General features: G+C 57.6%; 1 protein-coding gene across 2 annotated transcripts; it reads right to left on the reverse strand.

Moving 5' to 3' along the window:
* Positions 1–16,261: 16,261 nt before the first annotated feature.
* On the reverse strand, positions 16,262–107,343 carry BCL11B (BCL11 transcription factor B). 2 transcript variants are annotated; one of them, XM_028130054.2, is made up of 4 exons: positions 107,055–107,343; positions 93,183–93,551; positions 67,065–67,280; positions 16,262–18,300 (listed from the first exon to the last, which is right to left on the reverse strand). In XM_028130054.2, the coding sequence occupies exons 1-4, from the start codon at positions 107,110–107,112 to the stop codon at positions 16,262–16,264; spliced, it is 2,682 nt and encodes an 893-aa protein (XP_027985855.1). In that variant the 5' UTR covers positions 107,113–107,343. The 2 variants fall into 2 exon arrangements, with proteins under 2 accessions (XP_027985855.1, XP_008153005.1); XM_008154783.3 differs by lacking the exon at positions 67,065–67,280.
* Between the last annotated feature and the right edge of the window lie 14,553 nt (positions 107,344–121,896).

Raw genomic sequence — 121,896 nt, forward strand, 5'->3', positions numbered from 1 at the left:
ATCACCAGACAAGGTACTGTTCACAGTTGGGAGCAGTTATGTTCAGGATGGCATCCTAAATGCAGGGGCAGTGGTAGTCACCCTGGACCACACCATTTGGGCGCAGTCCCTGAATAGGGGATCCAAGGCACAAAAAGTCGAGCTTTTGGCCTTAATCCAGGCCCTCCGATGGGAACACAGTGCCATCCACCAGAAAAAAGGGTTACCAACTGCAGTGAAAAAGGACATTAAAAATAAAAAGAAATTTTAGCCACATTAAAGGTCATCTGGCTCCCAAGGGCAGTTGCAATAGTGCACTGCAAAGGACATCAGAAAGGGAAGACAATTGAAGCCAGAGGAAATAGAGCCGCAGACCAAACTGCCAAGGAAGCCGCCCAAAAACCAGTGGGACTTTACAAGTTTTAGTAACCCTGCCGTACCTGGACTTATGCAGACCTCCTCCTATACCAAACAAGAGGAGGAATTGGCAGAAGAGAAGCAAGCCATTAAAAGACCGGATGGTTGGTGTACCCTACCAGATGACAGACTGTTGGTCCCAGAGGCTATAGGTTGGACGTTAGTTACCCAGTTATACCAGGCTACCCACTTGGCGTCACCAAGACTTCTGAACTTCTGCAAGGCAGGTACTCTTAGATAAAATAATTAAAAGCATAGTCACTAGAAGTACAGTTTATGCACAGATAAATACTAAGCAAGGTAAGAAGGTCCCCCTAGAAATTCAGGCCCCAGGGAAATTCCCCAGGAGAGCATTAGGAGGTAGATTTCACAGAAATTAAGCCACCGGCATCAGAGTACAAGTACCTGCTAGCTCTCATAGATACCTTCTCGGGTTGGGTTAAAGCATACCCCACTAGGACAGAAACTACCTCTATAGTTGCTAGATTATACCTAGATTCGGGCTGCCAGTAGTCATAGGATCAGATAACAGCCCCGCCTTTGTAGCCAAGATATCTCAAAATATAGCTCAAGCCTTAGGACAGGCATGCGCGAGACTCAAAAAAAAGAATTTAACTAAATTTACCTTAGAAACCGGTGAAAACTGGACCAACCTCCTGCCCTTCACCCTCTTATGGGCCAGGTGTACCCCCTACCGGTAGGGGTTTCCCCCTTTTAGAGATCAAATATGATAGACCTCCCCCTGCCGCTTCCTTTCCAGGGTCAGGAAGAAACTGAAAGCTGGAATTCATAACCATTCCCTTACTCAAGTCCTTACAGGCTCTGCAGTATACCCAGAGAGCCACCCATAAGCTTGTTTGTGATGCTCTGCCAGTGCCCACTGCGGACCCTGTACATCCCTTCCAGCCCAAGGACTCGGTATGGGTAAAGAAGGTCACTGCCCAAGGACTCACCCCAACCTGGAAGGGATGCTACACTGTTATTCTGAGCACGCCCACGGCTGTTGAAGTAAATGGCGTCCAGACCTGGCTACACCACTCCCAGCTCCTGCACCAGGAAACGGCCTGGATCCTGGCAACCAGCGGCCTCACCCGTGAGATCCCTAGCCTGGGCTCCACGCAGGCCAGGAGGAATCTCGACACCTGCAGGAGAGGAACTGGAATTCGCTGTGGACAGTACTGTTGGGGATTGTAGTACTAAAGGCCTTGGCCAGAAGTAAGAGACAAAGTAGAAATGCAAACCGTCTCATGATTGAGCCGGGTGTCCCAAGACAAGGGGGGAATGAAAGGGCAGAGCAGGACAGCACAAAATGTACTGTACCCTCCATCCTGTGTAACTATGTATCAGACTCCTTTTTCTTAGAAAACCGCGAGAATGTAACAATTGCATGAACCTGCCAATAGGAATGTAGAGAAGTAGATTCAGTCCAAATTAGGCAATCTCTGTAACCCACGTCACTTCCCTAAGCCCACCCAAATGTCCAACCCTTTATAATTCATCACTCCCCCGGGGTTCGCTCTCTGGCCCCACTGCTGCGTCAGGAGGAGGCTGGGAGCCAAACCCGGGTTTGAATAAAGACTCTTTGCTTTTGCATCGGAGAAAAGGCTCCCTAGTGGTTGATTATTGGGGACCCTGAACTCTGGGCATAACACTTCCTCGATGCTATGGCTGTCTCCACCCTGGTGATGACACACCTGGTGTCCCTTTTCTCTTTGGCAGCCAGGAAGCTCAGAGCCACACTTGCAAAGCAAGCATTACCACCTTGTTTATGCCTTGAGTGCTTTCATTCTTCTCATCAAATCGACATTTGTCCTCATCTTATTATTTATATTGTTCTAATTTATTAAGTCTATTTCTTATCAGCCATCTTTTTCTTTCGTGTGTGTGTGTGTGTGTGTGTGTGTGTGTAACCAAGCCCTGGCAAGAATCAATAAACGCACGACTGCCTGACGGTCGCTTCTGATACTCCCCCAGGCATGCTTGCTACATCCCCCACCACAGCTCTGCACCCTGTGAGTCCACTCAGGCCCCTTCCAAGCAGCGGGAAACACCCTTGCGTCCTGACAAGCCTGGTGGGCATGAGGGGACGACGAATGAGAAGCCATCCTGACCGGCCACCGGTGTCACCGTAGAACCTGCTGCCAGGGGACGTCCTGGGCCTTCTCCTGGAGCCTTGGAGGGGCCGGAGTCCCCGAGAACATGACAATGTAATCTCGGCGATGTTTTATTTATGGGGAGGGGAGGCACCGGGAGGGGGTGTTAACAAACAGAGATGATTGCTTCTGAGCCACTCTCCCTTCCTGAGGTAATTAGCACAAGGAATGCTCCAGTGGGGTGGGGGCGGGGCGCGGAGGGCAGACCTCGTGCACAGGAAGCTGATCTGCAGCACACCCAGGCCTCACGGATCCGGAGCCACGCCGACCTGCTTTATCTATGGCTAAAAGTGCGTCATTAAAAGGCACTGGCAAACGTTATTCTAACTTTTTTTTTTTTTTAAATCCATCTAACGTTAAGAAAACGGCGGCGTATTAACACGTCAGGGGCAGAGATGTGTGGATTTGCAGCTGTTAGCAGAGTGGGCCGGGGGCTCCCTGGGCATCGCCAGCGGCATAAATTAAACATATTGACGGCAACCCAAATAGCATTCACAATCAGCTCCATGTTGCAACGCGTTATGCAGGCCGTTTGCTTTTTAAAAAATTAAAATATGAATCAAACCCGGATGACAAAGAAGTTCTACTTCTGGGGGGAAATCAAATACATCACGGAAAGGTCACACAATTCATAGGCAAATTGCTGTTGGAATTTATTACTTGTTTGCAACACAAACTGTTGATCATCGGTAACTGCTAAATGCTTGGGCACCTCTGACTAAATAAATAGATGGCTACAGAACGCGCTCTGCGTCCGTGCGGGGGGAGGAGGATATGAAAAAGCACCTGGAAAGCTAGCACCCGGCTGAGGGGGAGGGAAGATGAGGGCTGCTGGGCGGGCGGGGAAGGGCCAGCAGCGCAGGATCCAACGGGAAAGACGAGGAACAGGAAGTAGACATCAGTCATACAAAACAACAAAACAATTTCACAAGAAGCAGGTGCATCCCTGCTTCTTGGGAAAACCGGAGCCGGGGCAGGAGGGGACCTTGACTAGGTCCCCAGGGTCCGGATGGGAGGGGCAGCATGAGGAAAGCAAGATGTCAGGAAGGGCTCGCCGTGTCCCGGGGGCCGGGGCCGTCATCTGAGGGCCGCGTTGGGGAAGATGAGGCGGGCGGGGGCTCCCCATCGTTCACTTGGTTCTGTATGTGATGCATCCATCCCTTTCGGACGTATGTCCAGGCCTGCAGGCTCTCGGGAGTCTCTCCTCGTGCGTCGCCTCAGTGACCCCCAGGCGCGCTGTGGGGAGCCAGTCCACCCCGCTTGCAGAGAGAGGAACAGACTGAGAAGGGACAGGACTGTCCAGAGAGAGGGTGGACTCAGAGCCAGAGGCTGGAGCTGGCGTGGACACACTGGAGTCAGACGGATTTGACACCAGAATCATTGCACACACCTGAGGCATCCTGCACGTGGCCCAGGAAACCCCTGCATCATGGCCCAGGAAACCCCTGCATCATGGCCCAGGGAACCCCTGCATCATGGCCCAGGGAACCCCTGCATCATGGCCCAGGGAACCCCTTCATCATGGCCCAGGGAACCCCTGCATCATGGCCCAGGAAACCCCTGCATCATGGCCCAGGGAACCCCTGCATCATGGCCCGGGGAACCCCTGCATCATGGCCCGGGGAACCCCTGCATCATGGCCCAGGGAACCCCTGCATCATGGCCCAGGGAACCCCTGCATCATGGCCCAGGGAACCCCTGCATCGGCTCTCTCAGAATTTGTATATGAAAAGCATATTCCAGGCCCCGCCTCAGACCTGCTGACTCAGACTCTCTGAGCCTGTGACCAGGAACGTACTTAAGAAGCTGACAGACGCGTCCTCTCCGAGCGTGTGGCACCACCAGACTGAAAGGTCTTCGGGAGCCTGTGGGCCTGTCTCCCGAGGCAACACGCATCTGGACGGGGTCACCGCTCCCGCGAGTCCTCAGAATGACCCAGGGTGGGTGCTGGACAGGAAGAAGCAGTATCTTCGCCCAGAGAGGTGCTCACAGCGGCTCAGGGTGTACAGCACCGGGGGGAGAAGGGGGATTGGCGAGGAGGGGGAGGCACAGAGGCAGGAAGAAAGAGACAGAGAAAGTGACCAGAGAGAGAGAGGCCAGGGAGACTCCGACAGACAGACAGTGAAAGTGGAGGGACAGACAGGAGGGAGCAGGAGAGGGAGGTTAGAAAACAGAGGGAGACCATGGGGCGTGAGTCACTCCCATCTGCCAAGCCTCCCAACCCCTCCTGCGAGTGAGGGGCAGACCAGGCCGGATCAGCACCCCACCTCCGGCGCTGGCCCCCTCCCCACATGTCAGCCACCCCCTGCCCAGCTGCCAGGCGCTCAGGGCTGTGCCAAGTGGGTGTCTCTGTGACTGTGCCAGGCGAGACTCCCCCAGGCGCACACATGGTGGGGGGGCGGGATGGAGGGAGCCTTGGCTGAGTCCAACCCCAATGTGGCAAGGCAAGTGACAGGCTGCTGAGTCCTCTGTGTAGTGAGGGGCGTGGGGGTGGGAGGCAGGGAGCAAAGAGGCTTGTGGGAGTGGGGGAGGGGGGAATTAGCTAGGAACTTGGGAGCTCAGAGGAAAAGGAAAGAAAAGCAATGGAGTTTTGTTGGGCAACCTCCATGTTCCAGGTGCCGGGTCTACCTCTTCCTGTCTGATCCTCGAAACAGCTCTGCGAGTTACAGAGAGTCTCCAGAATTGCAGATGAGGAGACCGAGGCTGAGAAAGTACAGAAGTCAAGCACTTAGCTGGTAAGAGGCAGAGCTGAGATCCTGCTCAGCTGCAAGGGTGTCCAGTTCTAAATTCCGTATTCTTTTCACTGCACTGAAGTTTTCGAGTCCATCAGAAGACAGAGAACAATACACAGCCTTTTAAACAGTGCCGTGTGGCGCCACCAGAGCCATCACAGGGCCATGGCTGACCATCGACAGGGAGGTGCAGACACCGCGGGAGAATGGAGGGGAGCAGAGAAGCGTGGGCAGAGTCCTGGGATGACTTGATGGGATGGAGGGAGGTATCTCTTTATTTAATTCTCTGCCCTACCATCTTCTAAAAGGTATTGCAGGGGGCTTGCAGTAAGATCATATATACGATCCGACTGTCAAAATAGAAAATCAAAAATAGTACAGAAGGAGAGATGCTTTTATAAAATCTCAAACTAATAGGGATGCTGTGATGGAACATTAAATTTAACACTGAGCTTCCTGGCAGTTGTGGCAAAAAGGGAAATGCAACAAGTTACATGATTACATGGTTCAAATACAAGATGAGACTTAACAACTTATCAGGAGAGACATTTCTTTCCCAATGCTAAGTCCTAGAAGTCATGGATAAGACTGCCAGATGAAAAATACCAAACACTTGTTATCTTATCTTGCTATACTCACACGCATGTAACTATACATATAAAGCATATGTGTGTACATAACAATATAGTTTAGTTGTGTAGTATATAGAGAACTATATAACTATGCAACTATAGTTATATGTGTAACTAGTTGGTATAGTTATATATTTATATAGTATGTAGTTATATAGCATATACTCATATGGTATATAGTTATATATATTATCCATGTATGAGTGTGTCTAAACTCAAAAGAAAGGGAATCCCTGAAAGCAAGAGAAATGGAAGCCAGAGAGGTGAGACCTGATTCCACAGCTCATGGGTTTCAGACCCACAAATGAAACTAGGAACCAGAGTTCTGGCATCAGTCCATGTGAGGCTGGGCAGCTGGAATGGGCCCCTTGCATAAAACTGGGATTTTCAAGAGCTGCAACCATCAACAAAAACAGGACAAGGAACACTACACCTGCTAGGCAGCAATGAAGAAGCGTGGCCTGCCTGGGACCACACAGGGGTGGGATCCAGGTCTACACTCCCTTTCTAGGACAACTGAAGGCCCTAGACTCCCGCAGAAGCAGCCAGGAAATGCTCTGAAGGACATTTTTATCGCCATCACTAATCAGACCCATCCAGATGGGGAAACCCACAAGGATGAGCTCACTATCTGAAATCACAAACCACCAAAGAGCCAGATCCATGATAGTCCTTCAAACAGGAGAGAACTTGGAATGATGGAATGAGCTGAACAAGGCTATAGAACTGCGGGGCTCAGAGGGTACACACAACACCACGTGTGTCAGACAACACAGGGAAAACATCTTTCACACGTTTTCTGCTGGATTCATCAGCCATGGTTGAGAGAATGACTAGGTTGACAAAGATTCTTTTGGTCGCCAGCCCTAGAAATGACCATGGATGGCAAATGATAACATATTACAGTGAACCTTGTGCTAAGTGTCTCTCTAGTGCAGCCTTGTGATGTTCTACCTGGAATTAAGGTGAGACAACTGGATGGCCCCATGGGCAATCCTTGCTGATAAGCATGATCAAACTCCGGGGAGAGCCTGACTTTAAGCCCAGTTAGAGTTGCTCGGAGTCTTCTGAGGGGTTGGTTCACCGAATACAGAGACACATTCACAAGTAGCAATGAAGTGAGTCCTTGTCACGACGCGATGAGGTAGTGTCTTAGTCAGCTTGGTTGCCATAACAAAATGCTATAGATTGTGGGCCTTGAACAACAGAAATTTATTTTCCCACAATTATAGAGGCTGAAATCCAAGGTCAAGGTGCCAGTAAGGTGGGTGTTATTCTGAGTTCCCTTCACTTGGCTTGTAGGCAGCCACTATCTCACTGTGTACTCACATGACCTTGTCTTTGTGCATTCAAGGGGGTGGGTGGGAGAGAGCAAGCTCTCTGGAGCCTCTTCTTACAAGACACTAATCTCATCATGAGAGCTCCACCCTCATGACCTCACATAACCCTGATTACTGCTAAAGGCCTCAACTCCAAATACCATCACACCAGGTGGTGGGGGGTGAGGGGGAGCTTCCACATATAAATGTGGGGAGACACAAACATTCAATCTACATCAGGTCATCACTATTATTATCACCACTTTTACAGATGAGGAAACTGAGGCACAACCAGGTTAAGTGATCGGGCTGAGATCCCACAGCTCATAAGCAGCAGAGCTAAGCTGTAAACTCAGGCAGCTAGCACCCTGAGTGCAGGCTGTTAGTAGCTACACTGTGCCATTGCGTTGCAGGGATTTATCTCTGAATTCTCTTGACAACCTGGAGAGATAGGTATTATCAGCATTTAACTAGTAGGCATCTCTAGCTTCCCATGCCAGAGAGAACCCCGAACCCTTTCCCACCTACCCCACCACCCTCATTCATCTCTAGTCTTCCCCTAGGATAGTGGTGGGCAAACTTCGGCTCGCAAGCCACATGCGGCTCGAGAGCCTCGGTTTGCCACTCTGTTGACTAATGAGTTTGCCGACCACTGACCTAGATTCTCGATTCCAATAATTACAGGCTGTTGTTGTTCCTTGTAATTAAGCCCCTATCCCAGTGGTCTGCAAGCTCATTAGTCAACAGAGCGGCAAACCGCGGCTCTTGAGCCGCATGTGGCTAGCAAGCCACAGTTTGCCGACCACTGCCCTAGGAAGATACATGGATGGATGGATGGATGGATGGATGGATGGATGGATGGATGGATGGATGGATAAATGGATGGATAAATGGATGGATGGATGGATGGATGGATGGATGGATGGATGGATGGATGGATGGATAAATGGATGGATGGATGGATGGATGGATGGATGGATGGATGGATGGATGGATGGATGGATAAATGGATGGATGGATGGATGGATGGATGGATGGATGGATGGATGGATGGATGAATGGATGGATGGATGGATGGATGGATGGATGGATGGATGGATGGATGGATGGATGAATGGATGGATGGATGGATGGATGGATGGATGGATGGATGGATGGATAAATGGATGGATAAATGGATGGATAAATGGATGGATAAATGGATGGATGGATGGATGGATGGATGGATGGATGGATGGATGGATGGATGGATAAATGGATGGATGGATAGATGGATGGATGGATGGATGGATGGATGGATGGATGGATGGATGGATGAATGGATGGATGGATGGATGGATGGATGGATGGATGGATGGATGGATGGATGGATAAATGGATGGATGGATGGATGGATGGATGGATGGATATGCTATACGTTAGGGTTTGGGAGAGAATCCTATTTTAGGTGGGATGGTACTAGAGTCCCAGCCAACTCTAGGATTCTGCTTCTCCACTGCGTTTCTCCAACACCCAAGCATTTTCCCATGTCAGACCTTCTGCAAGACATGCCATTTCTTCCTTGCCTGCCCTCATCTTCCCAGTGACTCTTTACTCATCTTTCAGGGAGCAGCAAAATTTCCCTAACCAGCCCTCTGCCCAGCTGACTAGCTGCTCCATCTTCCAGAATCCTCTCACTGCCCACATTAGCCCATCCCACAGTCTTTTTCTCGGCATGCATTTCTCTGACTGAGCAAGGACCTGCTTGGAGCAAAGCCCAGGCCCAAGACTTCCCTGTGTGCCCGGCCCTGGCAGCCAGCTCAGCCTTCGCTCTGGGAATGACATAGGCTCTGAGCTCCCCCTGTTCTGACAGCTTTAGAGCACCCGGAATGGTCTGTAGCTAGAATCCTATGAAATTGTTTTTGAAGGCTGTACAGTGCGGGCAATTAACGAAGGCTTCGCCTGCACACCAGGAAGGCAGAATTTTCATCCTCCCTGGTTTGAAAGTTACATGAGTTTCATTATACATTTCATCACATTAACATTTAAAAAGTTCTGTTCATCTAGTTTCCTCTCCTGGGCAGAAGGGGAATGTTTTCCAGCTTTAATTGCTGAACTTAGCGCTCATGAGTGAGGGGCTCAGCCGCCTGCTCTGATGCCCCAGCCCAGGCTGGTGCTGTTGGGAGAAGGTGGACACCCTGTGACTTGCCAAGTGGCTGAAGACTTCCAAGTGACAGCCATCAAGAACAGGGAGGTTTCTGTTCGAGAACCCATGCTCACCCCCATTTTTGTAATCCGAATAGGGAACATTTCTGACACCAACATCCCCGTCAAATTCGGTTACTGTTTTCCCACGGGGCCCTCTCCCCAGGGTCCAACTATGTGAAGGCAGATTGAGTCCTTTCAGATCGCCTTCACTCTTCATTACACAGATGGGGAAACTGAGGCCCCGACGCGGGAAAGGACTGACCTGAGGTCACAGAGTCACTGACGGGATTGTGGTGAGAACTGTATCGAGCCTCTCCATTGACCACACGTGTAACCTCCGACCTTGGCCTTCTCAGAACAGCGGGAAGGGGCGGGCTGTGAGGGTGAATGGCGGGCATTCACTAGTGTTAGCACTCTCAGCCCAAGCAATTTTGGGTACTCCATCTAGATGTTTGCTCCCCAACCCAAAGGTGGAGAGTCTTCCCCAAAGGAGCACATCCCCGTGTTTGCCAATCAGAAAGCAACAGGGCATTTCAATTCTGCTATTTGCACAAAGGCTCAGAGACCTGCATGTGAAAGCCATCGAGGGAAAGACTTGGAGCCCAGGACCCGTGGAAATGAAGGGAATTCCTCCCTGGGAACTCTCATTCCCTCAGCCCCCGGGAAGCAGGGCAGGCCTTCCCCTGAGTGGCACCAAGTCCATTTCGGCACTGGAGTTCAAATCACCCTTCTGTCCCTCCAGTGGTTGGACATGGCCTTGGACAAATGGGGCCTTGTTTGGGGTGAAGACAGGACACAGAGGGACACGCTGCCCTGGTTTCTCAAACCGTCTTAGCACGCGTGGCTTGGTATTTGCATGTTTCTTGCAAAGTCTCCTTGCCAAGATTCTTGGGCCGCCTAGCTTGGCACCTGGTCCATGGCTGGTGCCCTGTGAATCTGCACAAAGTGACTTGCGTGGACTGTTCTCTGTGCCTTGAAGAGCAGGAAACCCAAGAAGAGTGGCCAAGAACGCAGTGGATCTTTGATCCCTTTGCACTCGGGGGGTCGGAGGGTGGGAGGGGGTGTTCTCCCATGCACAGGAGGAAGCCAAAGGTACCTTTGTGCCCAAGCGGCCGAAACCTAGCAGAGCAGTGCCTTCTCCCGTCTCCATCCTGTCAGCCCCCAGGACCGGACCAGGGAGAACCAAGTTAAAGGCTATTTCCTTCTGAAAGACCCTCTGGATCAGTGAGATTATCCCTAGAGAGTGTCCTCAAATCTGGTGACATCTGGACCATGGAATGGCAGGCAGTCCTCCTATGTGACTTGTTAAAACTCATGATGATAGAGATGCTAGGCCAACGTCCTTGCTTCACCGACGGGAAACCCAAGGGGACCTGAGTAAGGGCACAGGACCATTCAGGGCCTCTATGTCCTTCATTCCTGACACCTCGACCCCTCGCCCGATGGCTCTCACCGGCTGTTCCGGCAATGTTGGCTGAATTAAGCTGGACCCGAGACTTGTCCTTCTCAGTGGTTTCTTCTAAATCCCCTCTTCTCAAGCCTGGCTGTGTATGAGAATCACCTGGGTCACTTCCAAAAATACTGATGCCCTAACCCTAAGCCTAACCAGGATCCCACCTCCAGAGCCTCCAGTGGAAACTGGGCTGGGCTGAGGCCTGGCGCTAAGATGTCTAAAAGCTCCCGGGAGGTTCCAGCGAGCAGCCGGGACCCAGGACCACTGTCCACACGCCGGTTCCCGGTTAAAGGAAGAGGACCATCACCTCTGGAGCCATCATTCCCTGTCTTCCCGGACCCAGGGGGGAGGGCTTGGGTCGGGAGGAAAGTGGAGAAAGACCTTCAGTTCGCCCTTGGGAATCAGCTGTCCATCCCCCACCTTGAAAAGACACAGCCAAGGACAAGGTTTGGAGATCAAGTTAAATGTCCAATTTATTTTTTATAACTTGAAACCAGAACAAACTTGGTTTTTGAACAAGCGTACAAATGAAATGGCAGACACATGCTGAACTCAACATCGTGACATTAAGGGGGGAAAAGAGGCCCAAAATCTTGTACAGAGAATCAAAGGAACAATAAATAGTTTACTAAGCCATATTGAAATGACCTCCTGTCATCTCAACATTTTCTCCATAATTAAAAAAAAAAAAAAGTGCCCGTTTCTTAAACAGGGCACCCATACCAAGCAATAAATAGTTCAAACTTGTAGCAAAAGACAGAACCTCCAGTAAACAACAAAAGCTCATACAATAAGTAATAGAAAAAGGCAATAAAAATAGTTCGCCTCGCCAATACAAATGCAAACTGAAATCAATGGAACTTGGCTTTGAGGGGGCGGGGGGGGGGGGGGGGGGGTACAAAGAGCACCAAAATCACGAGGTCGCCTGGGTTCGACACCACGTCGCCCGGCCGCCCTGAGCCGGGAAGAAAGGCCGACTTCCTTTCCCTCTCGCCCTCTCCTCACGGTTCAGCCTCCCCCTCTCCCCACGACAGACCCTCTAATGGCAAGTGGCAGGTTCCTATTCGGGGCAGCGTGGAACCACGCCCTGGCAGTGTGGAAACCAGCCTGCGGTGGGCTGGGTCGCCCAGGCCGGGGCCTCTCCCACCCGGTCATCTCCTGCAGAGTTGGCTTTCGGAACATGGAAGAAGCAAAATGCTCTTTTTTTTTTTTTTCTGCCGTCGGTGGACGGAGGACACAATCTTTGTGCTTTGGGATGGCTTAGTCCTGGCTTCTGGTGACTGGGTGTGAGCTGGGGAGAGCCGGCTACGTTTCTCACTACGGGAGGGTCGCCTGGGAGGCTCCCAGGGCCGCCCACGGGGCTCGGGGTCAAGCAGGTAGGAAGCTGACCCCTCAGCTTTACCGCCCATTCCCTTCCCCTCTCCTCCCCGGGGCCAAGGTAAGTCGCAAGGAGGAGAGAGAATTTAAGCAGAGAAGCTCCCAGAAGAGAAAAAAATCTCTGCATTTGGTAAAGAATTGCCCCAAAGGATGCTTAGTTATACTTTCATAACCTGAAATAATGGTTTCTTACAGTTCCTGAAATAAAAAATGGCTTCCTGATATATGTATTTTTTTAAATGTATTATTCCCTCATCCAAAAATCTACCACTTTATCATCTTAAAGCTACTTGGCTTTACAGAGAGAGAGAGAGAGAGAGAGAGAGAGAGAGAGAGAGAGAGAGGAGGGAAGGGACAGAGAGGGAGAAAGAAAAATAAATTAAATGGAAATGAAAACAAATAAAGGACCAACCGCGGTGGAGGATGGAGAAGACAATGGGGAGGGAGAGGTGGGGAAGGCACCGGCCCATCCCAGGCCCTAGGCGTTCGGAAACGGAGGGCATGTAGCTTCCGGACAGAGAAGCAGCAGAGCAGACAAGGACAACAGGCCAAGCCCCTCCTGGAATGCGGGGTCCTGCCTGCCAGGGGCTCCCTCCTGAAATCCCACTGGCGCTGGTCTCTACAGCGGGTCAGGGCACCTGTGCGCAGCTGATGGGCCAGCTCCTTTGCAGACGCTTTCTGCGTAAGGTTCTGTCAGGGACTAGAGGAAGGTCAGTTTGCATTTCTTTCTGCTCTCCGGGGCGGGAGACGTGGTGGTGGTGATGGCCACGGCGGGGACCCTGGAGACGGAAGATGCTCACTCGCTCTCTCTACACTGACCCCTACAGGTGGCCTCTTAGAGAAAGGGAGGACGCTGGGAACCCTTTACAAAAGCTGGTTTCTCCACTCAACAGGAATAATGGATTGCCCGTGGGTCTGCTGGGGCCGCACCAAGGGGCCTGGGTGCAAGGGCCAGGCGTTCGGAGGGAGGCCTGGCTCCAGCACGTCTCTGTGTGGGCCGATCCCGTCAAAAACACACACAGCTCAAATGATTGTGAACCAAAGCATCTCACGACTTCCTGTTGCTTCTTTCCCTCCAAGGTTGTCAAACAACCCTTTTTCTCCTGTACAATAGGACTGAACATACAAATTTTTTTTTGCAATATTTTATCCTGCCAAATTAAAAAAATATATTATGGCAGCCTGTTTTTGTTTTTTTTCTTTTTATTTCCAAATTCACTAACAAAAAGGTACATTAAATCCCTTTAAAAGGACAAGCTTACAGTTAAAAAATTACAAGCTCCAGTAAAAATACAGCAAGTGCCTACATCATATTAACCGACCAATATATCCATTCCAGAGGGAGGTGGGAAGAGAAAAATAAGTACAGGTCAGAAATGATTTTTTTTTTCTGCAAAGCAATAACAATATTAAGCACTTTTTTTTCTACATACTTTTTCTACATGGTGTAGCAATCCCCTTTTAATCCCCAAATACAAGTTTCTATACATTTTTCTGAAATAAAAATTCAACACCCAAGGCAGAAAAAAATTTACTAAAACTCCGACTTTACAGTTACTGTGACAAGAACAAATTTATAGACCCACCATTTAAATTTTACTGCAACGTTTTCAAGGAAAAGAAAAAAGGTTTTTTTTTTTTTCTTGTTTTGTAAAATGCCCAGGCATTCTCGATTATTACAAATACTGGTCCACTTTTACAGTAATCAAGAAATTTTAATATATATAATATATACTAAAACCCCATCACCGAAAGAAAACAATATACACGCAGCCTCTGTGGCATCTTTTATAACCTATTAAGCAAAACTTTGGGGGGCGGGGGGGAGGGGGAAGAAATGACCTCTCCAACACACATACACACAATTTTTGTTACCCTTGTATGTATCCAATACTGTAAACGTATTTTTAAGACAGAGTGCACTAAATTTACCTTTAGAAAAAAAATCAGCCATTGTTCCTGAATTGTTTTTGTGTTGTTTTTCATTCAACGAAATCAACTTGTCACTTGAGTTTTAATTCAGCAGTAAATCACCTCCACTCCATTCTAAGCAGCGTTGTCCCACAAACAAAAAGGGGCTGAGGACCGGTCAGCTAGCAATTGTATGTCCAAGGTTGTGCTGGGTTTATGTCTTCATTTGATTGGGTCTGATGGCATTTTCATGTCCTCTATCTTCAACCGGGATATTTTTTTTTAAAAATTGTACTTAAAGTAAAACGTGGCTTTGTTTGTGTCTAAAGGATGTACTTTTCTTGTTTTACGTTTTTTAAAAAGTCTTTTCGTTTCAAAAAAAAAAAAAGTTTTGCATTTGTCTCAAGAGACTGAAATAGGAAGATCAGTTTTCAAGGCACTCACATCAAATCGAATGGCAGTAGAGAAACTGTCCAATAAGTTATCGTTTTATCCCGTTCTTTATAGTGCCAGTATTGTGAATGCCACGCTTAGCAACACTGACACTCAATCTCAGTCGTCCCTTATTTAACCCACCTCTGGGCCAAAGAGAAGAATATGCTGCAATTTCTTGTTTAGAAGCCATTTAATTTAAATGCAAACAAAAGCTTTAAAGTGCGGGTCAACAGAATTCAAACACCTAATCTCGTGGGTTTAGTACCTTCCAACCGAACGGGAATGAGAAAAAAGGGAAGCCGTGCTGGGCACCTTGGCACCGACCTCTTCCCCTGCTTTCCCAGGAAAGGGGACAGAAATTCGCAAGATCCCACCCACCCCCGCCCCGGTCCTTAGAATGTCACGTGTGCATGAAATGAGAACGCTAACGTCCCTCTCGTCACCATCAGGGCACTTGTCTGCTTGAGAAATGATCCATCATCACTGTCATGGGCAGCAACGTGGGACTTGGGATTTTCGTGGTGGGGTGATAACAAGAGAGAGAGAGAGAGAGAGAGAGAGAGAGAGAGAGAGAGAAGCTGGCAAGCCAGAAGAAGTCTGGAAGAACTCGGCTGGTTTCTTCCTTTCTGTGTCCCTGCAGGTCACCACCATCGACCCCAAAAAAGGTACCCTCAGCCCATGTCAGCCTGTTCTGTGGCAAATGGCTAAGACAGCATCCCAGGGTACACCTCCATCTCAAGGAGGGGGTAGTGTCTGCTGGTAATGCACAATTTTAGAATCCTCCGGGGCCGTTCCCCGGGGTAGCCCTCAAAAACTCCTGTTTCTCTGGCAGTGGGCAGAGTTTGGGGGGGCCTCTCCCCCACCACGCCAAGTTCACCCCTGTTATTAATGGAAAGGCTGAAACCAACACAGAAAAGGCCCCCGTTTCTCAGGACATCATCAGTGCGACATCTCCACTCCAACTCTGAAACAAAGTGCTACACCTTTAAGATTGTTATCCGCTGTACATCCACTCCCCACCCCACCCCACCCCACCACCCCCCCAAAAAAAATGCATGCCACTTTTTATTTCAGGACCAAAAAAAGGGGGGGGGGATGTAAAAAAGTAAACAACTTTAAAAGTCATTTAAGTGTTGGCTTCTTCACAAGAAATTACACATGCTTAGCTTAAATTTCAAAAAAGCAGCGCCCTCCCTCCCAAATTATAATTTAAAAGCTATGCTTCCCTCCACATTGCTTGCGAGTCATTGCTCAGGCTTCTACTCGGTGGTTGTTTTTTTAAAAAAAAAAAAAAATGAAGAAGGGATGGATACCCAACAAAATCTTTCAAAAGGAGTTTAAACAGAAAGAATAATAATAAAAAGTACCTGCACATGCCAAAAAAAAATTACAAAACCCAATAAATACAGAAATTATTGCACAGTTAAAAGGCTCCACAATTTTGACTGCCTTAACAACCCTCGGGTTTCCTAGGACTTCGCAGACACAGGTTAGGTTGGAGAGCCGCCTCCCCGGGGCCCCAGGGACACGCGGGGGTGCTCAGTGGCGGTGACACGGAGGCAAGTGTCAGGTCAGCATTCTGTCGCTTGGCAACGGTTCCACTGTACAGGGGCGGAGGGGCGGCGGCGGGGGGGCCCCCCGGCCCCGCGCGCGCACGCGCGTGCGCTTAGCTCCTCTCGGCTTGCTCGATTTTGACGTCGTTAGTCAGCAAGTGCTCGCCATGCCACTTTTTCATGTGTTTCTCCAGGGTGCTGTAGACGCTGAAGGGCATCTGGCAGATGTCGCAGCGGTACACCTCCTTGCCGATCTGCCCGTGCGTCTTCATGTGGCGCGTGAGCTTGCTGCTCTGCGCGCACGCGTAGTTGCACAGCTCGCACTTGTAAGGCCGCTCGCCGGTGTGGCTCCGCCGGTGCACCGTCAGGTTGCTGCAGTTCTTGAACACCTTGCCGCAGTACTCGCACGTGTCGCTGCGCCGGCCCTCCTTGGAGCTCGGCCGCCCGGGCCCGGGGCCGCCCAGGTGCGGCGTGCTGCCGCCGCTGGCCGTGCCGCTGCGCCCCGACAGGCCGCCGTCCAGCAGGTCCCCCGGCGGCGTGGAGAAGCGCAGGCTGCCGTTCTCGGACGAGTGCTCGGAGGACGTGGCGAAGGGCGACTGGCGCGCGTCCGTGAAGCCCAGGAAGGGGTCCTTCATGAAGTGCCGCGACGCCGCGTAGCCCACCAGCCACTGCGAGTACACGTTCTCCGACGGGATGAGCGCGGCGGGCGGCAGCTCCAGGTCCTTCTCCACCTTGATGCGCTTGGCCGCGCTGTTGAGCCCCGGGCTGGGCAGCGGCGCCGGCTTGCGCGGGAAGAGGCCCGGGAAGGGCTCGGCGCCCGGCACAAAGCCGCCGCCGCGCCCGTTGACGGCGCCCCCCGGGCCCGCGTCCCCGCAGCCACCCGCGTCGTCTTCGTCCCCCGGGTCGCCCGCCGCGCGCTTCAGGAAGGCGCCGCGCTTCTGCTTGTCGGCCAGCAGGTCGCCGTACTGCGGCAGCGCGCCCAGGCCCACGTTCTCCATGACCTTGCCCAGCACCAGGGCCTTCTCGTCGGCCAGCGCCTTGGCCGCGCCGCCCATGCCGCCCGCGCCCGGCACCCCGGCCACGCCGCCGCCGTTCTCCCGGTTGCGGCTCAGCTCCGAGTCCATGCTGAAGCTCGACTCGGGCCGGCTCTCGTTCTCCAGCAGCAGCTCCTCCTCCTCCTCCTCCTCCTCCTCTTCCTCCTCCTCGGGCTCGTGGCCCAGCGACGGGTCGCTCTCGTGGTGGCGGAAGTCGCCCCCGGCCTTGAGGCCCTCGCCCGTGAGCTCGCTGGTGCCGGGCTCCGGGGAGCTGGCGGCCGAGAGGCCGTCGTCGGAGCGGCCGGTGAGCGAGCCCGCCTTGTGCATGTGCGTCTTCATGTGGCGCTTGAGCTTGCTCGCCTGCGAGCACGCGTGGTCGCACAGCTGGCACTTGTAGGGCTTCTCGCCCGTGTGGCTGCGCCGGTGCACGATGAGATTGCTCTGGAACTTGAAGGTCTTGCCGCAGAACTCGCACGACTTGCTCTTGGCGGGCGGCTGCGGCGGCGGCGTGCCGCCGGGGGGCATGGGCGGCAGCGGCGGGGTGCTCAGGAACGGGGACTTGGGGCTGGGCTGGAAGGGGTTCAGGAGCCGGTGCATAGGGTTCCCGCGGCCCGGCGACACGGGCGGCGGCGTGGAGCTGTTGCCCGCCAGCTCGCGGAGCCGCCGCGAGAAGTCCATGGCGGGCGAGTCGATGGCCATGGGGTTCAGGCGCATGACTCGGTCAAAGGCACTGGGGTGCTGGGCGACGAGCCCCATCTCCTCGGCGCTGAGGCGGTGCGGGTCCAGGTGGTGGCGCGGCGGCGGGCTGAAGAGCGGCGGCGTGCCGGGCAGGCGGCCCTCGCCGAAGCCCGGGTGGTCCCGCAGGATGGGACCCGTCATGCGCAGCAGGTTGAAGGGGTTGCTGTCGCCCAGGAAATTCATGAGCGGGGACTGGGCCACGGCCTCGGGCCCCAGCGGCGGCGGGATGGTGAGCCGCGGCGTGAGGGAGCTGCTGGCCGGCCCGGGCTCCAGGTAGATGCGGAAGCCGTGCGTGTTCTGCGCGTGCTGCAGCAGGAACCACGCGCTGGTGAAGGGCTGCTTGCATGTTGTGCAAATGTAGCTGGAAGGCTCATCTTTACCTGCGGAGACACACGGACAGAAAGGCAGAGAAGACAGCGTGAGAAGCGGCGCGGGGGTGGGTGCCTGCCGCGGGGCCACTGACCCGGAGGCCCGCAGGGTGGCGATCCTCGGGCCAGGCCCTAGGCGTCCCCAGGCGGCTGGGGGCTGAAGAAGCCCGCTGTGGGGGCAGGCGGCCTGGCACAGCCCGGACCGGCCACAGGACCTCAGCTAATCCGATTCCATTGGCCTCAGTTTGCGCCCCTAAAGGAGAGGTACCCTTATTCGCGTCCGCTCACAAGCCGGGTGAGATGTTTGTGAGAATGCCCGACTCCAACAACGGGGACGATGTCAAGGCTGGACTGCAGAAAGGTGCCCTGCCCACACCGGCCACTCTCTGGAGGGGGTGGGGGTGTCAACCTAGGCATGGCTGACACTGAGACCCCAATAATTGTCCTGGGGGCTGCCCTCTGCACTGTGGGATGTTCAGCAGCATCCCCGGCCTCTACACCCCGCTGCCCACCCCCACCCCCCGTCACTAAGGTAAAAAATCTCTCCAGGCATTGCCAACTGTCCCCTGGGGGGCAAAACTGAACTCCCCCCCCCTCCCCTGCCTTTGAGAGCCACTGATTAGGCAATACTGGCTCCAAGGAAGTTCTAAGAAGGCAAGTCAGACGGAATCACCTTGCAAAGACTTTTTTAAGAGAAACGGCTGCATTGTTTGGGATTTTAACTCCAGGAAATTCTAGGGTTTCCTATATCAGCATCCGCGCAGAAAGCGCTATCCAACTTCACCGTGGACACGCCGGCGCAGAAGGCATTAGCGTGTTATGAAGATCACTGCTGTGTAACAGCTGCCCCTCCGTGGCCTCACATACACTCTAACCATAACCACAGTGTGGGGTCGGCCTCCAGGGGCCACTGGCCTACATGAAGTCCTTTGCCAGGATGTGAGCCGCATGGAAGAAGGTCAGGCCCACCTCAGCAGTCGGGAGCAATGGCGGCAGGCATGGGTTTGCTACAGACTGGCTCTGGGGGGAGACGGGGAGCACTGGGTACAAACTGTCACAGACACTGACGGCACTGAGCCAGAGGGGGGAGTCTTGTCCGTCACGGGGGCGGTCGTGGAGCCGAACGTTTCGTCCAGAGCCTGCCCCCCTCAACCTGCAGGTGAGGCTGCCGCCTGTCCTACTGCTTCCCACGCACCGGTCAGATCTGCTCGGGGAACAGGACATCACAGCCGCGACCCGGAAGGACCCCTCTTGTGTTCCCCGCCTCCCCTGAACCTGGGAGACCCGCATGCTGATGAAACACGGGAACCGTGCTGGTGACCAGAACCCATGTTAGTCGGTTGATGGGAGGTACAGCGGGGTGCCCAGGGAGGAAGCCAGCCCCCCCACCCCCCCCGCACCACCACTTGCCCTGGTCCATTGAAGGACTGAAATCCTGTACAGAGATTCAGCTTTTGTTTTCCACCCATGAATTATATTTCCGGGGGGCTGCACCCTCAGCGGTCAAAACCAAGGGACTCGGACCCAATGCCGCCAATTCCACGCCGGTAGGTTAAGCTTGACGACTCCCGGGGGGCCAGGGCCTCCCCAGCCACGCAGGGTGTGTGATGTCGCAGAAAAGCAGGCCGGCCAGGGCGCAGGGGTCGATTCTGCCAGGCCACAGAGCCGACGGGGCCAGAACCCCACCCCGGCCAGCGAGGCCAGCTTTGCGGGTTTGCTGTCCTACGGGATCATTTCCCTCTCGTCTCCTCTGTCGCGTCTGCGCGTGTGGCGGTGAGGAGACGGCTGGGGAGGGAGGACGGAAAGGAAAGAGAAACTCTGAAATTCAGCTTCCCCTCGCTCTGAACAGCGCAAGGAGGACTTGTGAGCGAGACGCTTTCCTTCCCCCAGGGCGTCTGGGTGCCTCCGTTCCTCACTCTGGGGCCCCAGGAGAGTCGTGCCCACCTGGAAAGCGGTGGGGGACCTTCCCGAGGCCCCAGGAAGCATGTGGGGGTGCGAGGCCTCACAGCACCCCCTTTCTGCATGCCACTCAGCTAGACAGAAAGTGCCGCTCCCTCGGAGGCACCCTCTCCCAGCCTCGCTTTATTAGTTACTCTCCGTGGGAGACGGAACTCGCTACCTCCTGCAGACTCACGGGAGAGCGGGCCAGAGGCCGTAGTTATAGAGTCTTCCTCAAACCCTCTTCTGGAGCAGGATAAATAAGTAATAAATAAGAAGCAGATCAATCAAGAGCTAATAGCACAGAGGAAGGGCCACACCCCACAAGGTCATAGGGCTTCAAATTAAAGGGCCCGTCACCTGGGCTTCGGCCATTCATCGAGTCACAGCACCAGCGGACCCCTCCCTTCCCCCACTCTCCCTTTTCTTCATCTTCATTTCCTTGGGTATCTCCAGGGCACTCCTGTTTCCTGCTCTGATGGCCACGCATTTTCTAGAAAGTTCTATAGCTAGCCAAAGAAAAGTCAGAACTCCGAGGCAGGCTCTGCAGCCGAAATGGCCGATTAAAACATTTTTTTAAAAAATAAACTCAAAATGGCAGCTGCTGGGGAACGTGTAGCCACACGTCCCCACCAGCTCAGACGGTTGGTTCCACTTCTCGTTGACAACCGGAGGGGAAGGCCCTTTAAATCTCTCCCTGGGCGCGGCCTGGGGAGGAAGGTACCTGCCGTCCTTCACCATCGGGTGTAGCCCTCAAGTCGGGTTTCTGGGCCCCTCGTCACGCCGGGGTGAGCTCTTTCTTTCCCTGCACCCGGAAACGGCTTAGCTTCCTGGACTTCCCTCCTCCCCTGGCAACCCTCACCCGGGCGCTGGCCTTCCCAGGACCCGACGGCTTCCGACTTTAAAGCCCTCCGGCCCTCACTGGCCCTCCCTGACAACTCCCCCCCCTTCTTTTTTCAGAAAATGTTCATTTCCGTATTCCCACCTCACGGAGAGCTCCTGCCTACCATCGCCTTGAGCACTGGGGCGCTCGCACTGAAGAACTGAACGAAAGTGTCAGAAAGTCTTCGAGAGCCACGCGGAGCGTTTTTCTATCCGGAACCTCGCGGCGCACAGTCATGGACGGCTCCTTCGCAAATGCAGCAGCAGACCCGGGGGGAGAGGGCCGCCCCTTCCCCCCCCCCCCGGGGGGACCAGAGGTTTCCTCGCCGGCACCCCGTCCTGGAGCTCAGGGCCACCTGCCCGGAGCCTCCACAGGTGATGACCCCGCCAGTGGCCCAGCCAGGACGCACTTCCCACTGGGCGCTGAGGTTCCAGCTGCAGGGCGATGCCTGGACTATTCTCAAGTGACTTGGGCAGCAGCGTGAGGCTCGGCCTGCAGACCCGGACGTGTCGGCGGGCCTGGGAGCGCCACCTCGGGCTTGGCGGCCAGCGCCCAGGGCCCGCCTTTTCCTCGCTTCCCTCCCTCCTCCTCCTTCCTCCCACGTTGTTAAGGTCCACGCTGGATCCTCTTCGCTCTGCGGGCTCTAAAGGGAGCCCCCGTGTTTTTCTCAAGTTCAAAACCCTCCGTGACCTCTCGGCGATGAGCAAGCAGTGTGGGTTCACACCTCTGCCTCGACCTTCCCAGCACAGTGAAGTCAACCAGGTCCTTAAGCGCGCTGAGCCTCGATTTCCTCATCAGTAGAATGGGAACAACACACCTGGGGGGGAGGGCGGCCAAGCAGGTCCCAGTACGTGGACACACCCTATAGAAGTCCCCGCTGCCATGCAGATGTTCGGGTTTGGGGCTTTGCATGATTCGTGTGGTGGTGTTTTTTCTTTGTCTTGTTAATCCTCACCTGAGGGTATCTTTTTCCATTGCTTTTCAGAGAGAATGTAAGGGTGGGAGGAAGGGGGGAGGGAGAGTGAGAGAGAGAGAGAGAGAGAGAGAGAGAGAGAGAGAGATTGATGTGAGAGACACACATCAACTGGCTGCCTCCCTTCGGTGCGCGGGCCAGTGCTCTAACCACTGGACACACTGGCCAGGGCTCGTTTGTTATTGTCCATCTCGGACCCGGCGCTGGGTGTTCCTGGGATGCCTCCCGGTGTAGCCCTGGCAGGAATAAAACGCGCGAGGGATTCTCATGCCGCCCACCTAATGCACAGAAGTTCCAGGGAAGCCGAAACTTACGTTGAGGAAACATCATTTTGTATGTGAACAGACGGACACCCAACTGGACTCCGGCAAAGAAACACTACTCGCCCTCTGTATTAAAGTTTTAGGTCTTTTGATTTCAAGGGAGGATGGGAGAGGGAAAGAGAAATAGAAACATTAATAATGAGAGAGAATCACTGATCGGCTGCCTCCTGCACGCCCCTCACTGGGGATGGAGCCTGTAACCCAGGTATGCATGTGCCCTTGACCAGAATCAAACCGGGGACCCTCCAGTCCACAGGCCAACGCTCTATCCACTGAGCCAAACCGGACAGGGCTCTTAAGGTGTGTGTGTGTTTTTAATGAGCATTTAAACAATTTCCTCGTCAGTATGCCAGTGACTGTACTAGTACCCATGAAGGTATCGGGGCCGTCAATAAAACACACACCTGGACTGGAGTCCTTCGGGGAAGAGGCCATCGCGGGGAGCTGAGTTTCCGTCTCCCCCCGAGGCCCAGCCACCCCGCTGGAAGGGCAGCCTGCCTGCAGGGCCTGGGACTCACGCGGCCCTGTCCTCCAGAAGCCGGAGGCCCACATGGGAACCTGCCACGGGGCCGGCGGCCGTGGGGCCGGGCCCTCCGCAGCGTGCACAGCGTTTTGCAGCGGGTCTGGCACGTGCACCGGCCGCTTCCTGCTGCTCACACGGTGTCGGGGGAGGCCAGGCCAGGCCAGGCCAGGGCTGCATTCCTGCTGGCGCGGGATGGAGCTCAGGACGGCAGAGGCCCGCCGCCAGCCGGGGGAGGCTTCCGGCCCCCGGCTCCTGCTGCTGCTCAGCACACAGCCCCACCCAGGCACCGGTCACTCCCTTCACACGTGCCGGGGCCTGTTTCCCGGCGGAAACAGTGGAGAGAGGCCCTGTGCGTCCTCCCAGGGAAGGGCATCGACGGTGCTTTGATGGGACCCAATCCGCTTCCCCCACAGGCCCGGCCCCTGGCGGGGAGGGAGACCTTTCTCAGAGCGGATGAGCCTGAGGGGCACACCATGCCACGCAGCACCTGGTGGAGGGGCCGTGAGATGCCAGGCAGCCGGGTCAGGAGCAGGAAGCTGGGGCCCGGGGCCCCTGGGGCAGGCCCCTTCCCCTCGCTGGACGCCACGGTGCCCAGTGCCCACAGAAAGGGCCGGGGTCTCTGACCCCCCCCCCCCCCATCCTCCTGGGAATCTAGGACAGCGAGCATCGCTATCTCCACAGTCCCAAGTGGTAGCCATTGGCATCACTACTCCCCCTTCGGTGGGGAGACCCCTTCCTAGGAAGTTTAAAAACAATCTCCCCTCTCAGGACCCCAGAAAGAAAACGTCCCCCGGCAACTTTTGGGCGGGGGGGGGGGATCTCGGTACGTTTCATATTTGTGTTATTTCTGAACACGAACGTCTAGGGAATCTCTGACCATCGCCGCTTGTTCTGAATGCGTTCCACCCAAGGCGGCCTGGCAGAGGGAGGCGGCACCGGGGACGCCTCAGCACAGCAGGGACAATAAGCCATTGTTACAGCCTCACCACACGCCGGCCCCGGCTGAGAGCCGTCAGCCTCACACGAGGCTCCCCACAACCCCGAGGTCAGACCTGTCAGCAGCGCCATTTCACAGACGAGCAACGTGAGGGTGCGAGGAGGAAACGGTGCGCTGCTGAGCGTGAGGCCGCAACGCCGGACAGCCTGGTCAAGAGGAGCAGGGGGCGGGCCGGGGCTCCCCTGAGCCCGGGGGGCCTGGTGGCGTACGACACAGCTGCGTGCGCCTTGGCGTTGACCTCTGCCTCCAGCCCAGGTGCTAACGAAAACGTGGAGACGGGATGCTTTGGGCTGGAATTTCAAGAACGCGGCGAGATCGCGCCGACGATGTCACGGACAAGCAATCGCTGCCCTGTGTTGGTGGGTGCTGGTGCCGGGGACACTGGGGGCAGCACCATGTCCCGGGTGATGGAGTGCGGGGCCAGCCTCAGCTGACAGAGCCCACACCCCTCCCCCCGTGCCTGAGGCAGACAGTACCAATCGCTGGGAGGAAGAATGCCAGGGCTTGGCAGGATTCGGAGGGTCCAGACCTGCCCTGGGCCTCCTCTGACCTGCATCACCCCGCTCTGTCCTCGGGGTCACTCGGCACGCTGTGACCATTTACGGCAGCAATAAAGGACACGCAGAGACCATAAGTAAGTTGCTCAAGGCCGCAAGATGGGTCTCGGGTTATTTATTGAAATGTACTCTGTCTGGGCCGGATTCCAGCTCCCTGCGGACAGGGATCGATCAGGTCTTGTCCACGGCTGCGACGCGGGCCACCAGCACGTCCTTCAGAACTGTCAGGGGCCTGTGTGAGGGAGGGGGGTGTCTGTCCGCTCCCCCGAGGTCTGTGTCGCTGAAGTCATCGCCATCGGGGTAAGGTCATCTGCCCAGGTCTGGGTGAACCGGCCCAGCTCCCGTCTGCCTTCCCGGCGAGGCCAGCTCCAGCTCAGCCCTCAACGAACGAACGGCCCCACTTCCCGGCCCCGCCAGGCACAGGCCCCACGTGGCACGCCCACGCTCTTCACCGGCTGCGTGCCCACCACCTGAGCATGCCGGGATCCCGGGTGACTCCAGGCAGACCGAACACCAGGCCACCGCCAGGGCCCACCTTGCAGCTGCCCTGGGCAGAGGGGGCGAGCAGGCCAGCGATCGGCCCAAATCACAGAGCAAATGGCACCTGCTCCCCTGGAGGAAGCCCGGGCACCCCGCCTTCGGGATCCCGCCAGACTCGCTGCCCATCTCTGCCCGGCCACTCCCCCTCGCGGCCCTCTCCTCGGGGCTGTGCTCCTTCACACGTCCGTGCACCTGCCATTCCAACGCCTGGACACCTGCCTTTCCTTCCCTCCCCTCAACATCTCCTCAGACCCAGGCCAGGCTTAGCCCAGCTCCTCCCACAGCATTCTGGGAATGCTGCCGGATACTCATCGCCATACACACGGTCAATTTTGCCCTTGACTTTGGTGTGTTCAACTCACATCCACCCTGCACGTGCCAGTGTGGGCATCTCAGGTGGACACGCACAGCGACTTTGGGGCATGGGTTTGAATCCAGATTTTGTGGGGAAGTTCTGGAAGTAAGGCTCGTCCCAGTTAAGGGAGGGGCCCAAGGTCACACCACCCAGTCTGAGCCCAGGGCGGGGTCTGAGCCCAGGCGCACACCTGGCTGCCCCCTCCACTGCCACGGCAAAGTCTGCCACAGGGGGCGCTGAGGAGGGGCCCGAGGCAGCCACTCCCGCTGCGCGTGAACAGCGTGGGGGCAGCGATGGCAGCTGCGGGCTTGCAGGAAACGCACGGGTCCCTTGGCCGAGAGGGAAGCGGCCTCACACAGTGAAGAAACCTCGCTTAGCCTCAGCATTGTGGGGAGTCCCTTCACGCCCCCCCCCTCCCCCCGCCCTGTGTCTGTGTGGCGGAGGAGAGCTTTGTGCTTCAGATGCCTGGAGTCAGCTCAGGTGGGGGATTGGGCCCTCAGCCCTCATCAAAGCCTCAACCGAAAGCCCTGCCGTCCTCCCCCACCCCCCGACGGCCAGCTGTGCACAGAAACACCCGTGAATCCCGCCTCCAGCCGAAAAGGCGTTCCTGGAAGTGAGTGGACCCGAGGAGAGCTGAGCGTGCCCACGTGCTCCAGGGACATAGGGACATGCCTTTCTCCTGCGTGCACTCACTCACTCACTCCTCGTCCATCCAGTCCCACGTTCTGGGTACTAGCTGCCAGAGGCCCAGCGTGACCCGCCCCTCCAGGCCACAGGCGGGCCTGGGAGCGGGGTGGGCTAAGCCGTGGACACACGGGGCTCTAAGGCAGAGCAGGACCTGCGGGGTGAGCTCAGAGCACCTGGGCGGGAGGCAGGCAGGAAACCCCGTGTGCAGTGAGGTCAGGCCGGACACAGGGACAACGGCACCTGCCCGACCAGGCCCGAGAGGCAGGGTGGGAGGCCCGGCGAGAGCACATGGAAGGCGCCTGGGCTCACCGGCAGCACGTCTGTTTGCTGCGAGATGAGGCGGGGAGGGGAACGGGAGGCACCCCAGAAACCGCTGCACCGTCGTAGCAAAGGTGAAGGGCCTTCTCCACCCCACTCACACATGTGCTCTTCCCGCCCTCCGACCTCTGCTCCACGAACGCACCAAGTGCCAGGCCCTGTGCTGGGCGCAGGGACCAGAAACGAGCGTCTGCCTGCCCCACGGAGCCGGCGGTCAAGGGCAAGAGGCTAACGCGGCCACAGGGGCCTCGTGGGAGCCAGGCCACCAGTCACCGGTAAGGGTGTGCCACGTGGTCCAGGACCCAGAGGAAGGAGAGACCAGCAGTCGGGGAGGGTCAGAGGATTCCTCCCAGGAGGAGGCCCCGAAACGGAGTTCAGGGGGAATGAGTCTGTGGCGCAGAGAAGGGCCTGCCTGGCAGGGAACCCGCGTGAACAGAGGCGTGGAGGTGGGATCCTGGAGTCGGGAGGAACTGGAGGTGGGATTGAAACGGGTTTGGGATGAGCCTGAGGAGGCTCTGGGATCAGCTGGAAGCAGATCACATTCCATCGCGTCAATTCTAGCACAGGGGGAGAAGGAAGGTTTTCGAGCCCACACTCAAGACGCCTTGAGTCATCAACTGTTGGGTGTCAGGAGATCTGGGTGCAGCAGAAGGATGGAGGTGCACGCCGTGGAGAGCGCTTCAGACCCGATCCACTCCTCCCAAATGGCGCGCCCAGTAGGCCCGGAGAAATGAAACGGGAGGGCGGGAAACACAGCGGGATCTTCAAACCCGACCCAGGAGGATCACTGCCCTCCAGGGAGGCTCCGACGTTACCCTCCCGGGAGCTCAACGATCCCACCCGGCCTCTCAGCCTAACCCCCGGGAAGCCACCTTCAGGAACGGGGCGGTCCAGCAGCTTCTTAGCGACACAGGCAAGAAGTACAACGGAACCGCAGCTGCAGGCGCTGTGCACCCCGACTTCCCCAGGCTCGCTGTCAACTGCTCGGTTCTGTGGTCAGACCAGGTGTGCAGTTCAGGCTGCAACAAAGCAACGTCGCTGACCGCGGGGTACTTCGGGGGGGCGGGGTGAGAACAGCAGTGTTTGCCACTAAGATGGGGGAGCCGGGGGCAGGACACACGGAGCGGCTTTAAATGCGGTAACTCGTGTACGGCATTCTCGAAAAACTAGGCCTGTTTCTCTAGATCAGCGGTCACCAACCGGTGGCCCGCGGGCCACGGATGGTGCGTGAGGCCCGCAAGGTGGGCGACCGCTGCTCTAGAGCATCTTCATAGAGTTTCCCCCTTCGCATAAGGCACTCGGATCTGCTGGAAATGATACGTCCTCCCTGGAATCACGGGATGCATCGTCGGAGTCCCTTCAGCCTGGCATCCCTGAGAAGGCCCTACCTTTTCCAGTGTGTTTGAGGGTTCTGTTCCCCTCACCCCAACCCCCCAAATACGGGGTTTTCTGAAAGGTAGATTCTAGGACTCTGGGGGCAGGAATTTAGCAGAGAACGGGGCAGAAAGCACAGAGCCAACCCTCCTTATCACTTCATGGGAAACTGAGTGAATTAAGAAATAAGCAGGCAAGAGGGGCGGAGAGGGCTGCAGGGTGTGTGCGCACACAGGAAGTCTGGCCCCTCCCACCCCCTTCACCCACCCGCCCCCCCCGCATCGTTCATAACTCCCTTCCCAGGCAGGCCTCCGCCCTTCCCTTCCTTAACCCACACAAATCTCCACATTCCCCCCAAGAAGGACTGCAGGGGCAGTAAATCTCGTGTTAATGGAGTGTACGTTTAGCTCCGAGGAGATAATTGACGTTGCCGAGAGCCCCCGCCCCCGCGCTGTACGTCCGCTAATGCAAAGGGGACTCGTTACGGACGCACCACAAACAAGTAGTAATATATGTATATTGTTCTGAGTGGCATTACAGCCCAAGTGTTCCGGTCCGCGGGGATTGATAAAACACAAGAAAACAGCAGACATGCACTTGTAAATTTGTCTCATTTGTCTCTGAAGTTAAAGGTTATTCCCTTGTTCTGAATCTGTAATAAAAACATGCTGGCCCAAGCTTTGTGGAGAATGTTTGAATATTTAAATCGTGTATAATGATGGGCAATTACGGGGTAAAAACCGGACCTTGTGAATGGGGGGGGTGCGTGCGGATCGCGGCGTGTTTTCCCGCCGATGACTCATTTATCTTTAATGCGTCGCAGGCGCCTCCCCGCAAAGGGCTGCGGGGACCGTTCCGGGTCCCTCCCCCACGAGCCAGGAGCCAGCCGCGCCTGCGTTTGCCAGGGCGAGTGGGATATGTCTTTTCCTTTTCGTTTTTCAGTTTTATTTTTTCTTAAGATTGCATAGCACCTCTCTCCAACCAGGGGCACAGACAGAGGCCACGGCCCCTCGAGGGCTACCCTGGGCCGGTGGTGGGGAGAAGAGGCACAGCAGGAACCTCCTGTGCCCCCGATGGGCGCCCCCCCCCCAGGAGGGCAGGGCTGGCAGCAAGCCCCAGCTGTGCCCGCGGTGGCACATCTCCCGTCCAGAGCCGAGGTGCCCGCCCGGCCCGCCCAGGTTAACCAACGGCAGCGTGCGCGTCACTCCAGCCAGCTTGTCACCAAGCACAGAAGTCATCAGCCAGTGACTGTTCTTTTCTGCACCACAATTAAGACGAATCAATACGACGTGCCACAAATGGTATTTTACTCTCAATAAGAACTCGAGCTGAGTTTATTCAGAATATTTTAGCGCTTCCCCGGGGGATTTGGGGCCTACGCAGATGGCAAATAAAGTACTCAGCCTAAGGCTACAGCACATTATGGTAATTCTAATGTCAGATGTACTTTAATATACAGCTCTATTTAATCACCCCATTATTTCACATTTCCATATGAAAAAACCTGCGGCACTCGCGGCGCTGCGCCTCTGCCGCGGTGCCAGCTTCCTCCAGCCGCCGGCAGCCGGGCGATGGTCACCCTCGCCAGGCGCCGCTCACAGCGCCGGAGCTTCCGGGCCCGCCGCGCGGCCAAGCTGCCCGGTGTTAGGAAGCCGGAGCATCCGGAGATGTGCCGACAGCCATGGGAGGTTACAGGAAACAGAAACCCAGCTCCCCCACCCCCGCCCGGGTTCACACAAACATGCAGGGGGGCGGGGTGTGGGGGTGTGCGTGTGCACGCATGTGCTAGCACATGCACGCACACACCAGGTGGTGGGGAGAGAATCACACCCGTGCTCACAACATGGTGCCCCCTCCAAAACCCGTGAGCCCAGCAGGGTGGCTGGGTGGCCCAGCGGCTCCTGCCCATGGCCCACAGGGACTGCGCCAGCTGGTTCTCATGGCACTGCCCACTCCACCATCCCTTCCCCCCCAGAAGGCAGATGAACGCAGCAGCGACGCCAAGGGGCGGGAGGCTGTGCTGGTAACAAAAGAGGAGGGGACCGCTCCAGGAGGATGGGGGCTGGGGGCTGCAGCCCAAACTGACTGCAGGATCTGCACCAGGGAGGCCCAGGCCCCGGGGAAGGGGAGTCCTGTGAGTTCCGAATGGCCGCAGCACCTCCAGGCTGGCTGGGCCGCCAGCTGGCGGAGAAGCCGGCGGAAGCATGGGTTTTGGCTGAGCCCAGGGAATCACTCTCACGCTGTCACGCGCATACTTGGCCACGCGGCGTTCCAAGAAAGCCCAGCACAAAACCCGCTGACCACCCAATTCTAGATTTCTCCAAAGATGGGCTTGCTGGTGGATGAAATGGCACCTGGCACCTGACCCTGCTGGGTGCGCCCATAATGAGTCAACGCGTGAAGCCACAGAATAGGATCCTAGCAAATGGTTACAGCGTATGTCATCAAAACGAGGCGCTTGCCTGCGAGCAGGCGAGGTCCCTTTCCTCACACGGTAAAAATCCTCCAAGGGAAGAGAAGAGAACGAGGGGGAGGAAAGGAGAGAGGGAGGGAGGGAGGGCAATGAAGTCCTAACATATGTTGCCCAGAATACTGGCAAATTCCTCAAAAGTGTCCATTCACCAATATCATCAGTTACCTAATCCTGGGAGATTTGCCTTATAAGCTCAGCACAGGAAATGTTTTCAAGAAAAGCTTCTTGATTATTAGAAGGGGTGAACTCTGGCCACAACCCTGCCTGGCCATTTTGAGTCAGACAGGCCACCCCATCCCCCCGCCACCCCACCCCCCCAATCGGCCACACCTGGTCAACCCTCAAACCAGGATGGTCCTGGACTTCTTTTTAAAATACACTTTGGGGGCAAAATTCAACACTGGGGATTCATCCTCAATTTCCACGCCCTTTGATCCACCCTGTTATTATTGGTTGTTTGTCAACCTAAAACTAGAGGCTACTATTACTGCTTCCCAGGCCTTTCACTGGTGGTAAGTTCGGGAGGAATAGAAGGCTAGACCAGCGGTTCTCCACTGAGGCCCGCGCTGCCCTCCGGGGACTTGGGGCCATGTGCTAAGACGGTTTTGATGCCACCCGGGAGGGGGTGCTGCTGGCACCGAGGGGGTAGAGGCCGGGGTGCCATGAGACAGCATGTAACCAAAACCACCCAGCCCCAAAGCCGAGTGCTGGGGTTGCACCGTGCTGGGCTCCTGTGTGCACTTCAGCTTGACCCTGCAGAACAGACTGCATGAGAAATGTTCCAAACTGGGGGTAAGGCAGAGAGCGAGAAGGGGTGGAGATGGAGGGTGGAGAGAAACTGAGAGACGGGGAAGCGCGGGGGCGGGGGGCCGGGGGGTGCTGACATCATTTACTTTTGGCAAATGAACGAACTGTGGAATCCCAGTCTATCTCATCGCTACAGCAATCATCTGAATTCCAGAGGTGCCCGGAGCTGTGGAGCAGGGCCTCCTGGGGAGCTGAGCCTTAAGCAGGGTAAGCCAGGCTGCGCAGGCTCAGGAGCAGGAGCAGGAGCTGTGGCCGCGCCCCCGACACGGCCACCACCAAAACACCTCCCTGCAGACTGGGCTGGGCCCCCAAGGCAGGGAGGGCAGGGGCTGCCCTAGATTCAGCTGCTCAGATGTGAGTCTTGCCACAGTGGCTGCAGGAGACGCAAACCCAAATCTCCTTCCTGAAGTCAGACAGATAAAAACACAATTTCTGCTGCGTACGCCACTCTCAGGCGGCAGCCACACTTACGCGGGGGGAGGGGAAGGGGGTGCGGGGAGGATGACCACGCAAGCCTTAGTCAATTTTTTTCTTTAACACGATCCGCAGAGATGACATAAAAGGGACGATTCAGGGCCGCTCAGAATCCCAAGGCCTCCGAGAACGTGCCTCCTCCAGAGTATTTTTAGAACAATCACTGGAGTGATTCTTCTCCGCTGGAGAAACACTCCAAATCAGAAAGTCCATTTCCCCCCTATTTGCAGAAGTGAGCTGGCGCGGCCGGCCGGGTGCGTGTGTTTGGCTTGGCGGCGGTTCCCGGCGCTGTCTTGGCCGCGGTTCCTTGGAGCGCGCACCGTGGACCTGGCGCTCGGCACACAGTAGCACTCTCATTGTGCGCGCCCCGGCCACGCTTCCCTCATAACGGCCTGGGAGCTGCGAGCTCCTGTCAGGCCAGCCTGGGAAGGGGGAGCAGAGCAGGGCTTTCGGGGGGCCTTCCCCCCACACTGGGGATCGTAAACCGGGGCTGCTGCTTTCGGTCAAGCTGTTAAAAGGCGGAAAACAAAGCAATGCCCGCACGCTCTGGGGAGAGCAGTGGGCTTTCACCTTGCCTGCCTGCCTGCGGACCCCCCAGCACACTCACAGGCCCAGCCCCAGGGCCCCAGGGCCCTACCCACCCTCCTTCTTCCGGAACCTGCTGAAGTTTGGGTGGGAAGGGACACGGGGACTTCAGAGCCACAATGGGGCCGGGTCCCAGGACTGATAGACAGAGCTGATTCTCCTGCTCCCACTCTGAGCAAATGGGGTTAACCCATCCTGAGAGGCTAAAGCATGTATCCAGACAGCGCTCAGCAGAGGAAGCTAGTGATTGCTGAGAATGTGACTGAGAGGGTGAGTGAATGAATGAATGAGTGAATGAACAAGTCAATGAATGAATGAATGAATGAATGACAGCAGAGTGGGGCTAGGAGGGAGGAGGCGGAGAGGGGCCACTCAGGAGCCCGCCCCGCTCCTGCACTGATGAGTAGCTGTGGTCCCACCCTCGCCATTAGGGCAGCTGTCACTCAAGAGAGGGACTTCCAGGTCCAGCTCCCGCCCCTCCCTGGCGGCCAGCACGGCAGTCACCCGGCCTCTTGGAGAACCGGCTCATCCCCACTGTCTCTGCTTCACACGCTCCCCTTTCTTCCTCTCTGTGTTGTTTACAAAGGTTTCATTATGTTTTCAACTAATCAGAAAGGCCCCGCTAATACACAATTAACATGTGATTATAAAAAAAATTAAAATAGCTTCCAGAAGAAGGAAATGTAATTAAGTAGAGAATGCTTTTCAATAAGTGCTTGCTTTAACCCATTGTCAGAACACAGGCTCCGTTCGTCCACAATGCCTGAACAGATGCCAGGGGCAGAATGTTAAAAGCAAGTAAAAAAAAAAAAGGAAAAAAAGGAACATTATTTTCTGGGGGAATAATAAGCATCGGCTTGGCACCACAACGTGCGTGCGGGGGAACTCGGATTCCGGCTGCAGCGGGGCGACCTGCCCCCGGTCCTCTCCCCAGCCTCTCCTGCAAGAATGTTTCCCTTTGAAACATAAAATAAGTGATGAAGCCCACGTCTAACGCAACCCGTGGAGCTGAGTGCAGAAACAATAGGCAGACACGCGCATTCACAAACCCCGCGGCTCACAGACGCTCCGTCCAGATCGGCACGAGGGCTTGCTCTCACCACTTTTTAATCAAGTCTGGGATTATTTTGCTTCCCATCCCGTTGGCCAAATTTCAGAGGGGATCTGTCTTGAAAAGCCCCAAATCTAAAATGAGTTTTTAACCTCCTGTTCAAGAAGCTCGCTGACTAATCAAAGCATTTTGTCACTTCCCCATCGCTGCAGCCACCCCAATCCACCCGGTAAGCCGGTGAGAGCCAGCCGTTTTATTGGCCACAACGCTTGTCCATGAAACGAGGCCGCTACGGTGGGCTTTGGTGGTCTGTGCCAATCACGACGGCCCCATAAACTGTAAATCCAACGAGTTCCCACGAAGACGGGACATGTGCGAGGAACACGGATGTCCCCGTACACAGAGCATCTGGGCTTCACCTGAATTCTCCGAAACGTGATGGAGAAGATGTGAAATCGGGAAAGCGTGGGGCCGGTGGCCGGGCTGCCACGCCAGCCACCTGTCCTCCGACCTTCCAACCTGAGCACAAAGCAAATGCCCACCCGGCTGGTGTGGCTCGGTGGTTGAGCATCGACCTATGAACCAGGAGGTTACGGTTCCGTTCCGGGTCAGGGCACAGGCCTGGGTTGCGGGCCCCATCCCCAGTGTGGGCGGTGCAGGAGGCAGCCGATCAGTGATTCTCTCTCATCATTGATGTTTCTATCTCTCTCTCCCTCTCTCTTCCTCTCTAAAATCAATAATATATATATGTGTGCGTGTGTGTGTGCATATATATATATATATATTATTTATTATTTTTTTTTTTTAAATGCTCCAGGCCCCAGACTGTCCCCAGCAGCAGGGGTGACAGTGAATGGCCGAAACCACACCAAGCTGCCCAGGCTCTGGAAACTCGCCCAGGGCTGTGGGACCGGACAATCACTCCAGCCCAGAGGCCAGGGAGCAGGGCCGTGTCCAGCATTCTGTCCTCCGGGCCACTCAGGACACTGTCCGGCGCGGCCCATGAACCTGAGCCAGGGACCAGACACCCTGGTTCCTGTCCCCAGCTAGCACCACCTCGGCGGTCCTTAGCTAAAGCGACGGGGACAAGGTGCTCGGCTTCTCTGAATCTGCCCTTCAGGGTGACATGCCCCATCTGCACAATGATGCCGAGAGGAAGGCCACTGCGCTGTGTCTTTGAGGGAGAAAAGTGAGATTCAAAGGGTTTGTGTGGCCGGCCTGAGGGTCTGTTGTGTAAAGGAGCCCAGACCCAGGCCTGGAAGATTTGGCTCAAGAGCCTGTCGCCCTAACCAGGAGCCGACGGCCCTCAATGTCAGCGCCGCCGGGGCCGCCAGACCCGCACGGCGCACCCGTCAGCAGGGCCGAGTCCCACCCCATGGCGCCCCCACAGCTCACAGGTCCCCTGAGGCCACCCGCACCATGAAACAAAGGGCTGGCAACAAGCAAGGTCCACCCAGCACCTCCCACAGAGCCAGCTGGGGAAACTGAGGCTGCCCGGCACGAAGAAAGGACTTCCCAAGGTCACACACAGGGTGAGTGAGCCCAGCCCTGGTTCCCAACCCCGCCTCCTTCTGAGTGCCCCTGGCCAAACACACCTCAGGACCAATGCAGCTGGTCCGCTCGGGCCCAGGCCTCCTTCTGGAAAGATCGGGAGAGAAGCCACCAGCGGCTCCCCGACATTCCCCATGTGTCCCTCATGGGGGTGCCCCAGGAACCCCGTCTCACAGATGAGGCCAGAACACTGAAGGCAAATGACACACCCATAGCCTGCATTCCCGGCCCAGCATCCTGTCCTCGCTCCCTCCCACCTCATAACTCCCCTCACTCCAAGACCCAGGACACGTCCCTGGCCCACAGCACCCCCAAAGAAATGGCCTGCCCTCGCCAAGCACTTGCTGAGGGGTCTCAGTGTGTCTTCACTAACCCTTGCTAGGCTCGTCACCTCGATTCCAAAGGGAGAATCCATGGCTCAGAGAGGTAAAGCAACCTGCCTGAGGCCACACAGCTCAGACCCACCCAAGGTCCGCAGTTCAGATGGTGCTCAAAACAAATGTAAATAAGTTTCTGTGTGATAGCACCCTGCCCCCCTCCTCACTCCCCCCCAACCCCCCCTCCCCTCTGCAAGGATGGCAGGCCTCTCCAGAGCAGGAGATCCCGTCCATCCCCATAGCTTTTCACCATGTGCACCCTCCAACACATAGTAGGTGCTCTGCCAACACCTGCTGGACTGAACGGAAACGCCTCTCCTGCCTGCCTCCGAGAAGAGCCCTTAAAATCCTGCAGTCGGCGCCCGCCCCGAGCGTCTGCACAGCGCAGCGAGAACTGACAATCCTTCCTAGATAAATATCTGGAAAGAAGTCGGGAAACAATTAAAACTAGAAGCTAATAAATGATGAAGAAGCCCATGAGCCAAGTCCTGGCCCACTTCCCAGTCTTCATTCATGCATCAAAAAAACCCCAGCGGTCCAAGGCTTTGAGAGGGCAGCTGGGCAGTGGGGCTGTCCGGCTTAATATAAATGGGAATTAGATATGATCAAATGTACTCACTGCGTTCCCAACAGCAGACACTATCTCCAACTCCCCCGCCCGTGCCTCCCAGCCAAGCCCCCTTCTCGGGAGCTGTTGACAGATGATCTTGTAACCAGGCAACCAGGCAGAGGAAAGGGCCCCGGGTTCCCGCACAGGAGCAGGGGCGGCTGCGGTCTGCTCGTGGTGGCTCCCGGGTCGCAGCGGCGTGACGCCCTCTTCTAGATCTCTAAAATCAGGGGGGTGGGGTACCCTCGCCGCTCACCCAACACGAAGGCTTACGTGCCCCAGCATCTCCCTTCCCTGCCCCGGCCACGCCGGGCCAGCTTGGCGGGGCCGCAGCTCCCTGTCCTCAGGGCCACGCAGGCCTGCAGCAAAGGCCCAGACCACATCCTTTCCCGAGGGGCCCTCCCTTTGCAGGAGCCCATCCCCCTGTCCCACGGCATCTGCAGCTGTTTGGACAAATGCTCCCACGATGCCAGTGGACCAGCGTCTCAGAGGTTCCGCGGGCTCAGCTGCACTTTGGGGAACCGTGTCTAGGCAAAGAGGACGCTTTGGGTCTGTGGGAGGGGGAAACAGAAAAGGGATCTTGGGGTTCTTGGCCGAGGAAACGGACGCTCTCTGAGCCCTGAGCGTGTGCAGTCAGCCGCTCTAAAAAATCAACACGCTTTCGAGGTCCTAGCAGACACTTGGAAAGCTGGGCAGCGGGCAGAAGCCAGGCGTCTTCACACCCCAGGGGACACTGCGTCCCCCGGGGTCAGGCGGGTGTTGTCATCATCAGACCGATCTGGGTAAGATCCACGCTCGGGGCTAGAGGCGGCAGAAGGATCATTTTCCAAGAGCCTACTACGTGCGAGGAACGGGGCCAAAGGTTTCACCAACGTGACCTTGTGAACTTTATTTTCACATCTGGATGCACACCTAGGCCCCTGCTTCTGAACCAGGTGTCAAATGGATGTCTCTCTGCCTGAGCAACAACCTATGAACCAGGAGGTCACGGTTTGATTCCCGGTCAGGGCACAGGCCCGGGTTGTGGGCTCCATCCCCAGAGGGGGGCGTGCAGGAGGCAGCCAATCAGTGATCCTCTCATCATTGATGTTTCTCTCTCTCCTTCTCCTTCCTTCTCTGAAATCAATAAAAAATATTTTTTTATTTTTAAAATAAAGACGCTGAAACCAGTCTGGCTCAGTGGATAGAGCGTCGGCGTGTGGACTGAAAGGTCCCAGGTTCGATTCCGGTCAAGGGCATGTACATTGGTTGTGGGGCACATCCCCGGTAGGGGGTGTGCAGGAGGCAGCTGGTCTATGTTTCTCTCTTGTCGATGTTTCTAGCTCTCTGTCCCTCTCCCTTCCTCTCTGTAAAAAATCAATAAAATATATTTTTAAAAAATAAATTAATTAATTAAAAAGTAAATAAAAAAATAAAGATGTCTCTCTGAACCCCTGGCCTGCGTTAGTGGTTTCCTTGTTTTAGGGCACTGGGTAGGGTTACAAATGGTGGCAGCGAGTCGGACACAGACAGCAGACGAGCGCGAAGAGGCCATGGTGGAAGGCATGCCTGCAGGGGGCCTGGCGTGTACCCGCTCCATCCCCAGGGCCTCAGCACCGCCTGCCCCTGCTTGCTCGCCAGCCGAAGTCGGTATGCAAAGCAGGTGCAGACCCTGAATTCAGGGCATAGCTGTCATTTCATTCCTTTCTCTCCAATAACCACAGTGCACTTCATAATGAGAATGAGTGAAGGTGGAAAATTAAAAATTGGAAAGAGAATAATTTTGTTCCAGGGGGCAGGCCTCCGGGATGTTCCTGTGGATATCGGAGGGTGAGGGAGGGGGCACCCCAGGGAGGAAATGAAGACCCTGTTGGGGCGGGGGGATATCGTCTGAGGATCTAATAAAGTTCTTCTGACCACACACACACACACACCCCACTCGCTCTTTCTAGCTGCGTGAATAGGAAATTCTTCCTGCGTCTCTCTCTGAATGGAAATGACCACAGCTAGAGACGGGGTGGACGGCTGGAGCGGAGAAGGTGCAGAAACTGGGGCCATCCACGCAGCAGATGTCCGCACCGAATGTCCCCACCTCTGGACCATGCATCCCCCAGCCCCGGAGGAGGGGGGTCTGGGCCCCATCCGGGCCCTGACTCCAATGGGGACCATCAGGCCGAGAATGGACATGAAGCCAATGAAAAGGAGAGGCCGCTGCCGTGCACGGGAGGCCGGCTCTCCGCGCTGGAAGCCATCCGTCACGGCCGGGCCGACGGGAGGCTTTCCAGCTCGCCTCCCCTGTTCGTCGCAGGGCTGAACGGTTTTCTGGGAAACAGCAAGGAGGGGCTCAGAAAACCACAAGCTTGGCAGAGCCCGAGGGAGGGTGCCCGGCTGGGAACTCCTCTCTCCAATCAGCAAAAGTCATAACTTCTGAAATCAATATCACTGCGTCTTCTGATTTTTAAAGGAATCTTTTCTTCTCATACGACACTCTACAGATAACAGACCAGGATACGAAGAACATAGAGACCATCCAAGTAACTTGCGTTAAAATTTCTGAGTTTGCTTTCAGTCCCCCTGCTGTGGACTTAAGACGCACACACACACACACAGACAAACTACTGACTGAGCTCAGACTGTCTACAGTTTGGGTTTGGGCCTCTCTCTCTCTCTCTCTCTATTTTTATTTTTTTTTATTTATTTCAGAGAGGAAGGGAGAGGGAGAGAGAGATAGCAACATCAATGATGAGAGAGAATTATTGATTGGCTGCCTCCTACCCGCCCCACACTGGGGATCAAGCCCACAACGCGGGCATGTGCCCTGACCTGGAATTGAACCGTGACCTCCTGGCTCATTGGTCGACGCTCAACCACTGAGCCACGCCAGAGGGGCTGGGCTTTTCTCTCTTGATATTAAGTGGGAGCATTTCCCCACATCCCTGGAGACGCCATGAGATCTTTATTTTAACCCGTCGGGGACGGTCCATCCCACGGCGGGGACCTGCTCAGTTAACGGGTCTCCTCCTGCTGGAATCTACAAACGGCCCACTACTGCAGGGACACTGCAGGGTGCGCAGGCGTTGCGCATCCCTCCTTAGTCTTCAGGGTGGAGCCCCGGCGGTAGAGGCCCTGCCTGGGTCAAGGGTAGGAAGGACCTGGCTGCGTGTCCCCTGCTATGCCCCCCGCCCCAAATCCTGCACCAGTTCACAGCTCACCCTAATGGGTGAGAGCACCTAGCTGACCCCACCCGTGGTCAGCACACATCAACAAAGCCTTCCGTCTAATGGATGATTTGGGGAAAGCCTCCCCAGCTGGACTGGCCACCTGACCACACCCGCTGCGTCTGCACAGCTGTCTCACAGTGCATCCATCCCCCCCCCTCCCAGCATGCCCAGCGCCGATGCCACACCCGCCCACGCCCCTCTCTCCAGCTCCCTGGACGCCAACTCCCTGCCCACGGCATGATGCTCTGCACGGGGCCACTGTCCACAAACGATCCTTTTTTACAAAACAAACAAGAGCACGTCGCCAATACTTTCTTTGCGCGCTACTTGTCCGCTTCCTGAAAACGCGAGATAATGAATAAAAATGTTCATTACGGAATTATTCACTTTCCCCCCCGATTCCCGTCCTGGTAATTACCGTGACCAGCCTAATAAAAACTGCTACAAACCGGAGGTCAACTGGCAGTTAGAAGTGTTCATTTTCATTTCAATGTATTCATCTCTGGCTCCTAATGGCCTCATTTTCTCCCATGCTCCTTAATAAATACCACTGAATTACAGGTTAAATAGCTAAATTAAATTATTGCAATTACAGCGTGCAGAGCCCTGAATCTGGGTTTACCTTTCCCAGTTCAATTAGAGGCGAAGTTTCAGCAGCCGCGGAATGCTGATTGCTGTCAATATTCTCAATTGCCAGGAACCTGCGCGGCGCCCAGATATTTGATGAGAGGGTCCCCTCCCGCCCCCCGCCCCCCCCCCCCCCCGCTTGTTTCTGAGGGGCTGATTGGAGCGCCCTCGACTGAAACAAAATCACACCATCAAAGTGGCTTTTGGAAAGCGACACGAGGCGTAATTGGTTCTTTTCGACTGAAAAGGGAGAAGACATCTAAGGGTTCTGGCTAAAGGCTCTGTGTGGGCACGCACACGTATGTGTGTGTGTGTGTGTGTGTGTGTGTGTGTGTACGCACACGCACACATGCACACGTGCGCATGCGTACACACAAAAGAAAAGCCCCATCCTCCGAGGGGGGAAAGCACATTTCCATAACCGCAGGCCCGCTCCCCGCCACGCCCCGGCCCGCAGCGCTGTGCCGGGTCCCCGTTACAGCGCTCCCTCATTATTTAAATCTATTCGGGGGCTGGTTGCCACCGCCTCGCCACAGGATTAATTACCCAACACCCCCTTCTAAGACAGAGTGTCTTAATAACGCGGAGCGCCGGGGAAGGGAGCCCTCGCCGCTCTCCTTCCCCAAACCCCCAGACAGGAGCGTCCATTTCTTGTGGAAGAGCTCCCCCTGACTTCGCCAGCCCTCCGCTCCGCAGGCACCAGATTCCGAACCATCTTAGGAACGCGCGGCGCAGCGCGGGGAAGTGGCCAGGCCCCACAAGGCCCACCCCTGAGTGTTCGGCAATGTGGGTGCCACGGGGGTCCACGTCGCAGAGAACAGAGCCCACGTCCCTGGCCCCCACGCCCAGGCCCGGGGAGGGGAGGAAGCCTGGCTAACACCCCACTGGGAGCTTTGTCACCCCGGCTTGGGAAGCCCACGGCTGAGCAGGTGCCCAGCACCGGAGGGCCGGAGCCATCGTCAGAGCCAGAAACGCAGGTGGTGACTGAGATCCGGGAACACCCCGGGCCAAGGCGGTCCCCCAACCTCGACATGCTCTGGCGGGGGGGCTTGGTGCTTCGTCTGTTCCCCCAAGAGAAATAGGATTCCACGTCCAGGCCCAGGGAAACCAAGCCCCTCCGGCCAGCGCTCTGGACTCCCCAGCAAATGCCTGCTCCAGGGCCTGGGCCTCGCTCACCAGGGCCAGATGCCCCTGGCACAGGGCAGGAGGCTGGCACAGCCACTTCTGGGCAAACCCAGGAGGGAATCAGAAGCAGGGAGTCCCGGGCTGGGAGCTCCTCGAGGGCTGGGCCTGCATGGAGTTCACACCGGGGCCCGGCGCCCTCCCCCAGGCCTGGCACAGAGCGGCCCTCCGTCAGTGTTTGCCGACTCAGAGTGAGCGTGAAGCGGCCTCCCGGAGGCCAGGGCCGGGGCCAGGGGCCTCGCAGCCCGCGGGCCTTCTCCTCCCAGACCCGCCTTAGCTGTCGTGGGGCAGGGGCACGGCCAGCCCAGCGCGGTGGGGGCACCGGGGCAGGTTGGAGAGTGGACACACTCACCCCAACCACCTTCCAGGCCCCCGGCATTTTCCGAGGGGCAGGCTCTCTACCGCAAAGCACCCGGTCTCCCAAGAGCAGTGGCCGGTGGCCTGTGCAAACATTTCCACGGAGGAAAAACGCAGCTCGGGCCAGGGATTCCTACCCCTGGCAGCCAAACCAAGACACCGTCAGGAATGCCTGGAAAACCAGTTCCTCACCAACCGCCTACAACAGATCGGGATCGGGATCGCCCCTTGAAGAGCTAACCCTTACAATTAACACCTCAAGTGCTGGAGGAGGTTTTCGGATGTGGGGGGCTGGGGACACAAATGGGGACCGGGCCGCCCTCCCTGTCCTAGGCCTACTCAACTCCAGACCCTGAGTTAAGGTTTGCAACTCCCTGAGGAGGCATCACCACCAGCACCAGCCCACGGGGTGCTGCCTCCAGGTGACGGGTGACGACCTGAAGCTCAGAGAGGTGAAGTGGTTTTTCCAAGGTCACCCAGCTGGAAGCCCTCCGTCGCCCATTGCAGGGCTTCCCCTGGAGGAACAGCAGACACCCCCTGGCCTGGCACCTGTGCTCACCTTGATCTGCTGCCAGGGGCCTGCTCTGCCCTCTCTGCGCCCTCTCCTGGGCACCCCTACATTACTGCCCCCCCGATCCTCTGTACCCCAGGGAATGTATCTGCCTCCCTCAAACCCAGGCTCAGAGCCCCTTCCAGAGCCTCCCCTGACCGTCGCTGGATGCATCTCACTGTCACCCGGTGACCTCCAGGGACTGACCGGTGTCTCCGTAACCTGGTGCCTAGGACAGGGCTGGGCTCCCAGCGGGTCCTCGAGCACCAGCAGGACGGCGTGGACCGCACCCATCGGACACACTACCCGTTTCTGCAGCACCCACAGTCGCCTGCTTTTCCTTACCAAAGCTTTGTGCAGGGCCCTCCGACCTGGCCCCAGCATGACGCAGGCCAGGTCGCCATGGGGACCGCGAGGCAGCCCAGCGGAACGAGCCTGGGGTCTACCTCTGCTCCGCCCCTGCCGAGCGACCCGAACAAGACCCTTCCCCTCCTCTGGGCCTGGGTCTCTGGTCGGGGAGGGAGTCGGGCCACCCGGCTTCCCGCCCTCCACCAAGAATCTGGGGCCTCACAGCCCAAGTGCTCTGGGGCAGGAGCAACCCCCGAAAAGCCACGTCCATGGAGACCTGAGGGGCCCCCTTGTCCTCCCTGCTCAATGCCCACAGCCCACTTGGACAGAACGCACGGCCAGGCACCCGGCGGGGCCCATCCACGTGTTCTCTCGATTAACTCCCACTTTCTGGAGGCGGAAACGGAAGCTGGGGGTTAAGGAGCTTCCCCTGCCACAGGGCAGGACGCAGCGGCCACTGCCCTGCCCGCCAGCCCCCTTCTCCTCCTGCGGCCTTGGCCGGCAGCACAGGCCGCGACGGCTAGGAGAGCAGCACAGCCGGAAGGCCCCCACCTGGCTAGGGTCCCTGCCTGTAAATCCCGCTTTTGCGGGCACATCCGAGGGGATCTCACCTGACCGCAGACACCTTTCAGGCAGCAGGGACGCTGACCCGCGTGTCCGTGATGGACAGAACAGAGCGCGGCGTGGCTTTCGGTTCAAATGGCTTCTGTGTGTTCATGGGATGAACAGCATCCACTAAGCACCTACTATGTGCCAGGCGCTGTGGGGACCCTGGCAAGGTCCCCTGCTTCAAGGAGCTCACTTATTCACCTGTTCATTCATTCATTCGCTCGCTTGTCCTCGCTCACGAATGCATCGACTGCCTGAGGCTCCTGGGCCAGGCTCCGTGCTGGGGGGTGGGGAGGCTGCAGCCATGAAGGGCACCCCCCACACATACCCGGAAGCATCACCGCTGCCTGCACCGCAGGAGGCAGCCTCCTCTGCCTCTCGGGGCCTCACAAGTCCCGGTGCAGCACACCCACCCAGCCCCTCCCACCCCGCCTCCAGCCAACGGGCATCGAAGAGGTCCCGGCGCCATGTAGAGGCTTCCACCCTGCGGTCTGGCAGCCACTGCCCCTGCCCCGGACTCCCAGCTCTGCCCAGCCTCCAGAGCCCGGGCCCTCTGGGACACTGCTCCGTCAGACCTGACCTGGCCTTGGAATGTCAAAGGTCATCTGGGACAAGATGACGGAGGCAGGGGAGGTGCAGCTGCAGGGGGGCGGGCACTGCCTGCGTGGCGGTTGCAGACAGCGCACATGGTGGGCCCTGGTGAACTTGGGGACCGGCCCTCTCCCGGGAGTCTGGAGCCCAGGGGCCTCTGTCCCTGGCCTCAGCCCTGCGGCCTCCTGTCTGCACTGACCAAAGGCATGTCACCTGACGGCAGCAGCACGGAGGGGGGAGGGGTGCTCTGGGGAAGGGGGGCAGGTGCAGACTCAGAACCTTTGCTGCCCAGCCCGGGCATTGCACCCTAACGCGGCAGGTGAGGACTCAGCGGCGCGTCCCCCCAGGTACTGGTGCACAGACGTCCTGCTAATGCCCGACAGGGACCCCGCAGCTGCTCACCCCGCAGTCACTGAACGTGTCCTCAGTGCCGGGGCCGGTGCGGAGCAGCTGGGAGCCGGGCACCAAGAGGTGCCTGACAGGAGTCTAGAACCTTCTCGCTCACCTCTTTCCCCGCAGCAGGCAGCGTGGAGCTAGAGTCCAAGCGGTGGAAGGAATGTTTCGGACAAAACCGAGCACCAGCGTCTTGGTTCCATCCTTGGGTCCCTGAAGGTCATCATGAAGGCCAACCCTTGTTCAAAAATGTTAAAAACCTGAAGAGATTCATGGACTTCTCTAGCTCAGTGGTCGGCAAACTCCTTAGTCCACAGAGCCAAATACCAACAGGACAACGATGGACATTTCTTTGGAGAGCCAAATTTTCTAAACTTAAACTTCTCCTAACGCCACGTCTTCAAAATAGACTCGCCCAGGCCGTGGTATTTTGTGGAAGAGCCACCCTCAAGGGGCCAAAGAGCCGCATGTGGCTCGCCAGCCGCAGTTTGCCGACCACGGCTCTAGAGTAAGGCCACGTGGGTGAAGGAAAACACCGTCGCTTGGCTTGGGCCTCAATTTAAGCCACTCGGTGCCGTGCCCGCCGCTGCCTCTTCAGGGGGTACCTGACACAGGGCAGGCGGGCCCGGTCCCAGATCCCCTGTGGGCGGGTGTCCAGGGCATGCACCTCCAGTGAAATTACCCTTAAGGGAGGATGGCGTGACCGTTGCCCAGGGAACATGCGCTTTCACGGCAGTGGGAGGGGGTAAAACACACAGGAGCTTAAAGGAGCCGTAGGACCCCCGGGGGCCGTCGAGGAAATTCTGGGGTTGGTAGGGATGGTGCTTTTGTCCTTGGCCATGTCTTCACGGTGGTGTGGCCAGAGGTTCCCCACACCCTGAAAACGAACATCCAGGGACACCCCGAACTGAGACGCCAGGGCCGGCTGGGCCCGCGGAGAAGCGGTCCGCTCTGGCGCCCTCGCCCGTGATGCATACAGCGGGGAATTCTCCCAGAGCGTGCGCACCCCCACTTCTGACAGCCGTTAGTCTATGCGGCCGCCGCACGGAGCTGGCTGCACCGGCAGCGGAGGAAGAAGACTGATCCCTGCGGCTCCTGGCGGCCGCGCCCGCCTCGCATCGTCGTGAGGACGAGAGACGCTCACGCGTCCATCTCTGCGGCCACGCCCTCCCCCCCCCCCCCCCCCACCCCCCGTCTTTGTGGAATGAGGTCGGGATTAAGTAAAGAAAAATATTAAAAGTAAGAGGTAAAGAGCAAAATTTACGAAAGTTCTTTTCCCCATAGTTTGCCTCCGACCATTAGAAGAAAAGACATATCTCTTCCCAAGAGCGTAACCACTGTGGAGCCACAGAGCCGGCCAAGGCCTGGCTTCGGACGCCGTTCCTTTGCAGAAACAAGCTGCTGAGAGAAGGTCCGCCCCCAGGGGACAGCCCTGCGTCAGGAGGTCTCAAAGGAAGGGAGCCCACAGGCCCAGCCCTGTCTTTCCCCCCCGAAGGCTGAGGAGTCGGGGAGGGAACACGCAACCCATCGCCCCCTCGACCAGACTCTGTCTCTCCAGGGACAAATGGGCACAATAAGAGGACCGTCAGCCTCCACCAGCGGCAATAGGAGATGTCGGTGTCTCTGTGGGCTAATATTGGGATGGCCCGTCCGTGTGCTACTCACAATTCTTATCTCAGAATCCACAGACTGTGGGCCACGGACAGGCTGCCTGTTTTTTTTGTAAATAAAGTTTTATTGAAACAACAGCCACACCCATTTGGTATGCACAGTCCACAGGTGCTCTTGCCTGGCAATGGCAGAGTTGAGTGGTTATAACAGGAATCACTTGGCCCCCGGGGCCTAAAATATTTATGGTCTGGGCCTTCATGTTAAGTCAAGGCCCTGTCTTATCTAAAAATCCATATGAGAGGAAGTCTCTCAGGCTTGAGGTTGATGCAAAAAAATCTCTCTATTCTGCTCTTTATGTTATAAGCAAATCAGAATCCACCATATTTCCCTTTTTGCCAAGGCTGCCAGGAAGCTCGGAGGTAACTTTTGTGCTTCACTGCTGTGTAGGTGACTGGAACAACCTTCCCCATCCCTTAATTGTATGGCTCCCATTCTTTCACCCTCCTTTCAATGCTTCTCTTCCAGGTTTACTTAAAGTAAGAGACTTCAGACTCTGTTATGCAAGCAGTAACGGTCTAAAGAACAAAGAAAAAGAGCATGAGGGCAGGATGGTGCTCCAGCCCAGGGGTCCCCCTGCATCTGACAAGCCTTTGCAGACCCCCATCTCAGAATTCCCTGGCAGCACAGACCACCCTGCTCCTTCCTGTTCAATCAAAACTCCCTCCAGCTGAGTCCTCCAGCAGGAATTCCCGCATGAAGCTGGGCGAGCTTCGGGCACTCACTCTGGTCACTTCCAGTGCCCTACCTGCCTCTGGTGGGCAAGAAAGACACCCCTCATTCACCCCGACCCTCCTGGGCACCAAGGTCGACGCTGGATGCTGAGACCCAGAGATGCACACAGAGCGCGACTGTGTGGGGGGCCCTCCCGCACCCACAAGGACGAACCCCAGGTGGTCAGCTGGGCCCAGAGGCGTACCTGGGAGCTGCCGAGGGAGTAACAGGATCCCAGCTGCCCGGAGAGACCGAGGGACTTGCTGGGCAGAGCTCAGCCAGGCTACAAAGGGCAGAGGTACCCAAGACCCCGGGGAGGAGTCCACAGTAACCACCAGCCCTGAACAACGGGGGCTCTGGCCCAGCCGTGCCCCACAGCTCCACCTGGAAACGGGCCACGTACGGGCCGGGGGACCCTGAGTTACAGAGGCTCCCAAGTCTCCATCTCCTCGTACCCACGTCTCCTCAAACCCACGTCTCCTCAAACCCACGTCTCCTCAAACCCACGTCTCCTCAAACCCACGTCTCCTTGCACCCACATCGCAGCGGCAGCCTTTAAGAGGATGCGATAACAGGCCGGGCTCACAAAGGCATTTTCTCAATGGACGCTAAGACCGGCGGCTGGCTGGTGGGGGGTGCACGGCAGCCCCGGGAGACGGGTCCGGAGGCCCAGAGCCCGTGCCCGGGGCAGTGAGGAGCCCCTTCCCCGAGGGGGCCTGGAGCTGGGAGATGGAGCCCTCGCCACTGTGTCCTGCAGTCTGACCTTGAGCTGCCATCCCCTCCCCTTAGGGAGAAGCCGGGGTGACACCCGGCCACGGGCCCTGGGTGTGAATGAGCCCTCATTCCAGGGGCGGACAAGGGCCTGCCCCAGAGGCTGCCAGCCCACGAATCCCCCAGCTCTTTACTCGGAGCTTAGCGGGCAGGGGCCCCACAGGCGGTTGGTGGCTCTCACACCTGCCCTCGCTGTCCCCAGGTCTCCCCAACACCGGATCGTCAACGGGCCGTCCCATCCCGCTGCAGACGGGAGACTAAATGAAGCAAAGGCAAGGGCGGGGTCCCCCTTAGCAGGAGGAAAGGGGTTTCCGGCGCCCTCTGGCTCGTGACGTCATGGTTCTGGCTGCCTCCGTCCTGTCCAGGGAGGCTGGAGACCCGTCACAGAACTCGCCGGGCCACCGGGCGAGGCTTCGCTACCCCAAGACACAAAGTCAGGGGAGGGTAAATTCGCTGGAAGAATCACTTTGGTGCCCGCCCACCCACCCATCCCCCAGGCATCAGGCCCCTTCGGGGGGCGGGGCAGATGCTCATATTAGGGAAACAGAGGCCTCAGCCATGTCAGGACTTGTAGGGGGAACAGAGATGGGCACACACACTGCAGCCGGGTCAAGGCCCGCACGGACCTGGGAACAGGGGGCACCTGCAAGGGAGGGAGAGAGGGAGGGAGGGAGGGAGGGGCGGCGGAGAAGGGGGCAGGGCTTGGTGACAGCTGACGGGGCTCTGACCATGGCACAGGACGGAGACGCTTGCTTCAAACCACCTCCAGAGAGAGGACAAGCCGGGCCAGGGCCTCGGAGGCCCGGCACAACCCTCCCTCCAGCCACTTCGCAGCCGTGTTTCTGTAGAACCTCGACTTTTCTGAGCCTCAGTTTCCCCATCAGTAAGGTGGGAGTGGCCATCCCGCCTCGGGGAGCCATGAAGAGGATTGAGGAGGTCAAGACGGGGCCCATGCAGGGGGTGAGCAATCTCTCTCCTCCTGCAGCGCTCACATTCCTATGGACCCAAAACCCCACTGCTTGCTGCTCACAACACACAGCCTCCTCTGACATCCGTGGGAGTTCTCGGGGGGCCGGGGAGCAGGCCTCGGCCGTGGGGTGGAACCCACGGAGACCGCGTAGGCCATGTGATAGAATGAGCCGCACCCAGGCCAGGCCGGGGCCAGGATGAGGTCGGTGCAAGGCTCCCAGCCCACAGCTGCCCTGGCTCCGGGGGCAGCAGGAAAGAGAAGCAGGTGCCACAATCCTGCACCCTTCACAGCTCACAGCGACCCCACCGGCGCCAGAGGACACGGGTCCCTGGGAGCCCGGTCCGGGCGGGAGGACCTCAGCCGTGAGCTGGGCTGGGCCCACACTCCAGCCAAGCCAGAGGAAGACTGCAGGGTGAGGCTGGGGGGAGGGGGGACCCCAAAGAGCAATGCTCAGAGGAGGTGGGAGCCCTGGGCTGAAGGACCAGGCCGACCATCCTGCCTGCCTCATTCTAAGTCTGTGACCTCAGGCCAGAGCCTTCCCTTCTCTGCACCTCAACCTCCAAACCACGCCACTGCCGTCTGCCCCGGAGGGTGGGGCTGGCTCTGGCACATGCCCTCCCGCACGGGCAGACATCACCTTTATGACTCCAACACTCAAGCTGAGGCCTCCCAACTAACCCCCCCCCACCCCACCAGGGTCCAATGACCTAGGCCAGTGGTCGGCAAACTCATTAGTCAACAGAGCCAACTATCAACAGTACAACGATTGAAATTTCCTTTGAGAGTCAAATTTTTTAAACTTAAACTTCTTCTAACGCCACTTCTTCAAAATAGACTCGCCCAGGCCGTGGTATTTTGTGGAAGAGCCACGCTCAAGGGGCCAAAGAGCCGCAGGTGGCTCGCGAGCCGCAGTTTGCCGACCACGGACCTAGACAGACCCACAGCCCCCAGACGCCCTCCTCAGCGGCCGTGTCCCCAGAGGAAAGCCAGGCCAGGACAGAACTGACATTTCAACTTCTGGGCCTGGGGGATCGATTCGTAGTGGCTGCCTCAACCTGAGGTGCCCAGGCCTGGGCCCAGGGGAGAGAGGTGCTGTGATCGACTGGTGATGTCTGCCACGGGCACGGGAAGGAGCAATGGGGGTGCCCGTGCTACACGTGCATGTGTGTATATGCATGTATGTGCATGCATGTGCATGAACAGCGCTCCCACTCTCTGTTCATATACACATGCATGCACATACATGCACATACACACATGCATTCTCTGGACAACAGCATCCCATTCCTTCGGCGAGAAGCAGACACAAAGAGATGGAACCGGGACTGTGGAAAAGGAGAAAGCCGGGACGCTGGTCCACCAGAATGGTCACAGCCAGGGCGGGGAGGAAGAAGAGTCGCCCAGACTTCCCACAAGTCTCTGGGCTTCATTAGCCACACGTTTTCCAGTCCATCCTGACTACAGAGGTGTTTCCTGAGGAGGTTTTCTCCGGGAGAAACAGCGGAGAAGAGGTCTGCACGCAGCTAGCCACCTCCCGCTCCAGCCCCTTCCCTCTGGGTCTGAAACAGCGGCTCAGGCCCGGGGACCGAGAAACCAGCGTCCTGAGCTTGGGTCCCTGGCGAGGTGCAGAGAGGGCCACTCGGGAAAGAGAAGTAGCCCAGCAAAATCAGGGAGCCGCAAGGACAGGGGCTCCAGGGGGCCCTCGCAGAGAGGCGGGGGCAGGGCTTCCCCCGGGGACCAGGAGGTCTCCGGAAGGTGGATCCAGGAGAGCTCGGCAGCCCCGCAGAGCAGCTCACACTGTCTAACGGGGTGACTGAGACACCCCCAGCCCGGGGGCTCCACGCTTAGGACGCAGGAGGACCTGTGGGGGAAGCTAAGGCCTCGTCCCCACCCCCTCAGCTCATGCGGTGCTGCGGACTGCGGGGGTCACGGTGGAGAAGACGCCGTCCCTTCTGCTCCAATGGCAGCTGCTGTCCTACTAAGACCGGTAATAGCTCCCTTTGCCGGGGCCTCCCGCGGGCCAGGCCCTGAACTAACCACCGGCTCACGCTGGAACCTGCGTAACACCACCATCTCCTTTCGGGGAGCGAGGGGCCCAGGCTGCAAGATGGAGGGGAAGGGCCACGGTCACCCAGTTAGAGCCAGGCCCAGCTCAGGCGGCGGCTCCTGGCAGGGCCAACAGCTCTGCCTCTGAAAGGAGCATCAGGGCGGCCCCAGGGTGCCCGGGAGAGGAAGGGCCAGTCGTCACGAGAGCTCGGGTCGCACACTCAGTGTCATTGGTGCCTCACTACCTCGTGGCCCTGCGCACCTGCTCCCTGGCCCTTCACAAAGCATCACAGAGCAGCTGGCCCTTGGAACGGAGAGTGGGAGCGCTGTTCATGCACATGCATGCACATACATGCATATACACACATGCATGCAAACGCGTACACAGATGCATATACACATTGAGTATATGTGCATGCATGCAAATGTGCACACAGATGCATGCACACATGTGGTACACGCATGCACACACAAGCATGTGCACACATACACACACCCCTCCTTCCAGACAGTCAAGTCTGCCGCGCTTACTCCCAGGGCAACTCCTGACCTCCCTGACACAAATACACCTGCGATGTCGGGGTCCGAGGGCTCCGACTCTGCATCCCCCCCGCCCCCCGCAGAGGTTCTCATCAAGCTCCTCCCCGCGCGCCAGACCTTGCTTGTCCCGCCTGTGCTTCTCGTCATCCACGCGGGCTTTTACGTCTTCCTCATAAAAAGAGGAAACGTCAGCTTCACGCAAGTAAATGAACGTGAACCCCCGCTCACCCCCACTCCCCACACCCAGCCCCCAAACCACTTGACCGTTCCACACTCAGGAACCACACGCTGCATCTGATTCCAAACCCGAGAGCCTTCCCCATCCTGGGAGCAGACGTCCACCCATGTGGGTCCCCCACACCTCCGTCGTCTCAGACCCAATCCCCACGCACTGCCCCTCCCACCCGAGGACTCCCTGGAGCAGTGGGCGGGCTGGAGCATCCCGCTGAATCAGAGAAGCAAAAGGAAAATGGACCACCCCAAAAGACCACATTTCAAAAACTCCCGTGGCATGCCCCAAGCCGGAGAGCCGGATTCCCGGCTGGTCAGACAGCTGCGCCTTGCAGAGCCTCAAGTCTCACATTTCTTCAGCAGGCCGCCCTGCAGTCTCCCCTGTCCGAGCAGAGACCTCCTGGAGGCCATCCCTCCCTGCCTGCCCCCTGCAAGCCGCATCTGGGGCCAAAGGTCAGCTCACGGGCAGCCCAGGCCCTGTGGGGCCCACAGGGTTCGGAATAGACCCCACAGCCAGGGGGCTGACCCTGCCTCACTGCGCCCTCCTGCCTCCCACTCCTGCCGGGTGCTTCCCCCCAGGACGTGGCCTTCAGACAGCAGTCTCTGCATCTGCCCCTGCCCACAGGGACACCTCCTCCCTGCACGGCCCCCGCCTTGGTCCTGGGAGGCTTCTGGGAGGGACAGACAAACAGCCAACGTACAGAGCAGTTTCTCTGAGGGAACAGCACCTAGCCTGTCCGCACCCTCACCTGAGCGGGAAGCCCAGCAGGCAGAGGGGACCCGGGGTTCTGTGCCAGGGCCAGCCACGGAGAGGGGACACACACCCCCAACTCCCATCTGCTTCCAGTTCACGTGAGAAGACAGACATGGAACCTTTTCAACTGGACATTAATCATTTGCAGCAATTAGACACCCGAGACGGCGAGGAGGGAATCCGATTAGCCCCGGGAAGGACGGGAGCCCCGGGCGCTAAGCAGCCAGGCTCTGCGAGCCGGGTGAGCCGCGGAGAGGCCGGCACAGGCCCGAGTCCGCCCGTTCGATGCCGCGCGCAGGGCCTGCCCTGGAACCGGCTCGCAGAGGGCTGCCCCGCCGAGCGCCGGTGGATTATTCAGCAATAAGGTATAATTGAAAGGATTAGCGTGAATGCCATGTTTCCCTTCCAAAAATTCGAGGAACGCCAAAACGACTCTCATCTGGGCTGGTATGACTCATGTTTTTAATAGAGGAACTTAATTTTCACTTCTGAGGAATGCGGGCTCGGGGAAACATTGTCTAAGAAACACTCATTGGACCCCACCGACAACAATGAGGCCCGCCGCCCCAAAGGAAGAAACAAAGGCCCCCGGCCTGCCCTTCTCCACAGGACGGGTCCCCCGCGGGCCTGGGCGGAGTGGGAGGTCTCGGGAGAAAGCGTGGGGCCTGAGGGCCTCACTCAGCTGGTGGCCTGGGGCTAGTCCCTCTGGTCTCGGGGGGCCGTGCCCGCCTAGGAGCACACAGGCATTGGGCAGGGGATGCGGTGCAGGCAGGCCAGGAGGCCACCGCCGGCACGCAGGGCCCGGCGCACAGCTGGGCCGTGGCTTCCTGCCGCTCTCCGAAGGCTGGGGGTGACACGCTCCAGCGCCTCTTGCACAGGGACGGCCTCAGCACCCCCACCCTACGGCGCCCGCCTCCTATGTCCCAGGCCCAGGCCTCACCCCCGGGGGGGCGGGGGGCTGACAGAAGCAGGGCTCAGAGGTCACATCACCTGTCGCCACGCCCAACTGCCTGTTAGCGGAGGTACCGTTCCCCACCTCCATGACGAGACATCACAGAAGCTCCAGAAACGCCCGTGCCTCACCAGACCCGTCCCGCCTGGCACAGCCCGTGAGCTGTGTCCACGTCCCTCCCCGACGTCCCCTCTCTAGCCCACCCACTCCGGATCCCCACAAGTGTGAGGTTGTCATAAAGACTGGTCCGAGGGGGAGTGTCTGGGGTGCAGACTTCCTGCGAGCAGCAGCCCCTGGCCAGGCACTGCTTTTCTGCCTCTTCACCTTCTCAGCCGCACCTTCTTAGTGACAGGGCCCCCAGCAGGTCCCCGGGGCTTCTAGCTGCTGGGTGGCTCCAGAATGGGAGGAGGAATCATGGGGCCAAGAAGCAGGTGCTGGCTTGCGGCCATGGCATCTGGGGGCCGCCATCCGGCCATCGTGCCACGGAAGAGCCCGCAGGTGAGAATTTCCCATGGAGCACTCGGGGTGGAGGATGCTCTAGGGTACCGTGGCGGCGTCCTGGCAGCTCTGTTACCTGGCCGGCCACAACGGGATGTCCCTTCCGAGTGCTGCACGCCACTCACCCTGGCTTCCGCAGGGCCCCACCGTGCCCGGGCCGCCACCCGCCAACCCCGCCCCCACCACGCAAGGAAGAACAGATACTCTCCCCCCACCCCCGCTCCGGCCACGGGAGAAGCACTCATTTAGAAGTTGCAGATAATGTCACCCACCATTCATCCAAATGTGTCACTAACATCCCATTAGACTGCAATTATTTTTTAATTAAAACTAAGAAAACTGGCATGCCTGTGCCGACTTTATGCATCTGTTATGGGTTAAAATAGCTTTTAAAAAATGTTTCGGAGACCGCAGTCTATTGTGGCCGCGGCCCCTGCCAAAGAAAACGCAAGCTTGCTTATTTTCTCCATGGGGCGCAGCAGCGCCTGTGTGTGCCGGAACAGAATCGGCTGGCCGTGAAGAGAATTCTAAATAAAACACAAACATGGAATTTGGCAACGCCACAGAAGCAAGCTTAAGACTAATTCCAGCATGCGGACGGCTCTCACATAGTAAGTCTGGCTCCAGCATAAATGAAACCAGGCACCATAAAATACCAAGCAAGTTGGAGTTTCAACTTAAAGGGACAGAATGCTGGTTCCAGGTATAAGAGCTTATTAAGCCTGCTCACACTGGCTCCATAAATCCATAGGTTATTAGCTGTTTGCTTTCAGCCAATCCCTCCGTAAAGAGGTGCATATTAAGAGAGAAAGGCGGGGGGCGGGGGGGGTGGGAGAGAGAGAGAGAGAAATGAAAACCATCACTTTGCACCTGACTTTGAGTGCAGCGGTTCTGGAAATACTGTGTTCATTATCTCAACGAGAAGAGAACGGCTATGTGAGACCTCACACACGCACACCAGCCCAAAGGCAGGAGGGAAGACGAGGCAGAGGGGGTGAGGTGGGAGTGCGGTCCCATCCCAAGGACGAACAGGGCGGACGGACACCAGAGCTGTCACCGGGCGGGCCTCAGCACAGCGGGGAGAGCCGCGTGGACACGGACATGCCTCACCCAGGGAGACGGCAATGAGGATGACCCTGATAATAACAATTATTGCTATAACAACAATAAAAATATCGTACTAATACTCGCTCCTCTTCCCCACCTTCCCTATGCCAGCTGCTGCTGAAGGCGGCGCAGGGGACAGGGAAGGCTCTCACGTATAACAGAGCAGAGCTTAGGGCTCTCCACTCAGACTGCCTCAGTTTCCACACCTGCAAAATGAGGGTGATGGCGCCTTCCTCGCAGACGTGGGGCGAGGGATGTGGAGAACGAAGCCGGCGTTTGGTCAAGGGCCCGGTTATCATTGCTGCCCACCCCACCTAGTTGCTGCCATCCTCCTCTACAGACGAGGAAACTGAGGCTCATGGAGGTAAGGTCCCTCGCCAAGGTCAAAGAGCTCACGGACGTCAGAGGCAGGATGGGAACCAGCCGTCCACCTCCAACGCGGGAGCTTCCCCGGCACACATTCCTGGGGAGGAGGACCCACAGGACTGGCCTATGCGGTAGGGCAGGGTGGGGGACCAGGTCTCCCCCAGGAAGTACGGAGAAAACAAATTCATCCCCAGAGACAGAAGCGCCCTCAAAGGCCTCGGGCCTGGGCACTGAAACGCCATGGCGCCCGCTGCAATGCAGGAAGAACTGCAATGTTCGGGAGAAAAGCCACCCAAGGGCCTCTGCCTTCAGCACCAGCTGTGGGGGCAGGGGCGTTCCCCCTTCTCACCACACACATATGTGTGTGCACACACACAGGGGCATATGTATACATATACACAATATACACATACACACACGGCCAGACACACATACAGACGCACACACCTATATGCATAGGCACACTCATATATACACATGCGCACAAATACACATGCAAACACAAATACACATATTATATATACACACATGCAAATACACACATGTAGGTACACACATGCATACACCTATACACATATGCTCACTCACATAAACACATATGCATATGCACACAAACACATACTCACTTATAAACACAAACACATACATCACCTATACCCACATGCAAATACACATATATGCATGAACACACAAATACATGCACTCAACACATAAACGCACAAACACACGGGGCCTTTCATTATGGGGTCCGTGCCAGACCCAAGGCCCCTGGCAGAGGCAATGGGAAAAACCAGGGAGAAAATTACATGAGGCAATGTTTGGCTCCCAGGGAACAAGCATGGAATGTTTCCCTCAACTCTTGGTTGTTTCGTACAGGTCTACCCAGACCCGGCTCCTAGCGGGATGGCCGGGCCAGCTTCCCCCGGGGGAGACCCCAGGCCTCCTGGCTCCTGAGCTGAAGCGACTGCAGTCCTCCCAATGCGACCAGCCACCTGACCAGGGGTGGCCGGGACGTCCCACGGAGGCCACGGCCAGGCTGCTCGCGGACCATCCTCCTGGCCCGCCCCCGCTCCGCAGGCCCGTGAGCCTGACGCGGCATCACACTCCAGGGGCCCCAGGCTGCTCTTCCTGAAAAGATGCACAACATCTTGGAAGATGCAGACTAAAAATACTCCTGGCTTCTCAGAGTCGGTTTACAAAAATAATTACATTTTCTTGAAAAAAAAAAAAAAAAGCTTATAGGCAAGTATGTGTCCAGCTATATTTAGCTCCTACTCAACTTTGCTAATTCTTTCTCACAATAATCATCGCAGACTTTTCTTAAAGCCACCCCGCTCGCTATTAGTAATTGTGCTCTGACTTGGCACAGGGCAGGACTGGGGGCCACACAACCTTCCGCGAACCGTGGTGGTCTGGGGGTTCCCAGAGGCACAGCATCTGAGAAACACAGGGCTCCTGGGGGAGGGAACAGCGCAACCATCTCCAGGTGCTACCCCGCACACATCTGGGGCGCGCCCCCAGATGCCAGAACCTGTCCCAGACTCAGGGGTTCACAGAGAACACCCAACGGGGATTGCTGCCCGGCATGGGCCTTCGACCCAGCAAGGAGGAGGTCCTGGGCCGAAGGGTGTCCCCGAAATGAAATGTCCATAACCGACGTCTCCACCCCGTGACTCTGACCTTCTTTGGAAAAACAGCCACAGCAGATGTACTTAAGTCCAGGGTCTGGCGTGAGATCATCCTAGATTATGCGGGTGGACGTTAAACCAAGGACAGTTGTCCTTTTACTTTATATTAAATATATTGTTATTGATTTCAGAGCAGGAGGGAGAGGGAGAGAGAGAGAGAGAGAAACATCAACGAAGAGAATCATTGATCGGCTGCCTCCTGTACACTCCCTGCTGGGGATCAAGCCTGCAACTGGGGCCTGTGCCCTGATGGGGAATCGAACCTGTGACCTCCTAGTTCATAGGTCAACGCTCAACCACTGAGCACACCAGCCAGGCAGGACAATTGTCCTTTTAATTTTAATTGTCCAGGAGAGGAGAGGGAGGAGGACACAGGACCACAGAGGCAGAGACTGGAGAGACGCGGCCACAGCCCAGGGCCACCCGGGGCGCCAGGAGCTGGGAGGGGCAGGGGGACGTCCTCCCTGGGGCCTGCAGGAGGAGCCAGCGCTGCCCACACCTGGAGTCTGCACTGTGGCCTCCAGGACTGAGAGATGGAACACTTGTGTTGTTTGAAGCCGTGGTCATTTGCCAGGTCAGCCCTAGGGAACAATACAGAGCAACAGGGAGAAGTCCCAGCCCCATAGAACCCTCACTGTCCCTTTCAACAAGGAACCTGAACACCCATCACAGCCGAAGACCCAGGAAGGCGCCCTCGGTCCCCACACCCCCACCAGGGAAGGAAGGCCGCGTGATGATGCCCAGGAGATGGGGAGACGCTGAGAGGCCCAGAGAGGGGTGGGGCGTGCCCCCGGGGCCAGCCAGCTCTCCCTGGCCCCCAGGTTCATGGCTCTGCTCAACCAAACCCAAACCAACGCCCTGTGGACACAGCAGAGAAGAAAGTGAGAATTGTCCACTTGCAGAATTTTCTTCCCCAGACACTCAGGCTAGAGGGATGTTCGGCTGATTGCTGAGAACCAGTCATGCTGGGGACAGGGCCGCCATGGGGTTAGAGACCCTCAAACAGCAGGTACCGAAGGAGGTGCCCAGGACAGTGGCCATAGGCACCGAGCCTGAAGCCCGGGGGAGCTGGCTCCATCCCAGACCCTCCGGCGTATTAACCGCTTACCTTGGGCCAATCGTTGTCCACATCCCTGACTCAGGGTCCTTGAGAACAAACTCCACGGTCAGGTGAGGACGTGGACAAACTGGGCCCTCTGGGCTCTGCTGGTGAGAAGGGAACCTGGTGCAGCCATTGTGGAAGACAGGGGGGCAGGTCCCCAAAGGGTGGCACATAGAATGGCCACGGGTCCAGCAATTTCCCTCCCGGGTATAAACCCCGAAGAGCGGAAAGCAGGACCCCGAACCACTGTGTTCGTTCACAGCAACATCCTCCACAATCGCCGAAAGGCAGAAGCAGCCAAGCGCCCGTCACGGGACGAACGGACAAACAAGGTGTGGTCCACCCGCAGCGTGGAATATCACTCAGCCTCGAAGAGGAAGGGACGCCCGGCACACGCTACCACATGGACGGACGGGACCTGGAGGGCGCGCTGGGCGAGGTCAGCCAGGCACAGAGGACGAACACGGTATGACCCACTTCTCCCGGGGGCCCAGGAGTCAAACTCACGGAGGCGGAAAGTAGATGGTGGGTGTGGGTTGTGTGTGTGTTGTCGGGGAGAGGGTTAGTTCAAGCTTAAGGGGTCAGTTTCTATTTGTGATGATAAACGGTTCTGGAGATGGATGGCGGTGATGGGACCTGAACAATGCGAATGTACACCGAAAAGCGGTTAAAACGGCCAGTTTTCTGTTCTGTGTGGTTGACCACCATAAGAAGGCAATTCCAGCGGCACACCCTCGTGCCACCGTGAGAATCACGGAGATGACACGTACAGAGGCCGTGGCACACAGTGGGCCCTCAAGCAATGGCTCCTTTTACTATGAAACCGAGAATAAAGGGGGTGCTTGTTAGTGAAGTGCAAGGAGTTGGGAGAAAAGGGAGCCCTCGTCCGAAAGAACTGGTTAAACTCGGCCCCTCCCTCCACCTCTTATTAACAAAGGTGACAATGTAAACCGTCCAGATTTATGAAACGTTCCCAACTGTCCCTGTCTCTGCAGCCAGTGACTCCGTTTTTGCATTCACCTCCTTTGAGAAGTCCCAGCCCTCGGGTCCCTTTCGCTGAAATCATAAAATGCAGGCCTTCTTACTATCCGGGCGCGGCCAGCCGGCACAGCTCTGTGATCCACTAGCTCGTCCCTCTCTCTCGGCTGCTCCCACTCACCCAGCCAGGCAGGCCAGCGGCAGGGCAGCCTGCGAGCCAGAAAGCCAGGGGAGGAGCAGGCTGTGGCCCCCAGGCCCAAAGAGACCCGAGTTCAAATCCCACCTCTGCCACCTACGAGCTGTGCCATTTCAGGCAAGTCACGTCAACCTCTCTGGTCTTCTCACCCGTGAACTATAGAAGGGTATCTTCCTAAGAGAGAAGCTGCTGGGAAGCTTCAATGTCAGGCCCCTGCAGAAGGCCTGACGCACAGTGGGGGCACAGAAATAGTGGCGCACAGTGGGGGCACAGAAATAGTGGCCCGCCCGTGACCTGGTAGCTTCACTGCCAAGGGTAAGAAGAAACCTGGCAGGAGAGGAAATCATGGTTGATGCTTCCACCCCCACCGACCACACACCGTGGTCACACGCCCCCCCCCCTGCCCCCCACCGGCTCTTGGTTATTCAATAACTCCCAAGGACGGGCAGGCTGTATCCGCCTCAGGTGTAAGGCGGGCTGCGCATGGAACCCCACACAGCGGGCCCCTGCCCACCGAGGGTTCCTTCCCGCTGCTTTCTGGATGAAATTGGCCAGCCTTGATTATGTTTGGATAAACGATATTTCATGGTTTAGACTACTCGGGTTTGATTGTGAAATATGCACAGTACACAGCCTCTCCGCCCTGCCCGGCCCTCGGGTTCGAAAAGACAAGTACATTTTGTTCCCCCACCAAAGGAGACAGACACCTCAAGCTCCAGGGGTGACGGCAGCTGCTCCTCTCGAGTGGAGAGAGGCTGTTTCCCCGGGGGCGGCGCACACGAGCTCAGGGGCACGAACAGAGCTGTGGGCTTCTCCTGCTCTCCCTGGAGGACGCGGCCGTGACCTTCCCGGGTCTTCGCCGTCCACCCGCGTCTCCCGGGCCCGCCCAGCGCTGGGAAGACAGCGATGGGGACATGTGTGGGCCTGGTGAAGGCTGGAGCGGGGCCAGCCGCCGAGTCCCCGCCTCCCAGCCAGACCCCAGAAACCCAATCGGAGGGCGATGTGATGAGAAAATCTTTTCCCAAACCCCAGGCCTCTTCTTCAACATCAGAACGCCCCTCAGGTGGTCTGAGGGTCAGTCACTCTGTGTCCCCTTAAGTCGCTGACAACTCGGACCTCCGGGGCCAGCCAGGGCCGGTGGAAGCTGGTTGGGTCAGCGGCACCCCTCCTAGAAGACGCCCACATCCGTCTCTGTCACTGACCCCCACACTGGAAGAAGCCTGCCCACCCCCCCACCCCCCCCCCCGCCCAGCCTCATCTTCCCCAGCAGGAAACTCCCGTGCACCCCGACTCCTCCCAGATCCCACAGCACAGTCTTCCCATTTGTCTTCAGTCAAGCACAGCATCATGGGATGTGCATCTCATGTACGGCTGAGCTGACCTGGATCACACCCCTCAGGCTCTGCCCACGAGACCACACTGTCTCACGTCGTTCATTTGTGCAGCCCCCACCACCGGGACCTCCTCAAGGGAAGGGCCCCACGGAGCTCATTCCCGACCCCCGTGTCTGGCCCAGGACCGGGCACCAGGACAGCTGGTGATGAAGGAAGACCTGGGGGGCCCACCCAGGCCCGTTTCTGAGTGGGGTCTGGTTTCCCAGTGCAAGCCGCATTGCTGCTGCCTGCATCTGAGCCACCGTGCAGCCCCACGGGAAGCCAGAGGGGACAGCTGTGAGCGTGACTCCAGGGCCAGGCAGACCCGCGTCCCCACCTCAGTTCTGCTACTTGTGTGCTGCGGGACGCGGGGCCCTTTGGGGCCTCTCTGAGCTCCAGCATCCTCGTGAGCATAAGGTGGGGCGGCTGCTGCTTCTGAGGGGTGTCATGAGGACGAGGTGCCTCGGACACTGCTGGCTACAGCTGCCAACCACAGGAGCACTGAAGGCCGTGGGCCTTCCTCCCCCTCCATTCTCACTGAGAAAACCTCCCTGACAGGAGACTGTCAGAGAGATGGCGGCCACGTCACCCTCGGAGCACGCGACACTCAAGGCTTTTCAACACCAGCTTCCTCCTCCCTGCCCCTCCCCCCCCCCCCCCCCCCCCCTTCGCCTCTGCTGCCCCGCGTGCTGGTGGCCGGCTGTGGCCATCCCACGCTGGCGGGCCGATCAGTGGGCCCTCAATGCAGGGATGATGAGCAGGGAGTGCTCATTCCCAGGTAAGAAAACTGAGGCTTGATGAGAGGCAGTGGCTAGCCAGGGTCACAGGGTCACGCCCGTGCCCTTGAGAATAGGAACCAAGCACGGCCCCGTCGCTGGAGCTTCCCGCGACACCTGCGGCTCTTCTGCCAACGTGTGTCCACCATGGCCTTCCATGTCACACGGGAATCCACGCCACGAGCCCGGCGAGGAGATGGGGCGGCCACAGAATGTCTCGCACGGAGGACGCATGGAAGCATGTTCCCACTGCAGACGGCAAAGCTGAGGGTCCCAGCGGCTGAGCACGTGAGTGAGGCTCCTCAAGGCAAACGCTATCTGCTGCCCAGTCCGGCCGCTCGTGTCCCGCAGCCTCAGCTGGACGGTGCGACTCCCCCGTCTTCAAAATGAACGACGTGAGACAGTGTGGTCTAGTGGGCAGAGCCTGAGGGGTGTGATCCAGGTCAGCTCAGCCGTACACGGCGTGTGGCCTCCGTTTCCCCGTCTAGATAATGCAGGGGTTGGATGAGATGACCCCTCCGGGACCCCCGATCCCACATCGTTCAAGCTTCATACAAGCCTCAGGCCCCCGAGGTGAGCCCGGTCCTGGGCCCCTGGGCTCCCCGTGGAGGGCGCCGGCCGCCCCTGCCGCGTTCGGGCGCCCTTTCAAGCTGCGGAACGGGCGGCCTCGCCCGGAGAGCTCTGGTGTCGGTGGCCGGTGCCGGCTATTCACATCCACTCCCTGCTTTAAAGGGCTGCATCCAGGCTGCATTAAAAATTAATTACACATGCTATTTTATTGCCAGTGCATAATGTAATGAGCACCAGCTGTGCTAAACAGCCAAACTCCTTTTTAAGACAGCTATAAAAAAAAAAAAAAAGAAAGAAAGAAAAAAAAAGAAAGAAAGAAAGAAAGAAACTGCACTTCCAAATGCCTCTCCTGTCAGAGCAGGAAAAACAGCAACATCTTGTACGGATTTGAACAGAACTCTTTGATTTAGCTCTGCCTTCTGAGGGGCTGCGGGGCCGGCGCGCAGAGGGCATGGAATCCGGCCTGGCTGCAGGTCTCCGTCTGGACGTCCTCGCTGGGAACCCTTTTATCTAAGGACAGTCACCCTGGTAGGTGCCCCTGCCCCCCGCTGGGCAGCGTCAACCCCTCCCCACCCCTTTCCCCCCACCCCCGCTTCCCAGCAACCTCAGCCCCCACTGGTGCTGGAGATGTGACTTCAGGCAGCCAGACAGGGGACATTCTGGGGTTCACCCATGCCCTGGGGCTCTGGGCCACCTCCACCAGCCTGGAGCGGGGGCTCCCTCCACCCTGGGGGCCGTGCGGCTCTCCGCGGCTCCTCCCAGCACTTTCTCCCATTGTGGGCTCTCAAGGCCGCGGTCAGGGCTGGTGTGATCTCACAGGCAGACACCGCGGCAGAATCCAGGGACTGGCGTGCAGAAAGCCCCGCTGGGTGGCATCTGCTGGACCTGCGGCCCTCTGGGCGGTGCAGACATCACAAGGCGTACGGATGACTCTAAATTTTTAATAAGTCCCCTGAGAGCCCTCCTTCTACAGTGAGCCAACCCCCATGGACCCTGAGGCCTGGCTGGCCGGGAAAGACCCATCTACAAACGCGACTCTGCAAAGGGCGGCGCAGGAACATGTCTCGAACCTTCCCCCCATCGGAGTGCTTCCGTCCACACACGCTCACCCACACTCACTTCTCTTCTTCCTCGCCCCGTACTCACCCCTCCCTCCAGAGTCTCCATGGAGGCTCTCACACCCCACTGGGGCACCTCCGCACCCCGGCACCGGCCGAGGCAGTGCACGGGCGCGGGCCTGGCGGGCGCTGCATCTCGGCCCGCAGCGCCCCGTGGCTGCCCACCGGTCCTCCAGTCCAGAATGCAACTGCAGCTCGCTGCTTGTTCTGGGATGAAATGTGCAAAGCACAGACCCTATCATTAACATAAAACTTCCAGAAAGAAGGCCCCTCTCCAGACAGACTGTATTAATTGCGCCACGCTTCCACAGCGGGGGTGGTCCAGTCCACGGCGTCCCATTGGACGGCCCGGTTTGAAAAACCAACACAAAACGGACACCGGGATAGAGTAGAAGGAGGGGAAAGCGACGGATTCCACCGTTAAACCCTCCCGTGTACTTACAGGTATTCTTTTGTCTTTATGGTCCCTTTAACCGAAGCCAAGAAACCCCAGCCTGGTTACACAGCACAGCAAGCACGCTCCCAGTAGAAAAGCCAATTGAATTTAACTTTACGGGATGGCCCGTGATTTCAGCAGCTACCCACGACAGCAGCTGACTCGGTCTATTAAACCCAAACACTCCCACCTCCCCGAGCTGGGGTCCTGGGTGGTCTTGCATGCGACCTTGAGCTTCACCACACTCCTGTATCAATCAGTGTGGCTGCTGACCATTTGCGGCTTTTAGAGGCAGCCGTGTCTCTCGCTTCCTCTCTACCTCCCAAGGCTGGTGTGGGGTCTGCCTCTCAGAACGGAGACTCGGGGTCCGGCTTGAAGGGAGAGGCCACGCGGTGCCGGACACGGACAACGCCACGTTCTGAGGCCCACCTGCTCCCGCGTGAGTCACGATGCCGAAGGGTTCAGCACGGGGCACCGTTCTCAACTCCTGACCTATGACCTCATGCGATCCTCACAACAGTCCTTCAAAGCATGCACTACCCCCGTGCAGGTGGGGAAACGGAGGAAGGGGGCAGGAAATGACTTCTCCAAGGTCACACCGCCACGCCGCGCAGAGCAGCCTTCACCCAGGGTCTGATACACTCGAGTGTCTGCCTCTGAATCGTAGACGCCTCCGAAGGGGGAAGGGTTCAGGCCAGAGCCCAATGGTTTTCAAACTCATCTCTGAACAGCCCACCCCTGCCCTGGGCACAGTCATCCACAGTAACTCTGTAACTGAAAGGACTAACTGATCCATTTCAGAGATCAATATAAGGAGCCCCGTTTTTAACTGTAGCATGCATATCACAGATAGATAGGGTGTCCCCCCAAAATGTAAACACACACTTCGAATCATTATAAAGGCAGTGTTTATTAAAATACATTTCATTTTCAAAATTGAGCTATCAGCTCTTAAAGTATGTTTACATTTTGAGGCGACACCCTGTATATGTATGTGTGTGTGTGTGTGTTTGTATACACACACACACAAACACACACACACACACACACAAATTTGTGCACTGGAGGGGGTATCCCTCAGCCCCGCCTGCACCCTCTCCAATCTGGGATCACACACACACACTAGAGGCCCAGTACACAAAATTCGTGCACTGGAGGGGGTATCCCTCAGCCCCGCCTGCACCCTCTCCAATCTGGGATCCCTCCGGGGATGTCCGACTGCCGGTTTAGGCCTGATCCCTCTCACAATCCAGGACTGCTGGCTCCCAACCACTCGCCTGCCTGCCTGCCTGATTGCCCCTAACTGCTTCTACCTGCCAGCCTGATTGATGCCTAACTGCTCCCCTACTGGCCCAATCGCCCCCAACTGCAGGCCTGATCCCCCTCAAGTGTCCTCCCCTGCTGGCCTGGTCCCCCCCCCAACTGTCCTCTCCTGCCAACCTGCCCCCCCAACTGCCCTCCCCTGCAGGCCTGGTTGCCCCTAACTGCCCTCACCTGCTGGCCATCTTGTGGTGGCCATGTTTGACCACATGGGGGTGGCCATCTTGTGCGAGGGTGTGATGGTCAATTTGCATATTACCTCTTTATTAGAAGGAGAAAATGAGGTTCAGAATGGGGGGGCAGGGGGATCACTTGTTCAAGGTCACCAGCCAGGTACAGGAAGGGCCAGGACCACAGCCTGAACCTCTTGACTCCACAGGCAGCCTGGAGAAGTCCCTACGGGGAATTTCTCAGGAAAACCTTCATTTCCTAGGAACGCCTGGACCCCGCTGCCCGTTATCCCAGCGAGTCAAAAAGCAACGGATGCACAGGGGTCAAAGAAGTCCCTTCCCCCACCCTGACCCCCAGAAAGGGGTCTGCGTTGGGGTCCTGGGAGGCGGGGCTTGTGGGGTGCCGCCAGCCCGAGAGGCACACAGCACCATACCTGTGTGGTCTTCTCCCGCATGAAATCACACCCTCCTACCAAGAGCTGCGAGCGTGTTCCCGGGCACGCAATTAACCTGTGCGAGACACGCGGTTACACCGGGGTTTCCGTATTAATTTGAAGAGAGAGGGTCGGTGCGTCCAGATCCCAAGAGGGACAAGACCAAGTGCGGACGGCGGCCCCTTCCCACCTGCACAGAGGCCTGCCCCCTCCTCACGGGAACCGGGAGTGTAATGACTCCACTGCAGCTGCTAATTAAACAGGCACTAACCACACTGAAGCCAACAGCCGGGTGCCGGGGGCAGAGGCTACGAAGGGACAAACGCCACTGGAACAGGAGGGTCGCAGGTTGAAATTCATCGGGAAACACGGAGGTGCGACCTGGCGCAGCTGGTGCGTGGGGACCCAGCGAGGAGAGGGGACAGTGCTGGGAATCGGGGTGGAGGGCTGGAGGCTGAGAGTGGGCCACTGGGGGTCAGGAGGAGAGGTCCCAGGGACCCCAGACACAGACACCACGCTGCCATCGAGTGTGGGGGCTGCTCCGGTCTCTGAGTCCTCAAAGCATCAAGCTATACACCCCAAGAAGGCCTCAAACGGAGGAGGCAACGCCAACGAGGGAACAGGTGCTGGCTGAGCAGCCCAGGGATCAAATCCCACCTCTGCTCTTCCATCCCCTTTCGAGGGTCCTTACAGGGGGACAGGCCCCCTTCCAGCTCCTCCCACCACCACCCGACTGCACGCAGCAGGAGGGCAGGGACCCTCGCCTGACTCTGCCTGGGTTGCACAGTGTCTACACACTAGGGTGCCTCAGACCCTGGTACACACAAAAACGGCATTTTGTGGAGTGAATGAATGAATGAATGAATGAATGAATGAATGAGAGCTGTGAGCCCTCAGTGTCTCTGAGCCTCGTTCTCATCTGTAAAGTGGGGAGTGAACCTACCTAAGGCTGCTGTGAGGATTACATTCAAGAACGCACGCAAAACGCCTAGTACAAGGCAGCGAGCGGGAGGCCCTCAATACACAGCCCTTCCAAGGAGGCAGGTGGCCCCGTGGCTGCGAGCAGGTGTGAGAGGATGTAGGCAGAGGCATGGGACTCGGCAGGAAGAGGGTAGCCCTGTCAGGAGGCATCCTGCTGACAAATCCCAGGTCCCCAACCTTGGCCCAGCCTCCCTGCCCGAGACTTGACGTCCCCGTCTGCGCCACGGGGATGGAGCAGCTCCCACACCGCGCAGCTGCTTCTAGGAAGAGCCGGCGCCGGCAGAGGGTTCGGCAGAGCCCTGAGCGCCAAGGAGATGGTGTGTCTGCACCACAGGACTGGACGGAGTCCGGTCAGAAACAGTCGCTGATCTCTGATAGCTCGCCCCGCCCCTGCCCCGCAGTGGCTGCAGGGCCCGCAGCACTCACTGCAGGAAGCCATGGGAGCAGGGAGCCGCCCAGACAGTGCAGGCTCCGGCGCTCAGCGAGCAGGGACCACAGCCCAGGCCTACGAGCTGGGACAGGAGCCCCAGCCACCCTGGACCCCAGGCCGCGTGACTTCTATGCGAACCCCTCCCAGGCAATTCATCTTTGGGTGTTCAAGGCATACCCCAGTCCCTACGATGCCACCACGTGTCAGAGGGGATGCTGGGAAGGCGACCTCGCCAGCAGCCAGGCCCAGCGAGCTCTTGGCCCTGGAGCTGGGCCGCCTGTGGCCCTCCACGGAGATGGGGCTCCAGCAGGGACCCTCCCTGAGAACAGCTTCAACTGAAAGCAAACCCTGCCCCATAAACACCATCTTCCTCCCACCACCCACGTCCAGAGAAACCCTGCATGTGTCCCCGCTGGCGCCCACCCTCTCCTCTCCCGCCTGGAAACCAGCCGGCAGGTGCGCCCCGCCACCTGGGGTGTCGGCATCCTGGCTCCTGAGGCCGCCGTGTGCCGCACGCCAGGCCGGCGGCCGAGAAGCCGCACACAGCCGAGAGGCACACGGCGCACACACCAGGGCCCAGGCCAGAGCAGGAGGCGGCGCTCTATTTGGGGACAGGGGGCGGGGAGGGGGTCGGTAGTTGTCATGGTGACCAGGTTGAGTCACCTCACTGCCCCTGTGTGCCCATCTGTAAAACGGGCAGCCCCGTCAACCGAAAGCCAGGCGCACAGTAGGTGCTCAGCCCCTCGGTAAACACATGGCCCTGCCCCAGCCCCCTAACTCCCCCCTTAAGTCCCCCCTGAAAGTCTCCTTTAAAGCGTTTTTCCCCCTCAAAGCTAATGGGCAACACATCCTCACAAAGAGAAGCGCGTTGTGGACGGCTCGGCAACGTACACAGACAACAACCACGGAATCCTCCTGGCCATGTCTGGGGGGGGGGGGGGGGGGAGGCAGTGGCTGGGGCGGGGGAGGAGGTGGCAGTGGAGAGGGCAGAAGAAAACCTCAGATGTTAAGCGTTATCCAATTAAGCTTTAGCTAAACAGCCCAAAGAGATGAAATTGGGAGGCGGGCAGTGCATTCTGGGAGACTCTCGGGATGGGCGGAGGCGTGGGGACCTCCTGACCCGTGGGGACCAGGCACTGGTGCTCAGTTCTGCCGGCATCCTTCACCACTTCCCCTGGAGCCCCCCCCCCCGAAAATGCCTTTTGGGGCAGGGGCTGCACGGCCCCCCTGGGTCCCCACCTTGCCCGGCCCACCTGGGAGAGGCAGCTGCTAGCTCTGCCAGGGTGCACCCCGCCACCCCCGGGAGCCCGCCCCCCAAACCCCGCGGCGTCTGTTACCTGACAACTGACACTGACATCCAAAAGGAGCCTCCGCGTGCCCCTCACCCTGAGTCCCGTCACCCGAGACCGGGCGCGCGCTGCAGCACGGCAGGGGGAAGCAGGGCGGCAGAGCGCCCAGGGCGCGCAGAGGTGAGGTGATCACGGATGTGTGAGGGTGGGAGGAGGAGGCAGCTATGGGGGCCATCGCGGGCAGCTGGGCAGGCCTGCACGGCCCTGGAGAAAAAACAATAGAAAAGACTGGTCAGTCGGGCCCTGGACTATACACGGGGCTCGGGGTGCAGAACAGGGGCCCGGGGCAGAGGGCTGCAGGCCGCCCTTCCGGGGTGCCAGGCCCCGCAGGGAAGACCGCGGGGCACAGGCAGGGGCCCGGGGGTGCTGTTTCCACAGCTGCCAGGTTGGGCTGTCTTAGGGCCAGGCTCCCCTCCCCGAGGGCCTAATGCAGGGAGCTGTCAGGGTGCCCACTCCCAGGTAGGTCCCCCCATGGGGGGCGGAGGGGGGAGGCGTCTGAAGTGCTGGGGAGCAGGCTCCATGGGGCATCTGTTCCCAAAACTCTGGGCCACCCCCCCTCTGGGAAACTCCAGGCCACCGCTTGCTCTATCGGGACGGTGTCTGTACAGGCCCGGGCCTCCCCCAGTCCACCTCGGAGCGCCGGGCGCCGGTTAACCTCCAGCCTGGCGAATGGCCAGCCGGTGCCGCCCTGCAGCCCGGGGCCCTCCTCCGCGACCCACGCCCCAAGGCCCTTCAGAGGCTTTGACCGCCCCCAAGAGGACCCTGGCACTGCCCAGCACCCCTCCTCACGCCTCCCCGGTCTGACGGCCACGACGCAGGGCCAGGGGCCTGCCGCGCCTCAGCTCCCCGGCACGGCCTGCACTTGATTTGGCCGTTTATCTGAAATGGCTGAGAGACCACCAGGGCAAAGCATCTGTGTGAAGCCCTTGCCAAAACCACAAGTGAAGAAGCCCAAATTCCCTGGGTAAATAATTGAGCAGGGAAGCATCAGAGAGACAAAAAGAAAACGTCAACAAGAGACAGGCAGCTGGGCCCTGGGCCGGCTCTGCCAGGGAGGCCGCCCGACGCGGCTCGCCGCCCCACGCAGGTCTGCAGGGGGGCATCGGCCCGCGCCACGGCCCCACGCGGGACCCTCCCTCCGGAGAGCCACAGGGCCCTGCAAACCCGCGGCGAGCCAGGAGCCACAGGGTTCACCGCCAGTGAGTTTCCCAACATGCCCTGGGGTGAGGCACACAATACCCATTGCACAGACCAGGAAACTGATGACGTGGGCCCGGAAGGCTGTACACACCAGCAGCCTGGTTGCCAGGCTGCAGAACCGGGGTTCTTGGTCTGTAACCCAGGACTGGAGGGGCATCGGGGCATTTAAGAAGACCTGCAAGCGTCCTACCAGGAGGTCAGAGCTAACCCCAACCACCTGGGCCCCTCTGGGCCGCGGAAGACCTCCGACTAGGCTACGCCCAGGGCCTGAGATGCTTCTGAGCTCAAGGCCCAGGAAGGGCGTGGCAAGGGCCCCAGACACGGTTCCAGCCGCAGATGCCGATTCAAGACAGGCCCCCAGGAGGGTCGGCTCTTGAGGCCAGTGTCACCGGCCCCCTCCTAGAAGCCTGCCCTGGCCAGTCCTGGCCTGAGAGCCCGTCCACTAGGGAGGCCTCGCCTACAGACCCCGGGAGGCTCTGAACCATCCGTGACTGCGACAGCAGCTTTGAGCGAAACACCTACCACACCACCCGCTCCGCAGGGAAGATCATCCCCGTCCCAGGCGGAGGCGGGGGCTCGGGAGGTTTGTAACCCGAACCCAGTTGTGTCTCTGAAGCCTGGAGGTGCCCTGCTTCCCCCCGAGGCTGCAGGGGGCTGGAGTGATGGGGCGGCCCTGGATCCTGAAAGGGAGGGCTGTGGGGGGAAGAGGAGCTTGAGGGTCTGTGGGCTCAGCCAGGCCATCGGAGGTTGCAGAAGAGCCAACGTGGGCGGGTCCCCAGGTTCTGGGGGAGGCCACAGCATGTCCCGGGGCTGAGGAAACCAGCAGAGCCCCCGTGCTGGGGGCCCCGTCCAAGGCGGAGCAAGCAGAGCCCTGCCTCCGTGGCTGGAAGGAAGGACCACAGAATAGCCCAGCCACACTCTCTCCTCCTGGGAAGGTCAGGCTCAGGCCCCAATCAAGCCATCCGAACTCGGGGGGCGGGGGCTGGGCTGCCCCTGGAGGGGCCTCAGCGCCTCACTGGGAAGCTCCCCTAGCCAAGTCCACCTGCTCCGAGGTGGGGGCGGGCTCCACGGAGCCAGGGGAGGGGCCCTGCTGGGGGGTGGGGGGTGGGGGGTGGTCACCGCTGGAGCAGTGTAAGCCTGCCCAGGGGTGCGACTCCGGAAGTCCTGGCCCGAAGCTAGGGCAGTAGCCCACGGTGCTGAAAGGAGCCACCTACTATGTGTTCGCATGCGTGGGGAGGGTCCAGGACAGGCAAATCCAGAGAGAGCCCCGGATGCGGGGCGGGGCGGGGCGGGGCGTGAGAGGGTCGCGGCGGGGTTGCTTTCGCGGGAATGAAAACGGTCTGGCATGAGATAGTGGTGATGGCCGCCCAGCACTGTGACTACACTCGGAACCGTGACGTGTAGCCCTGGAAAGGGTTAAAATGGTGCGTCTTTTGTTACATGAATCTTATCTCCATTTTCTTCTCCAGGCCAACGTGAGGCCTGTCTGGCTTCGCTGCCCAGCCCAGGCCACCTCCCAGCTCCCGTTCCTTCTCCAGGAAAGCGTGTCTGCCTTCAAAGTCGCAGCCAGCGCCCTGCCAGTGTGGGTCAGGGGTTGAGCACCGACCCGTGGGCCGGGAGGTCCCAGTTCGATTCCTGGTTGGGGCACATGCCCCGGTTTCGGGCTCGGGGCCCCAGTATGGGGCGTGCAGGAGGCAGCCGACCAATGATGATTCTCTCTCATCGATGTTTCTCTCTCTCAATTCCTCTCCCTTCCTCTCTCTCTAAAAATCAATAGGAAACATAATTTAAAAAAATAAAGTGCAGCCCTAACCGGTTTGGCTCAGTGGATAGAGCATCGGTCTGCGGACTGAAGGGTCCCAGGTTCGATTCCGGTCAAGGGCATGTACCTCGGTTGTGGGCACATCCCCAGTGGGGGGGGCGTGCAGGAGGCGGCTGATGGATGTTTCTCTCTCATCGATGTTTCTAACTCTCTATCCCTCTCCCTTCCTCTCTGTTAAAAAAAAAAAAAATCAATAAAATATGTTTTAAAAAATTTAAAAATAATAAAGGGCAGCCAAAGGACCCAGAACCCCTGACAGAGCACTCAGACCCTGTGACCGGGGGCTGACACATGCACGGGAAGCCGGGAGCTCAGAGAGGGGCTGCCCGGGAGCCCGAGCCTGGGTTCTGATCTCTCCTCTGCCGTGTCTCTCCCCTCTGCCACTTCCTGGGTGAGTCACTTCTCAGACTCCCGCCTCTAAAGGACAGTCCGGACATGCCTGGCCGGAACAGAGCTTCCAGGAAACACGCAATGACTGGTCACCCTGTCCATTTACTTTATGGATTTTCTTTCATTTCTTCATTCATTTGTTTGTTTTCCTTTCTGGACCTCCCTCCCTCCCCTCCCCACGGAAAGGCACCCCAAGGAGCCCTGCAGGGCACGCCTGCAAAAAAACAATTTCTGTGGCGGTCCCGGCGGGTTCCCCGCTGGAACCGGACCAGACGCACGTGTGCGGTGGTATGTGGCAGAGGGACGCCGAGACGCCATCCCAGCTTTACCGGGATCCAGGCGGCTTAAAAATAAACCCCTGGCTGGCTGGCCTGCTTATCATGGAAGCTCACTTTCATTAGGGAAAGGGAAATAAACAGTGAATACATATATCATCTCATGGAAGCCCAGCAGCCGCCCTAGGAAGTCAGTAACAGGACCGCCCTCTCTCACAGATGAGGAAACCGAGGCTGGGTGCCCAGCCCCACGGGGCCCACGGGCATCAGAACCTCACGCTGTGCATCTGCACAAAGAGGTACAAAAACGCCCACGCAGAAGACCCCAAAACGTTTCTGACGCTCCGCATCCGGGGGTAAGGTCATTTTTAATGCATCATTCCCAGGGGGCGTGTAACCCGCTTTCCCTTCAGGAGGGGCCCTGCAGAGGGTGCGGCTTCATTCCTCGCACATGCGCACTTGCCCGGCGCACACGCACACACACACCCCCGCGTGGAGACACAAAAACCCCCCTGGGAAAGCCGGGGCCTGGTTTGGAGGGGAATGCGACCCGCCCCCGTGGGTGGGAGGGTTACAGACCCCCGGCCAGGAGACAGACAGGCTCTGGAATACACTGTGCAGATGTATATTTCTCTCCCTACCGGTGCCTTTCAATTGATACGTTTTTTAAAGCCAAGAGCTCCTACTGATAGTGCAAAAATGAGTCGCAGGCCCCGGAGGGCGACAGACAGACAGACAGACAGACAGGGAGCCAGCGCCTGCGGGTGAGGGCCACTGGCAAGGGAACCTGACAATCCCGCGCCCCTCCCCCCACGCCAAGACATTAATTCTCACAAGTCGGAGAAAATTACTATGCATGAATGCAAAAAGCATGATCAGGAGTAATTAACATGGCTTCATATGCAAATTTTATTAATGCAGAAGTACAAAGTCATTATGCAAATGAAACTTACGTCAACTCTCTTGACAAATATTCATCGCTGAGGCTCAAGTTTCTCCCTCTTTATTTATTTAATTTTTCCCCTCTCCCCGCCCCCCCACCCTGTTTTTTTTCCTGGGTCTTTTTTTTTTTTTTTTTTAGGGGCCCAGGTAGTGCCGCTGGCCGCTTTGGCAGCAGCAAGCCACAAGGACTGTGTGACAAGTTTGCAAAGTTGCTTTTCAACCAGAGGAATTTATTCTTGCATTGTTGATTTTTTTTATTTTTTTTTTTATTTTTTGCAGTTGGCAGGTAAGAGACAGCTCATAGGAGAAGGGAAAAAATAAAAAAAAATAAAAAGCTCTGGGCAGCCGGCAGCCAATCAAAACGCCAGAGTCTGTAATGAGGGCGATTGATGGCTGTTTGGCTTTTACTGCAGGGTAATGAGGAGGGGGAAAAATATGAATATTCATGAGGCTGTGCTCCTGCCTTTGATGATTAAAGAAATTTTTAATATTCAAATAAGCGCTTGCCAAGTGATTAACAAAGAACATGCACGCAGAAATATGGAAATGGGAGCCGGGGACGATGTGAGAGCCGAGCAGACTGCAGGAAAGCCAGCCTCAAATTTCATAAACAAGATAGGCAGATAACCCAGTTAGCACGCGGGCAAATAAAAACATTTCTTTCGGATCGCTTAAATATTTTGCCAGCTACTTTGTCTTAAGGATGATAAAAAATGCTATGTATTAAGGGGGTGGGGCAGGCAGAGAGGGGGAGAGAGAGAGAAATCACGGGAAGTCAAAGGCACTGCTCACGTTTAAGGATCCTTATCCAAGTTCCAGCCCACCTCCCCGCACCTGACGGAAATCGGGACTCTTTTTCCGGTGTGCTAGGGAGAGGAGAGGGAGGGAAGCCAGCTCAGGCCAGTTTGGGGTGGTCATTTGTTGCTTCGAGGAGGGGACTGGAGGACGGTGACCGCTAGAGGGAGAGAGGTGGGATTCTGGGGGTCCCCAACCTGGAGAGCTCAGCACCTCCCTGGTGGAAACACATCAAGAAGGGGGTCACAGGGGAAAAGCGGACGCATGTCAAGAAGCTGAAAGGACTCCGACTTCGGCGAGGGGCCCGGCCTGGGGGGGACCAGCTGACCCCAAGGAGAGGAGCCTCCAGGGCCGCGGCCCGATTCGCCGGCTGCTCGGCCGCAGGACCCTGCTTTAACAGCTCCGGCATGTTCACCGGGAAGCACATAATAACAGCATTAGCTGGCAAAACGACCCCGCGGTTAAAATACATCTAATTAGCAGCCGATGACATCCATTTTGGCAATTTCCTCTTTGAAAGAAGTGGAGTGCCACCTTAAATGAGACTGCTAGGTACTCACCAGACAGGTCCTAGCCCTCACCCATCCTCTGTCTCTCCTGCCCTTTTGGGGGACGGGGGTGTAGGGGCAGGGCCGTGGCTGAGGCAGCAGGAACAGAGAAGAAGGATCCTAAGGCATCTTGGTTTCTCAATTTCAGAGCAGCAAGGGTCCTGTGTGTGTGTGTGTGGGCGGGGGGGCGGGGGGGGCTCAAATAATAAATTCCTTCCCTCTACAGGTATCATGTCACCTTTCTCTTAGTTTTTAATTGCCAAGGTCCGGGAACCAAGAAAGCCTGGGAACTTGCTTTCCATTTCATTATAAATATATGTCATAATAATAAAACAAGGCAGCCAGGAATGCAAGCATTTCCGTGAACAGCGTAAGTCACCTTGGAAACCTGTAAGCTGGGGGGGGGGGGGGGGGGGCGGGAGGGCAGGCCCAGAGGGTACTATATGGCTCAGCTCCTGGCACCAGGCGTTTGGGGCACCAAAAAGTCCTCTGTGGGGAGCTAGGGCTCCCCAAGTCCCACTCTCCACTTCCAATGTCTCATCCTAAATCAGGCGGTCTCGGGGCCCCTGGCTGCCATGGGTTGGAGTTCGGGGGTTCACGTGGAAGTGTCCTTTAAAGGAGGAGCAATGGGAAGGGGAAATGGGTTGCACAGGGTTTGCACGGCTACGTTTAAAGATTTCCTTCAGGCCGTTACACGGGAGACATGAAAACATGGTTCGAATCCACACCCAGCCGGTCCTGAGCTGCCTGCTGAAAACACAGCCCTTCCGGGGGCCTGAGCTGACGGGCTGCCCTCACCACCCGGGCCTGGCTGGGTGGGGGCACAGAGGGCGGGCAGGGCTTCCACAGCGACCACCCCGAGGACCCCCACGCCTGCCTTCACGTCCCTCCCAGCACCTGAGCCAGGCCCCTCCCCTGGGCGCCTCCCCGCCCACCCGCCCGCAGGCCCGCCTGCCCACTCTGAGATCTGTCAAGGGTGAATCACCGCCTCCACTACTTTTGCTCCCCAGCCTGCTGTCATTTAATGCGCCCCAGAAAAGGGAGAGGCGAGGCCGAGAACAATATGCCCCCAACACCACGAAACCCGCCTTCCTGCTCCCACCAGGGCTAAGGCCATGTCCTCCCCGCAGCTGCGTCTCACGGGATGGGGAGAAGGAGCGCAGACCACCCCTTCCCCGGGCCCCAAGGCACAGGTGCCAACCCCAACTCCCTCAGGATGCAGCCGCCAGGTACTCTGGAGCGGCAGGACCCCTTTCTGCAGCCCGAGCTGAGGGTCGGTTGGGTTCCAGCACAGGTCCCCGTCCCTCTGGGGCCCTGCCCAGTGAGGTGGCAGAGAGCTCTCCGGGGCCTGCGGGGAGGAAGGCTGTTTAGAACCTCCTCCTGAACTCCCCGGGGGGGGGGGGGGGGGGATGGAGGGAGCTGACCACTGCAACCCCTGACCCAACGCTACAGGCAGTGGTCGGCAAACTCATTAGTCCACAGAGCCAACTATCAACAGGACAACGATTGAAATTTCTTTGGAGAGCCAAATTTTTCAAACTTAAACTTCTTCTAACGCCACTTCTTCAAAATAGACTCGCCCAGGCCGTGGTATTTTGTGGAAGAGCCACCCTCAAGGGGCCAAAGAGCCGCATGTGGCTCGAGAGCCGCAGTTTGCCGACCACGGCTACAGGGGAGCATGAGCTCTGTCTCTCTCCCTGTGTGTGCTGGGCTCGCGGGGAAATCCCTGGCGCCCTCCCCACTGCTGGAATGCAAATGAACAGAACTCCCCAAGCTCCAGCCCGACGCCGCGGCCTTTGACCCTGGCTTCGAGACCCCCACAGGAACAGATACGAGTCCTCTGGGGTGACCTCAGCAGGTGGGCCCCCGGAATCATGGCCCCGATCCTGGAATGCGCAGGCCTGCGGACAACAGGTGAAACCATGTTGGGAAACTGTGTGCATGCTCATCTGTTACACAGGGATTATGCACATGTGCACACACATACATGCGCGTGTATCAGCAATGTGGGCATGGCCCAGTGTGTGCGCCCATCCCCTGAAGCTACAGAGGCCAAGGACAAGCTAGAGGGGACAGATTCTCTGAATGCCGCCAGCAAGCGCCTCGCAGAGGCCCTGCCCCTTTTCCTGGCCTCCTGACCTGCTTCAGTCTTCAGTCTTCTGCCCTAAAACAACCTCGCCAAGCTCCTCCGATAATCTCCTCTTGGGCTGCATCGGGACCCACACACACAAACTACACACTTCTTCCCGATGCGCCCCCGGACCAACAGCACAGCCCGCAAACGGAAGTCAAAAGCTGGATAAGCCATTTGGGTTCCAGCCATGAAGAACTGGGACCTGGGGCCAGGGACCTACGGCCCCTTTTCAGATGGAACTTAGTGGCCAGACCCCAATGGCCAGCTTGGCCAGGCATCCCTTAGCATGTTCCCGCCTCATAGATGCATGTGTGTATGTGAGGGGGAGGGCGGGGAAGGCATCCCTTAGCATGTCCCCACCTCATAGTTGCATCTGTGTATGTGAGGGGGAGGGCGGGGAAGGCATCCCTTAGCATGTTCCCGCCTCATAGATGCATGTGTGTATGTGAGGGGGAGGGCGGGGAAGGCATCCCTTAGCATGTCCCCACCTCATAGATGCATGTGTGTATGTGAGGGGAGGGCGGGGAAGGCATCCCTTAGCATGTCCCCTCCTCATAGATGCATGTGTGTATGTGAGGGGGAGGGCGGGGAAGGCATCCCTTAGCATGTCCCCGCCTCATAGATGCATGTGTGTATGTGAGGGGAAGGCATCCCTTAGCATGTTCCCACCTCATAGATGCATGTGTGTATGTGAGGGCGAGGGCGGGGAAGGCATCCCTTAGCATGTTCCCGCCTCATAGATGCATGTGTGTATGTGAGGGGGAGGGCGGGGAAGGCATCCCTTAGCATGTTCCCGCCTCATAGTTGCATGTGTGTATGTGAGGGGGAGGGAGGGGAAGGCATCCCTTAGCATGTTCCCTCCTCATAGATGCATGTGTGTATGTGAGGGGGAGGGCGGGGAAGGCATCCCTTAGCATGTCCCCTCCTCATAGCTGCATGTGTGTATGTGAGGGGGAGGGCGGGGAAGGCATCCCTTAGCATGTTCCCGCCTCATAGTTGCATGTGTGTATGTGAGGGGGAGGGCGGGGAAGGCATCCCTTAGCATGTTCCCACCTCATAGTTGCATGTGTGTATGTGAGGGGGAGGGCGGGGAAGGCATCCCTTAGCATGTTCCCGCCTCATAGTTGCATGTGTGTATGTGCGGGGGAGGGCGGGGAAGGACAGGGAGGGGGTGTGGAGAGGGCAGGGACCACAGTCAAGAGTGAAGTCTCACGTCACATAAGGGAAATAAACCAGAAGATGATTCCAACTAACAACGCATTTCTCTTTCCCATCAGCATCCACAGGCCCGGCCTCTGAGGAGTGAAGGACCTCGGAGTGCGGACGCCGGGCCCTCGCTGAAAGCCAGGCGGGTCCCCTCTAGGACGTGTGTCACACGGCGGAGCTCAGCGAGCTGTGGTCTCGGGTCCACAGACTCAGGCCGCTCTGGCTCAGCCGCCTGCACGCAGAGAGCGTCAACCGAGGAGGAAGCCCGGACCCTGGGAACCTCAGAGAATTCAGTGAAAAGGACGCAGCCCCGCCAACAAAAAGAACCCCGAGAAACACAGCCCCCAGCAAGGAGGGGACAGCCGGGGAAAGGGATTACAATCCCAGGTGCGGGGGGGAGGGGGATGTGAGGAATGCCAGCCTCACCCCCTCTTTAAGAGCAGACCATGAAGTCGAACCGGGCAGGAGGGGAGCCCGCCCCCCCCCCCCCCCAGGGCCAGCAGCGCTGCTTGTCGGCGAACAGAATTTTCACTCGGTCAGTAGAAGGTGCAAAAAGAAAGAAGAAGAAACCAAAGTGTCGAAAAGGGGACCCTGTTAGAGTTTAAATACATGTCTTGTTTTTAGTTGCAGTTAGTAGCGTTCTATGCAATGGGTCTCCTACAATAAAAATAAACACACACCAACTTTCCCTGGATTTTGTTGCTGGGTTTGTTTGTTTTTTTCCTTTTCATCTCTTTTTACCTTTTACTAATAGACAGAGAGTATGGGGGCTCAATCACCTAAGATCATCTTTCTGTGGCCTCTCTCGGTGGCCACGCCACGCCTGAAATGCCACTCCCTGGAGGCCGGTAATCACCCCAACCAGGTAGCTCCTCTCTCGGGGTTCCTGAAGGCAGGGGGCGTGCAAGCCGCGGACCGGGCGCCTGCCTTTCTGCACAGGTAGCATCTGAGGACGGACGCCCCACGTTTCCTTCCGCGGGAGCAGCCTGGCAGCCACGCTGCTGCTGATTTTCTGACGCGAGATCCGTCTCCATCTCCTCACGCACCGACGCTGACGTACAGCGTGTGCAACAACAGAAATTTGTAAAAATTAACACTTGGCGGGATTAACGCCATAAAGATGGTTAGCACATTAGCGCGGGTAACGCTGCTCCTTCCGGTGCGATGCAGCCAGGCTGCCGCCGCCGCTGCCGAGGCCTGCCTTCCGCTGCGCCTCACGCCGCTCTTGGGTGTCATTAAAGGGACCGTACAGGGTCCTCCTGGAAACAGCATGTCACTGCCGAGGGCCCCCCTTGGGAACTGGGGGATCGCAGCACGCTGGCGCTGGCTCTGCTGCCCTGTCTCCCTTGGTGTTTCTGAAACAGAGCTGGGGTGCTGGACCTCAGACTGGATTCACCCCCGAGGCCCGGCTGCTCCCTGCACACACTCCGGAGAAGTCAGGCCTGGCCTCCTGGCAGGAGCACCCGCCCCACCTTTATTTGCCATTTATTTGTTTTTGGAAATCTTTCAAAAAAAAAAAAATTAACCTGCAGGCTCTCTTGGGTTGTAATTCTCTGCCCAGCACCCCACCGGGACAATGACTTTTCAGACACCCCCAAAACAATGTGGCGGAGAAAAGGCAGAGAAAGGACGCCTCCCGGGCTGTTCTGTAGATAAACAATGACAGCGCGGCCGGATCCCCACGGGCTCCCGAGCCGGGCTGGGGCCAGGATCTCACTGGAACCTCCGAGGAAGAATCCAGCAAGCACGGCTCAGGAGGCCTCGGAAACTAAACAGACACAGAACCAACCTGAAATAAGAAAACAAACGTCTTTGCACCACATCCTCCAAGATGGCAGAGAACATGAAGTCTCGGGGCTGAGAGCAAGGAGCCTGACTCAGCTCCCGGCCGCCGAGGCAGCTGCGGCCTCTCCCGGGCTGTGCTGCCTCCCGCCCCGGAGCTGCCAAGTGCGACAGAAGTGAGACCTGCCTCCAAGCCTGCTCCCTGCGCGTCCCTGAGCCTCAGGGGCGACGGGATGGAGGGGTTTTTTCCTTCCCTGTGTGCATTTTCATACCCTCATTCTACATCCTAATTTCTTTTGGGGGGAGGGAAAAAAAATCAGTGTCACTAAAAAAACGTCACTCTGTTTTGCAAAATCCAGCAGCTTCCTTGGCAGCGAGAGAGACTGGCTGGCATTATACCCTCATTTGACAAAACTACTATTTCTGGGCATGAGCTCAAAAACAGGTAGGAAGCAAATGCTGAGAAATAAGGAAGTAAAAACAGCCAACAGATTCTTCACTCCCAAGAACGCCAAGCGTAAACATGATTTATTTAGCTGCGTTTAACGCGCCTGCCCGCCACCCGACTAGGAGCCCAGTCACTCGGGTTAAGGGGGAGGCGGGAAGGGGGGTGGAAGGGGCGGCAGGGAGGACCACGGGGCACGGCGAGAAGAGGTGGCAGCTACCAGGACTTCCTGAACGGTGCCGTTCAGAGTTTCAGGAGAAAGACAGTCTTCTGCCCCCAAATACATGCATGTGTCCAAGAAGGCTGCACTAATCTGCTGGTTAATTAACGAGCTGCCACCAACAAAAGAGAGAAGACCCAGTTCATACAAACAGTGTTTACATGGGCGTCGCACGATCATGGCGCCCACCTCCCTTGCTTTTTTTTTTTTTTTTGCAAACCACGCGGGCTGGGTGTGGGGACAGGCCGGGAGGCCACTCAGGTGGGAGGTCCGAGCTTCTGAGACCCGACCTGGGGGAGGGGGGACTCTCCCTGCCCTCCCTGCCCATTCTGGCATGCCCACATGGAACTGACTGAGATCTGGATTCAATTAAGGAACACCAGACAGCCTCTGGCTCCGTGCCTGCACCGACGCAGCCACGGGGATCTGCCGTGCCCCCACCGCACTCCAGCTCCGATGCCAGGGAACAAGGGCTCCCTCAAGTGCCCCACGGAGAAGGCAGAGGGCCACCCCCCCCCCACCCCCACCCCCACCCCAAAACGCAAGCCGGAGGTCTTGGCCCTGCTGGGGTGAACCAAGGAAACGCATAAAGCAAGCATCTGTCTTTTCTAAATAGCTGGGCCCTGCCACAGGTGACTCCTATTAAAACTCCGATCCAGGTCACTCAGCATTTGCTGGGAAAAGGGAATCCGAGCCTCCCGGAAAGAAAAACAGCCGAGCAGGAAGACGGAGCCCCAGCCGGACACGCAGGGCCGCCCCTCTCCCCAGCGAGGGGACCGTTTCCGAGCGCCAGCTGTGTGCTCGGTGGGCACCGGTGCCAATTTCTGTTCGCTTCGAGAGGCGGCGGCAAAAGCGAAACGATTTCCTTGCCAGTCAGCACGGAGTGGCTTCCTCACCTGCCGTGAGCACGACTGCGCACTTAAAGGCTGCCTGCTGTATGCATCCCTCCCCAGCCCGAGTCTGCGCTCCCTCTGCCCACGTCCTCTCTTTCTGGAAGCCAGACACCAAATGCCAGGAGAGACACCTTTCGTGGTCTGTTCAGGTCAAAGGGCAACAGCAAGCCCAGTCAGTGTTAGGGTTCTGAATTACGTGGCAGCCCCCAAACAAAGAGCTGGGGGGGGGCGGGGCAGTCCCCTAAAATGAATGGGAATGGGGGAGAACGTTTCCTATTGGTATCAGGTCACTAAATTGAAAATTCAAGTCCTCCCCCTTGTAAGCGCCCCCCCCCCAAGCCCCCTAACTTTTCCCTTTACCTTGAACATGACATGCTACACGAGTAGCTATGTGACTCCTCACCCTTTTGCAAACCAGTCACCCTGCACCCCCCCTGGGAGCTGAACAATGACAGTCTATGCTCTTTTATGTCTGAAATCAGCAATGACTCCACTCCCAGGGAAGGGTTTGCTCTGGCACCTGGACGGGCGGACGGCGGCAGGAGCCAACACCATTGCACGTCCCCGTGTGACAGACGGAGAAACGGGGAGATGAGCTGGTCTGCCCGGGCCGTTCAGGAACAAGCACATTGGGGACGGGCAGTGCAGTGCGTGCCCACACCTCGAATCGGTGCTTCCGCACCCAGGTGGCCCCTCCTGCTCCTGCAGCAACAAATACTGATCGAAGGTGTCGCCGGGGCTCCGGGGCTGCTCCGAGAGGCCACGCTTCTAGAAGATCCTGGAAGAGCACCTGGGTTTCTCACAGTCACAGCACGGAAGATGCTCATCCACACCTCCAGAGGAGGCCTCCCTGGGGTCCCACTGACTACCAGTCCCGCTGGCATCTATTTCCACAGGACGCAGCTGACACAGGCCCCCATTCCCAAGCAAATCCCCACACACACGGCTCCGGAACAAAGCCAGGCAAGTCACCGGTGGCCTGCAGGCTTGTCATGTACGCTCAGAACCACACACCCGCAAGGCAGCCCGCCCCGCCACGGGACACAAAGGTGAGCGCCTCCCAGGGAGCGAGAGGAGAGGGAAGGGGGGCTCTCACGGCTCTGCCCCCAGCCTTACCCCAAAACTAGAGGGAGAAATCACCGGTAATTTTTACCACTGTTGAGCCATCAAAATGAAGAAAAAAGGTAAGTTGGCCTCCTCCTCCTGTAATAGTCATTAAGTCAGCCAACCACACGTTACTCTCTTCCAGGCAAAGCCTGAACAATTACCCCCAGACACACACCTCGTCTCCCCAAGTCCCCAAGCGTACATCCTTCTAAAGAAACTGCAGGGACCTCGGAGGGGGCCCCTGGACCACACGCACGTGACCGGTGTTTTATCTTCCTTTCTCTAGAGGAATCCGGCAACATAAATATTAATCAAACACGGGGATCTGCCTTTTCAGTCTGGGGCCATTATGAGAGCCGGATTGTGATCTTTACCTGTATTTACAGATATCCAAAGGCAGATTCTATCTTGTTAGAACTGTTATAAATGGACGTCTGAGGAATCGGCCAGCAAGTTCAGGCAGATATGCAAACCTCCCTGTCCAGGACTGCCAGCAGTTTTGAGTTCCCAAGTGTTGAATGTGCTACCTTTTCCACAGGCCTTTCAAAAAAGTAAATTGACAAATACCTTCGGAGTCTTCCAGCAGGAAAGCTAGCTGCTCAAAGTTCGGGTTAACTAAAACGGAGATTTTTTTTTTTTTTAAGGTCAGCTCTTACTCAAAATGCCACGAAGGCATTGGTTACAAATACTGTACCTCTGAGAGCACAGCAAGGGCAGTATCCTGTTATGATCTGGGTCAGCCCAGATCTTAAGGCGATATGTACATGCCTCTTTTTTTAAAATTACCTTGACTCTTGTTACAGCAAATTTCTGAATAATGAAACATAGACGTGGTTCCAATTCTAGCCTAGAAAAGCTGTCCCGGCGAAGGTAAAGTTTTAATCTTCGAGAGCCGAATAGCAGGCATTTTTATTTCCAGAGTAACAGCTTTGGGGAAATGTTTGAACATTTCCTTCAGAGCTTTGTGGTAAATACATGGGGAGTCTAAACCCTTGCTTTTCTGGGTCTTTAAGGGCTGGCTGGAGTGCTTTAAACAATTGGAGGCCAATTTTTAAGAAGCAAAAATAGAGACTCGGAGCGAGGTAGCCATTTGCATACAAATTCTCTGGGAGGGCGGGCATTCATTGTAAAAGCAGCCGGCTGGAGCGAGGGCTGACATTAATTTCCTGTGCTTCCACGAGGCTTCGGGTCCCACTCTAGTGGAGGGTTCCATTCCCACACAATTGGGAAAGCACTTGTGTCGAGTGTTTTAAAATCCCAGCCCCAGGAATTCCCTCTAGAAAAGCAGCCCCCCCCCCCCCTCCTGCAGGAGGAAGCGGGGAGAGAACTCCAAAGAAAACCGCCTCCCCTCCGGGCGGGGCTGTGCGGACAGAAAATGCACGCGGGAACTGAGCTCCTTCCATGCCCGCCTCACCTGGATCCAGGGACCTGCCCAGCTCTGGGGCCAGCGCGAGCTGGGGAGGGAGGCACGACCCTTCAGTGCTTTGGCGGCGGGAGGAGAGGGGACCCTGGGGCACCCCCCACCGCACCCCGGCCAGGACCCCAGGCCCTTGCGCGAGGCGGTTTTGGGGAGGGGCTCCAGGCAGGAGTTTTCGGGGTCCTGAAATGCCATTCCCCAGGTCCGGGATGGTCACTAGCCAGGGCGCGCGCCCCTGAGCGGAGGAGGGGGCGGTGGGTGGAGGAGGGGCGGCCCCGTGCGCACAAAGGGGCCCCAGGATGGCGGGCTCCCCGCCCTTGACCTTGGGTCTCCGCCTCCATCCATCTCCAGCGGCAGCCAGCCCGGGAAAGGGGCTGGCTCGGGGCCAGGGGCGAGCTCGGCGGGGCCGCAGCGGGGTTGGGGGGCCTACAGGGGGCCGCCGGGGGGCGGGGCTCGGAACAAACCTCAGGCTCTGCTCCCAGGAAACCTGCCTTCCAAGTGCCCAGCTCCTTCGGGACCTGGGTCCTGGGGCGGATCCGATTCACTGCACGCCTCCCGCCTCCTTACCCCCCCCCCCCCCCCCCCGCCAAGCAAAAGTTGCACGGGTGCACGAAGGAAGCCCCCTCCCCTTAGCTAACCCTACGTCTCGCCAGCCCCCCTCCTTCCCCAGACCGGGCCTAGAGGGGGAGGGGAGCTGTCACCGGAGGAAGAAAGGAGCGCGCCTTCCCCGCGAGGCCAGACGCGGGCAGGGTCAGCTGCGCCTCCGCCCGCCCCTCGCCCCCGCCCCCCCTCCGGCAGCTGGCCCATTAAGCCCCGGAATTATGCATGTGCCTGGAGCCCCCTCGGCCTTCCCGCCCCCGAAAGACACAATCAGCGTGCGCGGGGGTCGGCCTGGAGAGCAGGAAGGAGGTGGCCCGCGGCGCAAGCTGGAGAGGCCACAGGCCCGTGGGTGAGGCCCACCGCCCAGCGCGTGTGAGGCGCACCTGGAGGCCCGGGCAGTGCCCGGTGGGCAGGGGAGGGGCACGGACCGCAGGGAGGGCCCCCGGCGCAATCACAAAGTTTTCCAGAGTGTCTGCCGGGTTCCCGTGCGGGATGGAAGAGGTGCGGGCCGCCCCCACGCCCCCACACCCCCACACCCCTCCTGAGCCTCGGAAAAGGCCTTGTGTGCCTGACTTGGCAGTGAAGGGAGACCAATGGACCCCAAGCTCCGAGCCCCTGGAGGGCAGGGCCTGAAGTCCCCAGCAGGCGGGGCGGGAGGAGCTGTCCCTGCCCCCTCCCGCAGGGGAAGGGGTGGTTTGCAGGAGGTGGGCCAGGTCCAGGGGGCGGGCGGGGGGGAGGGGTCGCTGGCGATTCAGACGCGGGCAGAACGAGTCTTGCAAGTTGCAACCGTCCTGGGAGCACTGGGGAGACAGCATTCGTCGGGAGGCAGGTGGTTTCATGCCGGCGGGAGAAGAGATTCCCTCTCAAAGTCGGAAGGATTTTGATGTCCATCTCCCCAACCTCCCCCCTCCTAGTTTTGGAACGTGCCCGCCCAGGCCCCAAAGCCCTTGGCAGCCTCCCCGTCTGCACTGCACGTGGTTTTGGGAGCCCTGGACCTCTGCGCTCCCTACCGCAGGGCCCCACACTGGATGGACCTTGTTTGCACTCGTGGGCCGTTTGTTTCTGGAAATGAGTTCTCTCTCCCTTTCCTATTCTCTCCAAAGCAATGGCCAGGTCGGGGAAAATTACAGACTTCTTTTTCCCCCGGCGAACAAAGCGGCCTGCTTCTCAGGGAAAGTTTTACAAGCCAATGATGTCAGTGATGCAGGGCAAAGACCACAGTTTAGGTTGCTTAATTGGCGGGCTTTGAACTCGCGGTGGGAGAGGGACAAGAATCCGCTCCGGCTTCCCTGGAGAACTTAGTTTTGTGGGGTCTACCAACCTCAGCCCACTTAGCCGGTCGCTGGGGTGGGGAGGGGTCATCAAAGGTGTGCCCTGTTTCTCCTTAAGGGAGAGGAGGACCCAGACATCACGCTGAGCCCAGGGCAGGCAGTCCCCGGCCCCCAGTCCCAAGGGAGGGAGGACCCCTAGAATCCCACTGGGGGTACACTCTCCAGATGCCATACTCTGCCCCAGAAAGCCGTGGAAACAAAGCCAGTGTTTTCTCCACTGCCTTCAAGGATCCCTTTCCTGCCCTAGCCGGTTTGGCTCAGTGGATAGAGCGTCAGCCTGCGGACGGAAGGGTCCCGGGTTCGATTCCAGTCAAGGGCACATGCCCGGGTTGCAAGCTCAATGCCCAGTAGGGGCCATGCAGGAGACAGCCAATCAATGATTCTCTCTCATCATTGATGTTTCTATCTTTCTCTCCCTCTCCCTTCCTCTTGGAAATCATATATATATATATAAAAGGTTTTTTTTAATAAATAAAAAAGGTCCCTTTCCTGAAGTCAGGAAAGCGGCATGGTGTTCTCTGGACACTGCGGGGCGGACAGCTATCCTTGCCCGAGCCCCACCAGACCAGGCTCCAGGGACGCCAGGCCCAGGACTCTGCATTGCGAGTTTGTACCTGGAATCTCGATTCATCTGCCTAAGGCTGTGTCCACACCTACAACCAGCAGGCTCTGCAAGCTGCCAGGGACTCAGCCCCGGGGGCTCAAGGGTCCTGACCAAGCACCGCTGACCCGGCCTGGGCAGTTCTCTCTGCCTTCGTGGTCCACCTGAAAGCTGCCTTGTCTCCGCACCAGGACTGGGGCTCTGACTTCTCACCTCCAAAGGACAGGCCATTTTGTTGCCATTTTCCACCCAGCGGAGCCCAGAGTCCCAGTTTCCATGGAGTCTGAGCAGCAGCAGGCAGCCTTTCCCAGACCTGTCTCTCATCCAGGGGTCTCACCTCTCCCTCCCAGGCCACCACTCTCACACCCCTCCCCCAGCCCCATCTCTCTCTCTCTCTCACTCACACACACACACACACACACACACACACCCCGCACAGACTCCTCCTCCCTGAGCCACCTCCCCTTCCACATCAAAACCAGCAGGCCAGCTGGAGGGCGCTGAGAAAACCCACTGCAAAAAACCAAACCGAGGCTCAGAGGCCCTGCCCTGGGCCCAGCTGGGGGCCTCCGGGCCCTGACCACACCTGCCATCGGCAGCCCCTCCCGGGGTTCAGTTAGGGAAGGCTGACATCTCGGCCCCCTTAGGTCACTGGCCGCCACCTAGCAGTGCCTGCGCCAGGGTGGGTCCCGATTTCATGGGGGCTGAGGTTTATACAATTGGGGGGGGGGGCCCTCTTAACAAAAATATCAAATATCAAACCACACCTACATTAGGGGCCTGGGCACAAGCGGCACCCTGAGCCTGAGCTCTCACCCTCACGGTCAGTGCACCACTTCCTCCCAAAAGAGCCTGCCCGGCTTGGAGCCGGAGAGAGACCCTGTTTCTCCTCTAGGTCAGGATAAGAGCTTTCCTTTCCAGTCACCAATTTCTTCAAAGAAAACTTACTAAGCCCCGTCTGTGGCAAGTGAGGGAAGGCGGTGGGTCGGACAGCTGGGTGGGGCGGGGATTTAGGTGGGGAGCTGGAATGGAAGGCCCCACCCTCCCGCCAGGCCCTTACGGCTGTTGGAAACCACTGGTGCCACCTTCTCACACTTCAGCTCAGGAAGCTCGGGTCCAGGGAGGGGGAGGGTCTGCTCCAGGTCACAGCATGTCAGCCAGAGCAAGGACACCTTCCCTAGTCTACCAGTCCGCGTTGCCTGCCCCCCCCCCCACCCCACCCCATGCATCCAATACTCCCACAGGAGTCCGCTCCTAACAAGGTGGACTTTGCACAAACGTTGGCAGTCGACACGAAATCCACAGACGCGTGTGGGACAGGTGGAGGCCACTGTCCTGGCTCTTTCACCCCACGCTGCGCCCCAAGTCCCATCACGGCACTTCGCCCGAGGACTGGAAATCACTCACTGCCTGGCTGGCAGCAGAGGGAGCCTGTGGCAGTGACCCCGACAGAACTGGAGGTGACCCAGTGCTCCTCTCTGTAGGTCGTCAGCCAGAAGTCAGGCGCCTGGGTTCTAGGCTTCCTCACAGGGTGATGGTGCAAGGGCTTGGCCTCTCTGTGACTCGGTTTCCTCATCTATAAGATGAAAGTCATATCTGATTTACCACCTCTGTGGGGCGGAGACCGAGGATGGGAACGTAGGATGAAACATGACCAGGGCAGCGCCGCCCCACCACAGCGGAGAGCGTGACTGGAGAGTTTACACCCCGAGCCGCTATTCACCGGCTGTGTGACCTTGGGCAAGTGACTTAACATCTCTGTGCTTCAGTTTTCAATTCTGCAAAGCGGGGTGGACACTGGCACCTACCTGTGGAGTTGTTAGTAGGATTAAGTTAAGGTTTGGAAAGCCCTCCAAACAGTGACTGGCTCATAGGAAGCTCTACAAGGAGGTGCTCCATTAAAAATCCTAATATGAACCACTCCATCTTTCTGTTTCCTCCGTGAAAAGATGAATCCAAGGGCGCAGGGGTGACAACGGGCCGCCTCATTTCTAGGGCTTCCGGCACGGAGCCCGCTCCTCGCGGAGCCTAGAGCTGGTGAGTATGCATTAGTCAGGCATGAAAATTAGCAAAGGAAAAAAAAAAGCTGTCAAATGCCTAATAAAAAAAAAACTTAAGTCAACTGCTAACTATTTACTGTCAAATAAAAACCCTAATAATAATAACAGTAACGAGGCCGTCGGTTCCGGCCACGGGAGCCCCGGCGCCTTTCTCTCTCCGGCCTCCTCCCTCCCTCTTTCCTGACCTGGAGTGGGAGCCACCTACCTACATCACAGGTCCTACGGCCCCAAACTTAAAAAGAAAAAGAAAACAAATGGCCCGTAGCTGACCAGGACTTCTGTCTTCGTTTTTCATTCGGTCAAGTTTCCCACGACAACTCGGTGGGCAGGCCCATTCCGTAGCTGCTGGCGCTGTTTGCACAGGCCTCCCAGCTGGTCTACGGCCTCCCAGGGAGGCCGGCCGGACAGCAATTCCTCCCTCCGGTTCCAGGTGAGGAAACCGAGCTCTGCGAGGGGAAGAAATGCTTGGTCTCCAGCCACAGGGCTGGGCAGCCTGGTGTGGCAAAAGGCCACCTGTCCTGACTCAACATCCCCGGGGTCTGGACTCAGCCCTGTCAGCACCAGGGACACACGCTCGAACAAGTCTCCCCACGGGGCAGAACGGGAGGGGTGGCGATGAGGTCCTTCCGGCCCGGTCAGCAGGCCAGAACCCTGCTTTGCATCCCACCGGTGACTCAGTGTTATTAACAACTGACGACCGCAGCGCCCTAGGATTTGCATCCGTTGTCTAAATCACACCTGCGAGAAGTCTGAAAGATAAGAAAGATGATGTCCATTTTACAGGAAACGGAGACTTGGGGAGCTGAAGATCAGACCAGTCACTGGCAAAACCAGAACCCCAGCCCGGTCTGCCTTGAATTCCCATCCGATTGCTCTTCTTCCTGCCCCGCCTCTCCAAAACCTTCACCAGGAAGCACGCAGACTATGTGTGGGCCAAGGTCTCTGGGAGCCTGAGGTCTCTGGGAGCCTGAGGGCTCCTGGCCCTACGGGCAAGGATCACGCCTGGGACCAGCTGCCAGGACCACCTTGGATGGGGTCTAGAGGTAGTGCCTACCTCCAATGGCTCTGCCGACCTCTCCCTAAAAGCTTCCGTTCCTGTGTGATCCAAGGAAGCCAGGCTGACCTGAGTCTGATTCCACTTCGCTGTGTGACCTTGGGCAAGTCCCGTAACCTCTCTGAACCAACCCCAGTGTAAAGTAGGGTTAGGAATGTCTCATTTCAAAGTGGGGTTACAGGCACCTGTTTCAGTGTTGCTAACTATTTCTACCCAAGAAAAGCATCTAGCATAGTGTGGGTTACCAGGCAGGGCCCCTTCCCTTCCCTCCACTCACCAGCCCTGCCCAAGCTTGGGAGGGGATGGGCGGCGGGGAGGGGCGGGCAGTCAGCATTGCAGCCTGGGCCCAGGCCACATCCCTCCGACAGAGCACTCCCCTCTTCCCTGGTGTAGACAGAGCTAATAATTAGCTGTCACGATTTAATAATAGAAAAAGATAATCCATGCCACAACACACATGGATTTAACCAATCTTAATTTGGAGGGAAAATAACAACTCGAAATATATCAAATGCAAGTTTTTCAAGACAACCTGCAAGTGAGTTTATCTCGAGTTTCCAGCACAAGCAAGTTATTTCGTTTCTGCCACTGGCCAAGCTAATTTTTTTTTTCCCCGCACTTATTTTACTTATTTTTAAAAGTCTGAAATGAAGTCTCAGAGCAGCATGTAAATCCTCCCGCTGATGAGGCACCTTTTTTCTCCAGTGCCTTCTGTCCTGCGATGGGTCCCCGGGACTCCACACCGAACCCCCTGTCCGCGCCCTGCCCGCTACCTGCACCGCCCTCCACCCCAGGCCCACCCTGGCCTTCGGGGTTCCGGGTGAAGACTTGTCAGCGGGCGGGGAACTGCCTGCCACCTCCTGTCACCCGCTGCCTGTCTGCTGCCTGTCTCCAGCAATCTGACATTTGGGGTTTGGGGGGGAGGAGGAAGAGAAGGCAAAAGGCAACCCTCTGAGTGATGGCTGACGGCTCGTTCCTCCCGTTATAGCTCCATTTGGTGATGGAAGAGGGGATAGCACGCAAGAACCCATCACCTGTGATCAAGAGCCTCCCCTCCCGTGGCGGGAAGACGGGAATTCTAAGGACGAATCTCGGGGAAATGGCTGAGAGAGCCACGGTACACGTTCCAGACGTCCCCTGAGGAAAGCAAGCACCTCGTGCTACCAAGCAGGGCCCACGCCCTCCCGAGCTGGGCTTTTGCGAAGCCTCCCCCTCTCCCGTCATCTTCCGCCAGCGGGACCTGTGCTGTAACTCGGCGCGTGCTGAGAAGTAGGTGCAGGCGTGGAAACGGAGGCCCAGGAAAGCAACTTGACCTTCCTGGGTCCAGCCAATGCCCAAGCAAGCCCTGACTCCTTGGACCCCCAACCCTCGCCAGGGCGGCACTCCATGAGCGCATCACCCCGGGACGGCAACGCGACCGGGATGGGGCTGGCAGGGTGGGGCACATACGAAGGCACCACAGTGGTTCTGGAGTTGTTTCTGGTGGTGGGATTCTCAGAACCCAGGGGTCCAGAGAGGCCCACTCTAACCCCAGGACACGACGGGGCTGGGGCAAGGGGAGGGCGCTCACATGTGTAGCACCTGTCACTTAAAGTCACCCTTACTGTTAGGTATGTCCCCAGGTCCGGGCACTGCAGCTTAGCGAGGCTGGCAGGCAGCAGGGTGGCACACCTCTGGGCGGGGTCCTTTTCCAGGCAGCAGGCCACAAACCCCACACCCCCTTAAGCTCCCTTTCTCCTCACCCCTCCTCAAAACGCCCGACCCAGACAAGGGCTCAGAGACCCCTGCTCTGTGCAAACCCTGGAACCTCCTGATGGTGCCTCCCAGGGTCTCCATCCCCCCTGGATGGATGCGCCCCCAGCTCCATCAGAAACCTCCCAGCGGCAGGGAGAGGCCGTGGGAAGGGATCGTAAGGAAGGAAAGAACTCCTACAGAGGCTGGTGTGTACCAGAATCAGATGCCTTCCTCCGACTCAGACCTCTAAGCCACGGTCCTTACCTGTGACCAGCGTCACCTCTGTCCCCAGACGGGGCACAAGCACCATGGACCTCCTCGCCCAGAGCGGACGCGCAGGGAGGAGGGCCTGGGCCTGTAGCCACACACACATCAAGGGCAGGGACCCTACCCGCCCACACTCTGGCCACGTTCCCCACACGGGACAGAGCAGGAGCCCTGATGGCCATCCCCCCACATGCTCCGGGCCCCTAGGGCCCCACCACCGGGGGGAAGGGCAGTAGGCGCTCAGCTGAATGAATGAACGGATGGATGGATGTTTAAATGAATGCCCTCCGGAGACAAAGCTTCTGAAACGTCCTCCTTCCACTCTCCTATTTCTCCACCATTAACAAAATAAAAATAAAAAGCGATGGTCACTAATCCTTCATACCCATCCCCAGAATCACTGCCCCAAGGAAAGGGTGACCCGAAGTCCCACCCTGGTGCGATGACTGACAGAATCCCAATGCAGTTCTCACCGGGGGTGCCCACCAGAGCCGAAGGGACCCCGAAGAGTTACCAGCCAGCCCTGCCCATCCATTCCTGGATCACAGCTTCCATAAGCACCTGGCCCCGAGGGGGACAACACGCAGACTGCCCCCCCAGGAAAGCCACCACCCTCCTGGCCACCCCGAGCACCTCACCTCGGACACCACGCCAGAGGCGAGGCCCCGAGAATGAACAGCCAGCGGAGCAGCCTGGGCGCGGCCAGCGGTGCCAGCGCCATGGGCAGCAGCTGGGCGGGGTTCCGGAAGCCCCGTGGAGCAGCGCCTGTGGTTGCTGGCCCCCCTCTTAAAATATAAAGGCTCAATTATCTTTGAGCAGCTTGCTTTACACATGAATTGACACATTTATTTTACAATAAATAACTGAAAGTTATCTGTGTTTCCTTTACTGTTAATCTACACAGAGAAATAATAAACAGGGCTTGTCGGCAGAAATGCAACCGCGGCAGTCCTCAGAATTCAATTACGCTAAAATAATTAATGCTCCCACCATATTAAATTACTTTATACATTTGAGCCCCTGAAGTTTTATTCTCTAATCTTCCCTTTTTATTAAATAAAAAAAAAAAAAAAAAAGTTGGTGCCAAAGTAGGAAGGGAGAAAGGGGGAACAGGAGAGAGGAGAGCGTGGTGGGCTGTCGAACGGACAACCGTCTCCGGCTGGCGTGGCGCGGAGACTGCTTTGTGCCTTTGATTAAAACACCATGTTCATGCTCTGGACAAACACATCTCTTTAGGCTTCTAAGGGGTTGTTTTACATATTTCTCAGGAATGGAGAAATCCATTCGTCCTGTTGCGGAACAGAAAAGGCTGAGAATACCTTTGGTCACATAAAGCAAAAATATTGGGGGGGAGAGAGAGACATAGCACCTTGGAGATTAATGTGGCCTTTTACGAAATCATATGTAGTCACTTTCTTAAACACACATCCCCTCCGTGCTCTGCAGCCTCTCCCTGGAAAACACCTGCCCCCTGATATGAGGACTCAGAGGGATTCTGGCAAAAGCAGGACGCCTGTCCCCCGCAGAGCCGCCGGGGGTCTGTGGGCGCCGATGCCAGGCATTGGTGCTGCTGGGGAGAACCATCTCCGCGCATCTGATTAAGGAAAGAAAGGGTGGGGACCTCCCCGGTACAGACAAAGGGACCCTGCACTGTTCTCAGACATAACGAAGGAAGCATCGCTCGGATCTGCACGGAACTCGAAAGCTAGGGTCTCCATGACCGTGGCCTGGGGCATTTTTCTCAGCGCCCTCGGTACCATAGGCGTGTGAGCGCTCTCCTTCCGGGACACCCCCCCCCCCCCCCGAAGGCAAGGCCTGCAGGCCAGTGTCCCCAGCGCAGACCACCACAGTCTCTCCGCAGGAGCGATCTGGCTCACTGATCCCATTTTACAGATGGGCCAAGTCAGGCCCACAGTCACATGGCTGCTACAGAGAAGCTGGGCCTGCTGTATGACCGCCCCCACTGCCTCCTGGTGGTGGCGGGGGGGAGGGGTCTCTGCACACACACCCATCCATCTCCCCTGCGGGCTTTCCAGGCTCGCCCTCCAAGGGGCACCACAGCCTCGGTCCCTCCAATCTCCCCACTAGCTCCCGTGACCAAAACACGGTGGAGACGGATCCGCACATTTCCCCAGCCGGCCGCCTACACCTCCTTGCACACCGCAGCACAGAGGGGACTGCCCCGAAGGAAAATTCCACTGGCGAAGCATTCACGGAGCCGCTGCTCACAGAGTCCTCCTGCAGGCTTGCCAGCGTTATCACGCCTGCGGGCAGATGGGGAAGCTGAGGCAGGGCCCCCGGAGCAAAGTCAACCATCAGGATTCGAACCCTCATCTGCACCCAATCTGATGCCCCATGGCTGCCCCTCTTGGGGACACGGGCTGGCCAGAGCCCCGCTTCGTCCCTGAGGTCTCCCGGGCTCAGAAGGATGAACCAGGGCAAGCACTCTGGTTTGCACAGAGCCTGGGCCCCGTGGAAGAGAATCTGGCCGGCCACGGCCACGGCCACGGCCTGGAGAAGGGGACTCATGCAAAACCACGTGGTGAGCAGACTGGCCGGAGGCCACCAGCCCCATACCGGTTGTTCAGGTGGTAAGAACCAGCGGTCCAGGTGGCCAGCTCAAACCTCCCCAAGGGGCACAGTGCTCCAGCAAGCGCCCACAAGCCCTTCCCCGGACCTACCCTCGGGGACAAAGCAGTAGTGTCAGAAGGAGCCTCTTTGCACAAATGGGAAACTGAGGCTAGAGACAGGAGGGGGAGAAAAGGAGTGACCCCATTCATAAGTGCCCTCCAGGGACCACCCACATGCGGTCCCAGCAGCTCACCACGACCCTAAGGAAAGAGGTGTCACAGGCTCCATTTCACAGATGGGGAAACTGATCAGGCCAAGTTGTGAAGCACAGGTCCCAACCCAAGACCAGGGCTCCCAGGCCAGAGACTCAGCTGTGAGCCACAGCACCGTGAGGGCCGACCAGACTTCCGGGCTCCCATTCTGACCTCCTGGCCGCCTGGACAGTAGGCCAGGCCTGTGCAGCGCCCCCTTGGTCCAAAGCAAAGCAACCATCAGCCCGTCGGGCCGCCCTGAACCCCGGGCCCGTCTCCCGCTGAGGACCACCTGGACCGTGGGCCCTCGGAAAGGGCGGGCCCAGCGGGCGGCCCAGAGGCCATCCTGGGCAGCTCCCAGGCCATCCCGGCCCCGACACGTGACCCAGGGAGAGGGGAAGGTGGGCGTGGGACACGGGAGGTGGCGTCTGCAGCGGCCAGGCGGGTACAACGTGCCATACCTGCAATGTTCTCCTGCTTGGGGCAAATGCCTTTCGTGGGCGAGAGCAGGTGGTCATCTTCATCGGGGGTGACCTGGATCCCGATCTCCACGGGCTCGGACACTTTCCTGAGCTCGGAGCGCGAGGCGGGCGGCGGGCTGCCCTTGTCCAGGCCTTTGTCATAGCAGGCGCCCAGGCCGCCGCCACACTGCTTCTTCTTGTGCTCTATAAAAACCAGGATGTCCCCCAGGGGGAAGTTCATCTGACACTGTCCACAGGTGAGCAGGTCAGGGTCGGGGCCACCCACCAACAGCCCCAGGCCGCTGGGCTCCTCTATGTCCAGACCCTCGTCTTCTTCGAGGATGGCAGCCTCCACATGGTCAGCCTCAGCTGCAGAGAGAAAGGAGAGGGGGGCAGAGAAGACAGAGATGGGCTTAGGCAGTCACAAGCACCCCGCCTGCGTTCCAACCCCGACCCCACCTGGAGGCAGGCCCCCTCCGCTGCAGGACGCCAGAGCCCGCCAAGTCCTCCCCCGGACTCCTGGAGGCAGGGGCGCCCCGTCCCGAAGGTGGGCGACCCATGGGCCAACGGAGGCTCCAGGAGCAACGTCACGGCCCCCCGAGCTCGTGGCTTCGGCAGGGCTGACCCGACTGCTTCCTAGTTGATTCTCTGCCAACCCCCTCCCCCACCGGCACCCCCACAGCATACGAACACACACCCTGGTTTCACAAGCGATTCAGCCATCCCAGATGGGGCGGTGTCCGCTAGGGCGGTGGTCGGCAAGCCGCGGCTCGCGAGCCACATGCGGCTCTTTGGAAGGGGTCTCGACCTCAGCGAACGTACCTCAATCAGATGGAGGACGTTTTTAGCAAAGGTACTCCAGCTTAGGAGTACCCTCATTAAGTTAATAACAATGTACCCACCTAGATAGTTTAAGTTTAAAAAATGTGGCTCTCAAAAGAAATTTCCATCGTTGTACTGTTGATATCTGGCTCTGTTGACGAATGAGTTTGCCGACCACTGCGCTGCTAGAGACGCATCTCTCAAAATCTGCACCCTCAGAGAATCACCTGGGGACCTTGGAAAACCTCCCACGCCCAGGCCAAGGGCCCTGGGACCCGAACACCAGGTGGTGGTTGAGGCTTAAGCCTCCCCGGTGATGCCGATGGGCAGCCCAGGCCGAGAGCCACGAGCCAGAGCCCTCTGGCCCGGCGGGGGCTCTCCCTGCCGCCCCCCTCGCCTCCACCTTTCATTCATGGCTTCCCCATTCATGCGCGTCCGGCCTGCATTCCTCTACCTGAGACCTGGCTGAACACCAGACAGGAGAACAGAAAGCCAGGCGGCCGTCTGAGGGCCGGGCCTGCCGAGAGCGAGGAGCCCACGTGCTCCGCAACAAGTGAGCGTCGGCTCCAGGAGAAAGAGCCGAAGGAAGAGCAGGGCCGGGAGGGCAGGGGCCCCGCGGGGCTGGGGCTGCGGGGCTGGGGCTGCGGGGCCGCCGGCCGTCCCCAGCACCCCGCACGGGTCAGACCACGGCTCTGTGGGTTTCCCAACACTCACCGACAGCCCCTGTGCTGCGTGCCTGTTGGTGTCACTCTCACGCCCAGAAAAAGAAAAGGGGGAAAATCCTTCAGATGCCAGAAGCGTTTCTCGGCCGGTGACAAACCACACTTTCAAGGGGTTCACATGTACATTTTCCGATTTCTTTAGCAGCCGATACACTTGCGTATTTTATTTTTTTTTTTGTAAGGGGCCTAGGACACAAATATTTTGGAAGCAGTAAATACCTCAGGGGGTCCTGGGAGACCCGGCAGCAGAAAAGGTGCCATACACCAGGGCCGTGGACACGGGGCTGCGTCCGCCCTCCGGGTCGGAGTGAATTCGAGGTGGAGGTTTCTGAGAGCAAATGTCAGGGGTCGGGAAGATGGCACGCGGGTCGGGGTCCTCGGAGGCGGGAAACCCGGGGAGGCAGGTGCCCGTTAAGGGGCGAGCTGCTTAGGAAGGATCGGGCACACCGCAGGAGCACGGCGGGCAGGACGGGACGGGAGAAGGCACATTCCGTGGCCGTGAAGTTATGGGCGGGCCCGAGCCAGAGGACAGATAATTTCAGGGGAAAATCCTGTGGCATCTTTCATCCTATCCCTAAACCACTGCTCTGCGTGTTCCGAACACGGGCTTCCGCAGGGCCTGTGCGTGTCCGCGGGCAGGCCTGCGTCCACAGAGGTCGGAACACGACACAGAACACGTATGAAACATGAGCGTGTGGGTCCCCGAGTAGGACCCGCTGAGAAGGGAGATGGGCGTCTGAGATCCCGCCTGGGGTCCTAGGAAAGCAGACAGAGCCTCCCATGAACGGAACGTAGACCCGCGTGGGAAACGTGGTCCTACAGCAGCACCCCGCGGATGAGGAACCCCTAAACCTGCGTCTGCTTCCCTCCAACCAGAACCTGGAGGGTCCGAGAGGCACTTTGCTCAAAGCCCCCCCAGAAACCACTCCTTACGCTTTAAGGAGAAACGGGAGGGGACTTAGAAAGGAGTTGGAGGACGATGCTACGTAATTAATTTACCCTTCTAGGTAAATTAAGGTGCCTTGCTCCAGTTAAAGTGGAATCGCCACCCTCCCGCCCCGTGTGGTTCGGGGGGGGGGGGGGGGGGGGGGGGGGGGGGCGGGTCTGGGTTCCCGTGAACCGCTCGTCAGGCCGGAAAAGGTAATTATTCGGAGCCTCTTTTCCCTTTAATGATCTAACATTGAGCAATACTGTTTATATTGAAAAGCTCACACCTTTAATTACCAATTACATATACATAATTCCAGAGCCAGAGGAGAGGGCTGTGAGAACAGCTCTTTAGAAATGGCAGGGCGTCCTCTGCGCCATTGCTAGAGAAGGACTCTCACAAATGGGAGGAGGGTGTCAAAATATTGTTTCCTTAAAAAAGAGAGAGGCACAAAGGAAATGATCTGGGTGGGGGTGGGGGGGACGAAATGAAATTGAGAATTCCAATGAAACGGGTGAGTTCCTGGGGGGCAGGGCGGGCGGCCCCCTGTCCCCCGGGGAGAGCCAGTCCTGGGCGCCCGGCCTGCCACTCGGGCCACGTGATGACAGTCAACAAGGCCGAGGGAGGCGGGTGCACGCTCCCCAGCATCACCCTGAGGCCCGGAGGTGTCTCCTGCTGACGAGTGTCACCCCTGGTTTCCCTTCCTTGCTTTGCTTTCCATGAACCTTTCCAGCCCGGTCCCTGGCTCCCCGTGCAGTTCTAGGAAGTACAGCGCTCTCTCTGCTGCGGGGGGGGGGGCGGCTACGTAATTTCAAATTCCTGTTGTAATTCGAAAGAAACACGGGCTCATTTAAAAATTAGCAAGGTCACATGCGCTGTTTGCAAGCATGCCTCCCTCTCCCCCCCCCAACCCGTCTGTGCACCAGCTCTGTCTTCCTTGTCCTCCCCCCACACCTCCCCCCCCCCTTTTTTTTTTTTGGTAACATCTGTAAGCCTTCCTTGACTGAGCGGCCTCTGCCTACCCCCTCCTCCTGCGCCAGCCCTGCAAGCCCCAGTCACTGAGTCTGAAAGTCTCCCACTGCATTCACGGCGCGCACGGCAGTTCAGGGTCCCGCCTCCAGTCCCCTCACAGCCAACCCACCGGGCAGCCGGGCCCACTGGGGAGCCACAGACAGCCCTGAGCGCCACCCCCACCTCCTGACCCAGGATCCAGCTCAGAGCCTCCAAGGGAGGCCAGGAGGCCAGGACACGCCACCAGAAAGCCTCCCCCCACCCTCCACTTCCAGTGCTGAAAGTAAAACTCCAACTGAAGAGGGCATTCACCCAGCCCAAGAATGGGGTTCCCTCTCCCCACCTCAGCAGGCGTGGGACCTGCTGCAGGAGACACTTCCCAGGACGGTGGCAATGGCACCCCCAACCCCCAAACTGTTGAATGTTTGGGTCAGAGCCGGTAGACCAAGACAGCCTCCTAAGCCTTAAAACTTCACACCCAAGGCCTTGGGAGACACCCCCAAAGTCAGCCTGTGGTTTCATTTCCGCTGGCAGGCGGATACCAAGCTAGGCGTGCGGGGCGCATGTGTGCGTCCCTTCTTAGAACCGCATCACTGATGGGAGAAATAAAAGGAGGAAGAGCCACCTGGCCAGGCTTAGAGACGGGCCAAGTGGGGCCGCGTCTGGCCCCCCCCGGAACCCGGCTTCCTCTGTCCTGTGGGCGCCTCGCCGCACAGCTCGGCGCCGCCTCCGAGAGCCAGCCTGCGCCTGGCAGGCAGAGCGGTCCCAACTGCCACCCAGAGACCAGAAAGCACCAGGGAAGATAAAAGACACTCAGACAAAATCGGCTTTTGGATACCCAGGCCCTGCAGACCAGCCCCCTGCCTTGTCGGGCAAACGCGGGCCCCAGAGAAAGATGAGGTGTGCCCTCTGAGGGGCTGCGGGCTGCGGCGGGAAGCTCCTCGAGTTGGGCAGCCCTGGAAAATACGGCTGCTCCCGCTGTTCTGGGCTGAATAAGGGAGAGAGGTGGCCACACTGTTTGGTTCGTGAAGAGGAGAGAGGAGTGGATGCCCAGGGCGCCGTCCCAAAGTCACACACCGGACCGGGGTGGGTGAAATGTTAAATCCTAACGTGCACGGCCAAATACGTATTCACAGACACACACAGAGCACGCTCCTCTTCTTTTACAACAAAACCACATTTTATTTACAAGGCAGGGCCTCCTCCCAGCTGGTGAGTGCATTTAGAAGCAATGAAATCAGGATTCACAAATAATAATGGACATTAAGTGCACAGGGCAAGCACTGGATCCTGAGGCAAACGCTCCCGCGCCTCAGCTCGGCGGCGAAGGAATTTGGGCAGCAGACAGAGGTGGGAAGGCATGGTTAACTCCGGCCCAGCCAGGCTGCTCAGGCTTCGCCGGGCCTCACCTGGCCGTGGATCCCCCCACGCAGGATCCCCTGGGCCCCGCCCGCAGGGTGGGCCTCTCACAACTGCCCCTGCACCTGCCCTCCCGGGAATTCCAGCCGAGAGGTCCCAGGAGCATCGCTGCACACGCAGCACCCGGCTGCGTTCCCCCCACCCTGCAGTGATTCAAACCCAAACCTCCGTCTGCCGTGGCTAAGCCACAATCCGGGAGAAACACACACAGAATGACTGTCTCAGGAATGGGGGGGCAGGGGGTATGCGGGGGGGGGGGGAAACGGGGAAGAGTGTGGGGGGAGGGGTGCAAGGATCTTAAAATCGTGCGCCACCCACGTCACCGACGCCACCCCCATGGGGACCCGTGTTGACAAGAACTGTGCAGCCTCCACCCACCCAGCTCTGCCTCCGACTGGAGACTCCACACCTGCTTCCCGCGACCCGCGGCCGGGTCCGAATATCTGCGGGGGGGTGGGGGCGGGGGGGGGATTGCTTCTTTCCCTCCCGAGGACGTGCAGGGAGGGGCCCGGACTCCAGGCGACCACGCGGAAACGCCACCCGCACGCGCACTCCGCGGAGCACAACACTTTCTGAGCTGCCATCAATTTTTAATTTATTGGATCCAAGAGAAAATAACAACCGCGGCGAGGCGGGGAGAGGGGAGCGCGGGGGGATGGGAGAGAGGAGGAATCAATTCTTGGTGAAGAAAATAATCTATGACTGGATGACGCTTTAAGGCACAGCAAGAGGCTTGATGAAGTTCTCCCAGCACCGGGAGTGATGAAGTGCGGGGCAGGGCAGCGGGAGGGACATCAGAGGGGACCACCGGCCTAGCCAGTCACGCGTTAGGGCTGTCCTCACAGGGCCATGAAGGGTTAGGACAGATCCGAGGGTCGCAATCCAGGTCCCAGCCCATCTGCCCACCGACGTCCTGCAGCCAGCAAGGCTGGGGCTGTGGCTGGACCCTGGGAGGGCGCAGCGGCCGGGTCCGAGCAGGACAGGTCATTCTGATGGACGCTCTCTCTCCTGACCACCTGCCCTCTTGCCAAGAGGCCTGAGGCATCCGCCTGTTCCAGGTGTGGCAGCGCTAGTGGTCCAGGCCCTGGGCCTCCCTGAGACCTCCAAAGGCCCCCTCCCTGCCGCCCTCAAATTACTGCAGGGACCCCAGACCAGTGCAGACTGGGGCCCCCACCCTCACCCCACCCCCATGAGGCCCTGTCTGCTCCACACCAACCGCATCTCAAACTGAAATTTTCAAAATTCTGACATCTGGGCAGAAGACGCAGAGGAGGCTACCAGTACACCATCCGCTCTGCCCTGTGGCTTTCCCTTCCCAGGAAAATGACCAGGGGTCTGGCTGAGGGGGAGAGGGGAAGGCCTGGGCCTGGCCTGCATTCCGGAAGTCAGGAGGCCTCATCCAAGAGGTTTGGGGTGCAGGAAGAACCTCAGCCACACAGCCGGGGGGCAGGTCCAGATGGGCTAGTGCGAGGATGTGAGGAGCCGGATGCCCACATGGCCCTACACCCCCCCGCCTGGTGCCAGGACACGGCAGCTTACCCAAAACAGCTCCCTGGAAAGACCCTCCCTCGCTCTACAGACTTAGTCCGACCTTTGGCCTCCCGCCACCACATCCAGCTCTCCAGAACCCCCAGACGTGTGAGGCCGGTCTCAGACATTCAAAAGCAGAAAAAGGACCACAGCGTCCAGGTGTTCGCACAGATCCTGTCCAGTACTACAGGATTACTAAAAAAGGCAAGTTCATGATACCAAAGACTGGAGTGACCTACATTTTCATAAATAAAAGTCGACTTAATTTAAAAAAAAAAAAAAGTGTACCACAATGTACAGAAATCCTCCTGCACACATTCACAAGATCCTACAAAACTGCAAACGCCCTAAACCGTCAGAGCCACCGCAGGGCTCCCAAGGATGCGGAAGGAGAGCACTGTTTGCGGCCGGATGACGAGGTTGGCTTCATGGAACGCTATGCTTCCCCCCAGGTGCTGAGCAGGAGAAAGAGGGGCCCTCCCCCCAGGACAGGGGCGGCAGCCGGGGGGCCTTCCGAGGGAGACGCCAACATCGCAGGCACCGGCGGCCTTCCACCCCCCAGGTCCAAGGTCCACACTTACAAGCCCCCCCATCTTCTTCCTCGGCAGCACCTCCACTTCCGAAGCCCACGTGAGTCACAATCACACTGGCATTCAACTTTCTGCCGTGGGTTTCTATTTTGTTTTGTTTTTTCCCTGTGCTGTTTTGGTAGAGAACTCCTGCGAACATGAGCAAATGTATTTGTATTTCAGCAGTTCAGTGGAAGGGGGTCATTCAAAAGTTATGTACAACAGAGGATTTTTATTTATTTTTTAACTTTTAAGTCACTTAATTTTGTGCGGTCTGGGCTTTCATGAGAGTAAAATAGCCCAGCCTCCCTAATCCAACACCCAAGCAGATGATCGGCCGCTTCAGGGGGGAAAAAAAAAAAAAAGAAAAAGAAAATAAGGCCTGAATATCTTGAATTTCACCAACTACACAAAAGACTTGCATATGTCAAAATGCCGGATGAAAAGTCCCCGTGAAGGTAGCGCCATTAATCAAACCTCCGATCTGGTGTCGCTTTTGCCAGTAAAAACGATGCTGGTTTCCCACCCCCCCCCCGCCCGCCCCCCATCGCCGGCTCGTGCAGGAAGCGTGTCCCTCGGCTTCCATGTGCCTCCAGATAGCCTGGCCTCGGCACTTTTCATCCTCGCCTTGGGAAAACCACCGCTCGGGGGAGGCCGTCCACACGCGGCTCGTCTCGGGGAGGGGAGAACGGGAGATCTCGGCGACGCCGGGCTCCCCGGGAGAGAGAGATTGGTGGGAGTGGGAGCACGGGGTGGGGGCAGACACAGGGCACACGGGACTCCGGGCCCGATCGTCGGGACATCAAGAATGCTCCGGAGTGACAGGGCCATTCCCGGAGCAGCTGGGGGACACAGACAAGCATCGCTGGCGTTCTCCTGTGCCCTCACCCCAATAAAAATAAAAAAAATAAAAAAACCATGTCGGTGTCCCTCCGGCTAACACCCCCTCCAGAGGGGCATGCTCCGTGGCATCAATAACTTGACCGCGAGGCCCAGGGCACAGTCCCCAAAGCGTATTTCTTTTCCCTCGTCCTCCCCAGTGTGGCACCGCGTGAAGCCGAGAAGCCCAAGTCCTTGGAGAGTTTCAGCTAAAGGCAGGACCTAACCGGGCAGCCGGGGGGTGGGGGGGGGGGGGGGGTCCTTCCTTGAGCCACAGGACATGCAGGAGGCAGCCCCCAAAGGTCAAGAACCTCATCTTCACCCTCTCCCTTATACACATTTTTTTTTTTCAAGCTTTGTCATATCCTGAGTTACAGCTTGTGAAACTCCCCCAAGTTCCAAGGCACAGGACGGGGGGGGGGGGGGGGGTTCTAAAGTGCGTGTTTTTAACGGTTCTCTGCAGGCCAGAGGCCGCTGCCCAGCCCAAGGCGGCCCCGTGGCGGGGCCGCTGCGTCTCCGAGTTGTCAGATGAGCCCGCTGCTGGGCTGTGCTTAGCACCGGCTCGATTCAAACATTAAATGAAGTAGAGAAATCATCAGATAAATTGCCGGCCCTCTGCACTGGAGAGGGAAGGCTCCTCCGGCTGATGACAGCGCTCGGCTTTTGTCTGACCTAATTTATTTCTCTTTCAGGTTAGAATAAAGCACACTTCCCTGTCGCAGGGCAACCTCCTCTGCCCAGATACTGAACTCGAGCACAGGACTCGGGGTTAGCTGGGCTGCCTCCAGATCCCTTGGAACTTGAAGGAGAAGCCATTAGAGATGCAGAAATGCTGTGATCAAAAGCGACACGCACATTCCCCAGCACCAGACCGCACATTAAGGGAGAAAGAGTCCCTTTAACGCCATCCATTGCGAGCCCTGTGTGGGGTGAAAGGGATTCGCAACGTGGGGTCTAGCAAGCGTACCCTCCTTCCAAACAAAGTTGCACACGTTATTTGAGGCGGCGTTTTCTGTCTTTGGGGAACGATGCCATGTCCCTTAGGACAGGGGGAGCATTACCTAATAAATGGAAACGAGAATCCAGGTGTTATCAAACCTGAGCTAAAAGGACTTCCATTCATCAAGCCGTTTGGGGGTACATGACTCCCCAAAGCAGTGGTTCTCGGCTGTCCCCTGCCTCGGTGGCGTGCCGCCCAGAAAGGGGCAGCCTGATGCACACGCTCCCCAGACCCCCTCGCCGGGTCAGGCAGGCCTCGGCAGCCGAGGGGGGGGGGTCTTCAGAGAGTCAAGACCACAGACTCATCGGGGGAAACACACCCTTCAAAAACTAACCCTTTTTAATTGTTGGTTTTTAATAAAGAGAAAGAAAAGGAAAATGCCCCACCTGCCAAGTGAGGGCTTGTAAATCAATGCTGATGGCTTGGAAATAGATTTCTCAAACTTATCCTCTCATTCCGCCCTGCTCGAATCTCTGCAGGAAAATCAATATCACAACTTCACGCTTAAGACATTTTTGCAGCAGCAACGTCAAGGGCCTGAGCCGCCTGCGGAAGCCCGTTCCTCGCCATTGCAGCCAAGGCGGCCGAGACATGACACGGGCGCCGAGCGCCCCCTAGCTGCCTAGTGGCGCCACGCGCGGATCGGCAACTCGGGCTTGCCATCCACCAGAAGCCAATGCAACTGAAAGTTTATTTTGGAAAGTCTTTTATCACAACAAGCAACAGAGATTGCAGAGCGATGGAGAAGGGAGATGAAAGGGGAAAAGGGACGGCTAGGGCAAGCCGCGTTCTAAGCGAAAAGGCAGCGCCAAGAGCCCGATTCTGAGAAGGCGCTGGAAGCCGGTGCGCTCCACAGTCGGAAACGGCTCTCTGTGCAGGGGCTGTTCCGCCCGCTCCACCTCACGGAGACATTATGCTAACCACTGCCAAAGGCACCCACCGCGGGCCGCTGCTTCCATCAGCAGGACCCCCTTGGTCCTGCACAGTGGTCCGCAGAGCCTCACCCCCGCCCCCCGGCCCTCGGCCTCCCTCCCCGTTCCTGAGGCCGGTTTCACTGCATTCCCTCCAGCACGTGAGCAACGACTCGTTTTCTGTTATGAAATATGTTGTAGGCCAGACAAAAACCACCGAGGCCGGAGCACAGGCAGGTAGCAACCTCTTCCCCTCAAAAGGGAAAAAGGAACGGGCAGTCGGTGCATAATATTCAGGGAGGAGACAAGACCCTTTAAAAAATATTAGGGGCTGTTAAAATATGCCCCCGGCTGTTTCCTCTCAGGTGTGAATTGCAAATGAATAAAATCAGCCCGGCATCACACCTTTGGCGAACACATTTTATTCTCCCGTGGAATCAGAGCAGCTGACTTATATCACACTTCTAATGATATGGGGTTTCCTTCTGTGCAGAAGGGAGAGAGAGACTTCCCTCCCCCCACCAACTACCAAAAAAAAAAAAAAAAGAGGGGCCGATAGCTTATGAAATCTATCAGAGGCCCAATTCTGAAAGATCTGTGGACAACTGGAGATATACCACCCTACCCTGGGGGGTTAGGATCCTCGTAAGCACCGGCGCCGCCTTCCAAACGTACAGCTACAGCAAAGCCGGATGCCAAGGCAGCCGTGGAATTCCCACGGCCGAACTTCGGAGTCCCATCTCGGGTCTCTAGTTGTTTCACAAAACCGTGACGGCCGATGGAGAATCACTCCTCTTCCCCAGAAACCTGTTGGTGGGCTGCCGAGCTCTCACCTTGCCGGGGTGATGTCCTTCACCACCGGCATCTTGGTTTCTTGGGGAACCTCAACGCCTCATGGACGGGTGCTCGGACCCTGCGTCTCACCCCGCTGTCTCACCCTGTGTGGCACCCCAGGCCCTCCGCGGCCTGGTCCTCCCGGCCGCTCTTCCTCCCCTCGGCCCTATTGTCACCGTGGAGTTTGGTGTGTGTTTGGAGACGGATAGCTGCGTCTGTCCTCCGGTTTGAAAAGCATATCCATCTGGGTCAAACATTTTGAAACAAACCAGAAGCCCAGGTTTTCGTCCCCAGCTGTCTCCCACACTCTTCATACCTCCCTCCGCTTCTCACGGGTCCTGTCTGCAAATTGAACTAGCTCATGATGGAGCCCTTCGACTCCCCCCCCCTCACCCCCGACACCCCGAGATTACCCAGGCTATTTCTGTGCTCCTGGTGCTGCCCAGACCATCAGTTATGCCTAGGTTGCATCATCCCTAAAGAACCCGAGGCGCGGCTCCCCAGGCCGGGGGCTGCCACCCAGCCGAAGCTGTACCACGCTGTAGGTGGCTCCTTTCACATTTTAAGTCCAAAACGTGAACTCCAGGTGGGGGCTGTGACAGCACCCATTTTGCTGGCCCGGGCTCCAGCGCACCTCCCAGCCGGGCCCCCAGCATCGTGGAGGGACACGTGCCGCCACCGGTGCAGCCTCAACTGCACCCAGTTCTGGCCTTTCCCCAGCCTGGACTCCCACCTCCCGGTGACACGGGACAGACAGAAAGCCAGCTGCTTTGGGATAATAAATAGCCTGTCTGGAAACTGGTTGGACCACTCTCCCCGCTTAAACCCTGCACATGCTCCGGTCTCCCCGCGCCCTGAGAGGCGGGCAGGATACCCTTTGCCCTCTTGCCGCCTTGTCCCCACCTCCCTTCTCCTTTGCCTCTCTGCCACGGCTCCGTGCTGGCTTTCCCCAGCACCGCTCCGAGCAAGGCCAAGAGAGACTCGGAACAGATGAAACATGGAAGGATGTCGCACCAGGCACCCCTGGGCCCCCACACCCAGCTGCCGCCGGTCCTGGTCCGAGCTTTCTCCCAGGAATGCCAGAGAGGGAGCGAGCAAAAGCCAAGCAAACCTACCTGCTTCTTCCCCCCGACACACCACTGCAAACACGCCTGGCTGCTTTGGTGAAGCTGCCAGCTTAGCAATGCACCCCCACGGCTCCCCCTATCCCAGACCCCCCCCCCAACTTTCCCCTCCTCAAAAACAACTCTTGCAATTATACAGAAGCTGCGTGGGGCAAATTGCCTCCTGGAGAGATGAGGCGTCTGCAAGTACAGACATTCTAACCACCACTCCACTATCTGAAGGTGGGGGGTCAGGGTGAGAAGCAATTGATTATCCGTAAAGGGCGCAATGTCAACTGGCATGAAGGAGGACCTGGGTCAAGCCAGGCTCAAATCTGGTTGCAAAACATTTGGTTTTTAAATGCAACCGGGAAGTCCTCTTTCATGTCAGAATGGGGCAAAATAAAAGAGGCATCCTCGTCCCTCCCTCCAAAGGCACCCCTCTCCCAAGGTGAACCCCACTTTGAGATCGATTACCTTCCCCCCAAAAGAAGAATAAATCCACAAATTCTTACTAAGGTATCTGCTGTAACAAAGGAGCCATGGCAGCAGCAACTGCTCCGAGCAGATGGTTCCTGGGCTGGGTGTTCAGGGGAGGGGAGAACCCCTTTATATATATATATTTATTTATTTATTTATTTAAATTTTTTAAAATATAACATAAATATTCGGCTCTCCGCGGCCCTGCAGCCAGTCCTCAGCCACGGCAGCGGCAACTGGGCAGCGCAGTCGACTCCGGCTCCACGCGGCCAGCCCGGCCCCAGCCCGACGAGCGAGGCGCCCGGAGGATTTCAGGAACACAACCTGCCCGCGGTCTCGATGGCACCCCGAGGATGTTTTATTTCTATTGCAATACAATTTTAAATATCTAGATAGGTATGTATCAAGAGCGACCCAAGCACCGCGAGAGAGAGGACCGCAGGGGAATGTTCGCGCGCCGCGAAGCAGCGGCTGGCCGGGCCGGCAGCGCGGCAGCCGACCTTCCCCGCGCAGCTGTGCGGGCGCCCGGGGCGAGCTCCGCGGCCAGCCCGGCACCTGGCCCGCTCGCGCCCGCCTGCTCCCTCTCCGAACAAGCCCCGCTCGCTCGGCGCTGGAAGCTGCCGCCTCTCCGCCCCGCCACTGGCTTGGAATCCACGGGGCTTCAGCCCCTGGCTTTCCATTGCGACCTGCCTTGTTTATTTAGATAGAGAAGATGAAAGATACTGGATGGAAGGATGGGTGAGAGACTGATAGGTCTCCTTTTCTGCTTTTTTTTTTCTTTCTCTTTCTCTCTCCTTTTTTTTTTTTACTACTAATTTACAAGCACATCCCTCGCTTCCCACTCCTAGCTGACAATCTTTGCCCCCCCCCCCCATCACCACCACCCCGTGGCGGGATTTTTCATCAACCCCCAATCGCCCCCACCCCCACCTTTTTTTGGAGTTGGGGGGAAGAAGAGGAGATTATCCCAGGAGACTGCGGAGGTGGGGAGATAGGGGTGGGGGTGCAGGAGCCGGCACACAGCCGCGCAGCTGGATTCTTTTGCAAATAGCGAGAGGAGGGGTGAGAACGGCGGCTTCGGAATCCTGAGACCGGCGTGGCCGGAGCCCTGCCCGGCTGGGTGCAGCGACCCGGGCCTCGGAGCCGGCGGCCGCCCATCGGCCCGCGTCTCCCCCGGTCCGAAGCGCACCCCGCTCTCCTCCGCCCGCGCCGTCAGCGCGGACCCACGCGCTCGCCAACTTTTCCCCACTTCCCAGCTCCCCCTCCCCCTCCTCTCCCCGAGCCCCCTCCCCCTCCTTTCCAAACCCCGCCACCAGCGCCGCCGCCGCCACACACGCCGCTCGGAGGGGCGAGCGTCCAGCCCGGCTCCGCGCGCACACACACACCTCCTCCAGCCCGCGCGCCCCCTCCCCGGCCCAGCACCCGCTACGCAGGCCCCAGAGCCCGGGGCGCGTCTGACTGCGCGGCGCCCCGACTCCCCGGGCTGCAAAGAAACTTTCCTGTGGACCCCCGCCCCCCACCACGCTCCGGGCCGACGCCGCTGCCTCTGCGAGCTCGCGGGCCGCCTCGGCGCCCGGCCCGGCTGCACCCGGCTCGGCGTCCCCAGCCCCGGGCGCCCGGAGCCCCATCCTCCGGCCCCGCGCGCGCACGCCGCAGACACTTACGGGTGATGAGCTCCCTCTGGGATAAGTGCTGCGGGTTGCCCTGTTTGCGGCGGGACATTGCCCCGGCATCTATTCTGGCATCGCCCGGAGAGCTGCTCTGATGAGGGGAGCCGGGGAGGGGGTCTGAGCTGCTGCTGCCGCCGCCGCCGCCGCCGCCGCTGCCGCCGCCGCCGCCGCCGCCGCTGCCGCTGCCGCCGCGCCTCCTCCTCTGCCCGGGTTGGTGTTTTGGTTCTTGCCCCCTTCCTCTCTTGCCCTCTCTTCCTCCTCTTCTTCTTTATTTTGCTCTTTCTTCTATGCTGTTTTTTGTTTTGTTTGCAAAAAGAAAAAGAGAAGAAAAACCTCGATAGGAGAAAGAGGCAAAAAAAAAAAAAAATCTGCTGTTGCTCGCCGGGGACTGGCTGGTTTCCTTAAAATATATTCTTCAGAAGGAAAAAAAAAAAAATCCGTTGCACTTCTTCAAACTGCTTGGCCTCCTGGACTTCCAATGTCTTCTTGGACTTAAACCGGGTTTTGCACCGGCTCCTGACACTTTCTTTCAAGGTCTGGTAGGCGGAAAGCGCACTTCTACCAGGAGCGGGGGGAAGGAAAAAAAAATGCAAACAAATAAAAAAAAGAAAAGAAGAAAAAGGAAAAAAAAAAAAAAGGAAAGAAAACTTGGGGACTTGTCTCTTACCCCCTCACCCCGCCCCCTCAAAAAGCCCAAAGCAATGTAAAACTGCCCGGGTTCGGTTGTTTCTGGATTTTCTGCGGGCTGCCTGTTTTTTTTTTCTCGGAGGCTGACCCTTCCGAGGTTCTGGGGGGACTCCGGGAGCGGCTCCTTCCCAGTTCACCTGGCAGGCTGGCGCCGGCCGAAAGGCTGCCGGGTCCCCGCGAGCGCTCCCCGGCGCTCCCCTGGCGCCGCGGGCCCGGGGGGAGCCTGGCTGCGGGGCGGCTCGCCCAGTGCGCCTGGGTCGGTGCGGGCGCGGACTGGGAGCTATAGATTGCAACGTGAAGATGGCGGAGTCCGGGTTCTCTGGGAGCTCTCGGTCTCTCTATGGCTGGGGCTGCCTCTGTACAATGGGATAAAATTCAAGTTCAAGTGCGGACGTGACGTTTAATCTGCACTAGAGAGACAAAAAGACCCAGAGAGTCGGAGCACTGGGGGCGACTAGCGGTGGCTTTTTAACATTGTACCCTGTAAGAGAACAAGAAAGCACGCCACACCACACACACACACACACACACACACACACTCACACACACACTCGCCCGTGTGCACACCCACAGCCCAGGCCGGCCACACGTGCAAACGACTCTTTTGGTCAGGACCCTCCTCCCCTTGCAACTGGGAGCGCAAAGGGAGGAGGGGGGACAATGGGCAGGATATTCATAAAATAAAATTTTAAAATCCTCTTGCCCCTCCTCCCCTCCAGGGAGCAGGGCCCCCTGAGAAGGGGGGCGGAGTGCAGTGTGTGTGGAAGTTGAATCAAGGCCAGTCCCCACGCGCCCACCCACCCACCCACCAAAAGTTCTTCGAGAGTTGGGGTGGGCCCCGCAACTGCAGGTGATGGTCAATTCCTTCGTCTCCCTGGAAAAGAGCTTGGCTGTTCTTGCTTTTTATTTTATTGGGGGATTGGGGTTAAACTTCCAAAAAAAAAAAAAAAAAGCGTCTCCGTATAAGTCCTGATGTCTTGTGCAGCGAAGTGGGCAAAATAAGAGATACAAGAGAAGACAGTTAAGAGCATACTGGGGGGTGGGGGAACGTGAGACCCTGTTTGAGTCTCCTTCTGGAAACAGTCTTCACCCGAGTCCGTGCGCTCCCACCTCCTCCGCCCCTTTAAGTCCCCCTTCTAAGGCCAGGGCCTGTGGGAAGTGTGGGGGCACCTGGGCAGGGGTGCTCCACGTGGGACAGGAACTTGTGCGTGCTGACCCAGAAGTAGGTGTGGCCGGGTCTCCAAAGATACTCCGGTCCCCCAGTTCCCGCCCACCCCCTGACGATTCCTGCAGGAAAGCTGCCCCCAACCCCAGGGCTCCTCGCCCAGGCCCAGGCCCGGACCTGGAACCCCCGGGCAGACTGGGAAGGACACCGCTGTCTTGTCGCCCGTTTGATCTGCAGCCGGCGAGGGCAGGGGGGTGGGGGAGAAGGGTCTGACTGTGGCCCAGGGACAAGGCCGTGGTCCCGCGGACACCCCCTTCCCTGCCCAGGCCGCGGCTAACCGTCTGTTGGATGACCTGCGCTCCCGGGCTGGGCGGGCCACGCGGCTGCCGCGCTCTCCCTTCTCAGGGCTTCTCGGTCCGGGCCAGGAGGCGGCCTGGGCGGGTCGGGGCCTGGCTTGGGGCTGGGCTTGGCAGGCCAGCCGCGCTGCACCCACCCCACCCCGCCCCCAGGCGCGGCTCGGGCGGTTCACCGTGGCGCGCGGGGCTGGGCTGTGACGCCTCCGGGCGCGCCGCCTCCCTCGGGGCCTCCTCCTTCGGGGGCACCCCGGTTTTAGTTCGCCCCCGAGGTCTTGGGTGGGCGACAGGACCAACTACGTAACCACCGAGCGCAGCGCCCGTTAGCGAGGACAGGAAGAGCTCGCTGCCCAAACCACCCGCCCCCCCCCCCAAATAACAAGAAAATGTGCCCTAGCATGTAGTTTGTCAGATGGGCTGCGGGGTCGCCGGCCCAGCGGGTGGAGGGGAGCAGGGAGGGGCGAGCCAGCATTCCCCACCCCCCAGCCCGAGGACTCCGCGCAGCTGCCCACCACCCGCCACCCACACCCCACCTCCACGTGGTCCAAAGTCTAGAAGCCCCTCCCTCTCCTCGCAGGCCGCCCTACAGCGAAAATCCTTCCAAAGAAGTGGCCTAAGAAGAAATGCCCACGCGCACCTTTAATAAACTTAAGAAGACCGTAAACCGGCCACCCTAACCCGCCCAGATTCTGAAATGCGGGGACGCAGTGAGCTCCCTAAGAACTGGCATGGTGAAACCAGGAAAGGTTCGCGTTTGCCCAAGGTCACACAGCGCACGGGGCAGGTCTCCACTCCGACCGCCTCGGCGTGCCTGCTGCCCGCGCCGCCTGCGCTCGGGCGCCCCAAATCCCGACCGTCAACCCTCGCCCTCCGGGGCTTGGTTACAAGGGAGGGGACTGGGGCTGGGGGAATGGGGTACCCCCCCCCCTTCAAGAAAGAGGCCCCTACGGGGACTGCGCGGGGCGCTCAGGGGCCTCAGCGGCAGCTGCCACCTCCGGCGCGCGGGGGCCGCGGGGTCTGGGGAAGGGGCACCCTCCGCCCCACCCCCGGCAGGAAGTAGCGGGCAGGGGGCGGCCCGGGCAGCGACTGACAGAGGAGCGCTTCCTCATTGGCCCCGCGCTGCCCCGACGGCGGGAAGAGGGACGCGCGGGCGGGCGGGCCGGCGCAGGGCCGGACACGCCACCGCCCGCCGGCGCGCTCCACCTCGCCGTGGCCGGGGAGTGGAGGCGCTGGCCCCGTTGCCCTCCTCCTCCTCCTCCTCTGCGGAGAGGCGGCGGGGTGCAGGCAGCGAGCAATCCCAGCTGCCGCTCCAGTCTCCTTTTCTTCCCTCTGCCCGTCTGGCACGGGCATCATTAGCGCTGAAAGCTGTTAATGTCTGGTCTCACAGCTCCCCCTTTAGTCTTGCTGCGCTCCCTGTCTCGCGTTCCAAGCCAGATCAATAGCCGCCTCTCCGCCGACCTTGACCTCTCCCTAGACCCCGCCCGGCTCCGGCAGCTGGCCCACTCTAATGTTTCTCCACTGCCTGATACCCACACAAGAGGGTGGTGGAACTCCGGCCACAGCCCGGTCTCTGCCCCTTCCTCAGGACCCAGGCAGGCAGAGGGTCCTGTAATCCTGTACCCTTCTGAGGCCACTGCGCAGGCACACACACACACACACACACACACACACACACACCACTCCTTGATCTACCAAGCCTTTGTTTAGAATAAAAGTCCCTCCATCCCCAACAGGGGGGGGTGAGGTTGGGGGGCAGGTGCTTAGCATACGAAAATATAAAGGAAAAAGTGCAGGTGCTTATGCAGTCCCCACTATTACACAACTTCACACTCATTTCTCCAGCGCCTACCTGCAGTGGGCCTGCTGTGTGCTGGACCCAGTGCTGGGGCTTTGTGCAGATGAGAATCAGATGGAAAGAAATGCCACATTTTCTGCACTATCTTTGAGAGAGAAGGGAAAAAAAAAAACCAGCAGATGTCAAAAAGCTTTTTGAACTCACAACTATTTCCCTGCTCTCCGTTTTCTAGCTTCCCAGTGCATTCCAACCCCACCCCCCCATATTCTCAGTCATTTTAAATTTCCTTATAGAGGAATAGTTCAGCAGTCAGAGATCAGATCCATCAAATCGGGGTGCATTTTGATTCATCTCATGCGGGGCTCTGATTCCCTGTGCGTGCTGCCTGCGACACGCCCTGCAGTGGGGACAGAGGACACAGACCCGTGACCCCTCCCCCAAGCAGAGATTCTTGTTTCAAATTCTTTGAAGGATTCTCATCCCTAACTCTTAGCTGAGACGGGGGGGGGGGGGGGGGGGGGGCGGCTATAGGAGATTCTACAATGTTATCTTCGCCTTCTGAGCTGTTATATTTTATATTATGTGTTTACAAAAATTTGGAAAGAATCAGGATGAGTAATGGCAGTAGAAATGGGAACTCCCGATGTTTCTGCAGGAAATCTGCGCAAAGAGGCGGCGAGTGTTTGCGTATTTACAGGTGGAGGGCCAATGCAGAAGCGAACCGGCTCCACTTTCTAGTCCTCGGGATCTATAAACGCTATTGACTGAGAAGATGAAGATAAATAAAATGCATCGACCTGATCGGCGGATTGACTTGTGTTCACTTTCGAGGAAACCGCAGCGGAGGGACTAAGCAAATCCTCTGTGTGCACATATTAATAAGAGGGCCCTGATCTCCTTCCTTACCATGCTAGGATCCCTAGGAGCTATCAAATCCGGAAGCATGAAAAGACAAAAGAGGCCGTTTGGGCTTCCTGGCGTATCTTCTAGAATTATTTGATGTCAACTTGTGAAAATTACAGCAAATTTCTGGGTGCCGCGAGCACGCAAGGAAGGCTTTGCTCGCTAGGTTCGGAAGGGGACTTTGCAGGCTGTCACCTTGTAGCGAGGCAGGACCACAACGCTGGCCTTCCAACACCTGCTTGGCGGGTTCTCTGCAGGTACTGAATTTAGCACCATTGCCTGAGCTCCAACACGCCACCTGTTTGTACCTTCTTTGTCTCTGTGACACTTGGGCTGGATAGGGTGGACTTCCCACTATTGCTTAATGGTGTAGAGCATAGGAATGTCCTAGGAAATCTAAGGGGTACCGCTGTTGGCTGTCCTTACAGCTGCAGCCTGCAAGGGGTTAAATCAAAGTCACTGTTTCTGATTCATGCATTATTTTTCTTATAAAAAAAAAATACTTAACCCAGCTCTCCATATATGAAAAAGACTCACACCCACACGCAATGTTCCTAGCTCTCTGTCCCTGTCATCAGAAATGATATTGAATGGCTCAGTACTAGGGGATCTGGAACTATTTCTACAGCTTTCTCACCTCATTTGGAATTTTCTTGCCTTGCTAATTTTAATTCTTTAGTTGAGTCATCAATTCAAATTTGGTAGGGACTGGCATCACCCAGTTGGTCGGCTAGGGAGAAATACTGTTCACAAAGATGATCCGACTGCAGCAAATCCCAACCCCTCCCCACCCCACCTCCCCCGTGCACAGAGTTCAGAGTGACTGTGAGAGGGTGAGGGCGTGTGGGGGAGGTGATGTGCAGAAAGGGTCCCTCTGCTGTGTCTCTCTTGTCACTGAGTCTCCGAAATATAAGACTGAGTGTGCAACACACACACACACACACACACACACACACACACACGTTTGAATTCATTGGTCCAGTGGCTGTCAATCTCCCCTACTGAGAGCACAAGCCGGGGAGAGAGGGTTAAATGGTTCATTTGGGAAAGAACTGAGAACCAGAAGAAAATTTTCAGTTCTGACTCTGGCTGTCAGACTGCAGTGGCAACGAGGTGTCTGATAATAGGAAATGGGGAGGGGTGGGGTGGAGGCAATAATGATCACCTTCTAACAAGGGTTTTATGAGACTGTGAGGATTAATTAGTTTGTATCCTTAAGCAGTTTGAGAAGGAGGAAGTTTCAGTAAATGCTGAGCTGGAGTTGTAGATGAATCTGACTCAGTTGCAAGCCCTGCGTTTCCCCCCCCTCCCAACCCCCCCCCCCCCCCCTCCAACCTAGGCTCTGAAATGCCTGTCTGTGCTGAGATGCACTACAGAGGAAGTGGTGGAGGGGAGTGAGGGGGAAGGACTGGCTCGGGGAAGAGCAGAGGAGAGAGAGGCATGAGTCAGGCCAGCATCCTCCGAAAGGCACGTCTAATGAGAAGGCTGCGAGGGACCACTTACGGAAAAGTAAACATAAAAACCAGCCAACACCTTGCTGCACAGATGCCTTCCGGAGCTGGGAAAGAAAGGGTCTGGGAGCTATCTGTTGTTTTGTAGCTCCAGAAACAGCCATGTACGCTTTCGAGTGAATTCAACAAAGGTAGTCTGTACCCTAGAAAACATTTAAGTGGCGTTCCCTCTGTCGAGCCGACGGGGGCTGGGGTTGCCAGACGACAAACAAGCCTGCACAGCACACAGTGGGAACGGCGGGCACATTGTCGGAGGCGGAATAATAGATCTATAGGACGTGGAAGTTATAGAAATTCCATTATGCACATATTAAAACATTGAATCTGCTTGAAGACACACTCTCGGCTCAATTTACAAGGCAGACAATTTGCTGCCACAAAAGATAATTAATGCCACCCAGGGAAACCGAGACGCTGGATTGCTGTGCATTCTGGTACAGCGTGTGCGTTTAATCTGGTCCTTTTATAAAAATGATTTCCCTGTGATTTTAAGCCTTTGGGATCTTTGAAACAACAATGGCTTCTAAAATATGGATGTGGCAATAACACTTTCCATTTGAACTTGCGACGAAGCCCTTTGCTCCCCCCCACCACCACCACCACCACCATCTTTTTCTCTCTCTACCTCTCTCTCTCTCTTCCTCCCACTTGTGTCCTGAAATGGAACTGGACAGGAGCAAGGACACCCATCTCTGACCCATCTCCGATGGTCTGCGATCTAAGCAGGGCAGATGCACGGCCCATTTTCTTACATCTGAATCTGGATCTCCGGATTCCAATGGGCAGATGCATCGGCTGCGGGGACTGAGTACAGGCATCTGCAGTTTCATTATTTGTATCTGCTTAACAGGAACAATTAGAGAACTGAAGAGGGAGGACGCCCGTTTGGGGACCGGTTCGGTATTGTACCCAGACCACACATTCCGGCTGGGAAGGAACACAGTAATGTATAAAGCATTAGTGGATTGAACACTCCGCGTTGTGTTTGGGGAATCGAATTGTTGATGTTTCTGGCAAAAACTCATACTCCAATTGAAATCTATCAAACACCTTAATTAGCTCTGGGTACCTAAGTGTGCCCAACCCAGAGGCAAGTTGGAAGGCCTGGGAGGGGAAGGGCAGGGGCGGCACCGAGATGCCAGGGCCTCCCTCGCCCTCCACCCCTGGCCCAAGACCTCCGTTTCCGGACCAGGAGGCCTGGGCCGTGGTGGGAAGTCGGGCCACCCTGGCTGTCCCCCGGGCAACCGCAGGGATGTGATTGAGGGTGTTTGGATGGGTTGCAGGGTGCTGGCGAACCGGATGGGAAGAGCGCGCAGTGACACAAAGCTGTTGCCGACGGTAACTGGAGTCTTTTCCTCCGCCAGCCATTCCACCTGGACCTCAGTACAAATTATTGTTTTCAATTACCACCTGTGTATTCCTTCCCATGCAACTTATTGATGTAAAATTACAGCTATACCGGTATAAATAAGTTATGCTGCAGTTGTAAAATGGAAGAAATTTTGTTGTAGCAATTATGTTCAGCAAGATGACAAAATAAATTTCCAGAGCTGTGCCTGCAGTAACCTGGGGAATTTAAACCTCATAATTTCCATTCATTTCAGATAATTTGGAGTAATTTCTATATGTAATAACTTTGTAATGAAAAACACAGCGGTACTGAAGTGATTTCACTCCGTTTTTTCCTCCTATGGTATACATGGCACAAAATAAATGATAAAAATAATATTTCCTTTTTATATGTGTGTGTGTTGAGTAATTCCTTCAGCAAAAAATCATAAACTAATACCCGGACTAAATCTCTGTCCACAAAATGAAAAATAAATTGAGTTAAAGAAAGTGAAAAAGTATGAAGGGCTGCGGATGTTTGATTGTGAGTTTATTGAATTGTCTGATTCCCAGGCTCCCCCTGATCTCCAAGGGGTCCGGCTCCCACGTCAGGGGCCAGGCAGGCCAGCCCCCGCCGCCCAGCACGGGCTGCAGGGAGGCCCGCGAAGCTGGAGTCCTCGAGCCGGGGCGGGGATTCTCCCAGAAGCCCTTGGGCAAGGCGGTCTCCTCCCGCGACGAGCTGGGCTGTCCGAGTGGCTGCTTCCCACCCAGGTCTTTGAGAGCAATTTCCACTGCGACTGATCACCACCGATTAGGCGGGGCAGCGGTCGCCCAGGTCCCCCTTTAATTCCTGCCAGGGAGGGGGTGCTGTGCTCCCTAGCTGCCCGACCTCTGACGTGACCCCTGCCTCTGAAGCGCACAGCCCCTGAAGGCCCCGCGTGTCATCCAGTGGCAGCTGCCGCCGAATGGTTGGAGGGAACAAGGACCACAGTGGCTGCATAGCTCCCAGGCCGTGCATTAGCCTCAGCCGCCACCACAGCGCCCGCCCGTCAACGGTCATTTCTAAATGAAAACCGGAGGCTGGGTCTGGAGGAGGTGGCCACCCGCTAAACCCTGCCTGCTAGGAGTGACAGCAGCCAGGCCAAGTGTCAGCCCCTCCCCACCAGCCAAGGGTTCTCCCGCCCCTCCCCCCCCTCCCCCCCTGCAAAACCCTGCCACTCTGTGCGGCCAGGACCTCAGAGCTGGTCTCAGGCTGGGTGGTCCGGGGCGAGGGGAGAGGGCGTTCACTTCTCCGGCTCTGCGATCTCCCTGTCAGACGGGGCTTACGTCACCTGTGGGCCCACCGTCTGAGCTGCGGGAGGTGGGCCCTGGCGCCCGGCCCAGGCTCCGGCCCCCCGCAATCACTTCGTAAGCATCACCATGTCTCCTTCTTCCAACAGCACACCGTGACGGGGTGCCTGCTATGTGCCCGGCACAGTGAGGGGCGCTGGGGCCCAAAGACGGCGGTGTGTGTGGTGGTTAGCACCCGCGTTCCGCGTTCAGACAGCCTGAATCCGCTGCACCATCGCTGCTCCGAGGAACGTGGGAGGTGGAGCAGAAGTCTGTGACAGGTACAGGGCCCTGGCAGTTACAGTCAACCCACCAGGTGCCACGGGGCACAGGAGCGGGGGCAGGGTGCTGGTCCCAGGCTACAGACTGCCTCTCAGACCTTCGAGGCCTGCTAGGTCCAAGACGGGTGGACCAAGGCCACTGGCCGGGCTTATCTCACCTAATCCAGGAACGAGAAAGATCTTCGTTCCCAGAAGCCCACGACCAGTAGCTAAGAGGCAGCCTGGGGACCACCACCTCCCCGTCCCTCCCAGATTCGGGCCCACCATCCTGCAAGGCCGCCGCGGGCAGCCGCAGACCCCACCGGCAAAGGCAGTGGCAGCGCAGGCCCAGGACGCAGAAGAGGCGGGAGACAACGAAAAGGAAAACACAGCCTACAGGGGGGTGAGCAGCGCAGAAGTTTTCTCTCGTTTGGGAAGAATCCAGGGAAACGTGACCAGGGCTCTGGAACCCAGTGCCTGAGGCGGAGCGGGATCCGTAGGAGAAAAGATGGAGAAATTCTGGGGGCGGTGGGTCTCAGAGGCGGCCGAGCAGAAGCCACAGGCTTGGGGTACAGTGAGAGGCAGTGGGGAAGGCGGAGGGTCTGCCGGTTAAGTTTGGGAACATATAACCAAAATTGGAACAGACCGTTACAGAGCACAAAGCCCTTTTATTCCCTGACTTGAGTTTGTCCTTCCAGCAACCTTGTGAGATAGCAGGGCAGGGCACCAGCGGCTTAATGCACACGTATGCACGCACACACACACACACATATACACACATGCCGATGCCACTTGAGCTGGGACACCCGTCTCGGCATCTGAGGATTACATCAAATTGCCTACCTGAAAGCCCCCGGCACCGGGCCTGGCACATAGTAATCACTTAATAAATTACAGGTATTTATCATTATTATTATTATTATTGTTATTATTATTATTATTATTAAAGCCTTATGCTAGGGTTGAGGAGCCTCACACTCAATCCATCTATGGCATACACTTCAGCACTTTCATTTCAGGTCTGAAGAGACTGACTCTCCCCAGAGTTCATTTGGGAACAAAGTCAGTCACCTAATACTGATGAAGCACCTGCTATGTGCCCGGGACCAGCCTAACCTCTGGGAATACCCAGAGGAAGACATCATGGTCCTTGTCTGCCAGGGTTACAGCCCGCCCCTGGGTGCTGGGCCCCTCACGGCAGACAGCGGAGTCTGCCCCCTCTCCTCTGCCCAGGGCGGCGTGTGGCAGGTGACCCAGGAGCCAGCTCGGCCTGCACCCAAGGCCTAGCACATCTGCACCCGGGCCCAGGGCCCACAGAGCAAAAGCTGGGAGGAAGCCCGTGGTGTGTCAGCAGGCGTCCTCTCAGAGACGGGGACCCGAGGGTCACCATACTTCAGGGGTGTGGGGGAGGCAGAGGGGTAAATAGACGGCCTATGATGAAAAGCCTGGAAGGAGAGGCCGAAATGATGGCCGCTGAGTGTTACCATTATGGGATTCCAGAGGCTTCTTAAAGAATGTTATTTCCCAAACCTCCTAAAATGCCCTTAAAGACTTGCCATACATTTTTAATGAAGTTTGTAAAAGAATCGAGGGAGCGATCGTGGGGCTATGAAGAACAGCTCCCGGGGGTGTCTGGCTCTGAGAGGCTGTCACAGGAGGGCTCTGCCCTGGCATGGGACCGCCCTGGGGGCCGGGGACTGCAGGACAAGGTTGGACGGGACCCTTTTTAAGAAGCTGCCTTGTGGCCCTGGCTGGTGTGTTCAGTGGTTAGGGCGCTGTCCCAAGCACCGAGGTCTTGGGGGGCGTGCAGGAGGCGCCCGATGGACATTTCTCTCTCGCATTGGGAGGGAGGGGGAGAAGAAGCTCTCTCCTTCCCTTCTGTGTGGGACCTCATTACCTGAAACTGCCAGCCCTGATGTAGGCTCTGACATCCAAAGAGGCTGATTTTATTTTTATAACATGCTTTTTATTGAGATCAGAGAGAAGAAGGGAGAAGGAGAGAGACAGAAACATCGATGATGAGAGAGAATCATTGATCAGCTGCCTCCTGCACGCCCCCTGCCGGGCATCGAGTCCACACCGCTGAGCATGTGCCCTGGACCCGGAATCAAACTGTGACCTCCTGGTTCATAGGTCGATGCTCAACCACTGAGCAAAAGGGGCTGGTTTTGAATGCCTCTTCTCCCCACCCTCCGGGGACGGACAGGGCACTGGGACTCGTCACCTGGTGAAGGCCAGGCCTCGGGGACGCTCTGGCCTCGGGATATGTACCCTAGGCCCTGGGCTGGGTGCAGGCTGAGTGGGGGACCGTCGACACTCACAGTGAACAATGTCCCCTTGGAGCTTCCCCCTCCTTCCCACCTTCTGTCATCTGGGGGATAATTCATTTATGCAGCTCTCACAGAAGACTGACATTTCCAACACTTTTAGCAGAATAAATTTATAAGGTAAATTAGGGGGTGGGAGCCCTAGTGTCCTAGGCAGATTCAAACTGGTAATTACAGAGGCCTAATTATGTATTCATCACGGAGCCTTCTGGAACATGGAAGGTGACAAGGATGGCTCTTTCTCTTCCTGCAAAGGACACTGTCCCCTGGAACCTCCGCCACCCGCCCTGAGCGGCGTTTGCTTCCATCCCGGAGCCGCCACCGCGGGGAAACGGCGCTGGTCACGGGCGCCCACGCCCTGGTCGCGGCAGAGAAGACCCTGGCCCGCGTCAGGCGCCCACATTCTCCTCCACGGTCGTGAGGTCAAGCGTGGTTTACATCAGGGATCCTGGCTTGGATAAAACAAAACTAAAAAAAAGAAAACTTTGTATTTTTTTTAATATATTTTATTGATTTTTTACAAAGAGGAAGAGAGAGAGATAGAGAGTTAGAAACATCGATCAGCTGCCTCCTGCACACCCGCCACTGGGGACGTGCCCGCAACCAAGGTACATGCCCTTGACCGGAATCGAACCTGGGACCTTTCAGTCCGCAGGCCGACGCTCTATCCACTGAGCCAAACCGGTTTTCGTGAAAACTTTGTATTTTTTTTTTAATCTTTCTCTGCTTGCCTTCCCGGATGAGATCTACGCCTACCGGCCTATGGAACCACAATCGCCGCTGTCACGGCCTTGTGCCCTGGGGGAGGGGGACTGCACCCTTCACTTCTCAGGCTCATCAGAGCTCAGCATGAACGAGAAAGCACAGGAGGTCACAGTCAGAGGGAGACGCTGGGCCTGCCCTCGGGGGGGGGGAGGATGCTGAGGGGGAGGGGGAGGGGGAGGGGTGCGGTGAAAGCCTCGCAGCAGCACCCAGCACCCCACCGCCCTGTCGGCCACCCCCTCCGCCTCCCAGTGGCCCCTCTGCTCCCCAGCGGCTGGCCACTCACTGGGGAAATAGGGATCGCGGACTGAGTTCTATTGTGGGTTGGAGGGTGTTCCCCTCCCCCCGCCCGCAAACACATTCAAGTCCTGATCCTGATAGGGGCAGACACAGAACGTTGGGGAACCAGCTAAATTGTAGGAAATACCAACCAGGCTCTGTTAGGCGTGATGGCTTTGTTCTGATTGAAGAAGGCACGTTCTAGCCTGGCTGGGAGCGGCTCGAGGGACCTGGGAGCTCAGCTGGAGATGCAGCCCTCCCTCCCCGTCGGGAGCTGCCTGTGCCCATGGAAAGAGGGGTAACCTGGCTGCAGGAACCAGAGTCGCCGGCCTGTGAAGAACACCAGCCCCTGCAGATCCCCGAGCCCTTTGAAGACCCAGCCCCTTTGCATATCTGCAAACTGCCCGTTTGGCATAAGCATTAGCCTCGTTCCCCACGTAATCTTTGTTCTTCTCCCCAACATGAGCAGCTGCCTTAGGGGGGGCTGCAGAGCAGGCGTTTGTGGATGACCTGCTGCTCCCATTCTGCCGGCAGGACTGGAACCAACGCTCATATAGGATTCAACCCCGTCTCTGCTTCGTTGGCTCAAGTAGTGACAGGCAGCCCAGAGCCACTGACTGTCCGGTTACAGCCTTAGTCACAAACAGGGTCTTTGCAGGTGCGATGAGTTCAGGTGAGGTCACACGGGATTGAGTGCCCCTCTAACCCAGTGTGATTTGAGTCCTTATAGGAAAAGGGGAGGACACACAGAGAGAGACGCACAGGGTGAGTTCATAGGCCCACGGAGACGAGGAACTCCAAGGATGCCCAGCGCAGCGGGCCCCGGGAGCCGGGCGGGGCGAGGAAGGCCCCTCCTGAGAGCCTCCGGAGGGAGCGTGGCCGGGCCGACGCCCGCAGTCCAGGCTCCGGCCTCCAGAGCTGGGAGGCCGTCAGCGTCTGGTTCTGAGCCGCCCGGTTGGCGGTACTTCTGTCCCGGCAGCCCCTGGAGCCTAACACGGGCTCCGGCTGGCTGCGTGCAGGCCCCGAGCGAGGCACAGGCCACGCCTACAACCCACGGGCTCTGTATTTGCAAAGAGGATGTTGACGAGAACTGTCCACCCTTCTGTCACCCTCAAGTCGAGCAGTGATGACTGGACTATACCAGTCATGAGGCCAAGACAATGGCAGGTTTCCCCCATCCATCCTGACATCCCCCCAAAAACCTCTCATCCTAGCTCCAGGCTTCGAGCAAACTTCAAACTCCAACTACAATGGCAGGACTTGGGGAAAGCCACACTTTGGTGGAGGAAGCCTCTCCCGGGCTCCCCAGGGCACCCCTTCCCCCCAGTAAGCACACACTCAGCATCTGCAGAAGGTGACTCCCCAACAGCAGCCCTCGCGCCTCAGCACCTGAGGTGTTAGCTTGGGCTGTGGTTGGGTTTTGTTTTCATCCGGGGGTTAAATAAACAAAGAATAAGAAACAAGAGACCACAGAGAACTGACTGCTTTGCAGTCACGGCAGCAAGTGACAGGGTTACAGACAATGGCACTGGATACAAGACAGGTCTCTCGGGTTTGCACTGAAACCATTTTGCATATAATAGAGGCTCCTCCCACCCCACCCCACACACGCCTGAAAAATCCTCCAGGCAAGTAGAGCAGCCTTGCTCCAGCATCAAGATCGGAGAGGAACTTCTTCACCTTTCTCCCCAAGCTCAGGAGGCCTGGCTGGCGTGGCTCCGTGGTTGAGCATTGATCCATGAACCAGGAGGCCACAGTTCGATTCCCAGTCGGGACACATGCCTGGGTCGTGATCGCGATCAACAGCAGGGGGTGTGCAGGAGGCAGCCGATCCAGGGCTCTCTCTTATCATTGATGTTTCTATCTCTCCCTCTGCCTTCCTCTCTCTCTGAAATCAATAACAACGTGTTTTTAAAAAAAGAAAGAAAGCTCAGGCCAGGGGCAGAACGGACTCCGGGTGGCTCTGCGGCCTTGGGTCCTGTGTGTGCGGCGTGGAGGGAGAACGGGGAAGTCACACCTCTCAGAAGTGCTGCAGTCACGCCAGGGCCAGGTGTGACTTTGACCAAACGCTCGCACGTACGGCTAGCTGGTGGGACTTAGCTAACAGAGATCTGTCTCCCTGTTAGACTGTGCCCA

Source organism: Eptesicus fuscus, chromosome 5 (genome assembly GCF_027574615.1).
Source record: "Eptesicus fuscus isolate TK198812 chromosome 5, DD_ASM_mEF_20220401, whole genome shotgun sequence".
In the NCBI taxonomy this organism is placed as follows: Eukaryota; Metazoa; Chordata; class Mammalia; order Chiroptera; family Vespertilionidae; genus Eptesicus; species Eptesicus fuscus.

Coding starts and splice junctions, on each gene's coding strand:
- BCL11B (XM_028130054.2), bottom strand. CDS start 107,112: ATGTCCCGCCGCAAACAGGGCAACCCGCAGCACTTATCCCAGAGGGAG. Junction 67,281..93,182: donor CAAGCAGGAGAACATTGCAG/GTATGGCACGTT, acceptor TTTTTTCTCCAG/GGCCGTGCAGGCCTGCCCAG. Junction 18,301..67,064: donor ATGTCAGTGTCAGTTGTCAG/GTAACAGACGCC, acceptor GTGTCTCCGCAG/GTAAAGATGAGCCTTCCAGC.